This window comes from Coregonus clupeaformis, chromosome 25 (genome assembly GCF_020615455.1).
Source record: "Coregonus clupeaformis isolate EN_2021a chromosome 25, ASM2061545v1, whole genome shotgun sequence".
NCBI lineage: Eukaryota > Metazoa > Chordata > Actinopteri > Salmoniformes > Salmonidae > Coregonus > Coregonus clupeaformis.
In genome coordinates, this window is record NC_059216.1 from 26,952,387 (window position 1) to 27,070,131 (window position 117,745).

Genomic DNA, 117,745 nt, shown 5'->3' on the forward strand with positions numbered 1-117,745 from the left:
GCAGAACACAAGCAAATGGCTCAGCTTCAAAATGTTACAGTACGGATCCACTATAACGTGATAATTTGGATAGCCACGCTAGCTTCGCCCTCGTGTGGGTTCTAGCAAGCATGCTAGGTAGTGCTAGGTATCAACAGCCAATCAAATGTGAGCTTCGATTGGTCAATCACAAGTATTTGCATAAAGATCAGCTTTCCACAACTTAAATCCCACCCTGTTCACGCTCCCTCGCCATGCTCGAATCGCCCAACGGTCCACTGGCCCACTTCGCTTCCCTCCATTGAAAATGAATGGGGCTCTGTTGTTTCATTGTCCCCAACGTGCTTTATGGATCTCAGCTGTTAGTGATGTATTTAGTGATACCCGAGCCCTGCCCGTACCCTAGTTATTGATGAAAAACCAGATGTATAGTGTCGGGGCTCGGATCGGGTAGCTGAGCTCTAACGCATAGGCTTTCTGTCCCTAACACTAAAACTAAAACTAAAACTGAAACTGAATAATCTAAAAACGAAATAGAAATGTTTTTATAAAACTACAACTAAATAAAAACAATTAAATCAGGTCTGAAAACTAACTGAAACTAAACTGAATTTCTAATAAAAATCGAAAAAACTAATAGAAGAAGAAAAACGAATAGAAAAACACAAAACTTCAAAACATTGGTGAATCTGAATAAACAATAATAGACATTGACAGCTTTCTTTCTAAAAGTAATTGTCCGGTGTTTCCAGATTTCTATTAAATATGACCTATAATGAATTACAATATGAGTGAAATACTTTTCCTTCCAAAAAATGGTAATGAAGTATATAAAAAATAAAACGCTTTTCTGTGTTGGAAAGGTGTGGGCGTATCACAACAACAGAATGGTCTGGGTGTATACCGGTCATAAAAAATATTCATGCCAGCTCAATGAGGCAGGATGACATTCTCTATGAGGAAATAGCAAGCATTTTTGAAACAGTCTGCTTGATGTTAAGGTTTGAGGTGGGTTTTTTGAAGTGTTTTTTCTCCAATTTATGCTTTGGACACAAATACAAGTATAAGTTGAGTCAACAACATTATTTGGGTATGAGTTAACAGAATTATTAACTTTTAATAATGAGATTTTCAAAGGACAGTTACTTTAACACTGAAAGGGAGGAGGAGTCAGGTCAGAAACTGAGTACAAGGAGAGAGAAAAACATAAATGAGAGCGAGAGAAAGAGTGAGAGACAGAGTATGAAACACTGAATAAACAGGCTTCAGGGAAGACCACTTGTCTCCTATGACAATCGCTAGCCAGCGGCTCTAGTGGAGTGGAAGGGCATGTCAGGTCGATCAACCTCTCAGGCTGTCTGTCTGTCTATCCAGCAAGACAAGCTGTGCGACGTGTGAAAGCAGATCAGAAGGGTCATAATGGTTGTTAGCCATTAGTGCAGCCTCAGCCTCTCCTCCAGTCTGGGTCTGGGAGGGGGTCTAGGAGACAGAGACGGACCGATGGTGTCTGTCCGATGTGACAGGGAGAGGGGAGTGTGTTGTCGCTTGTGAAATCATCCGGACAGATGCTGAGGCGCATTGGTGGACCTTGGAAGTGTAGCCCTTCTCCTCTCAGAGTGGAGTCAGACGCATGGTCAAGAGAAGGTTGAGTTTTCTATTTCTTAATAGATCATGTAGTGTCCAGTGAATTTCTTTGCTTTTCTGTAGGTATATGCAGTAAATTCGGGTTGGAGGGAGGTTTAGAGTGAAAGCTCTCCTATCCAATACACTTATCTACTCCCAGCTTGTTACTTGCACCTATCTGGAGTTGCTAAGAGGAATCAACACACTGACTCTCCTCCCTGAGGACTGTGTGTGTGTGTGTGTGTGTCTCCTCCTCACTTTATCTCGACAGACACATTAACCTGGTATTGAGAGAAGACAAAGTCACCCCCTGGCCGGTTGTGTGTGCGTGCGTGCATCCGCCACGCGCCCAGTGGAGCAGAGAGGCAAAAAACACCCTGTTTGTTGGTGGGGGGGGGACAGGCTCTGATGAATCTATTCATTATCTCACTTATCTGAAGGTGCTCTTGTGTTAATTGACCACAGTAAATCTCCATGCAGCCGACAAGCAAACCGGGTCAATTTATTTATATGGCGAGACGGGCTGGCTGGCTGTCTGGTGGTGAAAGAAAAGGAAAATGGCAGATGTTTTGTTCTGGCTGTTTACATGGTTATTGAGCATAAAGCGGAGGCTCTCCCCTTGACTGACCAAGTTACTATTCTCCCTTCAAACAAATTGATAAGCATAAAACAACAGAAAACAGCTAAATCAGGAATAATAGATTCTCTCCTGCTGTGTATTCACTTGTGTGTTCTTCTCTTCACGTCACTTTTCCGACCGCTTTCCGACATGACTTCGGTCAAATTTGGATAAAATATTTATCCCAAAATATAAATGTAAAGTGCTAAATCAGGAATAATAGATTACGAACCTACAGAAGCAGATTGCTTGGGAAGATCTTGACAGTTTTCCGCTCCTGAGCAGTGAGTGCATACCTATGGTTGGTTTGATAAATGAGTCCCTCTGAGAGTTGGCGAAAGAAGACGCTGAACAGGAAAGAGCTCATTAAATCCATACATTCTGAACAAAAACATTGTTGTCATGGTTGGTAGGCCTGTGGAGAGGGTGTGGCCTGCGACATTGTAGGTTAGATTCAATTGATAAACTGCCATACAGTTAAAGCAGACAAATTCAAATCTGGACCTTGAAGCCAGTTCCACTGCTGATTTCCGTTCTGAAAGGAAAGGTTACACAATATATATTCCACAAATCTAACCACGTAGATTGGTTATATTCCATCTGAACGGTCTTTATGCAAAAGTTTATGAAAGTAAAATAAATTACACACTTCTATTGTTGCAATTTTCACATTTACCAAAAACCCATATACCAACAATACATTGCGGCATTGACGTCAAGAAAGGAACAGCCTGCTGGTGGCTTCGGTGATGGAGGTGAATCGGGTAGTAGGTACTAAAGTGCCCAAAGAGTTTTGTCATGTTATGTTGCTAGTAGGTGATAAAAAACGAAGGTAGCCAGCTATGGCCCTCCTGTAGCTCAGTTGGTAGAGCATGGCGCTTGCAACGCCAGGGTTGTGGGTTTGATTCCCACGGGGGGTCAGTATGAAAAATGTATGCACTCACTAACTGTAAGTCGCTCTGGATAAGAGCGTCTGCTAAATGACTAAAATGTACAGTAAGTGCACTGGGCCATAAAAAATGAACTGGCTAACTTGGATCTTGCATGGTGTTTGGGAATGGAATAAGATAGCAATCTAGCAAGCAAGCGACAACAACTCCATCAACACTGCACGTTTTGCAGAAATGAATGGTCAAATACCATCAGATTAATTTCATTGTTTATTTCAAGGTATGTCTTCAGTTTTGCTGAACTGCCGGATCTTTATTGACCAATATAACTTGCAGAATATCATGGTAGCCTATGTTTGTGTTAGCCATTAAACCTGGATTTACTATTACTGCTGTTAGTAACGTTAGCACTCAGGTTATCATGTGGCTGGCTTTAGCTACCATCAGCCAACAACAGAGTTTTAGCCAGTTTGGTTATAGGCGTTCAATGTCTACTATGATGGTAGAGGTTTATCTTGATTTTGTGTCTCAGTACGAGAAATGCTGATTTGCTGAACTGCTATTAGTGATGTGTTTCAAGGCTGCTAGTGGTAAGCTAGTAGGGGTAAGCCAACAGAGGTGTAAACGGGGCATTGCTAAAAGCCTGGTGCTGAATAAGTGATAAAACATTTTTAGCTGATACAGAATGAAGACATCACAGGATATGGTCAGATTATAAATTGGCTTTATTCAGAGTGCCAAAATAAAAACAAATTAAACAAAGAGGACTCATTGATATGATGAGGGTCTTCACCGTCTTATGTGGACAGTTGATTCTCTCCTGCTGTGAATTCACTTGTGTGTTCTTCTCTTCACGTCACTTTTCCGAACGCTTTCCGACATGACTTCGGTCAAATTCGGATAAAATATTTATCCCAAAATATACATGTAAAGTGATATGTCGTATTGGGACTTTTAGCTGGAAGGATGAAACCAATCAGAATGTTTAACAACAACCTAATTCTGCAATCTTCCCTTTAAGGACTGAAAAGAAAACCAGCAGTACTCCAGACCCTCCAGGCTTAAGAGTATGTTAAGAGTATCAGAACGATATCAACATAAGGTATGTCAGATTCTGCTCCTCCATCTACAAAACATTTCAACTCATTTCACCAGTGCTCCTGTATCTGCCAAACTGCAAGTCTGTAAATTCAAACTGTGACATTTTGACTGAAGTGCCACATTGAGGATGTGTTTGGTAGGAAAACATCTTAAATAGCTACTAAACAAAGAACACTCAAAATAAATTTTCTTTCTTCAACCGAGCACAGAAAGCAAATCACTCTGTAACCAAATTAATCATACAATATGTCGTTCCACAAAATGAGTGCCCTTTGGTATTTTAAGTAGTAATTGTGCACCAATACTGAATTTTAAAAGCCTGTTGTATTAAATGAAGTGCCCTTTAATATATACCACATGGAAAATTCAATAAATCACATTTTGTATATGAATAAAGACTTGCTAAAGTAACTAAATTCAGCATTTTGACATTTCTAAATCTGTGCACCGTCTGTTACATCTAAGAATATTTTAACCCACTCAACTCCCAAAGTTCTCCAAGGTTTTACCATCATTGTAAAGCCCTAGTTATGTTGTTGCTATGACAAAGTCATTTCTGAAGATTATTATTTATTTAATGTGATTAGTGATTCATTTACGTCTGTCCCTCATTTTAAGATCAACCCTGTTACGTGAACTGAACTCTTGTTTTAATATGGTGAAACTGTTCCTTTTGAGAAAAAAAAATCAAAAGAAACATTGTACATCTAATAGCCAAATCATAGTGTAAAAGTAGATGAGCTGGTTCTACTCTTTTTGGCCACAACAAGCATCCATTCCCCCTGTCACAAGGAATGTTAAGGTCAACCCTGTTACTATATTTGGCACTTACTATAGCGATTTTTTTATGTAATATTCTGAGATGGAAAAACATGTTTTTTATGAAGTTGAACATGTGCTCTTTGTGACAGAATGTGTTGTTACACAACCCAAAAGGTACTCAATTGGCGGAACGACCCAAAAAACAAGCAAAATACCTAAACACGCACGCATATGAATGTGTGTGTTTCTGTGTGTGGAGAGTAATTTGGATTTAACATGGGCCCGGTGAAGCCTGTGCATTCTAATGATGGCAGCCTTATTTGGTTTGTGTGCAGCTACTGTATGTGCTCTAAGACCCAGAATCCTTCGCAGGCTGGGTGTGTGTTAGCCTCTTTTAGAATCCAAGATACTTACACACTCGTCTCTAATATGTAGGCTCAGCGTTCCCGAACAGTCCCATTTTCAAGTCAGAATGTTGAACAAACTTAATTTCAACTTTCTTTACCTGTTGTCTGCCAACTTTGTCCCTCTGTCGGAGATGATCTGAAACAAAATATCCACAGGGAAGTATTATCAACCCGACCTTCAGTACGCTGGTCTGTATATCGGTTTGTATTTCAGTTTTTTATTTTCAATACTGATGCAATTCGCTTGTGACAAACACTTGCACAATATGAACGACCCTAACCAAACCACAGACCAAACGGCAAACACTTCCAGCTGATTGCGAGGAAACGTGCTTCGGTCGACTACGTTCGGTTACAATCGGCTATTGATTACATATTGTGCATCAACTGCAATGTGTCAAGAGATTGAAAATACAAGCGACAGAACCTAACGGCGCTGCAAAAAGTAGGGTAAACAACACTTTCCTGTTGATACCATATCTCAACCTCCTACCGCCAAAAGGACCAACAGCATTTACAACCATTAAAGTAAGCATAAATACAATTGTATTCAACATTCTGGCTTGTAGAGACTATTGCATATTTTTTAGGGTGACTTCGGTCAGACTGAAAATACATGGCGTAATCATAGTAACAGTATGCTGTTTAGGCAATGTGTGTGTGTCTGATCAATACCATTGACTCCCTCCCTCCCTCTATCTAAATGTGTGTGTATTGGCGATTTAAATGCCAGGTGAGACAGATCAATGGAGGTTTCTGATCAATACCATTGACTCCCTCCCTCTATCCCACAGTATAATTGCACACTGTATAGAGTTGAGCTGAAGCATGACGCTTACTGACAGAAACTTGTGTTGTTGTGGGCCACACGCACGCACACACACACACACAAAGCAAACAACAGTAAATGTATGAGCTTTAATACGGCATTAGCATCAAAAGCAACAGACACTAGTGTTAATCAGAGGTAATACAAGTCAGAAATTATCATGTTCTCTTAAGTAATTTGTTCCACTCAGTGTGCATTGAGGGCTGTTTTTAGAGCCATGGTGTGCTTGAATGAGAATTGTATGAGTTTATTAATTAGCTTTCCATCATACCAATACAAATCCTTTAGTGAGATGACTGACAGTTATTTGGATGCCTCAAATGATCTGAATTGAATGGATGATGTCTCCCAAAGTGGAGCTGAGTAGTGAATAGAGAGCAGCCTAATACTCTGCTCACAGCTGAAATGCTGGGCAGGCCAACACTCAGAAGGCTCAAGTTTAAAGGCCCAGTGCAGTCAAAAATGTGGTTTTATATACACTGAGTGTACATAACATTAGGAACACCGTCCTAATATTGAGTTGCACCCCTTTTGCCCTCAGAACAGCCTCAATTCGTGGGGGCATGGACTCTACAAGGTGTCGAAAGCGTTCCACAGGGATGCTGGCCTGTGTTGACTCCAATGCTTCCCACATTTGTGTCAAGTTAGCTGGATGTCCTTTGGGTGGTGGACCATTCTTGATACACACAGTAAATTGTTGTGTGAAAAACCCAGCAGCGTTGCAGTTCTTGACACACTCAAACCGGTGTGCCTGGCACCTACTACCATACCCCGTTCAAAGGCACTTAAATATTTTGTCTTGCCCATTCACCCTCTGAATGGCACACATACGCAATCCATGTCTCAATTGTCTCAAGGCTTAAAAATCCTTCTTTAACCTGTCTCCGACCCTGACATCAATGAGGGATCATAGCTTTCACCTGGATTCACCTGGTCAGTCTATTTCATGTTCCTAATGTTTTGTGCTCTCAATGTATATTTCCACATTATGAGGTTGGAATAATAGAGGAGACCGGGTATGGTTGTAACACGGGATATGACCTCAAATACTAATCTGCACTATACTGCATTTGCACTATGTACACGTCCGCACAACACTGTATATCCACTGGATATATTTGCCATGGCAGCATCCCTCCCTCTGCTTATATAGATACATCCCCTCTGTAAATAGTATATTCCCACTGCAATCAGCCTATACTCCAGAGTTTTATGTTGTATGTTTACTGTACCTATATTGTATATTCTGTATGATGTCTATGTGGACTTGTGTCTGTATTCTGTTTGTATATTGTCTATTGCTGGCAGCACCTACACACTAAAGCAAATTCTGGGTATTTGTAAATGTGATCGACCACCTCTATTCGGTCGTATGTTGCAAAATTTGAAATGCTGTTTTTTACATCGGAAAAAAGTAGTCCCTCAGAACTACAAAATGGGATGTCATACACTGCAGTTGAGGAACAATGGGAAAGTAATTCTTCTTTGAAAGTTGATAAACTTGTAACCCCACTTTTGAGAAAATGGCCCTTGAATGTTTTGGTATACCGACTGGAGAGCTCTTCTTTGTCTACACCTATTCAGCATCGTTCACACCCTCTTAAGCCGTAGCCCCACCCATCTCTTTAAGGATTCACATTTGAGGCCATATGCTAAACAGAGTGAGTAAGGTAGAGTAGTAAACAACCAAAGATTTCAAGACTAAAACTGGTGAAAGTAGCAGCCTACAATAAGGAAAAAATCCAGGTAAAAATCCACTTTATCTAGTCCTTGGCCTATATATCCTAATCTGACTTTGGTGCAGGTCATGTTCTTCACATTATCATCTATGGTAAACACACTCTATATCAAATCAAATCTAACTTTATTTGTCACATGCACAGGATACAGAAGGTGTAAAAGGTACAGTGAAATGGTTACTTGCATATTTGCATAGTAGCAATATCAAAAATAGAAAGTGTCCAGTTAAAAATATTTTATTTACATTTTAGTCATTTAGCAGACGCTCTTATCCAGAGCGACTTACAGGAGCAATTAGGGTTAAGTGCCTTGCTTAAGGGCACATCGACAGATTTTTCACCTAGTCGGCTCGGGGATTAGAACCAGCGACCTTTCGGTTACTGGCACAACGCTCTTACCCACTAAGCTACCTGGGTAAGCATCACTAAGATGATGCTTACCCAGACACACTTGTCTAAATTCATGTGAAATAAATGCTATAACCACCCCCCAGCCACATCTAGCTAAGTGTATGGTTCACTATTGTCTAGACATGTACACATGTTTCGTGAAATACAATAGATGGCTGTAATCACCCCCTGACACATCTGGCTAACTTGATGGGTCATGTAATCATCTGGAAAAGTGGAGTCTTTTGTTTAGACATATAGCTAGTTAGCTAGCTAAACAATTAACCGTAATCCTAACCCATACAGTACTAGCTAGCAATACAAACGGATTGTCATAGCTAGCCACCATGCATGAAATTCTGTAGTATGAATCTGCAGGTAGCTAAAGCTAACCAACTAGGTTTAATGTTAGCTAGCTAGCTAACATTAAGCTATAACTAGCAATGCAAATCGCTTTCTGTTATACAAATAATATTACTACACAGATCATACACTTAACGTTAGCTAGCGAGCCAGCTTTAACTTGCAATGAAAACGACTTTCTGACAAAATTAGAAACGTATAATATCTGAAAATGTAGCTAGACTCTTACCTGTATACATGGATGAACGCTTCACGGCAGACTGGAACCCATTTAACTAAGTAAGACGTCCTGTGTCGTTTCCGTTTTGTTTGTAGCTACAGCTTGTTTGGCCTGTTGTGTCAACTCACTCCGGTTCACACTGACCGTGTGCAGAAAGTAGTCCATCACAACTTTTTCCCACTGATCTTTGTCGATAGCGCCTGATAAATTCAGGCCAGCAATGTTGTTTAGAGCAGTAGCAACACTTTTGCAGTTCTCCATGGCTAACGTTATCTTTAAAAAAAGCAGCGGTAGCAAGGATTATCTACACATACTGAGCAGTTATTGTTATAGACAGAAGCATGCTACATGGCAGACCAATGCAAACTCATCTCTCGGAATGTCCAGCCCACCCATTATCTCAGGCAATCATGGCTAGCTGGAAGGTTCCTGTCTTTTTCCATGGCTAAACTAGGCTCGTAATTTAACAATTGTATTCGTATTTACAGATGGCATTCAATTGTATTATTACGGCATGTGAAGTTCACATGTTCCAGAAGGCATTTCTGCCAAAAAACGCATTTTGATAAATAAATAAATACAAATTACATTCAAATACCTCTCCTGTGAAGTAGTGACGTGCGACATACGCCTAGCTTCCTGAAACGGATCACAAATGTACTTGCTGAATAAAAGTAATTCTGATTCTGATAGTTGTAACACTCTCAATATCTCCAATCAGGAACAAGCTAGAATCATGTGACTCACGGTGCACATGCTCAGTTTAGTCCACTACCCTCATGTGAAGAAGCAAGACCCTGTGATAGACACTGCAGATGTTTTAGAAAAAACATCTGATTTTGAGGTAAGAAAGTAATTTTTTTGAACACATTTGTTTTTGTGATGGCATCACCTGCATTCACCAAACATATATCAGGTTAATAACCAGTGTGTGTAGATATATTTGATGTAAGTTAGCAATGCTAAAGTTTTAACATGTAGCTAACACTGAAGCTAGCTCATGGCTGCAAGGGTCATGGTTAGTTAGTTGTAACAAGCCTAATGAGGTCTGGGTGCAATGCTGGGAATGCAAATTATGGGTCCACCAAGTCTGTACCCCAGGACTATCATACCACTGTCACAACTGTGACTCTGATTGAGTGAACATGTCCAACTCATACACACACAGCACTCACACACACACACCGCTCTTAAACTCTGTCAAATACACACACACCACAAACATTCAGTTGTTTAGTTCAGATGTTGTTGCTTAGTTGAGAAAGGCCAGTTAATGGAGTGTAAAAAATAATAATTTTATGATTTGTATTAATATTTTATTATTTCTGCCACACAAAACATTAAACATGGCAATATTGTTCTCATGTTCTCAATAAAGGCTTTCAATATTTTGTTGCATGTCATGATTTCTGCATTTTTTCAAACTGTTACATTTCACCCCAAGCCGTGTTACAACTGACCAGGGAGGTGGGGTAAATTGTAACATTTCACTCCTTGTATTTGAGACAAAGTCACACCTTTTCTAATTTAGAGATAATACCTATACCAATTTGTAGCAGACAGATGGAAGTTGTTCCTATCACATTTTGAATGTAGTAGCTCAAACAATCTCTGAGAAATTGACAAAAAAGTGTTAAATTGTGAAAATGATGATAATGCCATTTTAGTGTAAGAGCTGTTTTAATAGACTGCCTGCAATTTAGCCTGTTTTGGTTGTGTGGAGTTTTGTCCTGCCTAAGTTAATAGACCAATAAGAAAGAGAGTTCCAAACCTCTCTGCCAATAACCATTAGTTTTCTGTTTTTCCCTCCACATTCAGGTCACTCCCAGACAGTCCTAGCAAAATGCTTGCTTGAGAATAGCTTTTTGCTAAGAAGCTATTTTTGTTTCTTTTTGATAATTTTATTGAAAACAATCACAGTAAGGTACTGAATTGTTAACCAGAACACTTTATTTGGATAGTCTGGATAGTCCAGATAGTATGACCATCTGTAAAGCATATATCAACAAACTATCTGTTGATAAGCAACTGTTTGCTAAGGTTACGGTTAGGTTTAGAATATAGGTTTGGGTAAGGGTTAAGGTTAGGGCTAGGGTACAGGTTAAGTTTAGGGTTAGGATAAGGGTTAAGGTCAAGGTTAGGGTTAGGGTTAGTAGATAGTTAGTTGAAATCTAACTGATATTCTGCAATAAAGCTACATAACCAACAACAATGGGGTGCATATTCACAGAGAAATGAACCTCCATTTATATCTACCTCGCCCAGATAAACAAAGCAGTAGCAATAGAAGCAGTAGATTGGGCATAAAGTGTGTTTGTTTGGCAGAGGGACTGTAATTAAGGGTTGATAAAAGGCTTCAAATGAAGGGTGTAATTACTAACAATTTTTTTGAAGTGTGAAGCTTTCGTTGGGTGGTTTTATGCAGTGAAATTAAGCGTGGGAAAGATGAATGGCAGTTTCCTGCGGTCAAACTGCATTAAGTTTGTTGAGGAAGTGTGTGTGTGTGTGTGTGTGTGTGTGTGTGTGTGTTAGGGAGCAGGGGACAGCGGAGGGGAGGGGGGTTGGGGGGAGTGTCCCGCTGTCTCTCACTGGGGCTTCAGTGTTTTACTACAAATGGGCATTACTCCCCCCCCCTCTCTCTCTCACCATGTAGTTTGGAAACTCCTTCAAGCAAACAGAGAGAAAGAAAGAACCTCCACCCTCTCAACTGTGTTCTCAACTGTGGCCAGACATCCAATAGAGGGCATCCTCTGGAGAGGAGAGAGGGAGAATACAGGGAGGAGAGAGGAGAGAATACAAGGAGGAGAGAGGAGAGAATACAAGGAGGAGAGAGGAGAGAATACGAGGAGAGTGGAGAGAATACAAGGAGGAGAGAGGAGAGAATACAGGGAGGAGAGGGAGAATACAGGGAGGAGAGGGGAGAGAATACAAGGAGGAGAGGGGAGAGAATACAAGGAGCAGAGGGGAGAGAATACAGGGAGGAGATGGGAGAGAATACAGGGAGGAGAGGGGAGAGAATACAGGGAGGAGAGGGAGAATACAGGGAGGAGAGGGGAAAGAATACAGGGAGGAGAGGGGAGAGAATACAGGGAGGAGAGAGGGAGAATACAGGGAGGAGAGCGGAGAGAATACATAGAGGAGAGGGGAGAGAATACAGGGAGGAGAGAGGGAGAATACAGGGAGGAGAGGGGAGAGAATACAGGGAGCTGTGAAGCGAGGCAGCACAGTCCCAGCCAGAGAGACAGCAGATGAGTTGATCCTTCATGCTTGGTTGACCCTTTACAATACAATACAATACAATACAAACCTGACACCCAGCCCTGCACCTCTTCACCATCACCTGCTGTTCTACCTAGTGCTGTTCTACCCCCCCCCCCAACCCAACACGACCACCACCTCTATAGTGGGGCCTTGCCCCCCATTTGCTGTTCCATCTAGTGGGGTCTTGCCCCCCGTTTGCTGTTCCACCTAGTAGGGATTCGCCTTCCGTCTGCCTCCCATCACTCTCCCTGCACCCACAGTACCTCACAAAGCGCAATGCAACCAGCCATCTCTCGCCAGGGGTCAATACACTACACTGACTCTCACACACCTACACACACATTTATGTACACACACGCTTATGTACAGACACACACTCAAACATACACCTACTCTCCCACACGCCTACTCACACCCCCATGTATTATCTCCCCTCCCCCGCTCCATACGGTGATGGAGGAGTAGAGGGCTGGCTCACTCCTGACCTTCCACAGCAGAAGAAGGAGAAAAAAAAGGAGGAGGAGGAGAACAGGGTGCATGTAAACCCATGGTGTCACTCAGAGAACACACACTCTCTCTCTCTCTCTCTCTCTCTCTCTCTCTCTCTCTCTCTCTCTCTCTCTCTCCACACACACACACACACAAACACACACACCACACATGCCCTCTCCCTCACTCTCTCCCTCTTTTTCTCTCTCTCCTTCCCTCTTTCTCTCCCTCTCAACCCTCTTTCTCGCTCTCCATTCTTTCTCTGCCCACCTCTTTCTCTCCCTTTCTCTCTTTCATTCACAGGTGCCTGCTGCACTGAGTTGGCACTCTCAAACGGTGGCTGTCTGACTTGTCATGTCGATGCTGTATCTCCAAGCCTAGAAAGTCCTGACTTGAAAGAGAGCATATAAGATCAAGCATTCTGTAGTGTCTCGTTTTGCTCTTGGGGGTAGCTCTAACTCAGTCTGGAGAGAGACAGAGAGAGAGAGAGAGAGACACACAGAGAGACAGAGAGAGAGAGAGAGAGAGAGAGACAGAGAGACAGAGAGAGAGAGTGACATAGAGAGAGAGAGAGAGAGACAGAGAGACACACACAGAGAGAGAGAGAGAGCGAGAGAGAGAGACAGAGAGAGAGAGAGAGACACACACACACAGAGTGACAGAGAGAGACACAGCGAGAGATACAGAGAGAGACCTAACCAAAAAAAGATAATTACTTGACACATTGGAAAGAATGAACAAAACAACTGAGCAAACTAGAACGCTATTTGGCCCTAAACAGAGTACACAGTGGCAGAATACCTGACCACTGTGACTGACCCAAAATTAAGGAAAGCTTTGACTATGTACAGACTCAGTGAGCATAGCCTTGCTATTGAGAGAGGCCGCCGTAGGCAGACCTGGCTCTCAAGAGAAGACAGGCTATGTGCACACTGCCCACAAAATGAGGTGGAAACTGAGCTGCACTTCCTAACCTCCTGCCAAATGTATGACCATATTGGAAACACATACTTCCCTCAGATTACACAGACCCACAAAGAATTAGAAAACAAATCCAATTTTGATAAACTCCCATATCTATTGGGTGAAATACCAGTGTGCCATCACAGCAGCAAGATTTGAGACCTGTTGCCACAAGAAAAGGACAACCAGTGAAGAACAAACACCATTGTAAATAAAACCCATATTTATGTTTATTTATTTTCTCTTTTGTACTTTAACTATTTTGCACATAATTATAACGCTGCATATAGCCATAATATGACATTTGAAATGTCTCTATTCCTTTGGAACTTTTGTGAGTGTAATGTTTGCTGTTTATGTTTAATCTCCCGTTCATCTACATAATAGCCCTACAGATTTACAGTGCCATCTACACACAATAGCCCTTAATGGCAAAGTGAAAACATGTTTTTAGAAATTTTGGCAGTTGATATCATACTGATGCTGAACTGCTGGTTCTCTTTTCTCCCTGGTAGTTAATTGATAAATATAATCTATTGGCCAGAAAGTCCACTCACCTGGTTTCGCAGTTCTGAGGCAGCTTCTGATTAGAGAAGGAAGATGAAAACCAACAGTGATGTGGACTGAGATGGCTCAGGCAGTCATCTAACAAAGTGGCGTCTCACAGTTTTGTCTGTATTTAACATCTCGACAGGATACAAACCCCATCCAAGTTGGAGTTGGAAATCAAAGCAAACCATGTCTATATGCAGTAAGATTTAAATAGATTTAAACGTCCACAAATGACAACACTGCAAATCGGCACACACTGGGGTGACAATGAAATACTTAGATGAATCAGCCATTAAGAAGATTAAGGAGACTCTGACAATTGCATGGAGCTCTATGGTGGCACACAGTTTCTTCATGACCTTTAACTGCAATGTGTGAATATAGAGAGGTGAATCACGATGCTCAGAGAAGTTATGAGAAAATAAATAGAGAGGCAGAGAGCAGTGGAGAGAGAAAGACAGGTGGGGAGAGAGAGGTGGAGAGCGCAGAGAAAGTGAAGGAGAGAGAGATAAAGAGAGAGAGAGTGGAGTGTGTGTGTTGTGGGTGGGTGGGTGGGTGGGTGGGTGTGTGATTGAGTGCATACTGGTGCAGCTAACTCCCCAAGGTACCATGGGCTGGATCCATTCCTAATAGGATGATGTCACAGTGGGCTCTCACAAAGCAGCTCTCAAAAACCAAGTCCCTGGACAGCTCCTTTAATCATCTCCAGCATGGCCACCAAATAGACTACCAGCTCCCACAGTCTCACATCAGAATTAGAAGTTCATCCATGTTTCTCAAACGTCACATTTCGAAGTGTTTAAGGTTAGGTTTAGGTTTTAACTCCGAATAATTTATAAGGTTAGGGTTAAGTTCAGGCATTAACTCCAAATGTTAAGGTAAGGGTTAAGGTTTGGGATAGGCTTAAAACAAAAATATGAAAAACAACTTTATATCACTGGAAACCTTTGGAATCAGAGGCAGATGCTTATACCCATCCGCCATCCCAGTCATTAACACCCTAGCAAAACCAAAACCTACTTGAACATAACAACACTCACTGTTGCCCCTAGTGGCCAGTTTCCACATCATCTCCTGACGTCCTCGGACATGGATGGACGTCAAATACTGACTTGTATCATGGGTGACCTCACTGGAATAGACTGCAGAATCCATTTACTGACTCTGTATAAATAGAAGACTCTATACACATTCTGGTATACACACACACAAATACATACACACACATGCACGCAATAACACATACACATTCACTTTCAGTTATTCTGTACATACATGCATGAACATTCACTTGCTATTCATTAAACAGGTATATCACCATAATGACCTGTGAAATATAAATGTATTCTGTTTCCTATACTTATTCACGCTCACATTACGTAGCACCAGAACTACTAGAATACATTCTGTATTGTCTATCCATAATCCAGTGCGGTATTATCTCCAGTCAGAAGTCTCGTCGTCATGGCTCTGTAATTGATTAAGATGTATTCATATCTTTATCGGGAGCAAAAGGTTGCACTTAAACCCATTACATGTGATTAAAGCAGCCGCTCAATCAAATGGGAGTCAAAAATCCCCCTTGATGAAAATCGTATTTAGGGAAACAATGGACTGAATTTAGCACTTCTTTCTTCTTTTTCTGGCATGATGAAGGGATGAAGAAAATAAGCACTAGTCTCCCCCAAAAGGCAATCAGTCTGTCTGTCTACCACCACAGCTGGGTGAATCAGACCCTGAGGACACACTCTGGAGAAGAAAGACAGCTTCTCCTCCTCTAAATAGGCAGCATGAACACAAGATATTAAAATGAAAGGCAAGAAGAAGGAAGTTTAAAGCATTACTCCAGAAGAAAAACAATTTTTAAACATTTTAAAATCAATTATCAGAGCTTGTTTGCTTCCCAGGTAGCTAAACTAAACTTGTGGTGGTGCAATGCATGCTGGGATTGGGTGGGGAAACCTGTGGGTCAGAAATGGATTGAGGCTTTTTGAAGGTTGGAAGGAAGAATGACAGGAAATATTCAAAGCTGCCGTGTTGAGAGGTGGATGGAGGGGTTCTCTCTGCATGACGAAGGTAATCTCTCTCCTCCACATTTAAATAAAGCAGCAGTAAATGACTGCCAGGCTTGTCAGTTATTAAATCTCTCCTTCACGCTCTCTCAGTGTGCACCATAGGCTTATATTTGTTTGAAGGATTGGTCAGACTTAAGGCAGTGGCACCACTAGACGCTAACTAATTTCCTTCCTTGCCTCTAACTCTCTGCCCTGCCAGCCAGTCAACACAGTGTGAGGTGCTGTTCCCTGCTAAACCATTCGTTGTCAAGATCAACGTAAGTTGGTAATGATAAAATAACCTCTGTAACTGCCAGATCTTCTGTGTATTGTAGCCAGCAGCATCAAAGACACAACAACACTTGAGGCTGTGCTTCCCCTCCCCATCCACTTCCTATCCCCTCCATCCTCAACTTATTTTCCTGCTATAGATGGAGGCTTTAGATAGTCTCTTATTCCCAGCCAGTTTGTTATTAGGAATCCCAATATTCCTGCAGGCATGCAGCCAGAGAGATTCCCCACTGTGGAGTAGTTGCTTGATATCCTTGGCATGTACATGGGCTCTCTGAAACATCCAGAAAGAATGTCCTGTCGCTCAAGGAAAAACAGATTGTTAGTGAGCACCCATGGTCTGTTATGGTCTGTATGTTTAGTTTGATTGACAAATGTAAAGCTGGCATTTCTCTCCAGTGGGATTGAGGTGTTCCCTGTGGATTTATGGGAGACAGGTACAGTATGTGTGTATATGAGGGAGGGGTGCGGTTTGATAAGTGCAATGTTTATTATTATTCGGCTATGAAAATATATCTGGCTGCATTTCAGCCAACAGCACTGTGAGAGTTCCTTGAAGTGTGTGAGTCTAATGTGGCTATCTCTCTATCATTTGTATTGTCAATAACAAAGGTACAACAGTAAGACACACTGGAGAAGGATGGAATCAGTCATTCAGTCAGAATAGCTTGTAGTTTGCCAGTCTTGCCAAGCTGTAAAAACTTAAAGGACACTTTGCCTCTCTCTCTCTCACACTCTTCCTCTCGCTCTTCCTCTCTGTCTTTCCCTCATCCTTTTTCATCTGCCATTTTCATCTTGTAAAATAGATTAATACATGCAGAAGAAATCACCTTGGCTATTGTAATGTGTGGCTCTCGGGCTCATCTCACACAGAAGGACTGGATTGTCAGCTGTCTATTATGATAATTGCATTCTGGCCTCGACACACTACCTTGTAACTCCCCATTCCCTCCACATGAAAACGATAAATCATGATTGCGTATTCAACAGTCTAAGAACACAGGCATTAAATAGTCATTGATTTTAAGGGAAGAACAGGCCTAACACACTAATCAATGCCACAGTACTGTAAATGATATAGATGGAGATGAGATGGAGGAAAGAGAGGACAAAGAGGAAAATGAACACCATAAAAACTGATTTAGAATCTCCTCTTGAAATCACCTGTGGACAGTTTATACAGCAATGTACATGTCTAACACAGTGTTGGCGTTACCGTTGGAAGTCTTAATACTAAGATGTTCTTGCTCTATGGTATTATATCAATAAACAATAATACTGGATAACGGTTGAACGCCAGGGATCCACTCAATATTGACCTTTACCATGAAATGCTGACTGTAAATCACTCTGGATAAGAGTGTCTGCTAAAACACTAAAATGTAAATATACAATGCAAGTAAGTACCAGAATTCTCCTTTCAACAACCACCTTCTCATTTCACCAATTCTCATTCCAACGACCACCTTTCCAAACTATCCAAACTAATAAATCCCCATGTATTTGTTCAGTATCATCCACCCGCGGACTTACAACCAATCATTTTTTCCCCTTTCATATTTGGATATGAATGGATTCAGCAGGTTGTCTTCTGACTGAGCCCCCTGTTCCCAATGTACAGCTGGAATTAGACTATTATAGCCCCCTGCTTTCCACAAGGTAACGCTTCAACTGTAATAAATCCAGTAATAATGGCAGCACTGCAGCCCCAATCCCCTGAACACGATGCTGCTACGTACAAGACAGGGAAACAGTGCTACTAGTCACAAGGATGATTAATGTAACCTGACAGTGTGGCTCAGAAAGGAAGAGTAGCACTGGCAGAGCCAAGATCATGGGTTCAATTCCCGCAGGGACCACATACACATATTAAATATGCACGCACTCACTGTTCTGTAAGGATACAAGTGGCATATATCATTATATTAGATATAGTAGCAGTAGTTGTGGGGGTGGTAAAAGTAGTAAGTGGGTAGTAGTAGAAGACATACAAATTCCTATTGATTGACTGAGAAGATAATGTGGTTTGCTGTTGCACACAGGTGTTCATGCCAAAGCTGTGGCCATTTCCAAAGTTCACTGTTCTCTCCCTTGTGTCAGATTGCCCTCTGCTCTCTTGTCATCCTTCCTGGCTGGGTGATCCACTTCCCCCTCATCACAACCCTTCCACAGTAAAGGGATCTACTGATGCGTGGGACGAGGAGAAAAAAACACCTGGGTACAGTGCAGACAGGTGGCACAGTAAGCTCCTTGGCACTGACCTGATACAGCTAACTTTACTGATCTGATCCCAGAGGAAAAAGAGAGCTCTGGTTGTCTTCTCCCCTCTCCTCTGTAAAGGCTAATGCCTTGAATGACTGTCAGACATACCATACAGGTAGCACTTTATTTTACTGTACCGAAACGACCAGGTATTTACGAAGAAATTATACTGTAAAATACTCATTATTTAGTAATAACTTGAAAGAATATATGCCTATTAAGTTATCAAAATATGTAGGTTTATATTTACATAACTCTATACCAAATCTTAGATTGACAATTTAAAAATGATCCGGGCTTACATTTTTATAATCTTAAGGAAGCTGTAGCCTCTGTCCTTATGCCCTTTTAGTTTTCCTTTAATGAAGATAAAGTAGATCAAGCGAAATAAGATGCAATAAATTAGGCTGGCGATGTCGTTGATGAATATGAGGCAATGGAGTAACTATTATCTACCATGAGCAATGACTTCGTACCGCACATAGAATTAGCAGAGAAAATGTATGTGTCAACCCATCAGCTGGTTAATGGGGAGGAAGGCAGGCAGCTCAACACATAGCAGTTTAGAGATACTGTTCTGATTTACTATGAATTATGTATAAAATCTTTTGTCTCTAAATCTGCATGTGCTGTATTGTACAACCTGTAAATTAACAAAGTATTTTCAGTGTGGAAAAAATGTGTTGATTATAGTGACAAACTGTAACTGAATTTCACAATATTTTTTTTATATAGTATATTTAATTCCGCCTCTGTGGATTTTCATTTAGGAAAAATGTGCTGAAATGTTGAAAAACATCCCAATATAACCTCAAGGTTATGTTTTTAGTTTCCATGGTTTTATAGTGCCATTTCTAGCAGAAAACTATTGTATGTTTTTGTGTGTGAAAGTGAATGATAAATACTGTGCATCCATGACCCACTATTTAATCCGTCTCTGAGAATGTAAATATGAAAAACTACATTTCCAGTATACAATTCAAACAATGTTCTACAAATAGACAATCTACCTATATTATCTTACAGCATATAAGGACTTGATCAAGGAGTGTGGAGAAGGAGAGTGGCTCCATTTCCCCTGACCCCAGGGCAGTCATATTACCCATAACCCATCTCTTTTGATGACTCTAATAAACTGCCAGAGCCCAGCTTTCTCCCATCAAAGATAGATCTCAGCTCATCCAGCTGTCATTGGTAAAGGCAGTTCAAATTCATGAAACTCTCCAGCTCCTGACTGTACATGGTGAACATCCAAGGACAGACACAGAGCGAGACATCCCACATAAAAAATACTATAGTATTTACAGTTAACTATTGTATAAATACTATAGTATTCACTGTAGTGTTTTTGCTGACTTTACTGTAGCATTTACTGTAGTATTTACGGTATTATACTGTAGTATACTTAAGCAATAAGGCCCGAGGGGGTGTGGTAATGGTCAATATACCTAGGCTAAGGGCTGTTCTTAAGTGCCTGGATACAGCCCTTAGACATGGTATATTGGCCATTTACCACAAACCCCAGAGGTGCCTTGTTGCTATTATAAACTGGTTACCAATGTAATTAGAGCAGTAAAAATACATATTTTTTTGCCATACCCGTGTAATACGGTCTGATATACCACGGCTGTCATCCAATCAGCATTCATTTACATTACATTTTAGTCATTTAGCAGACGTTCTTATCCAGAGCGACTTACAGGAGCAATTAGGGTTAAGTGCCTTGCTCAAGGGCACATCAACAGATTTTTTCACCTAGTCGGCTCGGGGATTAGAACCAGCGACCTTTCGGTTACTGGCACAACGCTCTTAACCACTAAGCTACCTGCCGCCCCGAACCAACTACATTTTATAATGTAGTATTTATGTTAAGTATTGTATAAATACTGTAGTAAAAGAACACTATAGTATATACTATAGTAATGAATGTAGTGTTTTTGCGGACTGTAGTATACTGTAGTATTTACTGTAGTGTTTTTGCAGACATTACTGTAGTGTTTTTATTTTATTATCTTTGACATAGAAGTAGAGGCTTTCTCCTGGAGGAGACCTACTGGAGAAATACTAAAAGAGCCAATTTTCCATACCCTGTAGGTAGATAGTACTGGGATCTGAACGGATAGTTCAGAGCTTCTGCTCTTTTCTATAACCTGTAGGGCACACAATATATGGTCTATACTTGGCGTGTAGGTTTCTCACTTATTGGTGGCACAAATTGTGATATGGGGGAAGGGAATGGGCAGTGGATAATACTGTAGTATTTACTATAGTATTCTACAGTATACTACAACATTCTATAGAAACTACACATGATCGAGGGATACTACAGTGTGTAGTATAGTATTCTACAGTATACTACAGTTTGCTATATAATTACATTTTACTATATAATTATTTAGTAAACTGTAGTATTTTTTTATGTGGGATAGTGATGGTAAGAGGACAATGGTGTTGCCCATGCTAAAACAGGCTTTGTGGCCATACATCTATACGGAGTAAGAGTAACTAGATTCGTGTAAATAATTGAGCTGTTGGGAATTTCCAAACGGTTATTAACCCGTCTCAGGTGCAGTGGTTTTAATAGGATAAGTCAGGCCCTCTCTGCCCTTCTATTTGATGGGTTTAGGTATGGGATCTTCAGTAATTGCAGAGTAGGGGGACAGAGGTGAAGAGTTAATGCCAGTGACAAGCACAGTGTCAGTACCGAGGATTCAAGCCTCATACATCTTACATGATCTCTCCAGGTTTATCCACCAAAGTCTGTGGTTTAGAATATAAGTACTGTAGTCTGGAATACTAGGTTGCTGATTCGCTGCATTAATAGAATCGTAGGAGTAAGACACATAATGGCGCACTGGGGACCAACTGTGAAAGGTTGGGAAAGCTGCTAGATAACTGCTACAGTACGTGTCTACTGTCTAGCTACTTCATTGGTGATGCATGTATTAAAGTTACCCATGCGAATGCATAACTACCACAATCCAAAGAAGAGTATATATATGCATGTAAAACGAAAGCGCTTTTCCAGTGACCGCCAACTACGCTCATTCTCATTCTTGGCACGCTTAGTAAATAGGTGAAACCTTGAGAGAGAGAAAAAACGTTTCAATGCAAAGAAAGACTCTATTCTGAAGGGAACAGCACCGTCCAAGTAGTGTACGTTTCTAGAGGCTGACGGTCACGAAAAAGTTATTTTCTTTAAACGATATTAAGGTACCGATCAAATTAATTTCATTTTACTAGGAGATTCTGTAATACTGTGTTACTATGTTGGACACTAAACTGTGGAACTACCGGTACAATTAAAGAATAGGCATCATCACAATGTGATCGGGAATGGAGTGACAATGAAAGGTATAGGACATCCTTTTCCAATTGTAATTTTTATGCCTACAACGTCTATGCTAACCTTACCACAGAGGTTATTGTGATTTCACAGGTGTTGCTATGGCTTGCTAAATTCCCCAAGTCAGAGGAGGATATTAGGCATATGGGAGCTGTTAGGTATTTCCAGGTAGCTGTGTTGTCTTCTAATAAAATTTTATTCATCACATACACAGTTTACAGCAGGTGTAAAAGTTGCAGCGAAATGGTTGTGCACCAACTCTCACAACATTGCAATACAATAATCAATATCAATAATAAGAAGTCAAATAAAAAAGAACAAGTAATAGAAAAAGTACTATGCATAGTAATAGGCTGATATGTACACAATAGGATACACAGTATAGGTAATGAATGTGCTAAGTCAAGTATGACTGTATTAACAAATATAAAATGGGTAGTGTCTTGATCGCACGAGTAGTAGATGTGCCATTATGAGGTGAGTGTTCAGGGGAACTGACTGACCTTCAGAATGTTGTCTGGCCTTGGAATGCCACTGCAGGCTACTTTAAATAGCTGTGTTCTAGAATGGAAAAATACCAACCAGTGAGTCATTGCTATCTGGGATCCTTGGGACATCCCTACCCTAAACCCTAACCTTAACCCCTGCCCTTACCCTAACCTTAACCATTTAAAATGTCCCTTACCTAACCCTAACCTTAACCCTTACCTTAACCATTTAAAATGTCAACTTCAATGGGGTAGGGACGTCCCAATGATCCCAGATAGCACGTACCGTGTATAGATGGGCTATTTGTCCACAGTAACACATCCCCATCTACTGGAGAAACGATTGAGCACAATGTGTTAGTTCCTCATGTCTAATCTGTGTATGACAATGGAGAAGAATATATAAACCAAACCATGCCGTTTATAGATTTCTGTCCCCTGTTGCTGACTTGACCTCAATTCTCAGATGATTACATGTTGACAAGAAGCTCTCTGCCCTACATACAGTATTTTCTCATTCCGTACTTTGCTCCAAGCTGCAGGACAAGACAGCAGAAGGACAGGTGTGCAAATGTCTTCCAGTGAATTAGTTACTCCCTGATGAGAATATGACAAAGTGCATCTGTCCAGACCAATTCTCCCCCTAGCAGGAGATGGATGACAAAACAATTATGGTGCTAAGATTGATATACACTGATCTCATTCATTACAACTGTCAATTACAGATCTGACTTTTAATCATGGAACGACTTGTACTCTATAATGTGCCCCTAAAGAGAGCCTGCTATGGCAGTAAAGTCTTTGTAAACAACACTTGACTTTTTCCACATTTTGTTACGTTACAGCCTTATTCTAACATGGATTAAATCGTTTTATTTCATCATCAATCTACACACAATACCCCATACTGACGAAGCAAAAACAGGTTTAATTACATTTTTGCAAATACATACATAAGTATTCAGACCCTTTACTCAGTACTTTGTTGAAGCACCTTTGGCAGCGATTACAGCCTTGAATCTTCTTGGGTATGACGCTACAAGCTTGACACACCTGTATTTGGGGAGTTTCTCCCATTCTTCTCTGCAGATCCTCTCAAGCTCTGTCAGGTTGGATGGGGAGCGTCGCTGTACAGCTATTTTCAGGTCTCTCCAGAGATGTTCGATCAGGTTCAAGTCCGGGCTCTGGCTGGGCCACTCAAGGACATTCAGGGACTTGTCCCGAAGCCACTTCTGTGTTGTCTTGGTTGTGTGCTTAGGGTCGTTGTCCTGTTGGAAGGTGAACCTCTGCCCCACTCTGAGGTCCTGAGCGCTCTGGAGCAGGTTTTCATCAAGGATCTCTCTATACTTTGCTCCGTTCATCTTTCCCTCGATCCTGACTAGTCTCCCAGTCACTGCAGCTGAAAAACATCCCCACAGCATGATGCTGCCATCCCCATTCTTCACCGTAGGGATGGTGCCAAGTTTCTTCCAGACGTGACACTTAGCATTCAGGCCAAAAAGTTCAAACTTGGTTTCATCAGATCAGAGAATCGTGTTCCTCATGGTCTGAAAGTCTTTTGGTGCCTTTTGGCAAACTCCAAGCAGACTGTCATGTGCCTTTTACTGAGGAGTGGCTTCCGTCTGGCCACTCTACCATAAAAGCCTGATTGGTGGAGTGCTGCAGAGATGGTTGTCCTTCTGGAAGGTTCTCCCATCTCCACAGAGGAACTCTGGAGCTCTGTCAGAGTGACCATCGGGTTCTTGGTCACCTCCCTGACCAAGGCCTTTCTCCCCCAATTGCTCAGTTTGGCCGGGCGGCCAGCTCTAGGAAGAGTCTTGGTGGTTCCAAACTTCTTCCATTTAAGAATGATGGAGTCCACTGTGTTCTTGGGGACCTTCAATGTAGCATTCTTTTTTTGGTACCCTTCCCCAGACCTGTACCTCAACACAATCCTGTCTCTGAGCTCTACGGACAATTACTTTGACCTCATGGCTTGGTTTTTGCTCTGACATGCACTGTCAACTGTGGGACCTTATATAGACAGGTGTGTGCCTTTCCAAATCATGTCCAATGAATTGCATTTACCACAGGTGGACTCCAATGAAGTTGTAGAATCATCTCAAGGATGATCAATGGAAACAGGATGCACCTGAGCTCAATTTCGAGTCTCATAGCAAAGGGTCTGAATACTTATGTAAATAAGGTATTTCTGTTTTCACATGTGCAAAAATGTCTAAAAACCTGTTTTGGCTTTGTCATTATGGGGTATTGTGTGTAGATTGGTGAGGATTTTTATTTATTTAATCCATTTTTGAATAAGGCTGTAACGTAACAAAATGTGGAAAAAGTCAAGGGGTCTGAATACTTTCCGAATGCACTGTAGAGATCAGCATCCGTATGTCCTCATTTAAGCATAAGAGTGGGTTGCATAAAAGTTATGACTCCCAAGAAGCTTATTTCTGTTCCACAGTAGTTTTCATTTGAAATGTCCCTCAGATTAATAGGCTTACAGTGGCTTTATGTTGGAAAATGTCAGCAGCAAATGCAGACCTCACTGAACAAACAAGAGGCATTTCCATGTTTCATCAGTCTGGAGGTGTACTTACTTACCGTATCGTAGAGCATTATTAGGTTTTATGTCTCTCTGGCTTTTGAAAAGATAAATGTGATGCTGTCGCGTCTCACTGCCAGACTCTCATTATGAACAAATGCTAATGTTTCAACTAATATCCCAGGTCTCACAAGGTGGAGAGGCACTTGAATTAAGAGATTTAAAAAAGAAGTGCATGTACCATGGTATAAAGATACATAGCCGCGGGAGTAGGGCTGCTGAGGGTGTGTCAGGGGTGCTGAAGGTGGGTGTGGTGCAGGAATCAAGCGCAGGACGCAGAAGCTAAGTCCAAAAGACTTTAGTGAATTATTCACATAGTACACGAGAACAATAAGCCCGGAGGCGAAATAAAGGCGCACACAGGCTGTTATATCTAGCCTAGTTGTAAAAGAACGGACATCTGCACAGTTTCACATTGAACATCACTCTGTCGTTTAATGACATGTGCCACGCATTCTGACAACCCATTCATCCGTAACGCAGCACACTGTCGTAAACCATAACAACGTACAGTACGACGTACAGCACGTCGTACCATACATAACATTTCCCCCCCCTTTCCAAAACCAGGGACTGGTACCATATATAAAATGTCCATAGGGCAAAAACCTAGAGTGATACCTGTAAGAAATAAACATTAACCCTTAAACGGATGGACTCTCCAAACTAGCCAGTTCAGTCCATTAACCTGGAGGTTGACTAAGACACCTAACGGAGCCTAAGAATGAAAAGAGGTTAAGTAGTCCCCCCAGATAAGCAGGGCGAGTTCGTGCCCGCATAGGCCTTTCTTCCACCGTCACCGCTTGTGGCTCTGGCCCTTGGGGAACCCACAGAGGCTGGGGCTCAGGTGGTAGTGGTGGAGGAGGTCCATCCGGTGGCGTCTCTGGCCTGCATGTCTGTTTTGTGTGCCTTCGTGTTCCTTGAGGGGCAGGGACTTTTCTGAGGCGGCTGGCGTGCCAGCGTGATCCATTGCTCATCATGAATGTGGCGGGCCCCAGTTGTCGACTGACCTGCAAGGGGTCCGACCAGAATGAGGCCATTTTGTTGCACCGCTGAGGCCGTCGGGCTCGGACCCAGTCTGACACTTGAATGATCGACTTCTTCACCCTGTGTGCCTTGTCAAAACGCTGTTTCATTGCTCTTTGGTGCCCGGTCACTGCCTGCTGTTCTTGGGTGCGCCTAGTCGCCGGTTCTGCTACTCTCTGTGTTCTGAGTCTGTCCAGTGGCAGTTCCATCTCACGACCTAGCATGAGGGATGCCGGGAGACCTGTGTTGTTGTGTGTTTGCTTGCTCTGTAGTGCATTAGCGTTTGATTCAAAGCAGTTTGGAACGTGCACCCCTGGACCAGGTGCGCTCTGATGCCGTTCTTCAGCGTTTGGTTGAAGCGTTCCACCCCTCCGTTAGCTTGTGGGTTGTAGTAGGCCGTGCGGATGTGTTTGATTCCCTTGTTGCTGAGATATGAGGAGAACTCGGCAGAGGTTAGCTGGGGCCCATTGTCCGTGGTAAGGGTGAGGGGTAGGCCCCACCTTGTGAACAGGCTGTCTAGGATGTCCACGATGGCCTGTGCTGTGACAGTTCCGACAGGAACCACTTCTGGCCACTTAGAGTGGAGGTCATACACCACCACCAGGAAGCGCTGATGGTGAGGGACTGCGTGTCCATGGATCTCGCCACAGATGTCCAGTTGGATGTGCTCCCAGGGGTGGGACGGCCATGCGAGAGGCTGCAGGGGGGTGGGGCGGACTGTCCTGTTTTCCCACTGAGGAGGCATGCAGCACAATCCCTGACCAGGGCTTCAATGTCGTGGTCGATGCCTGGCCACCACACAAGGTCTCGACATCGCTGTTTGACCTTGACTATGCCCAAGTGACCCTCGTGCGCCATGGATAGAACACGCGCACGCAGGCCACTCGGGACCACAGTGCAAAACCCTCGAGAGACACAGACTTCTTCCCAGCAAGAAAGTTCGGTGCTTCACTCTGGCGAAAGTCGCCAGCTCTTCCGGCACATGTGCTGGCCATCCAGTGCGTATGTAGGTGCGCAGGGTAGACAGTGTGGGATCCTGTTCCGATGCTTGCTTCAGCTCCTCCAGTGAGACGACTGACTGAAGAGGAGCGTAGAGCATTTGTACAAGCTCTGTTTCGTTGTCGTCTGGCAAGACGGTTGGAGTAGGAGCGTCAAAGGAGCGTGAGAGGAGGTCTGCCACCACGTTATCCCTCCCCGGAGTGAACTTCAGCTGATAGTCATACTGTCTGAGGCGGTCGGCCCATCTGTGCAGCCGAAGTGGCTTGTGGCCAGTTCCTGATGCTGACAGTAGCGTTGTGAGGGACTGGTGGTCGGTTCGGAGTGTGAACAGACGGCCATATAGGTAGAGGTGCCACCTTTCGCACGCCCAGACACAGGCCAGTGCTTCTCGTTCGCCCACAGAGTACCGTTGTTCTGTGGGGCTCAGGGCCCTTGAGGCGAAGGCGACGGGCCTCTCAATGCCATTCTGCAGCTGTGAGAGGACAGCTCCTAGTGCTCCAGCTGAGGCGTCACATGTGACAATGGTGTGGCAGACGGGGTCAAAGTGAGCCAAGACTGGGGCTGTGGTGAGCTGGCTCTTCAGTGAGCGGACCGCGTCTGAGCAGGCTGCCGTCCAGGCCCATGGCTCATCCTTCTTGAGGAGCTGGCGAAGGGGCGCTGTGGTCTGAGAGTAGTGGGGCAGAAACCGGAGGTAGTGAGCTGTCATGCCCAAGAATGAGGCCACCTGAGAGGCTGAGGTCGGTTCCGGGATCCGGTGGACGGCTTCAATGTTCGACATGAGTGGGGCAATGCCTTTGGCCGACAGGCGGAAGCCCACAAACTCGACGGCTGGAGCTGCAAAGGTGCACTTTCCACCGTTCAGGGTCAGGTTGTTCCGCAGTAGAGCACTGAATACTCTGTGGAGTCGATAATCATGGATGTGGAGGTCAGGGCCGTGGACCACGATGTCATCCAGATAGACCGCCACCCCAGGTATTCCAGCGAGGATGGTGCTCATCACCTTCTGGAAGCAGCTGGGGGGCGGAGCTAAGTCCAAAAGGCATGCGTGTATATCTGAACACGCCAGCGTGTGTGACAAAGGCCGTGAGGTCTCTGCTAGCTGCATGGAGGGGTACCTGAAGATAACCCTGACGAAGGTCAAGCTTCGTGAAGATCGTGGAGCCATGGAATTGTGCGGTCAGCTCCTCAGCTGTAGGCAAGGGGTACTTATCCGGGACAACGGCCTTGTTCACAGCACGGAGATCCACACAGGTCTGGATTCCACCGGACTTTTGGTTGCAATGACCAAGTTTGAAATCCAGGGGGCAGCGTTGACTGGCTCAATGATGCCTGCATCCAACTGTGACTGGAGATCTTTTGTGACATCATCACGCAGTGCAAAGGGAATGCGCCGCAGGGGCTGCATGACTGGGGTCACTTCCGGATTCACTAGGGGCCTGTGAGTAAAGGCTGTGAGGCAGCCCAGTCCATCAAACAGAGTCGGCCAGTTCTGTTGCCATGTGCAGGTAACCTGGTAGATAGCTGACCCACTGTCATCTCTCAGTGTGAATCCCAAGCCTGTGAAGAGGTCGAGGCCCAGGAGGTTGGCACCCCGCTTTGCAACATGAAATGTGAATGATGGCAGATGTTTGGTGCCGTAGTGTACTGGGACCTGGAGGGTGCCTACAATGTCTATCTTAGATCTACCGTACCCACACAGGGCAGTGGAGGGCTGTTGGAGTGGTAGGTGACTGAAAAACTTGTAGTAAGTGGCAAGGTTGAGCAACGACACCGCAGCGCCAGTATCCAGCAGCAAAGGCAAACCCACCTCACCCAGCTGCACAGTGCATGTCCTGAATGACACATGGTTGGTGGAGACGGTTCGGATTTCCGTGTGTTCATGTTGAGAGTGAGATGAAACGAAGGGCCTGTTCTGGGTGGAGCTAGTAGCAGGGGCAGAACGACACACTTTCGCAAAGTGATTGTATTTTGAACAGTTCTTGCATATTTTCCCACGGGCTGGGCAGTTTGAAGCCCTTGAATTGTGAGAGCTAGCCCCACAGTTGCCACAGCTAGTTCTGTTTGTTTGTCTGTGTGCCTGCTGCACGGGCATGTCGGTGTCTGTGTCCATGCAGCTATCGACGCGGGAGGGCGTGCGCAGCGCGTGATCGTTGTAGTGCGCCTGCTCGGGCTGAAGCTGCTGTGTGAGAATGGCTGGGGGCCGAGTGTATGCTGCAGAGCTGTCTGTTAGCATAGAAGAGCATTCCAACGCCGCTTCAACCTGGAGTGCTATTTTAATAGCTCCATCTAGTTGTAAATTATCCGATTCCAAAAGCAGTTTCTCCCTTGTCTTTTCACATAACGTCCCCTCTATCAACTGATCCCTGATGATCTCGTCCTGAAGTGTCCCGTAGTTACAAGAGCTAGCCAAATCCCTCAGATTAGCCACGTAGCTTTGAATGGACTCACCCGGCCGTTGGTGTCTCTTCCGTAGCCGGTAGCGTCGGAGGAGCACTCGCTCTTTCCCGGCGAAGTGGTTCCGTAAGAGGCTGACTGCAGCAGTGAATGTAGGAGCCGATCCAAGCGCTCTGAAAATCCTCTGTCCCTCTGTACCAAGGCAGTGACGGAGCAGTGCTGTCCTCCGCTTGTCGGAGATTGTAGAAAAGTCCATAGCTTCTAAATAAGTGTTAAAACTATCAAGCCAGTTATTCCACGGGACTGGAGGTTCGCCAGGCACGGCGAGGAATGGTGCTGGCGGTGGTAAACTGAATTCAGCCATCTTCGTCGCCAATGTTATATCTAGCCTAGTTGTAAAAGAACGGACATCTGCACAGTTTCACATTGAACATCACTCTGTCGTTTAATGACATGTGCCACGCATTCTGACAACCCATTCATCCGTAACGCAGCACACTGTCGTAAACCATAACAACGTACAGTACGACGTACAGCACGTCGTACCATACATAACACAGGCGTCAAACAAAAGGCGCACTAACATGTGCGAAAACCTCTCCAAACAACGGAGGGAAGATACGTAGCTCAGAACACCAAACAGTAGAGCAATCACATACAACACCATACACACACAACGAGAACTAAATAGGACACTAATGAGGACTAACTAGACACAGGTGTACAACATCAAGACAAAACCAAACGAACATGAAACATAGATCGGTGGCAGCTAGTACTCCGGGGACGACGACCGCCGAAACTTGCCCGAACAAGGAGGAGGAGCAGCCTCGGCCGAAACCGTGACAGGGTGCTGCAGCACCCCCTGATAATTCGAACATTTACTAAATAACAAAAAATTAAAAATTAAAATGTTTCACCAAATTAGTGAACTAGGCCTTTATTACTCCTTTAGGAACGGGAAAAATACTTATTGGCTGCGTTTACACAGGAAGCCCAATTCTGATCTTTTGTCCAGTTATCGGCAAAATATCTGATCTGGTTGGTCAAAAGACCAATAATTGGGCAATAGATCAGAATTGGGCTGTGGATACTTTGTCTCAAATTTCTACCCACAAAAGGACGAAATCTGCGGACAACAGGTAGAGTAAGTTCAAATGAAATGTTATTCATCATTCGCAATAGACAGGGGACGTACAGTATGCATACAGTATCAGTCAAAGGTTTGGACACACCTACTCATTCAAGGGTTTTTCTTTATTTTTACTATATTCTACATTGTAGAATAATAGTGAAGACATCAAAACTATTAAATAACACACATGGAATCATGTAGTAACCAAACAAGTGTTAAACAAATCAAAATATATTTTATATTTGAGATTCTTCAAAATAGCCACCCTTTGCCTTGATGACAGCTTTGCACACTCTTGGCATTCTCTCAACCAGCTTCACCTGGAATACTTTTCCAGCAGTCTTGAAAGAGTTCACACATATGCTGAGTACTTGTTGGTTGCTTTTCCTTCACTCTGCAGTCCAACTCATCCCAAACCATCTCAATTGGGTTGAGGTCGGGTGATTGTGGAGGCCAGGTCATCTGATGCAGCACTCCATCACTCTCCTTCTTGGGCAAATAGCCCTTACACAGCCTGGAGGTGTGTTGGGTCATTGTCCTGTTGAAAAACAAATGATAGTCCCACTAAGCCCAAACTACATGGGATGGCGTATCGCTGCAGAATCCTGTGATAGCCATGCTGGTTAAGTGTGCCTTGAATTCTAAATAAATCCCCTACAGTGTCACCAGCAAAGCACCCCCACACCATCACATATATATATACATTCAGTGCATTCTGAAAGTATTTAGACCCCTTCCCTTTTTCCACATTTTGTTACGTTACAGCCTTATTCTAAAATAGATTTTTTTTAAATAATGATTTCATCAATCACACACAATACCCCATAATGACAAAGTGAAACAGGTTTACATTTTTTTGTTGCAAATGTATAAAAAAAATAAATAAATATGGAAATACCTTATTTACATAAGTATTCCGAACCTTTGCTATGAGACTAAAAATTTAGCTCAGGTGCATCCTGTTTCCATTGATCATCCTTGAGATGTTTCTACAACTTCATTGGAGTCCACCTGTGGTAAATGCAATTGATTGGACATGATTTGGAAAGGCACACATCTGTCTATATAAGGTCCCACAGTTGACAGTGCATGTCAGAGCAAAAACCAAGCCATGAGATCGAAGGAATTGTCTGTAAAGCTCCGAGACAGGATTGTGTCGAGGCACAAATCTGGGGAAGTTTACCAAAAAATGTCTGCAGCATTGAAGGTCCCCAAGAAAACAGTGGCCTCCATCATTCTTAAATGGAAGAGGTTTGGAACCACCAAGACTCTTCCTAGAGCTGGCCGCCCAGCCAAACAGAGCAATCGGGGAGAAGGGCCTTGGTCAGGGAGGTGACCAAGAACCCGATGGTCACTCTGACAGAGCTCCAGAGTTCCTATGTGGAGATGGGAGAACTTTCCAGAAGGACAACCATCTCTGCAGCACTCCACCAATCAGGCCTTTGTGGTAGAGTGGCCAGACGGAAGCCACACCTCAGCAAAAGGCACATGACAGCCCACTTGGAGTTTGCCAAAAGGCACCTAAAGGACTCTCAGACCATGAGAAACAAGATTCTCTAGTCTGATGAAACCAAGATTGAACTCTTTGGCCTGAATTCCAAGCGTCACGTCTGGAGGAAACTTGGCACCATCCCTACGGTGAAGAATGGGGATGGCAGCATCATGCTGTGGAGATGTTTTTCAGCAGCAGGGACTGGGAGACTAGTCAGGATCGAGGGAAAGATGAATGGAGCAAAGTACAGAGAGATCCTTAATGAAAACCTGCTCCAGAGTGCTCAGGACCTCAGACTGGGGTGAAGGTTCACCTTCCAACAGGACAACGACCCTAAGCACACAGCCAAGACAACGCAGGATTGACTTCGGGACAAGTCCCTGAATGTCCTTGAGTGGCCCAGCCAGAACCTGGACTTGATCCTGATCGAACATCTCTGGAGAGACCTAAAAATAGCTGTGCAGCGACGCTCCCCATCCAACCTGACAGAGCTTGAGAGGATCTGCAGAGAAGAATGGGAGAATCTCCCCAAATACAGGTGTGCCAAGCTTGTAGCATCATACCCAAGAAGACTTGAGGCTGTAATCGCTGCCAAAGGTGCTTCAACAAAGTACTGAGTAAAGGGTCTGAATTATGTAAATGTGATTTCTGTATTTGTTTTAAATATAGATTTTTGAAAATGTTTAAACTGTTTTTTTCTTTGTCATTATTGGGTTTTGTGTGTAGATTGATGAGGGGAAAAAACTATTATATCAATTTTAGAATAAAGTTGTAATGTAACAAAATATATATATATAATTTGTAAACAGTAGACTTCAAGGAATACTTACAAAAAGGTAACTTTTTATTTAATACACCACTTTGAAAGTGAGAATATAAAATTTTTACTGCGATTTCTGATGACTTTTCATCATTGTTGTGATCATCAAGATAAAAGCAAAGACCATATGGTTTAAATGTGTTCCCCAAGCCAATACAAACATGTAACGCTATTTTGGGGCCATGTCGACCCAACACAAGGGAAGCCATGACCCAAAACGTAAAAAGCAGGCAAATGCATTTTCACAATTGAACTATAGGGGGCGCTACAGGCCGACCCGAGGCTTTGCTGAAATAGCACTATATCAGGTTCTGTTGAGAGTGTGCCAATTTTCACGCTTCTATACCAAATCGAACAATATGGTCGTTTTTGGGATCTCTACTCACTATATTGGCAACCAGATTCCATTCTGCAATCTTCAGTTTGCTCAATTTTTCTATTTTCATTGGAAAAAAAATGGAATGTGATATAATGCTTTCTTCATTGACATGTATACAGTTGAAATTTGGCCTTAGAAACAATGACCAAAAAAATACGTATTTTCAACGTCTGTAAAATACCTCTTCTGTAGAAGATGTCTTCTCAATGTCCGGAAAATACGTTTTTCTATGTCCAGAAAAAAACTAATTTTCAACGTCCGGAAAATATGTATTTTCAACTTAAATTCAGAACCGAAAATGTACCTATTTTCAACATCTGGAAGAGTTGTCTAAAAAACATATTTTCTCCTTAATTTTGCTCACTGGGAGGTCTCCACCATTTGCAGGACTTTGACTAGATGGGATACAGATTTAGTCAGATTTGACTTTTCGTAGCAGGTTAGGAGAACTTACCCAGCAGGTTAGGAGAGTTAACGTAACAGGTTAAGATAATTAGGTTAAGGTTAGGAAAAGGGTTGGGTTAGCTAAAATGCTAAACAAATCTACCTTTGACCTCAATTTGACAAAGGCTGTATCCCTTCTAGCCAAGACCCATTTGTAGCGGATGATAGGCTTCATGAGCCGATTGAATGTACTTACAATGTTTAAAGGCCTGGTTGGATGTGTTGGAATTGGTTTGAAATGCAAATGAATCTCCATGAAGATTAACTTATTGATAGCTTTGTATGTCCTGGCCACAGTGTCTTCACCATTGATTTGGTTGTCACAAAAAACTGCCACGACAGGGTTTCCCTCAGTTTTCATATGGTCGGTTTTTCTTCATTTTGATGCGCTTCGCTTGCCATACTATGACGTATTACGTGAGCGACGCTGACAGACCGGATAGCAAGCTATGGTGAGCCAGCAGTTTCTCCAATTCATTATTTCTAGAATTTTAAAGGATTTAATCACTTTTTTACTTAATTTATGATCACATTCTAAACTGTCATATTTAGTTGAACGTGTTTGCTGTATTTTAACTCCAATCTGCCATTTGCAGCCAGTGGAAACATGTTAGCTACCTAGGTAGATTGTGGCTAGCAATTTGTTATAGTTTTGAAATCCAGCTACTGTTACTAGCTAAGTGCATCTTCACTGTGTGTCCGATATGTGATTTATTTGACAGGGTCAAAGTCAGAGTGGAGGACATGGACCCGGGGGAGGAAAAAAAGACGACAAGGTAAATAATCCATACTAGTAGCTAGCTAGCTTGCTACTCTGTTTCAATCTAGTACCTATCTAATGTTGATAATAACACTAAGGCCAACCTTGTGAAAACGTGAATATTAATCTAACCAGTTTGATACACACCGACTCTTTTTGTTTGATAAGCAGTCACACTGTTCTGTAACTTTTGCTGGACTGTTCAGGATAAGAAAAAGAAATATGAACCACCAATCCCCACCAGGGTTGGGAAGAGGAAGAAGAAGAGCAAGGGACCTGATGCTGCCAGCAAGCTACCTCTTGGTAAGTTAGTTGGGCTACATTTAACTTTATACTTTTCACTGTCATGGCAGAGATCCTTTCTACCTACTGATGTTGAATTGTAAACTGCAACAGACTGCTGTTTACAATTTTACAACTGCTGTTTTCCCAGACAATTTACCCGTTACATACAACTGACTGATTTCGCTCTCTCTCTCTATCTCTCTCCTCTGTCCTCTCTCTCCTCTGTCCTCTCTCTCCTCTGTCCTCTCTCTCCTCTGTCCTCTCTCCCCTCTGTCCTCTCTCTCAGTAACTCCCCACACACACTGCAGGCTGAAGCTGCTGAAGCAGGAGAGGATCAAAGACTACCTGCTGATGGAGGAGGAGTTTATCAGGAACCAGGAACAGATGAAGCCCCTTGAGGAGAAACAGGAGGTAGTGTACTAGAAAATCAATTAAAAAGCCTTGATCTTTATTGTTCCCCAAAGGCACTTAATGTGCAGGCAGCATAAAAAAAGGACCATATGAACAGTATGTAGTCTATCAGTAAAAATGTTTATCAGTCGATCTCTATGCATCCCTATAAAGCCTATAACACTATAAACTAAAATAAATAAACTATAACACTATAAAGCCTTCACACTGTACCTTTTTTATCTAAATATTAATTAATTAATCCATCCTCTGTTGTCCTGCAGGAGGAGAGGTCAAAGGTAGATGATCTGAGAGGAACCCCCATGTCAGTGGGGAACCTGGAGGAGATCATCGATGACAACCACGCCATCGTTTCTACGTCTGTGGGCTCTGAGCACTATGTCAGCATCCTCTCCTTTGTAGACAAGGACCTGCTGGAGCCAGGCTGCTCCGTCCTTCTCAACCACAAGGTACTGACTGAGTCTGCCATTACTGACGGAGTCTGCCATTAAGCTGTGTTTGGCTGTTGCCCTGACTCTGGCAAAGCATTCATTGAAAAGCTGATATTTACTGTACACTGCCATTGAGTGACGTGTGTGTTCACAGGTCCATGCCGTCATTGGGGTCCTAATGGATGACACTGATCCTCTGGTGACGGTGATGAAGGTGGAGAAGGCCCCACAGGAGACATACGCTGACATTGGTGGACTGGATAACCAGATCCAGGAAATTAAGGTAGAGAAGTAGAGTACACTGCAAAAGTTCATGTTAATACAGCTGGATATGTGGAGGCCAGTGTCACTTTAAATTGGAGGACAGAGTCATTGTAATGGCTTATATGGAACGATATCAAACACATGGTAACCATTTTTCCTAATTGACAACTGTACTTGTGGTTCGCTGTGTTCCTCTCAGGAGTCTGTGGAGCTCCCTCTGACCCATCCAGAGTACTATGAAGAGATGGGCATCAAACCTCCTAAAGGAGTCATTCTGTATGGCGCACCAGGGACAGGTAAAACAACTAAAACAATTGTGGGAAAAAATTAAGACCGAACAGCATTTGGATATGTATTTTCTCTGGTAATACTCAAAGGGGTGTTTTCCTGTGTACAGATTAAAGGGTCAATCTGCAGTTGCTACATTCATTTTCGGAGTTATAAAGTAATGATATTTTCCCATTGATTCTTGAAGAATATAACTTACAAACGCCACATGGACTTAGTTCAACTGTAGTACCCCATCAGAACCCAAAATATTAGCTTTTTTTTACTCCAATGTTTGTAAACAAGGTAAACGTAAACAAACACTGTATAGCCTCAACATGGTTAAAACTATAATTTTGATATCATGGATGGTCAGTCCATAGCTCTGTCTATGAATTTAAGGGTGGTTGCATTTCTTCAGCCCCATCCTTCAGCTTTATACCGAAACACTTTGTTATAGTTTCAACTGCTGATTGCCCCTTTAAGCCTAATCCTGGACTAAAAAGCCTTTAAGGGAGATTCTCTGTTGAACTTGCTTTGTAGTCCAAAACTACTTCTGCAAACCGCCTCTAAAAGTGCCATAGTTTGACACTGTTCTTATGGTGTGTTAGGGAAGACCCTACTGGCCAAGGCAGTGGCTAACCAGACGTCAGCAACTTTCCTGCGTGTGGTGGGCTCTGAGCTAATCCAGAAGTACCTGGGGGATGGGCCCAAGCTGGTCCGAGAGCTGTTCAGGGTGGCTGAGGAACACGCGCCCTCCATCGTCTTCATCGATGAGATCGACGCCATCGGGACTAAAAGGCAAGGCTAGCGTGGTTTTCAGACCATGGTCATTGAGGTTGTGTGCAGAGTATGTGTCTTATGTTGATGAGGAGTTCATCATAATTTATAATGAAAAAATACAGTATGCTCATTTCATGTTCACAAATCTATAGACTACTTTATTGTTACATTATTGCACAGTGGGGAAAAAATTGCAAACAAGCAAACAAGCACACACAAACCCACTTTCCAACTGCCATCCTCCTAAATACAACAGTTGTCATTAAGGGTTTTACATTATCCTGGGCTGGCCTAGAGCAAGTAGAAAGTTGATGCTAATCATAATTTTGGCATCAAGATGGCATCACAATATCAGCAACTTAATGATTATATAAGGCACACATCTTCACATGTGATGGTACTGAATAGTTATTGTTTTATAGCAGGGGTCTTCAACAGGTCGATCACGAGCTACCAGTAGCTCGCAGCCCACTTATGAGTAGCTCGCCAAACAATTCTGAAAGTACATGTAATTTTCACATGTTCCACCGCAAACTGTCATAAACAAATCTCACAAGTATCAGACACCGCAAGCTCCCAGTTGCTATCTACTCAACGCAACATTGACAGTATCCCACCCCTGGTTATCGATTATTGTATTAAAAAGAAAAACCTAACACTATCTGCCAATTAATTTCCAGCAATATTTCCTCTATCTGTCTGTGTGTGTGGTGTGCGCGTTTGTCTATCACTCCGTGTGTAGTCAGTTGATGTGATAACCATCTTGTGGGTTGACAGAAATACTTTCTCCATAACCTTCTCAATTATATGCTAACTGCAAAGTAGGCTTACCTGGCAGAAAGTATATCATGAGTAAGTATATAATTTGTATCTATTAATTGTTATTTGCAAACTTTGCCATGAAATGAGCAGCAGCAATACAGAACCATTGCTAAACTGGCACATTAGACAGGGCATTCCTCACTCGCTAGATGCGCAGTTAAAGGGGAATTGCACTCAAATCTAAATATGATTTAAGCATTAACGTGGATTCAGAACATCCAATTTTGTTGTTTCTCTATGAATTTTTTTATTTTTTTCTAAAACCAGGAAATTAAACTGAACATAATTTGGTAAAATATAAAACATAATTTGGGGATAAAATCAGATTTTTGTGACAAGTAAAATAAAAATATAAAGTAGCTCTCATGCTTGGAAAGGTTGGAGACCCCTGTTTTTATAGTATTGCTTTAGTTTACAGTAATATAATTGACAAAATTACTGTAGAAAGTAAATGGGCCTGGCCATCAGCGGTAGAAGAGTAACACAGCTGCCTCAAGCATGTCTTTTGATGCACTCCAGCCTATATGGGTCCCATAGCCATTCCAGGCAAAGGAGGTGAAGTCCCCACACTGTTTTGGGGCCGCCTCAGGGAAATGCCCACCACCACCAATACAGTACGCATCAACCTGACTGCCTTTGGGTTTGGTCCCAGAACAAATGGCCATGGCTGCCCGTTCCCTATTAATTGCTCTGAAACTGATGAAGCCTGGTTCAAACTCCCTTTGAGGGAGAGGGCCGTAAAACGCTTTGGTGGTCTCTTTGTTCCCATGGTCATAAACTATGGGAATCGAGGGTCCATTGTTAATCAGAGGTGCCCCAATGTTGTACTTCACTGGGTACATGTGGTAGAGTTGATACAGGTTTCCCCCATATTGGCTCAGGAAGCGTGTCTCGGTGTGGTAGCGCAGGATGGCGGTGGGGTTCCAGTCTTTCATCGGTTTATTGTTGGGAATGTGCCACACCGACATGTCTTGTGCCTTGATGTCATAGTAGCCAGGATTCTTATAATCATCAGCAGTGGCGCCTTCAGCTGTTCCGAAAGTGTTCATGTTGACCCAGTTGCCATCCCCGTCTGGCCGAAGGGGGTTGCTGCCCTGCTGGCTTGTCCAACGGTCACCCAGCGTGCACTTCCCATAGATGTTGTTCTCGTGTACGCTCGCCACCAGTGTCCAGCCGCCGCCGTCTGTGGTCATGTCGCAGAAGGTCTGGTACACCACCCCGTTCTCTGTGGTCAGGTAGTACAGCCCGTCTTCAAATTCAAAATAGTGCTCCCTTATTTCCTGGCAGCTTCTGCCGATGTAAAGGGACCTATCTCTTAGTAACTTCTCTCTCTTGGAAACTTCTGGAGCCTTACCCAGAAGTGAAGGGTTTGTACAGGACATGTGTTGCGCCATCAGGAGAGGGATCATCAGCAGAAGAGAACAGTACATCATTTCTGCTGAAGGCTGGACCGGACTCAGAGATGACACTAGGCAGGGCTTCAAGTTTGTCAATACTTCGTCAGCTTGTTTGTCAGCTTCTGGAGACACTCGAGAGGCACACTCATCTTATTTATACTCTGGGTTCAGGGATGAGTTGTACTTGTTGCACGCTAATAGGTCTGTTTCGTTAACCACAAACTCATTTACATAAACCGGGTGCAAACCATCTGCATCATTAACATAGTGTATTCAGACCACTTCCCTTTTTCCAAATGTTGTTACTTTACAGCCTTATTCTAAAATTGATTAAATAAAACATTTTTCTCATCAATCTACACACAATACCCCATAATGACGAAGCGAAAACAGGTTTTTAGACATTTTTGTAATTGTTGTACTGTATGTGTGGCTATAGATTTGTTCAATGTTGTGTTAGTGTATGTAAGTTGTTTTGTCTGATACTTTGTTCCCCCTGCTGCTGTTAGACCAGGTCTCTCTTGAAAAATAGATTTTATCTCAATGAGAAAAACCTGTATAAATAAAGGTAAAAAATAAAATTTAAAAAAGTATTCAGACCCTTTGCTATGAGACTCGAAATTGAGCTCAGGTGCATCCTGTTTCCATTAATCATCCTTGAGAATTTTCTACAACTTGATTGGAGTCCACCTGTGATAATTTAAATTGATAGGACATGATTTGGAAAGGCACACACCTGTCTAGGTAAGGTCCCACAGTTGACAGTGCATGTCAGAGCAAAAACCAAGCCATGAGGTCGAAGGAATTGTCCGTAGAGCTCCGAGACAAGATTGTGTTGAGGCACAGATCTGGGGAAGGGTACCAAAAACATTTGGCAGCATTGAAGGTCCTCAAGAAGACCGTGGCCTCCATAATTCTTAAATGGAAGAAGTTTGGAACCACCTAGATTCTTACTAGAACTGGCCACCCGGCCAAACTGAGCAATCGAGAGAGAAGGCCTTGGTCAGGGAGGTGACCAAGAACCCGATGGTCACTCTGACAGAGTTCCTGTGTGGAGATGGGAAAACCTTTCAGAAGGACAACCATCTCTGCAGCACTCAACCAATCAGGCCAAACGGAAGCCACTCCTCAGTAAAAGGCACATGACAGCCCGCTTGGAGTTTGCCAAAAGGCACCTAAAGGACTCTCAGACCATGAGAAACAAAATTCTCTGGTCTGATGAAACTAAAATTGAACTCTTTGGCCTGAATGCCAAGAGTTACGTCTGGAGGAAACCTGGCACCATCCATACGGTGAAGCATGGTGGTGGCAGCATCATGCTGTGGCCATGTTTTTCAGCGGTAGGGACTGGGAGACTAGTTAAGATTGAGGGAAAGATGAACAGAGCAAAGTACAGAGAGATTCTTGACGAAAACCTGCTCCAGAGCTTTCAGGACCTCCGACTGGGGCGAGGGTTCACCTTCCAACAGGACAACGACCCTAAGCACACAGCCAAGACAACGCAGGGAGTGGCTTCGGGACAAGTCTCAATGTCCTTGAGTGGCCCAGCCAGAGCCCGGACATGAACCCGATCGAACATCTCTAGGGAGACCTGAAAATAGCTGTGCAGCGACGCTCCCCATCCAACCTGACAGAGCTTGAAAGGATCTGCAGAGAAGAATGGGAGAAACTCCCCAAATACAGGTGTGCCAAGCTTGTAGCGTCATACCCAAGAAGACTTGAGGCTGTAATCGCTGCCAAAGGTGCTTCAACAAAGTACTGAGTAAAGGGTCTGAATACTTATGTAAATGTAATATTTCTGTTTTTTTATTTTTAATTCATTTACATCATTTAGCAGACACACTTATCCAGAGCGACTTACAAATTGGTGCATTCAACTTATGATAGCCAGTGGGACAACCACTTTATTTATTTTTTATTTTTTTATGGGGGGTGGGGAGGAAGGATTACTTTATACTATTCCAGGAATTCTTTAGAGGTAGGGTTTCAAGTGTCTCCGGAAGGTGGTCAGTGACTCTGCTGTCCTGGCGTCGTGGGACATTTGCAATATTTTCTAAAAACCTGTTTTTCCATTGTCATTATGTGGTATTGTGTGTAGATTGATTAATAAGGCTGTAACGTAACAAAATGTGGAAAAAGTCAAGGGGTCTGAATACTTTCCGAATGTACTGTAGGTGACAGTTGTAGAGTGAAAAGGCAAAATTGTAGCTTGCAAAACAGAAACCATAAAACAGGAACCATGCCTTCCCCACCCTCGTCTGTTGACCCATGTCCTTGTTTTCACCCCGTTATTTAGCAATTACAACGCCAAGTTATTCTTGAGTAAGACCTTGTTGTTGAGCACCCCTCCTATTTTCCTGGTTGCTGAGTCATGGAGTCCTATCAACACACACATTTCCATAGATATTAGTTTAGTTTATCAACTAACTTAAAATTGATTAAGCAATAAGGCTCGCGGGGGTGTCGTATATGGCCAATATATCACGGCTAAATTCTTAGGTACAACGCTGTTGTTTATTTTTGATTGAAATCTAGGATGAAAGCTACTACTTAAGTACTATGTTGGCATATGCCAAATGACCAGAAAACAATGCTTACTCAACCAATATTTGCCTATTGGCAAATATGTTCTTGTGCTATTGCACAAACTCAGTGGCCTTATTAGAGTGTCCGCCTTGAGATTGGAAGGTTGGGGGTTCAATCCCCGGTGCAGTCATACCAAAGAAGCATCCCCACAGCATGATGCTGCCACCAATGCTTCACCGTAGGGATGGTGCCAGGTTTCCTCCAGACGTGATGCTTGGCATTCAGGCCAAAGAGTTCAATCTTGGTTTCATCAGACCAGAGAATCTTGTTTCTCATGGTTGGAGAGTCCTTTAGGTGCCTTTTGGCAAACTCCAAGCTGGCTTTCATGTGCCTTTTTACTGAGGAGTGGCTTCCGTCTGGCCACTCTACCTTAAAGGCCTGATTGGTGGAGTGCTGCAGAGATGGTTGTCCTTCTGGAAGGTTCTCCCATCTCTACAGAGGAAATCTAGAGCTCGGTCAGAGTGACCATCGGGTTCTTGGTCACCTCCCTGACCAAGGCCTTTCTCCCCGATTGCTCAGTTTGGCCGGGCGGCCAGCTCTAGGAAGGGTCTTGGTGGTTCCAAACTTCTTCCATTTAAGAATGATGGAAGCAACTGTGTTCTTGGGGACCTTCAATGCTGCAGAAATGTTTTGGTACCCTTCCCCAGATATGTGCCTCGACACAATCCTATCTTGGAGCTCTATGGACAATTCCTTCGACCTCATGGCTTGGTTTTTGCTCTGAAATGCACTGTCAAATGTGGGACCTTTTATATAGACAGGTGTGTGCCTTTCCAAATCATGTCCAATCAATCAATTTACAACAAGTGCTCCAATCAAGTTGTAGAATTCTTATGTAAATAAAGTATTCGTTTTTTTTTTTTAGCGTCTGCTAAATGACTAAAAATGTAAATGTAAATTTCAACCAAAAAAAGAAAATTACAGTTTTTGCTTTGTCATTATGTGGTATTGTGTGTCGATTGATGAGATTTTAGTGTTATTTAATCAATTTTAGAATAATGCTGTAACGAAGTGGAAAAAGTGAAGGGGTCTGAATACTTTCTGAAATGCACTGTAGCTTGCAAAACAGGAACCGTGCCCTCCCCACCCTCGTCTTTTGACCGTTGTCCTTGTGTTTACCTTCGTTACTTAGCAATAACAAGAACATACAGTACCAGCAATTTCTGAGGCTGGTAACTCTCTAATGAACTTATCCTCTGCAGCAGAGGTAACTCTGGGTCTTCCATTCCTGTGGCGGTCCTCATGAGAGCCAGTTTCATCATAGCGCTTGATGGTTTTTGCGACTGCACTTGAAGAAACTTTCAAAGTTCTTGAAATGTTCCGTATTGACTGACCTTCATGTCTTAAAGAAATGGTGGACTGTCGTTTCTCTTTGCTTATTTGAGCTGTTCTTGCCATAATATGGACTTGGTCTTTTACCAAATAGGGCTATCGTCTGTGTACCTTGTCACAACACAACTGATTGGCTCAAACGCATTAAGAAGGAAAGAAGGAAATTCCACAAAGTATTTTTTAAGAAGGCACACCTGTTACCAGGTGACTACCTCATGAAGCTGGTTGAGAGAATGCCAAGAGTGTGCAAAGCTGTCATCAAGGCAAAGGGTGGCTATTTGAAGAATCTCAAATATAACATATTTTGATTTGTTTAACACTTTTATTGGTTACTACATGATTCCATATGTGTTATTTCATAGTTTTGATGTCTTCACTATTATTCTACAATGTAAAAAATAAAGAAAAACCCTTGCATGAGTAGGTGTCCAAACATTTGACTGGTAGTGTGTGTTCTGCTAATAGGGGCCACACTCGGCCTAGGCGCAGTCCTCTCCCTGTTCCCTTCACTGCTGTACCAAGGTTTCAATAAGTATCTGTTGAACAATTGCTCAGATAAATAATTATGTTTAACAATTTTTAAAAAATCTAAAAAAGGTTAAAATTATTGCCACCCCTGTTTTCAATACTCTAGCACCTTCCCCTTGCGAGGATAATGACACTGAGCCTTTTTCTAAAATGTTTTATGAGATTGGAGAACACATTGGGAAGGGTCTTAGACCATTCCTCCATACAGAATCTTTCTAGATCCTTGATATCCTTTGTCTGCGCTTAAGGACTTCCCTCTTCAATTCAAACCACAGGTTTTCATTGGGGTTCAAGTCCGGAGACTGAGATGTTCATTGCAAAATGTTGATTTTGTGGTCAATTAACTATTTCTTTGGATTTTGATGTCTGCTTGGGGTTGTCTTGCTGGAAAATCCACTTGCAGCCAAGTGTCAGCCTCCTGGCAGAGGCAACCAGGTTTTTGGCTAAAATGTCCCAGTACTTAGTAAAGTTAATGATGCCGTTGACCTTTTAAAAGGGCAACAGGACCAGTGGAAGCTTTGAGATTTGTTTTATTACTTGTTAAACAAACCTTCTCTGTGCAATTGTATTAGTATAAAATAATATTATTTCCCAATTTTAGGGGAGCATACAATATAGGTTAGTATTTGTATTATTTATTTTATACAGTATTTTCTGCTCATCTTTATCAAGGGTGCCAATCATTATAGACCTGACTGTATATCTATCTACCTGTGGTGTTTTGAGTGCTCCGATGCTGAGTTTTTCTTAAATACCTTTTTTAAATGTTTTTTATATTGTTGAGCACTCCTTATTTTCCTGGTTGCTGAATCACAGAGACCTACAGTGCCTTCAGAAAGTATTTACATCCCTTGACTTTTTCCACATGTTGTTGTGTTACAACCTAAATTTAAAATGGATTACATTTAGATGTTGTGTCCCTGATCTAAACACAATACCCCATAATGTCAAAGTGAAGTTATGTTTTTAGAAATGTTTACAAATTAATTAAAAATGAAAAGCTGAAATGTCTTGAGTCAATAAGTATTCATCCCTTTTGTTAACGCAAGCCTATATAAGTTCAGGAGTAAAAATGTGCTTAACAAGTCACATAATGAGTTGCATGGACTCACTCTGTGCAATAATAGTGTTTAACATGATTTTTGAATGACTACCCCATCTCTGTACCCCACATTATACAATTATATGTAAGGTCCCTCATTCGAGCAGTGAATTTCAAGCACAGATTCAACCACAAAGACCAGCGAGGTTTTCCAATGGTTTGCAAAGAATTCCACCTATTGGTAGATGGCAATGTGGCAACTTTTTATCCTGAATACAAAGTGTTGTTTGGGGCAAATCCAAAACAAGACATCACGGAGTACCACTCTTCATATTTTCAAGCATGGTGGTGGCTGCATCATGTTATGGGTATGCATGTCATTTTAGGATAAAAATAAATGGAATAGAGTTAAGCACAGGCAAAATCCTAGAGGAAAACTTGGTTCCGTCTGCTTTCCAACAGACACTGGGAGACAAATTCTCCTTTCAGCAGGACAATTACCTAAAACACAAGGCCAAATATACACTGGATTTGCTTACCAAGACGACATTGAATGTTCCCGAGTGGAGTAGTTCGTTTTGCCTTAAATTGGCTTGAAGATCTATGGCAAGACTTGAAACTGGCTGTCTAGCAATGATCAACAACCAACTTGACAGAGTTTGAAGAATTTTTGAAAGAATAATGGGTAAATGTTGTACAATCCAGGTGTGCAAAGCTCTTAGAGACTTACCCAGAAATACTCTGTAATCAGTGCAGAGAGATGTAATCACTGCCAAAGGTGATTCTAGCATGTATTGACTCAGGGGTTGGAATACTTATCTAATCAAGATGTATTGGTGTTTTTTATTTTATATATATTTTTTTTAATTACATCAATTTTAATCCCACTTTGTAACACAATGTGGAAAAGGTCAAGGGGTGGGAATACTTTCTGAAGGCACTCTATGTGAACTCTGATCAATTGTGACATGCCATCACCCAAATTTCCGTTGGTCGCCCAATATATGCCCATAGTGTCTGCCTTGAGATTGGAAGGTTGGGGGTTCAATCCCTGATCAAGTCATACCAAAACCTTGATGCATCTCTGTATGTCCAGGGAGTGTACTGGTAGGCCGACATTAAGTTGGCTCTCGCTACAGAAACAGGAGATAAGCTCCTGCCCTAAGGGCCGTTCTCGGACAAGGCTTACTTGCTTGCTTTACTTTTGCTTAATGATTGAATTAGCAGTACAGTGGACACAATGTGATTACAGTAGTGGAGGCTCCTAAGAGGAGTAAGGGGAGGACCATCCTCAGTGAATTTCATTGTTTTTTAAATGGTGTAACATGAAAAATGTTATCCTTTTTATATAAAACTATACTAAATGTATTCACATGTCAACAAATAATTGATTAAAACACTGTTTTCCACTCTGTAGGGTAGCACCATAGTGTAGCCGTAGGACAGCGAGTTTCAGGCCTCCTCCGGGTACATTGACTTCAATGCAAAACCTAGGAGGCTCGTGGTTCTCAACCCGTTCCATATACTTACACAGTAATTATGACAACTTCTAGAGGACGTCCTCCAACCTATCAGAGCTCTTGCAGCATGAACTGACATGTTGTCCAGCCAATCAAAGGATCAGAGAATGAATCTAGTACTGAAAGCATAAGCTACAGCTAGCTAGCACTGCATAAAATGTGGTGAGTAGTTGACTCAAAGAGAGAGAAAGACAATAGTTGGAAAATTATTGAACAAATTAATTTCTTCAAAAATGAAGGAGAAGCGAGAGAGAGAGCGCTAGCTATATTTTGTTGTATATATATTTTTTTACTTTCACTTACTTAGCTAGCAAATGCAGCTAGCTAGTTTAGCCTACTCAAACACCTGGCTCAAACCGAGAGGTATGCTATGTTAGCAAGCTGGCTATGGCTAGCCAACACTGGAACTCTTCCAAGTCAAGGTAAACTTTTGGTTTTATTAATTTATTGCCCCCGGGGCCCGCCTGTACTGCATGATTGTAGCAGGTTTACTAACGCGTTAATTCTAGTAGCGATGACGTTAATATGGTGACAACGATGTAGGCTGTGTGTGGCGGTTAGCAGTTATGATATGAAGGTTTGGCTTAAAATATTTTTTTTGCCTGGTCATAGACAGCTGATGTGTTATGCACTGAAGTCCACAAGCGAAGGGAAAAGGTGAGAGGAGGAGGGCGTGTAGATGCGAGAAGGAATTGTACAAAAATCAAAGGGATCATGCCTTGTGGCTCAGTTGGTAGAGCATGGCACTTGTAATACCAGGGTTGAGGGTTTGAAAAATGTATTCACTCACTACTGTAAGTCTCTCTGGATAAGAGCATCTGCTAAATGACTAAAATGTAAATGCTGTTTGTATGTGCCTGCTATGAAAGTGAACTGTGTTTGCGTGTGATCAGGGGTGTATTCATTCCGCCGATTCAGTTGAAAAAATGTTTCTTAAACCGAAGATATAGCGCGTGTTCCAAATGGCACCCTATTCCCTATATAGTGCACTACTTTTGACCAGCGTCCTATGGGCCCTGGTCAAAGGTGGTGCACTGTGTAGGGAATAGGGTGCCATTTGGGATACGGACATGGGTTAGGAACATGGTTATCCAGGGTCAACTCCCGAGTGGCGCAGTGGTCTAAGGCACTGCATCGCAGTGCTAGCTGGTTCGAATCCAGGCTCTCAATTGGCACAGCGTCGTCCAGGGTAGGGGAGGGAATGGCCGGCAGGGATGTAGCTCAGTTGGTAGAGCATGGCATTTGCAACGCCAGAGTTGTGGGTTCGATTCCCACGGGGGGGTCAGTATGAAAAATAACGTATGCACTCACTAACTGTAAGTCGCTCTGGATAAGACCGTCTGCTAAATGACTTAAATGTAAATTATTACACCCTAGATCAGCTAGAGGCAGGCAAGAGTTTCTTGCTCAATTGGTAGAGCATTGCGCTTGTAACGCCAGGGTAGTGGGTTCGATCCCCGGGATCACCCATACGTTTAAAAAAAAAAATATGCACACATGACAGTAAGTCGCTTTGGATAAAAGCGTCTGCTAAATGGCATTATTATTATTATTATTATTATTACGGGGGGCCATAATTTATTATTATTATTATTATTATTACTACAAGTGTGCAAGGCGGTATTGAACGTGTCACTTTGATTACTAAAATTTCTCTCGACCTGTGCACCTACGTTGTAAACTTTCATTCATAGGCTAGGTTCTAGCAACCTCATGATGGGTATAGGGAAAATTTGAGTATCATGTAGTAGCCGTTACATTGAGCTGGGTGAATGGAATATGAATGACAGTCATCCAATATGCTGTAATAGAAATAAAAATAAAATTACGTCCTGCCTCATCTTAAACGGCACCGGATTACAGTACTAAGTTTTGTATACCTCAATGAACCTCCATGTATAGGAGGTAATCTCTACAATAGTATTGCGTGTCTCAGTGGTTGAGGGTGTGTGCTGAGTAATGTGTCCTCTGCAGGTATGACTCTAACTCGGGAGGGGAGCGGGAGATCCAGAGGACTTTGCTGGAGCTGCTTAACCAGCTGGATGGTTTTGACTCCAGAGGCGATGTCAAGGTCATTATGGCCACCAACAGGATAGAGACCCTGGACCCCGCACTCATCAGACCAGGTACACAATAACATTATTATACGACTTCAAATCTTCAATGGAAATTACAATGCAGGCTATGCCCACCTAAATTAATCCTGACTTTGAGCAAGTAATGATTGGAGATACAGTATCTTATGTGATTACCCCAAGGAGCATGTCCTCTGATTTGGTATATATTTTTGTGTCCCCCACCCCCACTCCTCAGGCCGTATTGACCGTAAAATAGAGTTCCCCCTGCCGGATGAGAAGACCAAGCGAAGGATATTCCAGATCCACACAAGCAGGATGACCGTGGCAGACGATGTGACCCTGGATGAACTGATCCTGGCCAAGGATGACCTCTCCGGAGCTGACATCAAGGTGCAGTATTGACATTACAGCAACCAGCTGGGACATAGTAATTAGACTAACTGTGAAAATGCAGCATACTCAAAAGAAAGACTGTATGCCCCTCTTTATATTTGAATGTTCTGGTTTTGCTGCAGTCCTGTGGCATCTCAAAGAATTTTCACTGAAGTGTTTAACTTATTTCTCTCATCTCAGGCCATTTGTACAGAGGCAGGGCTGATGGCTCTGAGAGAGCGCAGGATGAAGGTGACGAACGAGGACTTTAAGAAGTCGAAGGAGAACGTGTTGTACAAGAAACAGGAAGGGACACCAGAGGGACTATACCTCTAACCACAGGGGTGAAACGCACCTCAGCAACGTCCTATTCTTTCACTTACTGCTTAGAAACTTATCACGTAGTAAATCTTTTCATACATGTTCATTGTACAGTTGGGACTAGATGTAGCCAGCTGTTTGGTATTCAATTCTGCAGCTGTTCAATAAAATTTGGCTTTCTGAACAAATGAACAATCTTGTGCTATGGTCTGTTATCATAACCTTGTAAGTATCACCTCGAAGTACAATAATAGCAAATAAACAATTTTGGAAACTGTTCAGATTTTTATTTCAAATAAAGTACATTCTTGTTTTAATATTTGATTAAAGCTACAAGATAGAATCCATGTTAAGAAATCAACCAATTACAATATTTCCAAATGTACAGCTGACTATTGTTTCAATCAGGGAAGGAGATAATTTGGCAACTTTGCATATAAATGAAATGCGTGACAACTAAAAAAACAAACATGAAGAGAAAACAAATCTACTACAATCAACAAAGATATTAAAGTACGATGTCACATAACAAAGTAGGTCATGGTAGCTTCTTGTTGTTCCATGTGGTTGTCCTGCCCTTGAACCTGCATTTAAAAAGAGCGAGTAAAACACAGGACAATACATAAGGGTTTACTGTATCGGTCTTTGTTTCTTCCCAGTGACTATACCTCAATGACTTCAAACTGGAATCTCCTTCTCTCCAGCAGAGCTTTCCTTCGTACCACCGCCTGACAATAGTGATGGACAAAGAGAGAGCAAGAAGTTGTGACGTGAGGGTAGCAGTGGTATCGTACTGAATCTAGTGTACAAGTGATTTTGCTCTTAGACTCACAGATACAGAAACACCAATGATAATGGCCAGAGCAATGATGAGGGCAGCAACGCCTGGATTGATGGTCATCATGTCCATGTGTGGGTGGTCATAGTGAAAGAATAGGACCTTGACGGAGTCCCTCACCACCTCTAGTCTCCAACCGTCCACCTCAAACCCAAAAGTGTTGCTTTTCAACTAGACGGGATGGCAAAACAGTTAAATTTCACTGCATAGTTAAAGCAAAATATTAGCACCAGGCATGCCAGATTGAACAGACTTTTATACAAAAAATATTTCCTTTGAATTATTTCTTAAAATATGGAGCCCTTGAATCGAATGTTACAAAGAGATATTCAATGACTTTACAATCAAACAAAGCCTTTTTGAAGGGTCTGAAAGCAGATACAGCTCTTACAATAAAATGTCTCACATCTCTCTCAATGTAGTAGGCCACAGTTGCTATGTCCACTGGCTCTTTGTCTGTCCTGTTGTCAGTCAGGCGGATGGACACTACCTGGTACAGCTCCCGCACCTGAGGAGTGGGCCGACCGGCACAGATGGCACATTCATAAAGACAGATCTCTCTCACACTCAATCTCAAACGATAATCTGAGGAAACATGCCTGCTTACTCACAGTTATGTCTAAGATCTGTGTTTTATCCAGTGTATATTCCCTGTCCAGCTTTAATACCAACTGCCTGAAACAACAATGGTGCCGTGACAACATCACTTTTCAATAAATTTGTTATTTAATAAGAAATGCATATCAATGGCTTACTACAGAGGAAGGACGCATACCTTCGTATCTCATCCATGGTTTTTGCAACAGGTGTGAACGCCACTTTAAATGCGAATTGAATATCAATGACACTACAAATGAAAGAGAGAACATATCATTATTGATCACTTAGCATATATTTTAGAAACATTATATAATAATAATACAATAATAAAATATAGTTTTCATGATTTTACTCACTGGACTGTGACCAGCCATTCACATTTGAGGGGGTCATGCGTCTTGTCAGAGACTGGGACTCCAGCCTTGTTAACACACCAGCATAGGTTGGCGTCCTCCTCTCTGCACTGTTTAGGTCTGAACATACCAGCTCCATCACAGTCTGGGTGGTACTTTGTCTCTGAACTCCCCCCAGGTAACATGGTCCCCATTCTGTGCTTGCTCAACATCTCCAGGTGTATTAGACGACACTTGGGAGTCACTAATTAAGAGTAAAATAATGAAATATTTCCAATTTCATGTACAGTACCAGTCAAAAGTTTGGACACACCTACTCATTCAAGGGTTTTTTCTTAATTTGTACTATTTTTTACATTGTAGAATAATAGTGACATCAAAACTATTAAATAACATGTGGTAACCAAAAAAGTGTTTAAAAAATCAAAATATATTTTATATTTGAGATTCTTCAAATAGCCACCCTTTGCCTTGATGACAGCTTTGCACACTCTTTGCATTCTCTCAACCAGCTTCACCTGGAATGCTTTTCCAACAGTGTTGAAGGAGTTCCCACATATGCTGAGCACTTGTTGGCTGCTTTTCCTTCACTCTGCCGTCCGACTCATCTCAAACCATCTCAATTGGGTTGAGGTCGGGGGATTGTGGAGGTCAGGTCATCTGATGCAGCACTCCATCACTCTCCTTTTTTGTAAAATAGCCCTTACACAGCCTGGAGGTGTGTTGGGTCATTGTCATGTTGAAAAACAAATGATAGTCCCACTAAGCCCAAACCCGATGGGATGGCGTATCGCTGCAGAATGCTGTGGTTGCCATGCTGGTTAAGTGTGTCTTGAATTCTAAATAAATCACAGACGGTGTCACCAGCAAAGCACCCCCACACCATAACACCTCCTCCTCCATGCTTTACAGATGGAACAGCATATGCGGAGACCATCCGTTCACCCACACCGTGTCTCACAAAGACACAGCGGTTCAAACTCAAAATCTCCAATTTGGACAATTAGGACACATTTCCCCGGTCTAATGTCCATTGCTCGTGTTTCTTTGTAGCAATTCGACCATGAAGGCCTGATTCACACGGTCCCCCTCTGAACAGTTGATGTTGAGATGTGTCTGTGACATGAACTCCGTGAAGCATTTATTTGGAGTGCAATTCCTGAGGCTGATAACTAATGAACTTATCCTCTGCAGCAGAGGTAACTCTGGGTCTTCCATTCCTGTGGTGGTCCTCATGAGAGCCAGTTTCATCATAGCACTTGATGGTTTTTACGACTGCACTTGAAGAAACTTTAAAAGTTCTTGAAATGTTCCGTATTGACTGACCTTCATGTCTTAAAATAATGATGGACTGTCGTTTCTCTTTGCTTATTTGAGCTGTTCTTGCCATAATATGGACTTGGTATTTTACCAAATAGGGCCATCTTCTGTATACCCCCTGCACACCTGTTAATTGAAATGCATTCCAGGTGACTACCTCATGAAGGTGGTTGAGAGAATGCCAAGAGTGTGCAAAGCTGTCATCAAGGCAAATGGTGGCTATTTGAAGAATCACAAATATAAAATATATTTGGATTTGTTTAACACTTTTTTGGTTACTACATGATTCCATGTGTTATTTCATAGTTTTGATGTCTTCACTATTATTCTACAATGTAAAACAATTTAAAAATAAAGAAAAACCCTTGAATGACTAGGTGTGTCCACATATTTGACTGGTAGTGTATCATTCAAAACTTACTCTCTCAGGTCACCCAGAGGAGATATCAGATAGACATAGCCTACAGAGTAATGTGTGTGGATTTATACAAAGGAAACCATTGACCACTTAATTTATGTCCAAGCCTACATGTCTAAAATCATACTGATATACAAGGCAAATCCCACTGTAGATAAGAGATATGTGCCAATACTATAGAAGATGGTCTCTCACTTACATTGGGTGCAGTTGACAGTGATGTTGTCATAGCCTCGGAACACAGGTTCACAGGTGCCACAGCGATTGACATGGCAGGTGACATACTGGTTGTGATGACATACAGCTTCTCCACACACTGTGTCAACCTCGCAGTCTTCCCGGAAAGGAAACGCATCATCATTACATTCTTTATCTGTGATCAGAATAAAGAACATCATGAATGGAAGTTATTTTCAAATATAAGAGAAAAGTTCTGTTGATCTGCTTTCAGGAAAAAATGCTATCAGCTATGAGAAATAACTACATAGGATCAGCAAGACTACATAATATCCATGTTACCATTTATTTCACTAATGAAATTCTACATCACCATAGCATAGCCGGAGTAGTATGTATCAAGTAGAAATTTAGAATATAGTTAGTAGCATGTAGAGAGGTCAATCCAGTTAACTCACAGAGGCACATTATAATGGGTTAAAGGTCATCAGAAGTGTCAGACTCACCTGGGACAGCCAGAGTGGATGCTCTACTACTCTGAAGGATAAGCAGTAATGAGACTATATAAAGCTTCTCTACCCTCATGTCTGTGTTTCCTCACTCCTTCCCTCCTGACTCTAAAGTGTACACTCAGGTGTGCTTCGTTCCACACCATTAAGCTGTGATGTCGTTATCCCGCAGGAAATGCACACAAGCATCCCTCAGGATTCACAATGCGTGAAAGGCTTAGAGCTTATTTTTAAATAAAGGTTGACAGACCAGTGTTAGGAAACAAAATATTCATTTTAAATGAACACAGTAATCTATTTTTTAAATCAGTTTAAACTCAAGTCCTTGACATAAAAGTAGATATTTAATTCAATCAAAATATGGACATTTTTGAATTAACACATAATACAGTGTATGTGTAACACATAATTGATTCACACATCTGTTTGAAAAGTAAAATGCTATTTTTCCAGAGGACACTTGGTTGTTCTATTGGTCAGTGCACGACTTATGGGTGTCCACAGTAGTGTGTGAGGAAGCCAGGACCCTGTTGCACTGTGGGAAGAGTTTTAGAGCAGTATGTCTACCTCCTCCATGGGAACTCTGTCTGAGCTCCTTCTCTGTCATCAGGTCCAGGAACTCCTGCACGTGCTCAGGAAAGAGCTGCACCGCGTACATGTATAAACCCTGTGGATGGACTCACACACACACGTCAGAAACAATGTCATATATTCTGACCAAAACACACCAAAGAGCTACTAATTATCACTGTTTCATCATTTCATCTGTCACTGTGCTCACCTTGGCCCATGGGACGTCCTGGAGAGCCTTGTAGAAGATCCCTCTTCGCTTCTCCACTTTCCCTTCTGTCACCTATAGTACACAACAAAACACCAGACGTCAGCTTCAGCCATACTTCCAATGCGCCTTCATCATTCGGCTATATAGGTTCTGATAACTAGATAATGATTTAGGCGTATGTTTTAAAGAGGTGTCTTACCAGGAAGTTCATGTACATCCTCCACAGCAACGGACAGTGGACCCCGTGCTCTGTTGCTATGGCGTTCTCAAATAGCGAGCGGATACGGTTGCTTAGGCCGTTTTCTGGAAGGGTGGAGAAGGTGTCGCAATAGCAACCAGACCTGCCTAGAAGAAAGCAATAACTCATGAAAAAACATCCAGTTAGTTAACCAAATTAACTTCAATCTAAATGTGAGCTACTACAGACTAGTACTATCTCTTTGTGTGTGTGTGTGTTCTGTTATTGACATTATTAGATTAACTGATACTGATTAAAGTCTTCCATCCTCAGTGTTCTCACGTCTGTACAGAGTCCACCAGCTGCTTCCTCTGCACTGATGGCAAACAGGCGTGGCACGACACTGGCACTAGCCTTGGTCACGCTGTGGAAGAAGCGGCGAGCCCTGCCGGCGCTGTGGTAGCGGTTCTCCACCTGCACATAGAGCTGCCACAGGGGGGCGCTAGAGGCAAAGCAGACTAGCACCGCAGTCAGCGCCAGTCTGAGATGGCTGAGTGGGTACACACTGGTGCTGGTGTGGTAGCGCAGCAGTGCCGCCTGCTGGACAGCCAGGGCCTCACACTCTGAGGCAGCAGAGCTCTGTGTCTGTGTGTCACTATTAGCCTCGCTGCTAGCTGACCCCTGGGCTGACATACTGGGGTGTTGCTCCAGCCTCTCCCTGGCCAGGCTGTAGACTGCATTTGCAGCATCAACCCCCACAGTCAGGTACTGGAACAGGGCATAACACTCCACTAGCCCTTTGACCTGCCTGGGCTTCTTGGAGTGTCCCTGCCCTGAGGCCCCCTTTTCCAGTCCAGGCAGGGAGCTCACCACAGCCTGCTCATATGCCTTCCTGGCCTTCAGAACAGCCACTGGAGCCAACTGTCCAGTGAAGGGGGCATACGAACTACCTCTGCTAGCTTGGTGAGGATATAGACCGCTGGTGAAGAAATAGCGGTCGTGACAGTATTCCCTGCCACTGCTCCGTCCGTACCCCATCGCCAGGCCTCCTCCACCTCCAGCTGGGCGTAGAGAAGGCAGAGGTCACACAGGGCAGGGTCTGCCAGCCCCCCTGCCACACCCAGACCCAGAGCCGTGTCGAATACCTTGTGAGCCTCGTCCAGATTCCCCCACAGGCTTCAGCCGGCGCTTGGCCAAGCACTTGCTCCTCTTCCCCTGGGCTTTCACACGCTTCTTGTTTCTGCCACGTACGTACCTCAGCACCTTCATGTTACATACAGAGCGAAGGAGAAGGGACACAGAGAGACATGAGCATTAGTGGGAGAATCTCAGTGGACACATAGTTCGGCATTAAAAAGGACTGAAGATAAGTACATTTACAATTGGTGCGGAGGTGTATTTAGAGGGTAAATTAGTCAGGATGATATCTATGAGGGTGCCCATGTTTACAGATTTAGGGTTGTACCTGGTAGGTTCCTTGATAATTTGTGTGAGATTGAGGGCATCTAGTTTAGATTGTAGGTCGGCCGGGGTGTTAAGCATATCCCAGTTTAGGTCACCAAGCAGTACGAACTCTGAGGATAGATGGGGGGGCAAGCAATTCACATATGGTGTCCAGGGCACAACTGGGGGCTGAGAGAGGTCTGTAGCAAGCGGCAACAGTGAGAGACTTATTTCTGGAAAGGTGGATTTTTTGAAGTAGAAGCTCAAACTGTTTGGGCACAGACCTGGATAGTATGATAGCCTGCAAAGCTCTATCTCTACAGTAGATTGTAACTCCGCCCCCTTTGGCAGTTCTAGCTAGACGGAAAATGTTGTAGTTCGGGATGGACATTTCTGAATTTTTGGTGGCCTTCCTAAGCCTGGATTCAGACACTGCTAGGACATCAGGGTTGGCAGAGTGTGCTAACGCAGTGAATAACTCAAACTTGGGGAGGAGGCTTCTGATGTTAATGTGCAAGAAACAAGGCTTTTACGGTTACAGAAATCAACAAATGATAGCGCCTGGGGAGTAGGAGTGATACTGGGGGTTACAGGGCCTGGGTTAACCTCTACATCACCAGAGGAACAGAGGAGGAATATAATAAGTATACGGCTAAAGGCTTTAAGAACTGGTCTTCTAGTGCGTTGGGCACAGAGAATAAACGGGGCAGATTTCCGGGCGTTGTAGAATAGATTCAGGGCATTATGTACAGACAAGGATATGGAAGGATATGAGTACAGTGGAGGTACACCTAAGCATTGGGTAACGATGAAAGAGATAGCATCACTGGAGGTACCGATTGAGCCGGTCTCCGCGTGTATGGGGGGTGGGACAAAGAAGCTATCTGAGGCAGGTTGAGCGGGACTGGGGGCTTTACAGTGAAATAGTACAATAACAACTAACCCAAACAGCAATAGGCTAGGCATATTGATATGGGAGAGAGGCATAACGCAATCACAGGTGTTATTCGAGAGGGCTAAGACAACAACTGGTAATGGCGACGAAAGTTTGGGCTGAGGCTAAACAGGATGGGGTACCGTGTAAAGGAACTGTCCAGCGGGCATCAGATGTGTAGCTGAGTGATCATAAGGTCCAGTGAAAGTCCGGGAGCAGTTCATAGGCTGCTACAGCACAGGCGAGCAGGAGGCACGGCTATTGATTGCGCGTGCTAGCGGGCCGGTGCTAGCAGATGGATCTTCGTGGTCGTCGCAACGGGAAGCCTGTTGAAACCACATCAGACAACTACGTCGGCAGACCAGTCGTGATGGATCGGCGGGGCTCCGTGTCGACACTAGGAGGTCCCGTCCGGTTGACAGAGAGGTGGATAGCCTGGAGATGGGCCTGGCTCGAGGCTAGCTCAAGGCTAACTGGTGCTAGCTTTGGGACAAGTGGTGATTAGCCAACAACAACATCCATTCGGTTGCAGCTAGCTAGTTGTGATGATCCGGTGTTAAGGTCCAGTGATTCAGTGATTCCGGCAGAAAATCCGAAATGCTCTGGGTCGATAGCACGCTGTGCAGACTGGCCGATAATTGTCCAGGCTAGAGCTGGCTGGTAGGTAGTGCAGGCCACGGACAGTGGTGAAGACCGCTAACGGTAGCTAATAGCAAATAGCTAGTTAGCTGGCTAGTTTCAGCCGTGGATTCTTGATAACAGGTATGAAGAAATAATAATAATAATAATAATAATAATAATAATAGAATTCGTTCCACACACAATACCCCCTAATGACGAAGCAAAAACAGGTTTTTAGATTTTTTTGAAAAAAATAAAAAAAATACAAATAATAATAATACCCTATTTACATAAGTATTCAGACCCTTTGCTATGAGACTCAAAATTGAGCTCAGGTACATCCTGTTTCCATTGATCATCCTTGAGATGTTTCTACAACTTGATTGGAGTCCACCTGTGGTCAATTCAATTGATTGGACATGATTTGGAAAGGCACACACCTGTCTATATAAGGTCCCACAGTTGACAGTGCATGTCAGAGCAAAAACCAAGCTATGAGGTCGAAGGAATTGTCCGTAGAGCTCCGAGACAGGATTGTGTCGAGGCACAGATCTGGGGAAGTGTCCCAAAACATTTTGCAGCATTGAAGGTCCCCAAGAACACAGTGACCTCCATCATTCTTAAATGAAAGAAGTTTGAAACCACCAAGACTCTTCCTAGAGCTGGCCGCCCGGCCAAACTGAGCAATCGGATGAGAAGGGTCTTGGTCAGGGAGGTAACCAAGAACCTGATAGTCACTCTGATAGATCTCCAGAGTTCCTCTGTGGAGATGGGAGAACCTTCCAGAAGGACAACCATCTCTGCAGCACTCCACCAATCAGGCCTTTATGGTAGAGTGGCCAGACGGAAGCCACTCCTCAGTAAAAGGCACATGACAGCCCGCTTGGAGTTTGCCAAAAGGCACCTAAAGGACTCTGACCATGACAAACAAGATTCTCTGGTCAAATGAAACCAAGATTGAACTCTTTGGCCTGAATGCCAAGTTTCACGTCTGGAGGAAACCTGGCACCATCCCTACGGTGAAGCATGGTGGTGGCAGAATCATGCTGTGGGGATGTTTTTCAGCAGCAGGGACTGGGAGACTAGTCAGGATCGAGGGAAAGATAAACGGAGCAAAGTACAGAAAGATCCTTGATGAAAACCTGCTCCAGAGCGCTCAGGACCTCAGACTGGGGCAAAGGTTCACCTTCCAACAGGACAATGACCCTAAGCACACAGCCAAGACAACGCAGGAGTGGCTTCGGGCCAAGCCTCAATGTCCTTGAGTGGCCCAGCCAGAGCCCGGACTTGAACCCGATCGAACATCTCTGGAGAGACCTGAAAAAAGCTGTGCAGCGACGCTCCCCATCCAACCTGACAGAGCTTGAGTGGATCTGCACAGAAGAATAGGAGAAACTACCCAAATACAGGTGTGCCAAGCTTATAGCGTCACACCCAAGAAGACTCGAGGCTGTAATCACTGCCAAAGGTGCTTCAACAAAGTACTGAGTAAATGGTCTTAATACTTACGTAAATGTTATATTTCTGTTTTTGTGTTTAATACATTTGCAAAATTTCTACATGTTTTTGCTTTGTCATTATGGGGTATTGTGTGTAGATTGATGAGGGGGGGGAAACGATTTCATCCATTTCAGAATAAGGCTGTAACGTAACAAAATGTGGAAAAAGTCAAGGGGTCTGAATACTTTCCGAATGCACTGTAAACAGCAACGCTAGGACCCATTTTTAATGGTAGATATATCCCAGTTTCGGCACCACTATCACCAGTGATTACAGCCAATACCTGTTGGTCTGGGTCCTCACAGTCCTCCACTGATTGGCCTTTGGTTTTGTCTGGCCTCCACGGCAGCCAATGGATGATCTCACGTGACGTCTCCACGTCCAACCAGATCCTCCACTTGGGCCAGGTCTTATTCTTCACCTCTGATTCCTCCTGATCTTCACCATCTTCATCAGCTGTCACAAAGAGGTTCCAAAGGTTAAAGGGACACTTGTGGATACCATTTGTATGTCTCTGTGTCCAGTATGAAGGAAGTTTGAAGTCGTTTCGTGAGCCAATGCTAACTAGCGTTAGGAGATACCCATAGACTTCCAGGCATTGCGCTAGCGCTAGTTAGCGATTGCACTAGCGCTAGTTAGCAACTTCCTTCAAACCCCATGCAGACATAAAAATGGTATCCATGAGTTCATCTGACTCTGGGGAAGTAGATAAAGGGCCTCATTGCCGAAATCCCGTAGTATGCCTTTAACATTACAACAGTATGACTTACATTGCCAAAAAGTCCTTATACTATGATGGTACTAGTGTAATTAGTGTTACAACACGGGAATAAGAGCAACTTCATGTAATGTGTTACCACAGATTTTAGAATAGGCCAGCTATAATGTGATTGACCTTGTTCACTGGGTTGGAGCCAGGCTCTCCACCCCCTGGCCCCCCTCTCCCCGACACGGGGCTCCCCACCGTACCAGAAGGGCTCAAAGAACTCCACCTGGGGGACCGTAAAGGTCAATGGTATGGTTTAATACAATACAAAACAGATATTTATATAAATCAATTCCTCAATAACACAGTAATTAACACTAAGCACAATCACAGAGTGGGTGGAGGAGTGGGAATGTCAGTTATTTCAACAATGTAATCATTTCATGGGTTGATGGGCAGTTGTCTTTGTCTGCGCTGAGGACAGCAGTTCTCCTGACAGGAAGAACAACATTAGGCTGCACTGCAGGACAGGACAGTAACAGGACCATGGCAGAGACAGGACAGCATGTCTCTGGCTGCCATCAACAGAGTGCTGCAGTGATTAGCAAACCAGACCTCCATGGAGAACAGCAGAAACTCATTAGTGTGGAATTAAAGGTGGTACTGTTTAATACTGCACACATTTCTGGAGAAATTGCTCAGATCATTTTCTAATAATCAGATGATTACAGAGTAAAGCCACAGGGAGTCTCTCTCTTCCTCATTAAAGGGGAACTGCATCCGCTGATTTGGCCTAGTTTTTTCGCTCGCTCCTCAAGAAATGCTGGCAGCAATGACAGAAGCCAAACGTGAGTTGGTTTGGGGGGGGTGGTTTGATGTGGGTGTTTCTTGGGTGTGTCCTTGCCACCACCAACAGAACCCAGAACCTTGTCAAAACCTTGCCCGCAGCTGTTTCCCCCCACTCAATCACAACAAACAAACCTCCTGCAGGCTGAGTTCAATAACTACATGCAGGTGTATGGTGAGATGCCAGAGAAAGCTTTGAATAAGTCAGTAGCCTACAGAGTAATATGAGAAGAATGCAATTGCTGAATTTATGTAGATATTCTAAACAAAGTGTTTTGATAACTTTCAAATGTAGTAACAGATCCATTTAGAATAAACAACCCTTTACATAATACCATAGAAGCAGTGTTCTGCTTATATAACAATGTGCATCTTTAATAATATAAATAAATAATACGCCATTTAGCAGACGCTTTTATCCAAAGCGACTTACAGTCATGCGTGCATACATTTTTGTGTATGGGTGGTCCCGGGGATCGAACCCACTACCTTGGCGTTACAAGCGCCGTGCTCTACCAGCTGAGCTACAGAGGACCACAGCCAGGACCATCTTTCACTGTCGTTCCCAGCCGATACAGATACTGTGCCTATCTGCATTTTGTCTGGTGGTAATGGGGGTACCTTGGCAAATGTCAGAGTGGTCATACCTTCCTGTGTGGTGTCCTGTATACAACAGGAGTTCCCTGATCCTGGTGCAGAATACACAGGGTTTCCCCTCCCCATATTGACTAATACCATTAAATTCAATAATAAAAAATAAATACAAGTAAAAGTTGTCTAGTAAAATGTTTATGCAAAGTGCCAGGTCTCTCTCCATTCAGAGAAATCAGTATTAAGCCTGTCTGTCAGTCTGGACATCATCTTGCAAGAGAGCACTGACTACATTATCAATGGTGGTTATGATTAGCCTGGTGGAACCAACCTGATCTCTGTGTTCACCTTAGATATCATAAAATGTGAAGTGAAATAGAATGGTGAACACAGCGATCAGGCTGGTTCTACCAGGCTAGGTTATGCCCTGGACATTATATGCGTCTAAGAAGTAGAAAATAAGCAACAAATAATGTCAGTTTACATAAATTATGTTTCACAATTGGGTTATCAAATGTATCAAAGTAATGAAGTGGGTTACCTTCTGTATTTGTACAAATGATGAGCCTGTGAAAGCTTTTGCTGCTGACAGGTGAAGGTTGCTGGCCCGGATACTTGCCAACATGTGGCTGATGAAGGCCCCCTTTCTGGACTTCTCTATGCTGCATGTTCAGCTGCAAACTGGACATCTCTCGAACAACTGCAACAGGCAATCGTATGAGGTGGTGTTGACTGGGAGGGCCTGTGACAGGGTAATATAAATCGACAGCCAAGTGGTAAATTCACAAACAAAATGACTACTAATTGTATCTGCATGGTTGGGGAATTAGTCTACTAGTTTATCAAGCCTGGTATTTTTTTATACAACTCTTCACATAACACACATTACCTGCCGTTGTTGATGAAGCCGTCTGTGTCATCAGGGCAGTAAAGGCGTCCGCATGCTTCCCAGCCGAAACAGTTTGGAAGAGTTTGTGCATATTTTATAACGACATTTTGTGACGTTTTTGTTAGTTTTGGACTTCAGTAAGGGTTTTTTTGGATGTTCGGGCAAACACATTTTTTTCTCCAGGCCAGCCGAAGTCTACGCCCCTTCGTCAGTGATTGGTCAACTGTAGGGATTCTTTGTTGTCATTCAACGAGAGATTACTCGTTTTCATGCACATTCTTTCATTGAGAAATACTGCATCAAACATCTTAGTTAGATATAAAATTGCGCGACTAAGATCTCCTTGGCAAAAACATCAAAATTAATGACACATTTCTTGAGTTATCTTAGATTAATTCTGACTGTTTTGAGGAAGTGTATACTGGCTACGGCGTCTCAAAATGGACAAACAGTACTATTGTCGCTTTTCTCTCATTTTTCAAGCGAAGGTCTTTACTGCCCTGATGACACAGACGGCTTCATCAACAACGGCAGGTAATGTGTGTTATGTGAAAAGTTGTATAAAAAAATACCAGGCTTGATAAACTAGTAGACTAATTCCCCAGCCATGCAGATACAATTCGAGCACATTCGTTCGTTCGGGTCAACCTAGATGACTTTGGCTAACCACTGGCCGAACTGAAGCATGCTGATGCCAATCTACAACACAATACCCCATATTGACGAAGCAAAAACAGGTTTTTAGAAATATTTGCAAATGTATCAAATAAAAAAATAATAATATCACATTTACATAACTATTCAGACCCTTTACTGAGTACTTTGTTGAAGCACCTTTGGCAGCAATTAGCCCCGAGTCTTCTTGAGTATGACGCTACAAGCTTGGCAGACCTGTATTTGGGGAGTTTCTCCCATTCTTCTCAGTAGATCAAGCTCTGTCAGGTTGGATGGGGAGCTTCGCTGCACAGCTATTTTCAGGTCTCTCCAAAGATGTTTGATCGGGTTCAAGTCCGGTCTCTGGCTGTGCCCCTCAAGGACATTCAGAGACCCGAAGCCATTCTTGCATTGTCTTGGCTGTGTGCTTAGGGTCGTTGTCCTGTTGGAAGGTGAACCTTCGCCCCAGTCTGAGATCCTGAGCACTCTGGAGCAGGTTTTCATCAAGGATCTCTCTGTACTTTGCTCCGTTCATCTTTCCCTCGATCCTGACTAGTCTCCCAGTCTCTGCCACTGAAAAACATCCCCACAGCATGATGCTGCCACCACCACCACGTTTCACCGTAGGGATTGTGCCAGGTTTCCTCCAGACGTGACGCTTGGCATTCAGGCCAAAGTGTTCAATATTGGTTTCATCAGACCAGAGAATCTTGTTTCTCATGGTCTGAGAGTCCTTTAGGTGCCTTTTGGCAAACTCCAAGCGGGCTGGCATGTGCCTTTTACTGTGGAGTGTCTCCGTCAGGGCACCATAAAGGCCTGATTGGTGGAGTGCTGCAGAGATGGCTGTCCTTCTGGAAGGTTCTGCCATCTCCACTCTGGAGCTATGTCAGAGTGACCATCAGGTTCTTGGTCACCTCCCTGACCAAGGCCCTTCTCCCCTGATTGCTCAGTTTGGCCGGGCGGCCAGCTCTAGGAAGAGTCTTGGTGGTTCCAAACTTCTTCCATTTAAGAATGATGGAGGCCACTGTGTTCTTGGGGACCATCAATGCTTCAGAAATGTTTTGGTACCCTTCCCCAGATCTGTGCCTCGACACAATCCTGTCTCGGAGCTCTACAAACAATTTTGTCGACCTCATGGCTTGGTTTTTGCTCTGACCTGCACTGTCAACTGTGGGACCTTGTATAGACAGGTATGTGCCTTTCCAAATCATGTCCAATCAATTGAATTGACCACAGGTGGACTCCAATCAAGTTGTAGAAACATCTCAAGGATGATCAATGGAAACAGGATGCACCTGAGCTCAATTTCGATTCTCATAGCAAAGGGTCTGAATACTTACGTAAATAAGGTATTTTTTAAAATATTTTCTTTAACATTTGCAACAATTTCTAAAAACCTTTTTTCGATTTGTCATTCTAGTGTATTGTGTATAGATTGATGAGGGAAAAAATTATTTAATCAATTTTAGAATAAGCTGTAACCTAACAAAATGTTGAAAAAGTCAAGGGGTCTGAATACTTTCTGAATGCACTGTAGCCATCTTACGTTTGGTGGCAGCGTTGGGATCGAACCCATTAATATTCTTATTAAATCTCACTGTCTCTGAGACAAAAAAGACAGGCTCTGAACATGGGGCTTTGGGTATCAGTAATTCCAAATCTGGTAGAGAAATATCACTAGATCCTATATGGTGTTACATTTTAACAATACAAAGCTCAATTGACCTAGACTATGTTCCAATATCCACACTAGCATACCACTTTCAATGCATGCCTAATAGGCTACATGTTGCTTCATTCTAATTGGTAGTATGGACCTTGGAACAGAGACGTAGTGTTAAAGGATCTCTGATCAATTAAAACAGTTAATGCTGTGTTTACCATACAGACACACACAGCAACATGTCCTGGGGGGAGAGTGAGCTGTGAGCCACTGCAAACAGGCCATTATTCATTCTCTCGCTCTCCCCCACACACACACACACACAGAGCGAGACAGAAGCCACAGTGAGCAGAAGCTCAGTGCCCAGACACATCCTTCTGAGGATCGCAAGGGTGATACAAGCAACATGGTTCATAATTCTGCATTTATACTAGCTAAGTTATTAAACACTCATTCGTATTCCATGCTTCAATATTCCATGAATATGAAACCTCTCAAAATGATTTCTATTGTACATCTCTATTTGGCCAGCTAGTTGTCAGTATAAACACACAGAGGAAAGGGAGACCTCTCTCTCCCTGTACTTAAAAAGGGTAATATTCCTTCTTCTACCTTTCACTCAGCAGAAATGGATTTGGCTGAGAAAGCCAGGGCTCAGTTAGATAGGAATTAGAATGCACCACTGCTGGAAAAAAGCCTCTATTAAAAGCTGGCCATGCATTTTAAATGCCCCCTTAGCAAAGTTTCCATGTAGAGCATAAAGTAAAGTGACAAGGCCCAGACCATAGGCTGAAGGGCACTCTCTGGATGGGTCCCCAGCACTGCTTTAATGCCCGTGACGGAAAACACACAGCCCTAGTCTAAGGTAAACACATCCCACTGGTGCACTGGCTCTGGATAAACAGCCAATACAGTAACACAGACCCCCAATTCATCATCAATCTATTCTGGAGAGCAACCAGCTGTATGTGTGCATGTGTTTGAACATGTGTGTTATTTTCAGAGGTACATGGGGGAATGACTGTGTGTGTGTGTGTGTGTGTGTGTGTGTGTGTGTGTGTGTGTCTCTACCTGTTGTCTGGTGGGTAGGTCCTTGACAGTGTCTGGCTTGAAGAAGGTGAAGTCCAGCAGGCCCTGGAACAGGCACACAGCCTTTTCTGAGTGGCCTGCCTGCCTGAGGAAATGACACTTCTGGAGGAAGATGGCTGCAGAGATAAAGAAATAGATAGAGAGAGAGCGAGAGAGAGAGAGAGAGAGGACATACAATACCACATCATTAAATCAGGCCATCTAATCTAGGCTTGGTTTTCTGTATTGTAATCGCTCCTCCTTCGCCCATCTGCCAAACTAACCCTGATTCAGATGACCACCCTACCCATGTTAGATAATGGAGACGTTATTTTCAGATCGGCGGGTAAGAGTGCACTTGAGCGGCTAGATGTTCTGAACCATTCTGCCATTGCAAATCGGATGGCAGAATGGTACAGAACATCTAGCCGCTCAAGTGCACCCTTACCTGCCGATCTGAAAATAACGTCCTTATAGGACACATCACTGCACTCCTCTGTAAACTGGCCATCTCTTTATACTAGACACAAAATCCACTGGTTGATACTCATTTACAAAACCCTCTTAGGCCTCACTCCCCCCTACCTGAGATACCTATTGCAACCATCATCCTCTACATACAGTACCCGATCTGCCACATTCTGTTAAAAGTCCCCAAAGCAAACACATCCCTGGGTCGTTCCTCTTTTCAGTTCGCTGCAGTTAGCGACTGGAATTATCTGCAAAAAATGCTAAAGCTGGAAAGTTTTGTCCCGTCTCAGCTTTCAAGGACTCAATCATGGACATTCTCACGGACACATGTAGCTGTTATGCGAGCCAATAACCTACGCTGTTGATTGTGGTGTCTGTTTTCTGTCTGTCCGCTTGCGCTGCCATTATTTGTTGGTGCTGTCTGTCTATTTGTCTGTTCAGTAGGGCTATGTAGCTTGTATTGTGGTGTGACAGTCTTTTTCCATCGTGCTGTTGTCTGCCCTTAACGTTGTTTGTGCCATGTAGCTTTTTGTTGTCATAGGTCTCCCTGGTGATGTCTCTCTTGTCGTGAAGTGCTTTGTTTCCACTGTCTGTCTGCTGATGCATCTGTGCTGTTGCCAAGTGTCTTCCCTCTGTGTTGTCCATCTTGTCTTACTTTTTAAAAAATCCCTGCCCCACAGGAGGCCTTTTGACTCTTGCCAGGCCGTCACACAAAGCACCCACTTCAATTCCACCTATTAGAACCAGCACAGGTGCATTAGTTTAGTATGAGCTTTTAAGGATTAATATATCCTCAGACTATGAGTGAAGAAAAAACTAAGTAGGATGAGGAAAAGAAAGTGAGAGTGAGGGATGGCGGAAAGAAAGTTTGAAAAGTAATAACAGATAGCTAATCTTCCCTGAATGAAAAATTCAGCAGGCGAATTAAAGGTACACATCCCTGAGGTCACATGAAATGGCAGCTTCTCAAAATCTTTTTATTGTTCCTCACAGGCATCTTCATTATTCATTAAATCATTATCAAGTTATAATTAATGCTGCCGTCTCCTGCAGATGTTCCCTACAAGTTGGGGTTTTCATTACTCTGCCTTGTAGCCTGGTCCCAAATCTGTTTGTACTGTCTTGCCCAACTTCTATGATCATTGGCATGACAATGCACAAACAGATCTGGTACCAGGCTACCTGCCTTGTACTGCCAGTACAGAAACCATCAGCATATTCTAAAAGGAAACAAACAGTCAAAGAGACTGACAGTCTCCCTCAGAGGAATGCAAGGAGCCTGGTGTAGATATATGCCCAGCATTCGTATGTAAGCAGAGGCTATCGTCCAGTTTTAGCACATGCTGCTTATTCCATGCTTAGATCTCCCACACTGTTTGATCTGTCCACAGTGCAGCTGCAGAAACGCTAGAATATGTACTATCCAACCACAAGAGGGAGTCTGTGACCATCATATTATAACAAGAGAATCACTCAAATAAAATAGCTTTCTGTACCTATGAAGTCGAGTTGAGAATACCAAAGATTCCACAAGTGATTACATCCATTTGTTGAACCTGAAACAGCTAGCCTACTTTCTATGAGTTGCAGCAGGTGATCTATGAACCCAAATAGTCCCAGTATGTTAAACAAAATTCCAGGTGATTTGAATAAGCGAGGCATCACTGGATAACATCAAATCCAAATAATGTTATTCCACCCTTACATACCCAGTCATTGTTGTAATAACAGTTAGCTGTGGTAGACAGACAAACGGTTTCAGTAGGCTAAAGAATATCGAGCACTGGCTTCTGTTTCTGTTGCACTGGCTTCTGTTTCTGTTAGTTTAAATCTTATCATTTTTCATAAAGAAAATAAAAATGTTTACTTGAATTGTTCCTGGAGTGCATCCCATCCTTATCATTGTTCAGCAGGCTAAAGCCCTGACAGGATAGTTCCTGGTTTAGCCCAGTAGCAGCCCTACCCAGACTGCCCACTGGCCAGCCAAACTAGATAATAGTTTCATTAGACAAATTGAGGGGCAGCTGCCAGAGGGCCAGGAGGCTAGGCCATCGCTGCAGTACTCATATCATGGCTCAGCAGCATGGACACTGGATATCCATTATCCTCCCTCTTTCTGCCTCTCCTTCTCCCACTCCCTATCTCATCTCTCCTTCTCCCTCCCTTTCCTCTGGTCCTTATCTCCTGTCCTGTCAATGGTCAGAAACATGACACAGCACAAACCTGTTTAGGGGTCTTTTCAGGAGGGGGAAACATGTTACAGGATGTTGCAGATAGAAATGTCCTGTGTAAAACAGATATATTTGTCAGTCATGTAGAAGGAATCATGTCAGTTCTATTTATGACATATCCATCTGCACCATTCCACAATGTTTGCCTACTGAACGATCTGCCACACCCATGGACATCTGGTGATGACATCATGATACACATATAACCACAATAATGGAGCTAGCTAGCCAGCTAACTCAATTTAGTCTATCACGAGAGATTACAAGCTCATCAAATCCATACCAAAGGCTTCTGAAAGGAGTTGAAAGATACATAAACACAAACACACACTATTAATCTATTAGCTGCCCACAGTAGAATAATGAAATAGCTCTCAATCCCTCCCTCCATGTCTAGACCATCTAAATCATCCCTATAACATGATATTAGAGACAATGGCACCTTTCTCTTCCCACAGAATGACAACTCATCAACTCTTCTCTTCCACTCTCACGGTGACAGTCACAGTCCAAACCACAAACAGTTCAATACAGCAGCACATAACATACTGACAAGGAGAAACCTGAACCATAATGCTCGCTCTCTGCTCGCCTCTACGAATATTTACATCTAAAGTGTCAGCCCCTCTACAGTACAGCCCTGTGCGAATGAAGGATTTTAAAAAAGAAGAAAAAATACTTGACCAAATAGAACAGGCTTGAATGTACAGTATCATGACGACAGAGCAGGCAGTGAGTGAAAAATTACGTTGCCACGAGCAGCACCGCAGATATTGAGATGAGCAAGATGCAAGACTTCGCTCTCACACAGTCACACACAGTATCTGCGTATGTGCACGGGTTCGCTTCACGCTGTTCACAGTGTTGTAGCCAGAGCACCAAAACAGCAAAGTTGAGCGTTGCCCTCCAACTCCAACCCATTATGCCATTTACTTTCTGCATCGACGTCATATCGCTGAGTCTACCTTTAATATGTTATAAGTTATTCATGCAAAATTGAATTGAAAACATAATAATATGTAGCGTATATTGTATGTGGCTTGGACCATTACCCAGCATGTGTTCATCAGTGCTCGGCAGCGCCCGGTGAGACAACATGCTCCCATCCTGCACTGCCGCCAGCGTGCTCAGACACTTCCCGTACACCGCATTGACCTTTGACACAGAGAAGGTGCTGAAGTGGCTCTGCACAAACAGCAGGTACTTCCTCCACAGAGGGGCGCTGTTGGGGTGCAGGAACACCAGTTTCTTCCACTCCTTCAACAGGGCTGCCGGCTCCCACAGCTCCCTGCACAGACGCAGTCGCTCCAGCTTCAGCTCCACAGACCTGGGGATACTGTCGACCGCTCGATCCAAAATGGCTACCTTCTTCTCCAGCGTGGCCCTCACTGACCTCTTCCGGCGCTCTGTCTCGTTCTCAGAGATGTCACCAAACACCCCGGTGGTACTCGCCACCTCGTCCTGTAATACAGATCGGGAAGTTATTATAATTTAACAGTAATGATAGTAGCTAGTACATAATTAATCATGTGATGTTTTCTGTATCAAGATACAGGCCAAGGACTGGAGTTTTTCCTGACCTGGTGAAATGGCCAGCAAACTCTTGTGAAATCCTAGTGAAATCTCATGTGATGTGATGACACTGATTGGTGTGGTGTATAATTGTGGGGTTTTAACATTGAATACCGTACCTGGAAGTGGACAAACTGCAGCCAGGTCTGTGTGTCTGTGGGGGTTTCCCTCAGCCTCCTGTTGAAGTCCTCCAACCGTTCAGCCAGCAGGGCGGCAGCATTGACTCTGGGAGTAGAGGGTTGTTCCACTGCCTTGCCCTGCTCCGCCTTCCCCTTCCCCTGAAGCCACAGGGAGGTGGAGGAGTCATCCACCCCCAGGTGGTTGACCCAGGAGGCCTGGTCCAGGCAGCGTGGGTTTTCCCACAGACCACAGCAGCTGGTGGACGGTGAGGGAGAAGTAGCGGTAGGGTCACTGTCTCCTGTCTCCTCTACTCTCTTCTTCTATGGGACGGACTCAGACCAGCTCACAGCCTGAGATCGCGGGTCCAAACCCAGAGACGAACAGCCTTTCCTCTTGTACCTTGAAAGACATTACAATAATTAGTCACATGTAAAATCCCTGTAAAGAAAAACAGTAATGGAATGTCTTGAGAAATGGTTGTGTTGAGAGAGTTGTGAAAGGGGTGCAGCTCAGTAAGGGAGGACAAATAGGGAGAAATAAAGTGTCTGCATCACCTGACCTTGTCCAAAAGGGAATACCTAAGTCCCCCTGTAGCAATACACCAAACACCCCTCCAATCATTGGCTATATTGATCACATTTCTCTTAGCTTGCTGTGAGTGAGTGAGTGAGTGAGTGTATTAGCAGGTATTGATTGCAGGTCTCTTAAGTTACAGATGCCACTTCGACAACACATTAAAAACGACATCAACTGGACTTGTGACAGGAGCTCCATTTGTTGCCCTTGAGCAGTTTATAAAAAAGTTCAGTGTGTTCTGGCTGGGCCACTCTAGGACATTCAGACACTTGTCCGAAGCCACTCCTGCGTTGTCTTGGCTGTGTGCTTAGGGTCGTTGTCCTGTTGGAAGATTAACCTTCGCCACAGTCGGAGGTCCTGAGCGCTCTGGAGAATGCTCTGACTAGTGTCCCAGTCCCTGCAGCTGAAAAACATCCCCACAGCATGATGCTGCCACCACCATGCTTCACCGTAGGGATGGTAACAGGTTTCCTCCAGACGTGACGCTTGGCATTCAGGCCAAAGAGTTCAATCTTGGTTTCATTAACCCAGAGAATCTTGTTTCTCACGGTCTGAGAGTCCTTTAGGTGCCTTTTGGCAAACTCCAAGTGGGCTGTCATGTGCCTTTTACTGAGGAGTGGCTTCCGTCTGGCCACTCTACCATAAAGGCCTGATTGGTGGAGTGCTGCAGAGATGGTTGTCCTTCTGGAAGGTTCTGTCATCTCCACAGAGGAACTCTGGAGCTCTGTCAGAGTGACCATCGGGTTCTTGGTCACCTCCCTGACCAAGGCCTTTCTCCCCCAATTGCTCAGTTTGGCCGGGCGGCCAGCTCTAGGAAGAGTCTTGGTGGTTCCAAACTTCTTCCATTTAAGAATGATGGAGTCCACTGTGTTCTTGGGGACCTTCAATGCAGCATACTTTTTTTGGTACCCTTCCCCAGACCTGTACCTCGACACAATCCTGTCTCTGAGCTCTACGGACAATTACTTTGACCTCATGGCTTGGTTTTTCCTCTGACATGCACTGTCAACTGTGGGACCTTATATAGACAGGTGTGTGACTTTTCAAATCAATTGAATTGACCACATGTGGACTCCAATCAAGTTGTAGAAACATCTCAAGGCTGATCAATGGAAACAGGATGCACCTGCGCTCAATTTCGAGTCTCATAGCAAAGGGTCTGAATATTTATGTAAATATGGTATTTCAGTTCTTTTTAAATGTGCAAAAACTTAAAAACCTCTTTTCGCTTTGTCAATATGGGGTATTGTGTGTAGATTGATGAGGAAATGTTTTTCTTTCATCCATTTTAGAATAAGGCTGTAATGTGGAAAAAGTAAAGGGGTGTGGCAATAATACAGTGCCTATAGAAAATCTACACCCCCTTGGATTACTTCACATTTTATTGTGTTACAAAGTGGGATTAAAATGGATTTAATTGTAATTTGTCAACGACCTACACGAAATACTCTAAATGTCAAAGTGGATTAAAGATGAATGAAAAATAAAACCCTGATATACTGTACCTTGATTAGATAAGTATTTAACCACCTGAGTCGATACATGTTAGAAACACCTTTGGCAGCGATTACAGCTGTGAGTCTTCTTGGGTTAATCTTATAAGAGCTTTGCACACCTGTATTGTACAATATTTGCCCATTATGCTTTTCAAAATTCTTCAAGCTCTGTCAAGGTGTTGGGGTTCATGGCTAGACAGCAATTTTCAAGTCTTGCCATAGATTTTCAAGCAGATTTAAGTCAAAACTGTAACTTGGCCACTCAGGAACATTCACTGTTTCCTTGGTAAGCAACTCCAGTGTAGATTTGGCTTTGTGTTGTAGGTTATTGTCCTGCTGAAAGGTGAATTCCTCTACCAGTGTCTGGTGTAAAGCAGACTGAAGCAGGTTTTCCTCTAGGATTTTGCCTGTGCTTAGCTCCATCCATTTTCATCCTGAAAAACTCCCTAGTCTTTGCCGATGTCAAGCATTTCCATACCATGGAGGGTATTAGGGTTGCAAAATTCCTGGAACTTTTCTGGAAAATCAGGGAATTTATTGAAAGTTCCTGGAATTTTGCAACCCTAACCATGATGCAGCCACCACCAAGCTTGAAAATAAGCACGCAGTTACTCAGTGATGTGTTGTGTTGGATTTGCCCCAAACATAAGGCTTTGCATTTAGGCCAAAAAGTGTATTCCTTTGCCGTGTTTTTTTGAAGCATTACTTTAGTGCCTTGTTGCATACATATGCATGTTTTAGAATATGTTTTATTATGTACAGTGCCTTCAGAAAGTATCCAAACCCCTTGACTTTTTCCAAATTTTATTGTGTTACAGCCTGAACTTACAATGGATTCAAAAAACATAATTGTCACTGGCCTCCACACAATACCCACCCCATACTGTCAAAGTGGAATTATGTTTTTTGACATTTTTACAAATTTATCAAAAATGTAAAGCTGAAATGTCTTGAGTGAATAAGTATTCAACCACTTTGTTATGGCAAGCTTAAATAAGTTCAGGAGTAAACATTTGCTTAACAAGTCACAAAATAAGTTGCATGGAATCACTCTGTGTGCAATAATAGTGTTAAGCATGATTTTTGAATGACAACCTAATCTCTGTACCCCACACATACAGTGAGGGAAAAAAGTATTTGATCCCCTGCTGATTTTGTTCGTTTGCCCACTGACAAAGACATGATCAGATACTTTTAATGGTAGGTTTATTTGAACAGTGAGAGACAGAATAACAACAACAAAATCCAGAAAAACGCATGTCAAAAATGTTATAAATTGATTTGCATTTTAATGAGGGAAATAAGTATTTGACCCCTCTGCAAAACATGACTTAGTACTTGCTGGCAAAACCCTTGTTGGCAATCACAGAGGTCAGACGTTTCTTGTAGTTGGCCACCAGGTTTGCACACATCTCAGGAGGGATTTTGTCCCACTCCTCTTTGCAGATCTTCTCCAAGTCATTAAGGTTTCGAGGCTGACATTTGGCAACTCGAACCTCAGCTCCCTCCACATATTTTCTATGGGATTAAGGTCTGGAGACTGGCTAAGCCACTCCAGGACCTTAATGTGCTTCTTCTTGAGCCACTCCTTTGTTGCCTTGGCCGTGTGTTTTGGGTCATTGTCATGCTGGAATACCCATCCACGACCCATTTTCAATGCCCTGGCTGAGGGAAGGAGGTTCTCACCCAAGATTTGATGGTACATGGCCCGTCTATCGTCCCTTTGATGCAGTGAAGTTGTCCTGTCCCCTTAGCAGAAAAACACCCCCAAAGCATAATGTTTCCACCTCCATGTTTGACGGTGGGGATGGTGTTCTTGGGGTCATAGGCAGCATTCCTCCTCCTCCAAACACGGCGAGTTGAGTTGATGCCAAAGAGCTCCATTTTGGTCTCATCTGACCACAACACTTTCACCCAGTTCTCCTCTGAATCATTTAGATGTTCATTGGCAAACTTCAGACGGGCCTGTATATGTGCTTTCTTGAGCAGGGGGACCTTGCGGGCGCTGCAGGATTTCAGTCCTTCACGGCATAGTGTATTACCAATTGTTTTCTTGGTGACTATGGTCCCAGCTGCCTTGAGATCATTGACAAGATCCTCCCGTGTAGTTCTGGGCTGATTCCTCACCGTTCTCATGATCATTGCAACTCCACGAGGTGAGATCTTGCTTGGAGCCCCAGGCCGAGGGAAATTGACAGTTATTTTGTGTTACTTCCATTTGCGAATAATCGCACCAACTGTTGTCACCTTCTCACCAAACTGCTTGACGATGGTCTTGTAGCCCATTCCAGCCTTGTGTAGATCTACAATACTGTCCCTGACATCCTTGGAGAGCTCTTTGGTCTTGGCCATGGTGGAGAGTTTGGAATCTGATTGATTGATTGCTTCTGTGGACAGGTGTCTTTTATACAGGTAACACGCTGAGATTAGGAGCACTCCCTTTAAGAGTGTGCTCCTAATCTCAGCTCGTTACCTGTATAAAAGACACCTGGGAGCCAGAAATCTTTCTGATTGAGAGGGGGTCAAATACTTATTTCCCTCATAAAAATGCATATCAATTTATAACATTGTTGACATGTGTTTTTCTGGATTTTTTTGTTGTTATTCTGTCTCTCACTGTTCAAATAAACCTACCATTAAAAATTTTAGACTGTTCATTTCTTTGTCAGTGGGCAAACGTACAAAATCAGCAGGGGATCAAATACTTTTTTCCCTCACTGTACAGGCATCCTCCTAACGCAGTTGCCAGAGAGGAAGGAAACCGCTCAGGGATTTCACCATGATACCAATGGTGACTTTAAAACAATTACAGAGTTTAATGGCTGTGATAGGAGAAAACTGAGGATGTGAAATGAAGGAAACATGCATCCTGTTTGCAACAAGGCACTAAAGTAATACTGCAAACAATGTGGTAAAGCAATTAACTTTTTGTCCTGAATACAAAGCGTTATGTTTGGGGCAAATCCAATACAACACATTACTTATTGCTGCATCATGTTATGGGTATGCTTGTATTCGTTAAGGACTGGGGAGTTTTTCAGGATAAAAAAGAAACAGAATGGAGCTAAGCACAGGCAAAATCCTAGAGTAAAATCTGGTTGTCTGCTTTCCACCAGACACTGGGAGAAGAGTTCACCTCACTTCACAATAAACTAAAATACAAGGCCAATTCTACACTGGAGTTGCTTAACAAGAAGACAGTGAATGTGCCTGAGTGGCCGAGTTACAGTTCTGACTTAAATCTACTTGAAAATCTATGGCAAGACCTGAAAATGGTTGTCTAGCAATGATCAACAACCAATTTTGCAGAGCTTGAAGAATTTTGAAAAGAATAATGCGCAAATGTTGCACAATCCAGGTGTGGAAAGCTCTTAGAAACGTACCCATAAGGACTCACAGCTGCAATCACTGCCAAAGGTGCTTCTACAAAGTATTGACTAAGGTGTGTGACTACTTATGTAAATTAGATATTTATGTATTTCATTTTCAATACATTTGCAAAAATGTCTCAAAAACATGTTTTCACTTTGTCATTATGGGGTAATGTGTGAAGTGTAGATGGTTGAGAAACAAATCTATTGAATCTATTTTGAATTTAGGGTGTAACACAACAAAATGTGGAATAAGTCAAGGGGTATGAATACTTTCTGAAGGCATTGTATATTTATATTCTTCTTTTCACTTTTCAGTCATTTAGGTCATTATTGTGGAGTCACTACAATGTTGTTGATGCATCCTCAGTTTTCTCCTATCAAAGCCAATGAACTCTGTAGCTATTAAAATCACCAATGGCCCCATGCTTAAAGATATATTCAATGTCTGATTTGTTATTGTTACCCATCTACCAATCATTGCCCTTCTTTATGAGGCTCTCGAAAAGCTCTCTGGTCTGTTTGAATCTGTGCTTGAAATTCAATATTTGACTGAGGTACCTACAGATGTTGTATGTATGGGGGACAGAAGAATGGGTAGTCATTCAAAAATCATGTCAACCCCTATTATTTCACACAGAGTCCATAAGATGTATTATGTGATTTGTTAAGCCAAATTTTACTTCTGAAATAATTTAGGCTTGCCTAAACAAAGGGGGTGAATACTTACAGTATGCAACAACTGTATTTTAGTTAATACATTTGTATTAATTTGTAAAGATTTGTAGAATTTTCTTTTCACTTTGACATTATGGTGTAGATCAATGACAAGAAATTACAATTACATCTATTATTTCAATCCCACTTTGTAACGCAACAAAATGTGAAAAAAGTTAAGGGGGGTGTAGACTTTTATAGGCCCTTTCTATATACCCCTCCACAAGCATACATCCTATTATTAAACTCACTAGGGCATAGAGAGTTTATATCTAAGAAGTGCTCTGACAGGAAGGAAGGAATTTACAGCAGGTGAACGCTTTGATTTCCGCACCCTGACTGTGGGCTGCAGGCAGGCAGAGGGCTGAAGTAGTAAAACCGCCTGTGAGATATGGATTACTGCAGGACCGCAGACCCAAAACTCTCAGTGCAGCTTTTATTATCACCCCCTGGTACTGTAATGGAGGCTCTGGCACCTGCAGCTGGAGCTGACTGACTCCCTCTCTGAATGACCTTGAGTTGGGAGCAGAACCAGGCTGGGGAGGGGGGTTAACTAAACACTGCTGGCCAGCAGATACCCTTTTCACACTATTGTGCCAACCTGAACCAGACTGTGCTGGCTCAGATATTTTCTATGCCAGGCCAGTGCAGTATAGTTTAGCTTGGCTCAGCTCTGTTCAGCTCAGTAGCATGGACAGGGTAAGAGTGGGCGGATGACGGCTGATGGGCGGCTACACCAGAGCTGAGATGGCAGTAGTGGTGCAGAGATAAGGGGTGCTGGAGGGGGGAGTGAAGGGGGAGGCGGAGGGTGGAAGGTGGTGCAGTGGTGGGGGAAGGGAGGTTACCTACCTAGCGATGTCTCCTCTGTAGAGCGATCTGTACTCCCAGTTGGCGCAGTCTGCTCTCCTGTCCACGCAGAAGGGCCAATCCGTGAGGGTCTGGAGGTCGTCCAGCCACACAAAATACCCTTCCACCTGACACTGCGCCTCCTCACTACAGACAGAAAGAACAACACCGTCAGGATCAATGCAGAGTATAGACCTCTAAAGAAGGGTTGAGTGACATGTAGCAAGTTAGCATTTTCATGATTTGATAAAAATACAATATTAGGGCTAGTGGTGCTAACTCAAACAACCATAACAGAAGTTTTCATTAAAGAGACATAATCGTTAAACATTGATAGAGCAGAGTACAGACCTAAAATATAATGGTCTACTGTAAATCAGAAAACATTGATAGTACAGTACAGATGAGTTGTAAAACATTAGTAGTACAGTACAGATCCAAAACATAATCCTAACATTAGGCTAATTTAACTGTGGCTTCAAAGATTAGTTATACAAGTCTCGTGTTTAGGAGACAGTCCTTGAGAGAGAGGCATAGAGACAGGTGTATGTATGTGTGTGTGTGTCGTAGTTGAGTTCAAAGTCTGTCAAGAAGAGCTCCTTCAACTGGCAGTCAGCCTAGACACCCAGAGTAGACCTCCCATAACGCACTGAGCCACAGACACTAAATCTTACTCCTACCCAGCAGCAACTAGTACAGTATTACCAGACATGGGCAAGTATTAAAAAAGCATCCTAGGGTAGGAGTGCTGGTCTAGGAACAGTTCACCCCCTGTCCAACTGATCCTATATCAGTACTCCTACTCTGAGATACTTCAACATTTGAGCCCAGTCCTGAAATCCCTACCAGAGCATGTACACCTGAGTGACTGGGTCTCACTGGGAACAAAGGGAGTGAGGTCATACCTGGGAGGAGTGCTCTCAAAATTTTTCAGGAGATCACTGGGGTAGATAGTATCTGAATCTGAGCCACTGCTTGCTGTGGAGGGTTATCCACTCTTCTTCTTGTGCTTCTTCTTTTTATTCTCCTTCTTTTTCTTCTTCTTGGATGGGACGTAATTCTTATCCTCTCTATCTGTTGTAAAAAGTATGTTCAGAAATGTTAGAAGTAAACATTTAAGTACAAATACCACAAGCCGTTGACTTTTGGGTGAAACTACCAACAACGGTGTCAATGCTCAGATCATATCATCCCACAAAAGTACGAGATATATCATTGTGTAATAACAACAAGACTGTGCAATAACATTCAAAGCCACTCAATAAAACCAGTGCTTCTCAAAAGGGGCGGAATGCCTTATCCTGTCTGCTGTACAATGGAGCATGAAATACTATTCTGTCACAGTGAAAGGGAAATAATTGAATAATTATTAAAGACTTTTATGATAATAACACAACACCTCGTTTCTGCTAGTTGTGTCTCGTTGGCTTACTCAGTGGCTAGCTGGAGGACAGAAAGAGCGTTGTCGGTGCAAAAACGTTGATTGCTCAGCCATTCTAGTTCTGAGAGAGATAAGAGGCATGTCTAATCAATCGCAATTAGTTCTCGCACTGTGTCCATGGGTTTAGGGTTTAATTTTGTGAAGACATGATATAGCTAACACACCTTTTTGGTTATAATTAGTTTATGGTGAGGGCCCGAGCGGCCAATGCACTGCTGACTTACAGTGAGTGCGTGTAGGCAAATTGTTTATCATAATAATTTACCTGGCTACATCATTTGAGTAATTAAATTATAGCTATGAATGCATTTTTGGGGGATGTTAGTTAGCTATGTTACGAGCAGACTGTGTTTTACCGATGGCAAAGACACTTAGCTAGCTGTAGTAAAATATTTAGCTAACAAGCTAGAGAAACTAGCAAACTGACTACCACTAGCTGACAGACAGCTCTTTTAATGTGTTCTGTCGAAGACAGAAACGTTGCACTTGAGTTTACTTTCACAAGATCTCTCTTTCGAAGTCCCAGACCGTCACAGAAAGAGGGCTAGCTGGTTCACACATCCACTAAACATAAATAAACATTTGTGGTATTACCTTTAGGTGCATTCTCAGGTTTTGTATTTGATAATCCTGCAAAAACTGGAAATAGAGCCATGTTGTTCTCTTCTGCGTGTAAACAGACGCCTAAATATGACGTCACCTCGGAAGCGATTGTGGTTTGTTGGAGGTAGTAGCTGTAATTTTAGGCTACATCATGTTATCTTGAATGCACATTTTATGATTTAGTTTAGCCTATTCATCTTTGAGCATGAATCAATCAGTCACTTCCATAGACTGATTAAAGCGTGAATATGGTTGGGACTCATCGTTAATGGTTTGTCAGTCCATTGATTGTTGCAGGCTGCGAGATTGTCTAAAATCAATCATAATTACTATTAAACAGTTTGTTTAGCCACAATAAATCTTGTTTTTGTATCCATTACTGGTCTAATTTACAAAATAGACTTGAAATCAGTACAGGCTTTCTAATATTGTAATTCTCTATTCCTTCATCGATACCCCTGTCATTTTAAATTCCGCGACTACATGTTCCGTGTATGTTTGCGGTGACCAATCGCCTATCACAACCACTCCTCCCGAAAAACTCAAATCGAGCCCTTGCCAGGTGAGGAAACATTTTTAGAAACTAGAAAGACTGAAAGAAACGTCTTGTCGTAAGCAATTATTACAGTATTGCAAAAATACTCTGTGTTACAATGTAGACTGTCCGGCCACATCGTTTTCCAAAATTACTCAGGTAACATTAGGCGCCATTGCTTGACGCATTGCAGATCCAACGTAGCCAATCTTAGGCGTTCGTACAGTGAACAGAATATTGCAGGTCCACTGTAGCCAATGAGGAGCGCCGTCTCAAAAATAACCGCAATTTCTCCAGCGTCAACAAAGAGACAGGCCCGTGTGTTTTAAAGTATTCTTCCGCAGAGATAAAACAGTGCGTTGCAAAAAGTAGAGCGCCCGTGTTCCACCTCGAGCGCATCAGAAACCTGTCAGTTCATAGGCACGGGGTGCAGGGAGGAGTTTACAGTGCACAGACAGACATTTTGTCGAAGTAAACTACAATCTGTACTGTTTGCCAGATGACCAAAGCCACTGTCACAACCTATTCTCTGCCTATGTCAACAATTTACAGTTTTTTTGCAACGGTTTCTTTTGTAAATATTAAACCTTATTAGGTGTTAGGTTTTTTTATTATCACAAACAGCATGCAGAATTGAGTTAAACAACCTAGTAATTATTTGCATAACCTGATCAAAATACAAATGCATGAACTGAATATATGCTTTTCACTTTATTTGAGAATAACAAAGAATAGGCTATAGATATTGAATACGGATCCCCTAAGCCATGCTCCCTATAATTTCATTATAAGAAGAAATTACAGATTTAGGATATCATGAAAAATACTGGAAACAAGTTGGTTCAGAGTTAGCAAAACATTGGCAATAAAAATATTTTTTTCACCCGTTTTATTACCAAGCAGTCCAACAATAAAACTGCATTATTGTTACGTTTGTCAATGACTGATATTGGGGAATGAATATGAATTCAATATTCATAGCTAGCCTACTTCTGTTTGCAGAGGTTTAAATTGTTAATTTGTCATGACAACTTTATGAATCACTATGTGTTTTTCCTTTCCCAGCTCTATCATCTGTTGAAATACATCTCTATTATTCTCAGACTATCACTATTGCCTTATGAACCAATAAAATAATGTAATGCAGCACATTTATTGCCTTATCATGAAGTGATGATTGAATACCAGCTTTTCTACCAACAACATCTTATGTGTGCCTTTTCTTTTGAAATATGAATTTCTATCTGGTGCTGCTCATCTACAATGCAACAATAAAGGAATGGCTGGTCAAATGTAGATATAGCCTACTTTGACCATGTAAGTGTCACTGGTGGTGTGTGTTGTTCTGTGTGTGGCCAATAGCTTTTTTTAGTGCCAATTAATCTCTGCTTGGCAAATTGAGTGAGTGATCCAGGCTGCCTGTCCTGCAGTGGGAAAATGCGGAAGTGAGTGAGGAGGGTTTTCAGCGGCGGAGGAATACACCAAGCTATATAGACACAGATCGCGAGAGATACACAACTTCAGCCCATCATTAGAGGTCCACGGGAGCTGGTCAGTCTCGTAGTCTAGTTTTAGAAAACCAAACCATCCAGCGCCGTCAGACATGGTGAGTATTATATTATGTGATGCATTCGAAATGTTATCATTTTAAAGTAAAATATAGTGTAAGGCAGGAATGCTAAGGTTTTCTGCAGAGGAGGATTCGCGTGTACCGTTGAAGTACGGTTCGAGTGATCATGCGTCGATGCTGGCTTGTCAGATTGTTGGGTGTCACATCTTTTGAGTATTGGAGGCTACAATTGATATTGGTCGGATATAAGACGCATGATAACTCTTAAAAAGTTGATTTTAGGCTGATAATCGAGGCAATGGCTTAATCATATCAGCGAGACAGACCTAACTCCATGCGTCCGTGAATCAGGCGCAGTTTACGATTTAATGTTGAAAAAAATCGGTGTTATGAGCCGGTAATGGAACGTGTTAAGATCATGTAACATAAAATATGTGGCTATCCAATTTTGATCAAACGGAAGCTGCGAAACCATTGAGATTTCTGTAACTTCCACATGTACAGGCAGACGAACGAATGTAGCTATCTGTTGATGCTGTTCGAGGGACCAGTGCATGCTGCTGTGCCTACTGCACACCAACCCCCCCACCCAGAAAATCACTATCATTCAGAATTATATAAATGATTCAATGAATTTGACACGATGTTGCATTTTTTTATTAGGCGACTTTGATCTGATCCAGCAAGGCACTTGATCGTATCATTTGATATATTATCAATCTTTTTCAGGTTCTGTTACTGGTCAGAACGATGTAAAATTTATTGTTTCATGTATCTTTTTGCCTCAGGAGACAGCAGGGGAACCCCATCTATGGAATTTAAGGCTACTTGGTGCAATATTAATGGCGTTTGATTCAGGCTGCTTGTCTCATTTTTTTCAATGTTCATCTATGCTTAAAAATCATTTATGGACTTGTTATTTTTATCACTGTTTCTGGTCAGTTATGGACTCTATTTAATCGAAATGTTATCTGCGCCATTATGTTATGTGTCAGATCGAAAGTGATGATATAGCCTACATGGTACTTTTGGAATAGTTGCCCTATTTCTGACAGGACATGCAGATGCTTGACTTATGCCTTGGTCTTATCACATTTTATACACCGAGGAGAACAATGTATTGCATATCACGTGGTTTTCAGTTAGTAATTCACTTTACCATTGTCACAGGAGGTTCAACGTCCAAGATACTTTTCTCTGGCCTGCCTAAGTGGGAGTGCTTAATTGTGTTGTGTAAGCAGCGGGAGGACAGCGTGACAACATTATTCTCTAAGGAAATGATGTTCTTGTGCTCAATGCACACATTGTTTCTCCGAAAGCATGGAAGGAATGTCTCCACCAAAGTGGTGATAACAAAGCTACTGATTGTAGACTCTGAATCAAGCCTTTCATATGGACACACACATCAGTGTGCCTACTGGCCTGGGTACATTGGGTCCACTGTTTCGGCCCTTGCTCGGATGTTTGATTGGGTGTGGTGGGCAATCACAAGAATAAATATTTTTAGGTGTGCGTTTGTTTGTTTGTGTGTTGCTGTGCTGTGAAGGCGTGTACTGAAAGATTGTTTGAACTCTGCTCTCGTCTGTATTAATGCCTAAGAAGCTGGATGGGTCCTCTGTGCTATCTCGGCTGTAGTTGTGGAGTCATTGACCCTTCCACGGGATCCTGTTGTGTGCCCTGACCAGGAAATGAATGTGTGTTTCCATGCAGAAATGGCTAAAAGACAGACTCAGTGGACTGCAATGATCTACTCTATTAGTTAGTATTTTGACTCAATGTAGGAAAAAACGCCATTGCACTGTGTCTTGACTGTTTTATTCTCGCTTTACTGCCACGGAATGGCCACAGGCTTTGTAAGTATAAATGCAGGGTGACTGACTGACTGCCTTAGCAGTGCCTCCCAACTCCGAGTGCGGACAACCAGGCCCACAGCTCAAATTATATTATTTATCCAAAGTAGGGTGATTCTAATGCAAACAAGCAGGGGGAAAAAACCATGGCTATATTCCATTCTGTGACGACAAGTTGCACATTTACCATGTTCATGCTATTCAACAATAAGCAGCAATAACAATTTTGTTTTGTTTTTTTAACCTTTTATTTAACTAGGCAAGTCAGTTAAGAACAAATTCTTATTTACAATGACGGGCTACCCCGGCCAAACCTGGACGACGCTGGGCCAATTGTGCGCCGCCCTATGGGCCTCCCAATCACGGACGGATTGTGATACAGCCTGAAATCGAACCAGGGTCTGTAGTGACGCCTCTAGCACTGAGATGCAGTGCCTTAGACCGCTGCGCCACTCGGGAGCCCGAGTGTTGATGTCAATGTGCTGAATATTGCTGCAAGAGATTGATGAGCAAGTGTGGGTTTGGTGTATATGATCATATAGCCTAGAGGATTACTATGCCCATGATATCACTGCACATTATATCACATGCTCATATGACGTGGTAGTGTCTGATAACCCCATCCCTCTGCTGCAGGCCTATGTAATGTGTTCAGGAGGAAAGTGGAGCTCCAGTCATGTGGGCAGACAGACCAGACACACAAACGGGACATAGCAGTGACAGGAAGCCCTCACTCACAAACTTCTCTCTGTGGCAACACACTACCACCACGTGGCACTACACTATCACCACATGGCCCTCGGGGACCACTTGTCAATGTGGTGTGAAAGTGGCAATACCACGCTGATCAGCAGCTATGCTGTTTTTAGTTCTCATATCGAGGCCAGATTCCTGGCGAGGTTGTGTGGCGCTTGTGAATTCAGGTCAGATTTCTGACAGCCGGGTGTGTGGCTGTGTGTATAGCGGTGTGAGTGTGTGTGTGTGTTAGGGGTCCTGTTCCCTGCCTGGGGGGCTGGAGGGAAGAAGGGTGTTCCTGGCTGGAGTCCAGCAGTCCTGCAGGCTGTAGGCTGGGGCTGTACTGGGCTAGCCCTGAGGAGCCAGCAGGGGTAAGGAGCAGGAGGAGGACCTCCCCTCTGGGGACACTGCCAAAGAATACTGCTGATGGTTCAGAGAAACAAAGCCAAGGTATAGCTTAGATGAAAGCCAATGTATCAGAGAGGGGTTGGTTGACAGAGACCGTACAATAGACCTGACACCTTGATGTGACATGCAGCCACTGCCAGGCTCTGGGTGTTCTGTGTGTGTCTGTGGGGCTGCCAGGCAGGGAGCCGTCAGCATCTAGCCTCTGGCCCTGGATGCTCTGGCTCTGTCTGTCCAACCAGCCTGGTGGGGGGCCCTAAACACCATGTGACCAGGCTTTAATCATGGAAACGATCCTTCAGGGCCCCTTGTTGGTTTCTGTAACCATACCACCACGCTGACAGCCCGGATTGCGGCCGGCGGGGTGGTGAAAAGCACAACACGATACATCAACCCCAGAGCTTCTGTTGAAACGACCCATGTGGAAGTTAGGATTCCCAAAGATATCCAATACAGACAGCAGCCCCAATGTTAGGCTGCCACTACAGTATAGTGGGAGGTAGCCAGTCAGTCACATCACTGCCACAGTAGCATACTTCTGGCTTCAGGTCAGGTAAACCCTGCTTCACTATCGGTCAGTCTAGTCCTCCTCTCTGTCTGGTGCTAAGTTCAGCCAGCTGAGCCCCATTCCCAGAGACTTGACACAGCTTGACACCGCTCCTCACATCTAGGAGCCAGAGACGTGACAAACATAGCTCCAGTTATCCAGACAGGCAGGCAGAGGAGACATAGGAGAACCATGTTGCCAAAGAAGGCACCCTGCTACCAGGATGACGACTTGGTTTCTCTGTCCATGGTGTATGAGCTTTTGGACCAGCAGCAGTTCTTCTACAAGGAGCTGATCGAGCAGCAGGAGAGGAACTTCAAGTCTTTCTTACAGATGCTGGTGGACTCCATCAACAGCCGCATCGACAACGTGGTCAAAGAGGTCCAGGACATGAAGAACGGCCTGCATATTACCAAGACTGAACTGGTGGAAGTCAGGTGCCAAGGCAACGTAAACGCCAAGCGGGCGGAGTGCCTGGCCGAGGGGCTGGTGATTGTGCGGGAGGCCATGGATGCCCTCTCCTCCAAGGCTGGGATGTTCGATGGAAAGCCGAAGAAGGGTAATCTACGTCTGGATGGCAAGCCAGAGGCGAGGAAGGCGGACACCTGGCAGGACCAGCCTAAGGCAAAGAAGCTGGTGGCCGACCTGACCGACCTGCACTTTGATGAGTTTCAGGTCCCAACACTCTACTATGCCCTCTGTATGAATGATAGGGGAGCTGTAACTGGTTGATGACTGTATGAGCGATGGGGAGGGAAGCCGGTGCTGGTGTGTAACCAGAAAAACGGGCTCTAGTTTAGAATAACCAGTTAGCCTACCCTTCTGTTGCTTTCTTATTGTAGTTAATTTTGGACAGTACACCTGTGTAGCTGCATGAGTGATATCAGATTTTGTGGGAAACATGGCTGGCTTGGCTTGAAGTGTATATGATTCTGTGTAGGTGACTGCCAGTGTTTTTACTGTACTCATGCATTGTGTGTATGTAGGCCAGGACTATATTGAATTCAAGTGGGAAATGTCTGGTCTGGCCTCTCCTCCGTGGCATTAATGTGCAATGTAGCTCAGCAGCACAGAGTAGAGACAGGCAGCCTGACAGTGTGTTTTCTACTTCAGGTTACTGTATTCTCTGCTCTGCCTTAGATGGATCATGGCCAAGACTCATAGTACTGTATTGTATCTGTTGCTCAGACATCACTGATTACATACTGTTGCTCAGAGGTGGACTGGGATGGAAAAAGGAAGAAATTGTTCATTTTTCTGTAGTGCTGCTTGTGTTCAGTCTTCAGCCACAATACAAAGCCATTAATCTTTTTTATTCCTCTCTTCCTCCTCCCCCTCTTTTTGTCCCCCCTCAGGCCGACCAACTAACAGAGGAGCAGATTGCCGGTAAAGAGTTCAACGCACATGCACGCACACATTTCAGTTTTCAGCTGTGTATGAATATTTAATGTGAGTGAGGCATGTCAGCTAGCTAGCTCCTGCCTGCTGATAAACTCTGCTCTGGACGTAATGGCAGACCGAGACCTAGCAGACATACCTGTTGTTGGCGAGACGTTTTATCCACTCACCTTTACAATGAACAAATGTAATCCTTTCAAGCCGAGGCCATATCATAGCCCATGAGGTCAAACTGAGGTGTGATTATTACTGGTTGAAAATGTAACTCAATACAATGAACAAATGTAGCCTAGATGAGTTGGCCCATATGTAAAATGTATACATGCATGACTGAGTCGCTTTGGATAAAAGTGTCTGCTAAATGGCATACATTATGAGATAAAAGTCAATTTAAAAAGTCAGTGACTGTCTAATCAAGTTGTTAATGTAGCTCAGCTGTGATCTTTTTCCTTATATTTATTTTTGACACATAACTAACTGTTGCTGTCTTCTCCGCAGAGTTCAAGGAGGCGTTCTCCTTGTTCGATAAAGACGGCGATGGCACGATCACAACCAAAGAGCTGGGCACCGTGATGAGGTCGCTGGGACAGAACCCCACAGAGGCAGAGCTGCAGGACATGATCAACGAGGTTGACGCTGATGGTGAGTTCCGCCTGCTACGATGTAGGGTGAAGTTGCACCAGGATGCAGATTTTTGGGTCAGTTTAGCATTTTTCTCACTAATGGTTAAGGTTAGAATTGGGGAATGGTTAAGGTTAGGGAAGGGAAGGGGAAGCTGATCCTAGATATGTACCTATGGAAAACAGCACCCTGGAGCGGATCCAACTAGGGTTGTAAAGTTTCCAGGTTTTCCAGAAATCCCGGGTGGTGGATTCCTGGAAACGGGAGGGAATAAGCAAGGAGGGAAGGCTCCAACTGAGATTTCTGGAAATGCTGGGAATTTAAGCAAGACATAAGTACTACTCCATCTCCTTGGGCTATGCTCTAATGCAGCAGTTCTAATGCAGATGTGTGTGTGTGTTCAGTCACTTCCCTGCTCTCCCTTCTGGAAGTCAACCCAACAGTGATGAACATTGATTCTTATTAATCAAGTTATTGATGAGTTTATCCACGGCCTAACTTGTGTTAGTGCTGGGACTGGGAGTATTTGCATTGATTACAATGACTGACTGGCACTATTTAGGTCAGTCAGACCTAGCGACTGCCTACAACAAAGCCAGTTGAATAACGGCAGCAGGTAATAATGGCCTAGTGAAATCCATGACATAATCCACTCTGAGCTCTGCTCTGCTGGGCTGCACATTCTCTGAGGGCCCAGGGAAGGAGCTCAGAGCAGCCGTGGTAGACCCTGTTTACACACACACAGTAGTAGCCGTCCATTCATTCACAATGGGGAAGTTGAAACAGCCAGTCGGGGTGCTATACGGCCCTATACAGTGAGGGGAAAAAGTATTTGATCCACTGCTGATTTTATGTTTGCCCACTGACAAAGACATGATCAGTCTATAATTTGAATGGTAGGTTTATTTGAACAGTGAGAGACAGAATAACAACAACAAAATCCAGAAAATGTCAAAAATGTTATAAATTGATTTGCATTTTAATGAGGGAAATAAGTATTTGACCCCTCTGCAAAACATTACTTAGTACTTGGTGGCAAAACCCTTGTTGGCAATCACAGAGGTTAGACGTTTCTTGTAGTTGGCCACCAGGTTTGCACACATCTCAGGAGGGATTTTGTCCCACTCCTCTTTGCAGATCTTCTCCAAGTCATTAAGGTTTCGAGCCTGACATTTGACAACTCGAACCTTCAGCTCCCTCCACAGATTTTCTATGGGATTAAGGTCTGGAGACTGGCTAGGCCACTCCAGGACCTTAATGTGCTTCTTCTTGAGCCACTCCTTTGTTGCCTTGGCCGTGTGTTTTGGGTCATTGTCATGCTGGAATACCCATCCATGACCCATTTTCAATGCCCTGGCTGAGGGAAGGAGGTTCTCACCCAAGATTTGACGGTACATGGCCCTGTCCATCGTCCCTTTGATGCAGTGAAGTTGTCCTGTCCCCTTAGCAGAAAAACGCCCCCAAAGCTTAATGTTTCCACCTCCATGTTTGACAGCGACGAGTTGAGTTGATGCCAAAGAGCTCCATTTTGGTCTCATCTGACCATAACACTTTCACCCAGTTCTCCTCTGAATCATTCAATGTTCATTGGCAAACTTCAGACGGGCCTGTATATGTGCTTTCTTGAGCAGGGGAACCTTGCGGGCGCTGCAGGATTTCAGTCCTTCACTGCGTAGTGTGTTACCAATTGTTTTCTTGGTGACTATGGTCCCAGCTGCCTTGAGATCATTGACAAGATCCTCCTGTGTAGTTCTGGGCTGATTCCTCACCTTTCTCATGATCATTGCAACTCCACGAGGTGAGATCTTGCATGGAGCCGACAGACATGTATTGATTCACTGGGGAACTGTATGTCCGGAGAGGGAACAGCTGTGCGCTCAGAGGAATTGTCTTAACCAGGAATCACACACATGATCACCCCCCGCCACACACACACACACACACACACCCTTGACGAGCCAAGACTAATCCAGGTTAAATGTGATCAGTGTTTGGTGTGAGTCTGCTCCAAAGAGTTTAGCCAGGCCCCCTGAAGTTCTGATCCAGTGGCCTCCACCTCTCTCTGTGATCCTGTCATGGCTCCCTCTGCTTTGCATTAGAGACAGCTCAACCCCTACCAGAGCCTGTTGTAGTGGTCTACAGTACATAGCCCACTCTGGACCACGCATGGCCCATTTGCGACGGGGGTTTGAATCCCTGATAAGCAACTTTCAATAATTTATTTCTCCCCCTATTTCAAGTTTTAAAAAAATAAAGCTTCTTTCTTCGCCCCCCCCCCCCCCCCCAGGCAACGGAACCATTGACTTCCCAGAGTTCCTCACTATGATGGCCAGGAAAATGAAGGACACAGACAGCGAGGAGGAGATTCGTGAGGCGTTCCGGGTATTCGACAAGGTAAGGATGGTGCCAGTCAGGTGTGTGTGTGTACACACTACGTGTCTTTACTGTATGTGTGTGAGGGATTACATACCTGTTTACACAGCTCACCTCATACAATATCAACTATGTACAGTGCATTCGGAAAGTATTCAGACCCCTTGACTTTTTCCACATTTTGTTAACATTACAGCCTTATTCTAAAATTGATTTAAATAAAAAAAATCCTCATGTTTTTAGAAATTGACTCGAAATTGAGCTCCGGTGCATCCTGTTTCCATTGAGCATCGTTTAGATGTTTCTACAACTTAATTGAAGTGCACCTGTGGTAAATTCAATTGATTGGACATGATTTGGAAAGGCACACACCTGTCTATATAAGGTCCCACAGTTGGCAGTGCATGTCAGAGCAAAAACCAAGCGAAGGAAGGTCGAAGGAATTGTCCATAGAGCTCAGAGACAGGATTGTGTCGAGGCACAGATCTAGGGAAGGGGGTACCACGTTCTTTTTTGACAGTATTGAAGGTCCCCAAGAACACAGTGGCCTCCATCATTCTTTAAATGGAAGAAGTTTGGAACCACCAAGACTCTTCCAAACTGAGCAATCGGGGGAGAAGGTCCTTGGTCAGGGAGGTGACCAAGAACTCAATGGTCACTCTGACAGAGCTCCAGAGTTCCTCTGTGGAGATGGGAGAACCTTCCAAAAGGACAACCATCTCTGCAGCACTCCACCAATCAGGCTTTTATGGTAGAGTGGCCAGACGGAAGCCACTCCTCAGTAAAAGGCACATGACAGCCCGCTTGGAGTTTGCCAAAAGGCACCTAAAGGACTCTCAGATCATGAGAAACAAGATTCTCTGGTCTGATGAAAGCAAGATTGAACTCTTTGGCCTGAATGCCAAGTGTCACGTCTGGAGGAAACCTGGTACCATCCCTACGGTGAAGCATGGTGGTGGCAGCATCATGCTGTTGGCATGTTTTTCAGTGGCAGGGACTGGGAGACTGGTCAAGATCGAGGGAAAGATGAACGGAGCAAAGTACAGAGAGATCGTTGATGAAAACATGCTCCAGAGCGCTCAGGACCTCAGACTGGGGCGAAGGTTCACCTTCCAACAGGACAACAACCTTAAGCACACAGCCAAGACAATGCAGGAGTGGCTTCGGGACAAGTCTCTGAATGTCCTTGAGTGGCCCAGCCAGAGCCCAGACTTAAACCCGATCTAACATCTCTGGAGAGACCTAAAATAGCTGTGCAGCGACACTCCCCATCCAACCTGACTGAGCTTGATCTGCAGAGAATAATGGGAGAAATTCCCCAAATACAGGAGTGCCAAGCTTGTAGCGTCATACCCAAGAAGACTTGAGGCTGTAATCGCTGCCAAAGGTGCTTCAACAAAGTACTGAGTAAAGGGTCTGAATGTAAATTCTACAAGCCTGTTTTTGCTTTGTCATTATGGGGTATTGTGTGCAGATTGATGGGGGGGGGGGGACAATTTAATCAATTTTAGAATAAGGCTGTAACGTAACAAAAAGTGGAAAAAGTCAAGGGGTCTGAATACTTTCCGAATGCGCTGTATATATAATTTGCCACTGTTTGTCAAGCAGTATATGATCGGTAGGGCTGTCCCCGACTAAAGAGTTGCCTGTTCTTTCGATCAACCGATCGGTCAAAATTTTCAAATGTGTATTTTTCCATATATTGACACATCCTGTGTTTTTTTAAAATCAAATCAACTATATGCACTGAGCTTGTCTGATGCTTTAAGCGAACTGTTTGATGAAATAATTAAGACACACAAATGACTAGAGGGAGTCCGTCCAGCAATTGATTTGATTGTGCCGGGCTCGAAAAGAAAATACCCAGCGACTTACTATGTGACCAGCACCCGTTGTCTCTCTCTCCTTCCTGCTGCAGCGACCACCACAGAACATCAAAGTGTTTATCGCACTGTCCGTGTTGCTGAAGCTACAACCTAATCACAGCCATTTCTGACTGAAAAGTTATAGTTACCAAAATCCCTCATTTGTTTAGGGAAAACAATCTATTCCCTCAACCCTTGCTCTCTTCACCTTATACATGTATGTGTCTCATGCATGTGACCAATAGGGCCTGACCTATAGTGTATCATAATTACATCAATAAATTGGTTATAACAAACTCTGAACCGTAACACGAGACAGCAAAATGGAGGCAGAGGATGTGACAAATACATTTGTAACGGGGGAATGTTTACTGGTTGCTCAGGAGGTAAAGGGGAAGTCAGATGTGTGGAATAAATTTGACTAGTTGTGGAAAATACTGGAGGTCAAGAAAACGGTAAGGAGCAAGCGCTGCGTGCATATTATGTGTGCCAAACAGGTACTGTATAGGTGACAATATAATTTTTCGGACTGTTTTGGAACAATATAAACAACACTAAATAAATTATAAGCGTACCAGAGAGTCTGTAATGTTTTTTGTTTGTTAAGCCTTTTATTAGAGCAAAGACTAAAAACAGTCTCATTCATTTGTGAATGCAATTTCTGAAATTTTCAGAAATGTTATTATACAATTGTATTTATTTAAGCTAATTATTAAAGTCTCACTTTATTTTTAAACAAAAATGCTTCATTTCAAATCATGAATGACTCGTATGCAGTGTGATGACATGAACGAATGAATGATTGATACAGTAGCCTATATAAGTAATGCAATATAGACCTAAGTAAGTTACGGTATTAAGACTAAACAGGATGCACTCTTAGGCCTACAGCTCAATGGTGGTTATACAAGTCTGCCCTTCTAAGCCTAAAGCCAGGCACATTTAACAGTTAGGCTATTGATTTCTAGACCTAATACATTTTCTTTGACAATTAAGGCAAGGGCTGTTTTCTTGTCTCCTAACTCTGCTGCCTCCTCCGCCGCATTGTTCTCAACACCAATATGCTGGTTAACTTTGCTATTATGCACATAGCAACATGGTTTAGGAAAAGGGCTAATTCAACAGCGCACTTATGTTTCAGAACCGTGGACAGTGACCACTATCCAAAGCAGGAGAAAGCGCATTTGTTATAAAATAATACTTATTTTATTTGTTGCACCATTGTTCTTACATAATATAACCATATACAATGTCTTAGACTGATGGACTGTGCCATCCCAACGGCATCCACAATGGATCAGTCCACTCAGACAGGCTTGAATCAGACACGTGTCTTGTACACCATTATTTGATTATTTTCTTTGTGCAACTGCTCGACTAAAGAAATCTCGGTCGATCGACCAGACGACTAAATGGGGTCAGCCCTAATGATCAGTGATATCCTGTATGGTTGCTCTTCCTGCATACAGTTACAAAGTATAGTCCCTTTGTAAAAAGACAATCATGGCTTTGTTCCAATGTTCACACTAGTGTACCGTGACACGTAGAATGCATGTCAGTCCTAGAGTAAGCTTACTGCAAACATACATTACATAAGTATGGTAAAGTCCCTTTGGGAAAGGCAGGTTTGTTTGTTGTGATGTCTCGCACAGCTCACCTCCTCTCCCTTGCAGGATGGGAACGGCTACATCAGTGCAGCAGAGCTCCGTCACGTCATGACAAACCTGGGAGAGAAGTTAACAGACGAGGAGGTCGATGAGATGATCAGAGAAGCCGACATTGACGGAGATGGACAGGTCAACTATGAAGGTAAGAAGAGGACAGTGGAACTGTCTAACTCTTTCTCTTTCGTTCTGCTTTGTAGGAGTGTACAGTAGATCTCAGCAGTGTCCCTATAGGGGCCTGTAGTCAGTAGAGCTGTCACCAACTCGCTCATACTCACCATGCTACAGTACAGCCAGTCTTGGGTTTCTGCCGCTCCCCTCATCCCTTTCTACAGCTCCAATTCCGCTCTTCTCTCATCCCTTTCTACTACCCGATGCCCCTCTTCTCTCCACTCTCTACCTCTCTCATCCCCCTCTTCTCTCATCCTTTTTACCATCCTGATCCCCTCTTCACTACCTCTCATCCTTTTCCTGCCCGATCCACCTGTTCTCTCATCCCTTTCTCTCATCCTGATCCCTTTATGTAATTGGTCCGTCTCTCTGTAATAGGATATTGAGCTTACATAAACAGTTTTCATGAGAATGAGTTTAATTTAATTGTATTATTTTCTGTCATGTCTGGATTTGTCTTTGACGGACATGTTTTTTATTTGATTGTCTGGATCTGACAAATGAAATTGCTGCCTTGATCAGTGGTTGGTTGTTTTCTCTTCATTCTCCTAATGTCTGTTTTTTTTTTTTGTTCTTTTGTCCACAGAATTTGTACAAATGATGACAGCAAAATGAAGCTCCCCTACCCTTCTCCTGACCTTAGAAGACAAAAAAAATCAGTCAAATGTTTTACTTACCTCTTGCAAAAATATACATTTATTCATACTGTTTCTGTATAGAAAACATAACTGAATGTTGAAAAATGAAAAAATCTGTCCACATAAAAGTAAAAAAATAAATAAAATAAAAAAACATTATCTGCATGTACTGGTTAGTGGTCCTGTCCCCAAAGATGAGTTAGACATCAGTAATAACAGAAATAATACCTGTAAACAAAACCGTCAACAACTAAAGAAAGCACTTGGCGAACTGCTTATTGGTTCCAGTTGCTAGTGGTAATGTTTGGGCTGGCCAATCGTCTTTTCTTTTCCTGTTTCTGTTCTTCATGCATGCAGCTTGAGACTGGCGCCGCAGTCTAGCCAGCCAATGGGCTCACTCTGATTCCACAGCGGTGTCGAGGGTACCGCCGTAGGGTTTTGGTACAGTCTATATTGAGAGAAAAGAGCTCAGAAGAGATGGGTGGGTGGGGGGGGTGGTCATACTAAACTCGCATAGAGATCAAATGAATGGGACCTTTGCAGTTTGCGTAATTAATTACAAAAATAGATATTTTTAAGAAAATTATCATTTAAAAAAATTAATCATTTTAGAACTATGTTTGGCATGTTGGGAATATTTGGATTTCTGTTTCCTTGTTGTGCGTTGAACTTTGGGTATGATTCGAGGGGGTGGGAGGCGAGCTGGAGAGTCGGGTTGTTCTGGACTCTTTTTACCTGCTTGGAGAAGTATTTTTGGCAAGGGAACACGGTTGTACCGTCAATGTTTTTATCTTCTGTTTCTCGACTCTGACCATGGTTGCGTGTGGGTTTTGATCGATCTACAGCGCATCCTAGGGTCTTCAACACCAGAGTCTTCTCTAGACTGTAAATCTTGAGTTCAGTTTAGTTCATTCCAAGTTGTACATGCTAGTCTTTTAATTATTTTTTTTTCCAATAAAAGACCATGAACTTAACCTTTTTTAACTCCCTCCCTTTCCTTTATGTGTGCGTGCATGGTGAGTGCGTGCGGATCTGTCTTGTGATCTGTCTGTTGTGAGGGAATTGTATTACATTAGAATAGGACCGGTTTGATAACCCAAATATCTCTTTCTTGAAGATTCTGTCCTTCAACATATTAATGCACACCCTCACCCGGCCTCTTCACTGACATTAATTACCCATTCTGATAATTGCCTGACCTATGATTTGATGACTGCCATCTAATTTTAGATCAAAAGATACAGCCCATGTTTCATTTTATGCTATCAGAAACCTGAAGGAGGTCACTATCCAGGAAGTTAAGTGGCTGAGTAGATTGGTGCGAACCCCCCACTGTTCATTTGACAGTACCCCCCCTCCTCCATCCTATACTAGATGTCGACACGTTAGCTTGAAAAGAATGGCTGTCCTAAAAGTCTTGCAACGATCCTGAGCTGAGCCTGCTTCCCTTCCCAGCCAACCCGATCTACCGCTCACTGCTGCCTACACTCTAGTAACCACTTACAGCAGAGAAAGAGCTAGACTGGGATCACCATAGCAACACGTATCTTTTTTGGGAGCTGTGTTACTCAATATGATTACGTGTTGTGTTTCATGAGGACTTCTCTTCCAAGCCGAGCGGTCGGATGTCGAGAGCGTCTGCCTTCGCAGAAAGGGAGCGAGACCGTGGGTTGCCAAGCAACAGCAGCAGGCGGGCGCATGCTGGGGCTGGGATGACAGGGATTTGAAAAGGCACGTGGGAGTTTGTAGAGGGAGGGAGAGAGAGAGAAATGGAGAAGAACATTTATCTGCTGTTTTATAGGGTCCTCGGCACGCGAAGCCACAGAATCTATTGATTTCCCACCCTGCCCCTCCCAGTGATGTAGGGAAGCGTATGTGTGTCGCCCAGCTTCCAGTGATGTAGAATCAGACCGGTTTATTAACTTCCTCCTTTTCAGAAGTGCTGCTGGTTATCTCAGCTATGTACTGCTCAACCCCAGTCATCGTTCCTCAACATGTAGCTGAGATCGGCAAAGGCTTCAAGATGGCTACACACAGTTGGCCAATTAGGGAAGATTTAGACAACCATGGATGGGCATTTCTCTGCCTTGTGTTCACTTGAGCTGTACTGTAGCGTGTGTAGTGGCCTGGCTGCTGCTGTGCTGTTCAGTGGTGGGGAACGGAGCGCAGTGACAGGCGCGTGGGAGGAGGAGAGAGATGCTCAGCGTGGCGTGCCAGCGGCCCACACCTCCTGGCCCCTCTGACAGACAAGCTGCACGTGGCCTGCCATGTGCGTGTCTGTGTGTCAACTGATCATTTCAGCTTCCATGTTCGAGGCAGGTTAGCAAACTCAGGGAGATAATTCAGAGCTGTAAAGCAGATATGATGAGAGGCTATGATGGCACTAACAATGGCTTCCTCTGAACACACTTTACAGCCTTGCTGTGGGCCCTAATGAGCTCTACCATGGCTGTTTGACAGACTGGAAACACATCATTTTCTAAAAGGAGTGTGCTAGCCATTATTTTCCCAGAAAAGCAAAAAAACAGGTCCATTAATCTGTTTGGCTCAAGCTGGATCAGATCCTCCTATGAATGATGACGTGAAGGCAACACTCACTCTCACTAGGTTTGGTCCTAACACAAATATAGTGAACGCACATCCAATAACTTGCAGGAGCTGGGTACAAAAAAATAAATGAAATTAAGATGGAGAACCGTACACTGATGAATGCTCCTGTAGTTTATTGTAAAATGTTTAGACCGAAGCTAACCCTAACATGCTGAAAAGACCGGCTCTGCACGTGCGCATGTTGATTTAGTCTATCCCCACCAGACGTGTTCATGACACGCAGCTTCAAATACCAAAACCAACTGTGAAACAACTACAGTGGGGAAAAAAAGTATTTAGTCAGCCACCAATTGTGCAAGTTCTCCCACTTAAAAAGATGAGAGAGGCCTGTAATTTTCATCATAGGTACATGTCAACTATGACAGACAAAATGAGAAAAAAAATCCAGAAAATCACATTGTAGGATTTTTTATGAATTTATTTGCAAATTATGGTGGAAAATAAGTATTTGGTCAATAACAAAAGTTTCTCAATACTTTTATATATCCTTTGTTGGCAATGACACAGGTCAAACGTTTTCTGTAAATCTTCACAAGGTTTTCACACACTGTTGCTGGTATTTTGGCCCATTCCTCCATGCAGATCTCCTCTAGAGCAGTGATGTTTTGGGGCTGTCGCTGGGCAACACGGACTTTCAACTCCCTCCAAAGATTTTCTATGGGGTTGAGATCTGGAGACTGGCTAGGCCACTCCAGGACCTTGAAATGCTTCTTACGAAGCCACTCCTTCGTTGCCCAGGCGGTGTGTTTGGGATCATTGTCATGCTGAAAGACCCAGCCACGTTTCATCTTCAATGCCCTTGCTGATGGAAGGAGGTTTTCACTTAAAATCTCACGATACATGGCCCCATTCAGTCTTTCCTTTACACGGATCAGTCGTCCTGGTCCCTTTGCAGAAAAACAGCCCCAAAGCATGATGTTTCCACCCCCATGCTTCACAGTAGGTATGGTGTTCTTTGGATGCAACTCAGCATTCTTTGTCCTCCAAACACGACGAGTTGAGTTTTTACCAAAAAGTTCTATTTTGGTTTCATCTGACATTCTCCCAATCCTCTTCTGGATCATCCAAATGCACTCTAGCAAACTTCAGACGGGCCTGGACATGTACTGGCTTAAGCAAGGGACACGTCTTGCACTGCAGGATTTGAGTCCCTGGCGGCGTAGTGTGTTACTGATGGTAGGCTTTGTTACTTTGGTCCCAGCTCTCTGCAGGTCATTCACTAGGTCCCCCCGTGTGGTTCTGGGATTTTTGCTCACCGTTCTTGTGATCATTTTGACCCCACGGGGTGAGACCTTGCGTGGAGCCCCAGATCGAGGGAGATTATCAGTGGTCTTGTATGTCTTCCATTTCCTAATAATTGCTCCCACAGTTGATTTCTTCAAACCAAGCTGCTTACCTATTGCAGATTCAGTCTTCCCAGCCTGGTGCAGGTCTACAATTTTGTTTCTGGTGTCCTTTGACAGCTCTTTGGTCTTGGCCATAGTGGAGTTTGGAGTGTGACTGTTTGAGGTTGTGGACAGGTGTCTTTTATACTGATAACAAGTTCAAACAGGTGCCATTAATACAGGTAACGAGTGGAGGACAGAGGAGCCTCTTAAAGAAGAAGCTACAGGTCTGTGAGAGCCAGAAATCTTGCTTGTTTGTAGGTGACCGAATACTTATTTTCCACCATAATTTGCAAATAAATTCATAAAAAATCCTACAATGTGATTTTCTGGAAAAAAAATCTCAATTTGTCTGTCATAGTTGACGTGTACCTATGATGAAAATTACAGGCCTCTCATCTTTTTAAGTGGGAGAACTTGCACAATTGGTGGCTGACTAAATACTTGTTTCCCCCACTGTATATTAATTTGGGGACAGGTTGAATCACATTTAAACATTCATGGACATTTAGCTAGCTTGCTGTTGCTAGCTAATTTGTCCTTGAAAATAAACTGTCTTATTTTTGTGGGGGGTGGGGGGTAGATCAGCTTTAATATTGCAGATAGATTGTAGTTTCCATCAATGTAATTGTTTGCATTTCCAAACCCCCATATATTTTGTGTGTGTGTGTGTATATATATACACAGTACCAGTCAAAGGTTTGGACACACCTACTCATTCAAGGGTTTTTCTTTATTTTTACTATTTTCTACATTGTAATAATAGTGAAGACATCAACACTATGAAATAACACATGGAATCATGTAGTAACCAAAAAAGTGTTAAACAAATCAAAATATATTTTATATTTGAGATTGTTCAAATAGCCACACTTTGCCTTTATGACAGCTTTGCACACTATTGGCATTCTCTCAACCAGCTTCACCTGGAATGCTTTTCCAACAGTCTTGAAGGAGTTCCCACATATGCTGAGCACTTGTTGGCTGCTTCTCCTTCACGCTGCCGTCTGACTCATCCCAAACCATCTCAATTGGGTTGAGGTTGTGAGATTGTGGAGGCCAGGTCATCTGATGCAGCACTCCATCACTCTCCTTCTTGGTAAAATAGCCCTTACACCGCCTGGAGGTGTGTTGGGTCATTGTCCTGTTGAAAAACAAATTGTAGTCCCACTAAGCTGAAACCAGATGGGATGGCGGTTGGAACCAAAAATCTCAAATTTGGACTCCAGACCAAAGGACACATTTCCACCGGTCTAATGTCCATTGCTCGTGTTTCTTGGACCAAGCAGGTTTCTTCTTATTATTGGTGTCCTTTAGTAGTGGTTTCTTTGCAGCAATTCGACCATGAAGGCCTGATTCACACAGTCCCCTCTGAACAGTTGATGTTGAGATGTGTCTGTGACTTGAACTCTGTGAAGCATTTATTTGGGCTGCAATTTCTGACGCTGGTAACTCTAATGAACTTATCCTCTGCAGCAGAGGTAACTCTGGGTCTTCCATTCCTGTGGCGGTCCTCATGAGAGCCAGTTTCATCATAGCGCTTGATGGTTTTTGCGACAGCACTTGAAAAAACTTTCAAAGTTCTTGAAATGTTCCGTATTGACTGACCTTCATGTCTTAAAGTAATGATGGACTGTCGTTTCTCTTTGCTTATTTGAGCTGTTCTTGCCATAATATGGACTTGGTCTTTTACCAAATAGGGCTATCTTCTGTATACCCCCCCTACCTTGTAGCAACACAACGGATTGGCTCAAACGCATTAAGAAGGAAAGAAATTCCACAAATTAACTTTTAAGAAGGCACACCTGTTAATTGAAATGCATTCCAGGTGACTACCTCATGAAGCTGGTTGAGAGAATGCCAAGAGTGTGCAAAAATGTCGTCAAGGCAAAGGGTGGCTATTTGAGGAATCTCAAATATAAAATATATTTTGATTTGTTTAACACTTTTGTGGTTACTACATGATTCCAAATGTGTTATTTCATAGTTTTGATGTCTTCACTATTATTCTACAATGTAAAAATAAAGAAAAACCCTTGAATGAGTAGGTGTGTCCAAACTTTTGACTGGTAGTGTGTATATAGATATTTTCCTTTATTATTTTCACCTAACCCTACCACCCCTCCCCTAATTGGAGTAAACTAATAGACAACTACACTTAGGCTTCTATTTCCAGCTTATACCTACTATATACATTTTACGGACAGTGTATTTTATAATTGGGTTGTTATTTTACCTGAAATGCATATGGTCCTTTTGACCCATGTTGAGTCATAAAAAATGGTGTGTTCTCTACTCCAACAATTAATACACAGATTAAAAAGGGAAACCTGGTTTGTTTTTAGTTCGTTTTCTTTCATAAATCTCTCCTCGTTCATCTACATCTTCTGTGGATTTTATGGCGTTTGGCAACCAACTTTATGGTGCATTACCGTCACCAACTGGGCAGGAGTGTGGACCTCGTTCCTCTTTCAATCAACCAGTGGTGTGTATTGATGGATGCCAAGGGAAGCCAGGCTTCCCCAAAACATTTACAAAGAAAAAATGAAACTAAATAATGTATCTTTCGTCTCTCTGTGTTTCATACATTTCCTTCAATTCACATTTACATTTACGTCATTTAGCAGACGCTCTTATCCAGAGCGACTTACAGTTAGTGAGTGCATACATTTTTTCATTCACAAGAGGCTGAATGTATCTCACCGGAGAAAGCGTCCGAGCGAACAAAACAGCGACCCTCTATCTCAGTATGTGTAGCATATCTATCTGACGCTGTCTGGTCAAAAGGAGAATTACATTGTTGCCGCCCGTTGCTTTGAATGCAAGGGAAGCCAGTGAGCATTTGGCCTCCCTTGATTAAAAAAATGTAATAATAGCCAATCAGCGTTGCGCTAAACTGAGTGAGCTCAGCTGTGAATGGTCCTGGCACCCCAAAAAAAAGTGTTTGGATTTGGCTTCAGACCAATCACATCACCTCAGACGCCAAACATCATTGACAGAAAAAAACTTGAATTGTGGCATCTCATTGTGTTGTTGACCTCCAGTGGCTAGCTAGCTAGCTAGCTAAAATTGTCCCTTTCCTAAATTATCCATGGATGGAGATAGGGATCTGGCCAATGATTATAACAGCGATTCTGATCCAACCATAAATTCAGACATTGTGCCCCTGGCCTGACAGGATGGAAGTTCAATATGTAGCTAGATGTAGTATGCTAATGTTAACTAGCTGGCCTGGTGCATCGTTGCCCATGAAAGGAAGTTAGGCTAGCGAGCAAGCATTTTAGCCAGGTAGCCTAGGATAACAAAAACTAAAAGCGTGTACTGTATGATGTTTAGGCAACATGAAAGAGGAGGACGGCATTGGCGTTTCTCTACAAGTAGGGTGAGTCAACATGTTTTCTACTTACACACACACACACACACAGAAATCAGTACCATGGACAGACACATATTTAGCTTACGTTGATTGGACTAAATTGTTTTTGGTATCTTTTAGTTGTCACTGTATTAGACTAAGCAGAGGTGATTAGATGATGTTGAAGTTGAAATGGTGCTGGAATAGTGGAGGCAGCTCCTGTTTTCTTTGCGACTTGCGGTAACTCTCTGCGGCCCATGCATAGGTTCTAAATCAATAGTTGTTTAGTAGTCTGAAAATGTCTGAAACATTACCTTGCTTGACCATGCTTTAGGTCATGTAACTGTTTGTTATATGCAGTATGTTTTGTGGACTTCACCAGACAGATGTTGCTCTCTGGTTTTGCAAGGAAACAAATGTGTAATTGAATTTATTATGCAACTGTCTTCTTATTGTCTCGGCCTTAGTCCTATATATCATGGTGTTAAGGCATATAAACTAACAGGTTATAGAGAAAACAACGCAATTATCACAACACATAGGTTGTAATATGTATTTTTTGGGGGTGCTTGGCTTCCCCAGTGATTTTGACCCACGCACCGCTACTGTGACCACGTGGGCACGTTCTCGTAAAAACCAATGAGTAGATGGGAGAGGCAGGACTTGCAGTGAGTCAAGCGTCTAAAATACAACCAAGTTCTATTTTAGCGCCTGGCTACGCAGATGCCCGTTGACGAGTGAAATTATTGAATAACATGTATGTGTACATTTATTTTGTGACGCTCGCACACGCATCACAGGCGGTCTGGTCACCATGTAAAAGTACCATTCCACAGAGGGGACCTGTCCCATGACCTTTACTGGGCTAAAATGGGACTCCCACTAAATCCCACATCCTCTCATCCCCCATCCCCAGACAGTTTATGATGCTTGGCTAACAGCATGCTCAGAAGACAGCTGAGCCCTGTGCTGAGACTGACTGTGATTGCACCAATCAGATGCACCCGAGTTGGCATTCAGAGCTGGAGGAGTCTTCATGGCCTACTGTCTCCTCCCTCTGCCTTCCTCCCTCTGCCTCCCCCTCTTTCCTTGTGCATCCATCGCTCCCTCCCTCCCTCATATGCCCAGTGCTAACCCAGCCAAGGAGATGAAACAGTAATCCCCAATGACAGAGGCGCTTTGTGAACAAAACAACATAACAAGTAGGCACCAAAAACACAGTGAAAGATGCAGTCAGGGAAATTAAAGGGTTGAGAGGGTTTAGTTCTTGTTCTGGCCTGGGAGAGGTAGAGATAGTGTATAGCATACTGTTGACCGGACCTTCTTAGGACCTGGGTAGTGTCTTAAATGGCAACCTAATCCCTATATAGTGCACTACATTTGACCAGAGCCCTGAAAGGTTGTGCACTATATAGGGAATAGGGTTCCATTTGGTATGCAGCTCTGGTCACCCTGGTATGTCACCTCTCTGTGGTTGTGGGTGAATAACTCTGTCACTCAACGTCTCCCTCCCTTTCTAACACCACAGTGCTGAAATATAGCACCTGATACTGTTGGCTCCTGAATGAACTCTGCGCTGTGTGTGTGTCTGTGTGTGCACAGTGTGCTTCCAGGGCATATTTAATTCATAAATTATTGAAGGTTGCGAACCCTTAACTCCCCTCTCGTATTCGAGCCGCTGGAGCGCACTGGACAATTAAAGCACTCTCTCCTGGATGCGAGGCGCAGGCAGCGGCCCATGCAAAATCATTATGTAAAGATCTCTGTGTGTTGGTGTCCAGTAGAGCAGAAGAGCATGGTGGGGGGAGAATATGGAATAACCATCTTTCTGCTGCTTGAAACTCTGCCAATTTCTGTTGAAGATACATATACACTGAGTGTACAAAACATTAAGAACACCTTCCTAATATTGCGTTGCACACCGTTTTGTATACTCAGTGTACACTAAGCCTATACTATATATAGTGTGTATACAGTGTGTGTGTGTGTGTGTGTGTGCTTATGGTAGGAGCGTTTATTTCGTCGAAATGGGACACTGAGATTCTCAAGCTCATTACGAAACACACACCATATATTCTTATAGGAGTTTAGATTTTGTAATGGAATTAAAAATACTTCCAATGAAAGGAAGAGAAAGAGACCACTTACTACCCTAAGGATCAGAGTTCACCAATAAAAACTTGAGTGCCATTCATGTCCATTCATGATAAGTAAGATGGCGCTGCAGTGGATAACTTCTGGAGATCAGAACAGCGATCACTAACCTCGATTTGGATGACAATTTCTACTTCAATTAGTCGGCAGCTCTGGATGTTCTGCTTACTCCGGACCAGGCCCTTATCCCCGGGACTTGAAAGAGGAAGCGAAGGCGCAAAAGAGGCAGATGAGCCGGCATCCTGATCAAACTACGTTGGCGGGCAAATAAACCACCTCAACCCTCCGTTCTGTTGGCGAACGTACAGTCACTAGAGAACAACTCAGTTCGAGACTATCCTACCAACGGGACCTGAAGAACTGTAATATTCTATGTTTCATGGCTGAACAAGGACATGGATAATACACATCTCGCTGGCTTTTCCATGCATCGTCTAGACCGGTCGGCAGCCTCAGTGAGGAAGGGAGGGGTGTGTCTCTTTGTTAACAACAGCTGGTGCGTGATCTTTAATGATAAGGAAGTTAGAATACCTAATGATAAGCTGCAGACCATACTATTTACCAAAATAGTTTTCATCTATATTTTTTGTAGCTGTCTATTTCCCACCACAAACTGATGGTGGCACTAAGACCGCACTCGGCGAGCTGTATAGGGCCATAAGCAAACAAGAAAATGCACACCCAGAGGCGGCGCTTCTCGTGGCCGGTGATTTTAATGCAGGGAAACTGAAATTTGCTTTACCTCATTTTTACCAGCATAGAGGCAACAAAATTCTAGATCACCTTTACTCCACACACTGAAACGCATACAAGGCTCTCCCTCGCCCTCGCCCTCGTCCTCCCCTTGGCAAATCTGACCATAACTCTATCCTCCTGATTCCTGCATACAAACAAAAACTCAAACAGGAAGTACCAGTGACGAGCTCAATATGGAAGTGGTCCGATGAAGTGGATGCTAAGCTACAGGACTGTTTTGCTAGCACAGACTGGAATATGTTCCGGGATTCATCATCAGTTTATCACATCAGTCACCGGCATCATTAATAAGTGCATCGAAAACGTCGTCCCCACAGTGGGGGAAAAAAGTATTTAGTCAGCCACCAATTGTGCAAGTTCTCCCACTTAAAAAGATGAGAGGCCTGTAATTTTCATCATAGGTACACGTCAACTATGACAGACAAATTGAGATTTTTTTTCCAGAAAATCACATTGTAGGATTTTTAATGAATTTATTTGCAAATTATGGTGGAAAATAAGTATTTGGTCACCTACAAACAAGCAAGATTTCTGGCTCTCACAGACCTGTAACTTCTTCTTTAAGAGGCTCCTCTGTCCTCCACTCGTTACCTGTATTAATGGCACCTGTTTGAACTTGTTATCAGTATAAAAGACACCTGTCCACAACCTCAAACAGTCACACTCCAAACTCCACTATGGCCAAGACCAAAGAGCTGTCAAAGGACACCAGAAACAAAATTGTAGACCTGCACCAGGCTGGGAAGACTGAATCTGCAATAGGTAAGCAGCTTGGTTTGAAGAAATCAACTGTGGGAGCAATTATTAGGAAATGGAAGACATACAAGACCACTGATAATCTCCCTCGATCTGGGGCTCCACACAAGATCTCACCCCGTGGGGTCAAAATGATCACAAGAACGGTGAGCAAAAATCCCAGAACCACACGGGGGACCTAGTGAATGACCTGCAGAGAGCTGGGACCAAAGTAACAACGCCTACCATCAGTAACACACTACGCCGCCAGGGACTCAAATCCTGCAGTGCCAGACGTGTCCCCCTGCTTAAGCCAGTACATGTCCAGGCCCATCTGAAGTTTGCTAGAGTGCATTTGGATGATCCAGAAGAGGATTGGGAGAATGTCATATGGTCAGATGAAACCAAAATAGAACTTTTTTGTAAAAACTCAACTCGTCGTGTTTGGAGGACAAAGAATGCTGAGTTGCATCCAAAGAACACCATACCTACTGTGAAGCATGGGGGTGGAAACATCATGCTTTGGGGCTGTTTTTCTGCAAAGGGACCAGGACGACTGATCCGTGTAAAGGAAAGAATGAATGGGGCCATGTATCGTGAGATTTTGAGTGAAAACCTCCTTCCATCAGCAAGGGCATTGAAGATGAAACGTGGCTGGGTCTTTCAGCATGACAATGATCCCAAACACACCGCCCGGGCAACGAAGGAGTGGCTTCGTAAGAAGCATTTCAAGGTCCTGGAGTGGCCTAGCCAGTCTCCAGATCTCAACCCCATAGAAAATCTTTGGAGGGAGTTGAAAGTCCGTGTTACCTAGCGACAGCCCCAAAACATCACTGCTCTAGAGGAGATCTGCATGGAGGAATGGGCCAAAATACCAGCAACAGTGTGTGAAAACCTTGTGAAGACTTACAGAAAACGTTTGACCTGTGTCATTGCCAACAAAGGGTATATAACAAAGTATTGAGAAACTTTTGTTATTGACCAAATTCTTATTTTCCACCATAATTTGCAAATAAATTCATTAAAAATCCTACAATGTGATTTTCTGGCTTTTGTTTTCTCATTTTGTCTGTTTTCTCATAGTTGACGTGTACCTATGATGAAAATTACAGGCCTCTTTCATATTTTTAAGTGGGAGAACTTGCACAATTGGTGGCTGACTAAATACTTTTTTCCCCCACTGTATTAGGGCTGGTAATTGCACGGTCCTCATGATACAATATTATCACGATATTGAAGTGCCGATACGATATGTATTGCGATTCTCACGATTCTACATGTATTGTGATTCAATACTGTGATGTTATTGTGATTCCATGGTCCTAACATATTGCTCACCATATGTCTGCTGCAGAGAGACAAGAGGGAGCATGAGAAAATGAGTTTTGATCAGTCATGGAAATAAAAGTGCTGAAAACAACTTGTCTCCCTATTTAAAAAGAAGATGGAGAACAAACTATTAAGGAAAAATACTGGAGTTTTGGTCCAGTTACAGCCAACTAGCGCAAAAAGAATATTGCGATATTGGCAAAAGATACAATATATATCATCAAAAAGAATATCCCGATATGTAACTATTGTTTTTTTTCCGCCATCACTAATGCATATCCCAACCAGAAGCCATGGATTACAGGCAACAGCCGCACTGAACTAAAGGCTAGAGCTGCCGCTTTCATAGAGCAGGACACTAATCCGGACGCTTATAAAAAATCCTACTATGACCTCCGACAATGCCATCAAACAGGCAAAGCGTCAATATAAGACTAAGATCAAATCCTACTATGACGGCTCTGACGCTCATCGGATGAGGAAGGGCTTGTAAAAAATCACGGATTACAAAGGGAAACCCAGCCGCGAACTGCCCCGTGACGTGAGCCTACCAGACGAGCTAAATTGCTTCTATGCTAGCTTCGTGGCAAGCAGCACTGAACCATGCATGAGAGCACCAGCTGTTCCGGATTACTGTGTGATCTCGTTCCCCTTAGCCAATGTGGGTAAGACCTTCAAACAGGTTAACATTCACAAGGCCACGGGGCCATATGAATTACCAGGAAGCGTACTCAGAGCAGTCGTGACCAGCGTCCAAGTGCCATCACTGACATTTTCAACCTCTCCCTGACCCGTTCTGTAATACCTACATGTTTCAAGCAGACCACCATAGTCCCTGTGCCCAAGAATGCCAAGGTAACCTGTCTAAATGACTGTCGGCCCGTAGCACTCACATCTGTAGCCTGAAATGCTTTGAAAGGCTGGTCATGGCTCACATCAACACCATCATCCCAGACACCCTGAACCCACTCCAATTCGCACACCACCCCAACAGATCCACAGATGACACAATCTCTATTTCACTCCACACTGCCCTCTACCACTTGGACAAGAGGAACACCTATGTGAGAATGCTGTTCATTGACTACAGCTCAGTGTTCAACACCATAGTGCCCTCATCACTACGCTCAGGACCCTGGGACTGACCACCAGATGGTGAGGGTAGGCAAAAACATATCTGTCACGCTGACCCTCAACACGGGGGCCCTTCAGGGGTGCATGCTTAGTTCACTACTGTACTCCCATTTCACCCATGACTGAGTGGCCGCGCACGACTCCAACACCATTATTAAGTTTGCTGATGACACGACGGTGGTAGGCCTCATCACCAATAACGATGAGACAGCCTATAGGGAGGAGTTCAGTGACCTGGCAGTGTGGTGCCAGGACAACAACCTCTCCCTCAACGTCAGCAAGACAAAGGAGCTGATCGTGGACTACAGGAAACGGAGGGCCGAGCACGCTCCCATCCACATCGATGGGGCTGTAGTGGAGTTGGTCGACAGCTTCAAGTTCCTCTGTGTCCACATCACTAAAAAATTAACATGGTCCACACACATCAACACGGTCGTGAAGAAGGCACGACAACGCCTCTTCACCCTCAAGAGGCTGAAAAGATTTAAAATCGGCCCTCAGATCCTCAAAATGTATAAAGCTGCACCACTGAGAGCCTCTTGACTGGCTGCATCACCGCTTGGTATGGAATCCAACCGCAAGGCGCTAAAGAGGGTAGTGCGGACGGGCCAGTACATCACTGGGGCCGAGCTCCCTGCCATCCAGGACCTCTATACCAGGCGGTGTCAGAGGAAGGCCCTAAAAATTGTCAAAGACTCCAGCCACCAAAGTCATAGACTGTTTTCTCTGATACTGCACGGCAAGTGGTACCAATGCACCAAGTCTGGAACCAACAGGACCCTGAACAGCTTCTACCCCAAGCCATAAGACTGCTAAATGATTAACCAAATAGCTGCCCGGACTATCTGCATTGACCCCTTTTGACTCATCACATACGCTGTTGCTACTGTTTATTATCTATCCTGTTACCTAGTCACTTTACCCCTACCTATGTGTACATAACTACCTCAATTACTTTGTACCCCTGCACATCGACTCGGTGCTGTTACCCCGTGTATATAGCCAAGTTATTGTTAGTCATTATGTATTTATTCCTCGTTTTAATTTGTTCTATTATTTTTCTCTCTGCATTGTTGGGAAGGGCCCTAAAGTAAGTATTTCACTGTTATTCTACACCTGTTGTTTACAAAGCATGTAACAAATACATTTTTATTTGATGTCCAGTGACCACTCTTGTGACAATTAGACATTTCCAGCATTTATGAAGAAATGTACATAACTGCACTAACATCCACAGTGACATTGTTTCCATTGACACACCTATAGGGGACAGCAGTACCACTAGGCTTAATGTTAGTGAATTGGAAAACACTCAATCGAATCATCCAGATGGTCATACATTCAAAACACAAATGCATGTTCTTCATTATTCATCACCTTTAATGGATAAATTATTTATGAGCAGTTTACTGTATAGCGGGAAACTACATTCTCTCACAAACCACCTTGATCAATCAGTATTGCCCATACCGAGCAAGACCTCAGAAACACACACACACACACACACACACACACTCACACGAACTCTCCTCAGTTCCACTATAACCTACAGTATAGGAGTCAGGATGAGTTCAGATTACTTAAGGAACATCCTCACCTTCTCCGTGGTGGGAGAAACCATCCCTACTGGATTATTCATAGAAACAGGGATAGATATTGTAGAGAGCCAGCCACTTAGTTCCCACTAAATGGCCAAACTGGAAACCCCAGACCACACACACACACTAACACCCAATGTGGGAAGTGGAAAACAATGGTTGTTGTGTACAGCAATGGCCAAGTAATTATAACCAACAGAGACAGAGGCAGAGTGTTTAGAGATACTTTAAAAGTGCTTTCCTCTACATCTTAAATAAGCATGCCCCATTCAACTAAGAACAGATATAGCCCCTGGTTCACCCCAGACTTGACTGCCCTTGACCAGCACAAAAACATCCTGTGGCGTACTGCATTAGCATCGAACAGCCCCCCCCCCGCTTCTCCTTCACCCAAATTCAGACAGCTGATGTTCTGAAAGAGCTGCAAAATCTGGACCTCTACAAGTCAGCTGGGCTAGACAATCTGGACCCTTTCTTTCTAAAATTAGCCGCCAAAATTGTCGCAACCCCTATTACTAGCCTGTTCAACCTCTCTTTCGTATCGTCTGAGATCCCCAGAGATTGGAAAGCTGCCGCGGTCATCCCCCTCTTCAATTCCTGACATTTAATCCTAGTACAAATTCCCTGTCTTAGATCAGTTAGGATCACCACTTTATTTTAAGAATGTGAAATGTCAGAATAATAGTAGAGAGAATGATTTATTTCAGATTTTATTTATTTCTTCACATTCCCAGTGGGTCAGAAGTTTACATACACTCAATTAGTATTTGGTAGCATTGCCTTTAAATTGTTTAACCTGGGTCAAAGTTTCGGGTAGCCTTCCACAAGCTTCCCACAATAAGTTGAGTGAATTTTGGCCCATTCCTCCTGACAGAGCTGGTGTAACTGAGTCAGGTTTGTAGGCCTCCTTGCTCGCACACGCTTTTTCAGTTCTGCCCACACATTTTCTATAGGATTGAGGTCAGGGCTTTGTGATGGCCACTCCAAAACCTTGACTTTGTTGTCCTTAAGCCATTTTGCCACAACTTTGGATGTATGCTTGGGGTCATTGTCCATTTGGAAGACCCATTTGCGACCAAGCTTTAACTTCCTGACTGATGTCTTGAGATGTTGCTTCAATATATCCACATAATTTTCCTTCCTCATGATGCCATTTATTTTGTGAAGTGAACCAGTCCCTCCTGCAGCAAAGCACCCCCACAGCATGATGCTGCCACCCCCGTGCTTCACGGTTGGGATGGTGTTCTTCGGCTTGCAAGCAACCCCCTTTTTCCTCCAAACAAAACAATGGTCATTATGGGCAAACAGTTCTATTTTTGTTTCATCAGACCAGAGGACATTTCTCCAAAAAGTATGATCTTTGTCCTTATGTGCAGTTGCAAACCGTAGTCTGGCTTTTTTATGGCGGTTTTGGAGCAGTGGCTTCTTCCTTGCTGAGCAGCCTTTCAAGTTAAGTCGAAATAGGACTCGTTTTACTGTGGATATAGATACATTTGTATCTGTTTCCTCCAGCATCTTCACAAGGTCCTTTGCTGTTGTTCTGGGATTGATTTGCACTTTTTGCACCAAAGTACATTCATCTCTAGGAGACAGAATGCGTATCCTTCCTGAGCAGTATGACGGCTGCGTGGTCCCATGGTGTTTATATTAGTGTACTATTGTTTGTACAGGTGAACGTGGTACCTTCAGGTGTTTGGAAATTGCTCCCAAGGATGAACCAGACTTGTGGAGGTCTACAATTTTTTTTCTGAGGTTTTGGCTGATTTCTTTTGATTTTCCCATGATGTCAAGCAAAGAGGCACTGAGTTTGAAGGTAGGCCTTGAAATACATCCACAGGTACACCTCCAATTGACTCAAATGATGTCAATTAGCCTATCAGAAGCTTCTAAAGCCATGACATAATTTTCTGGAATTTTCCAAGCTGTTTAAAGGCTCCGTCAACTTAGTGTATGTAAACTTCTGACCCACTGGAATTGTGATACAGTGAATTATAAATGAAATAATCTGTCTGTAAACAATTGTTGGAAAAATTACTTGTGTCATGCACAAAGTAGATGTCCTAACCGACTTGCCAAAACGATAGTTTGTTAACAAGAAATGTGTGGAGTGGTTAAAAAACGAGTTTTAATGACTCCAACCTAAGTGTATGTAAACTTCCTACTTCAACTGTATATCTCATTGGTCATCCCCAAATCCAACACCTCCTTTGGCCGCCATTCCTTCCAGTTCTCTGCTGCCAATGACTGGAACGAACTGCAAAAATCTCTGAAGCTGGAGACTCTTATCTCCCTCACTAACTTTAAGCATCAGTTGTCAGAGCAGCTTACCGATCACTGCACCTGTACACAGCCCATCTGTAATTAGCCCACCCAACTACCTCATCCCCATATTGTTATTTATTTTGCTCATTTGCACCCCAGTATCTCTATTTGCACATCATCTTCTGCACATCTATCACTTCAGTGTTAATACTAAATTGTAATTATTTTGCACTATGGCCTATTTATTGCCTTACCTCCATAACTTACTACATTTGCACACACTGTATATATATTTTCTATTGTGTTATTGACTGTACGTTTTGTTTATTCCATATGTAACTCTGTGTTGTTGTTGTTTTTATCGCACTGCTTTGCTTTATCTTGGCCAGGTCGCAGTTGTAAATGAGAACTTGTTCTCAACTGGCTTACCTGGTTAAATAAAGGTGAAATAAAATAAAATAAAAATACTCTAATCCAGCTGGCCAGTAACCTGTCCATTTCTTGGTGTTATGTCTAGAGAGAGTCAGTCCAGGAAAGGCTGCTGCTCCGATTCCAGGAGAGGGGAGGTGGGTGGGGTCTGCTAGAAGAGTGACAACCCATCTCCATCCCAGGGTTAAATTAAGCCTGGTGGAGAGACATCAATATTTTACATGTAGGGCAGCGGTGCGCAGCGTAGTGTGGGCAGTAAGGGGAGATGAGTGTGTGTGTCCGTGTGTGTGTGCATGTAGCGGTGCACAGCAGGGGCAGTATGGGGAGAGGGATTACTCTCATATCACAGCTGCAGGAGATGTTGTAGGAGCTGCAACACACTGAGCAAGTCCCCGCTTTGTTGCTATAACAGCCTCCACTCTTCTGGGAAGGCTTTCCACTACAGTGGGGGGAAAAGTATTTAGTCAGCCACCAATTGTGCAAGTTCTCCCACTTAAAAAGATGAGAGAGGCCTGTAATTTTCATCATAGGTACACGTCAACTATGACAGACAAATTGAGCATTTTTTTCTCCAGAAAATCACATTTTAGGATTTTTAATGAATTTATTTGCAAATTATGGTGGAAAATAAGTATTTGGTCACCTACAAACAAGCAAGATTTCTGGCTCTCACAGACCTGTAACTTCTTCTTTAAGAGGCTCCTCTGTCCTCCACTCGTTACCTGTATTAATGGCACCTGTTTGAACTTGTTATCAGTATAAAAGACACCTGTCCACAACCTCAAACAGTCACACTCCAAACTCCACTATGGCCAAGACCAAAGAGCTGTCAAAGGACACCAGAAACAAAATTGTAGACCTGCACCAGGCTGGGAAGACTGAATCTGCAATAGGTAAGCAGCTTGGTTTGAAGAAATCAACTGTGGGAGCAATTATTAGGAAATGGAAGACATACAAGACCACTGATAATCTCCCTCGATCTGGGGCTCCACGCAAGATCTCACCCCATGGGGGTCAAAATGATCACAAGAACGGTGAGCAAAAATCCCAGAACCACACGGGGGGACCTAGTGAATGACCTGCAGAGAGCTGGGACCAAAGTAACAACGCCTACCATCAGTAACACACTACGCCGCCAGGGACTCAAATCCTGCAGTGCCAGATGTGTCCCCCTGCTTAAGCCAGTACATGTCCAGGCCCATCTGAAGTTTGCTAGAGTGCATTTGGATGATCCAGAAGAGGATTGGGAGAATGTCATATGGTCAGATGAAACCAAAATAGAACTTTTTGGTAAAAACTCAACTCGTCGTGTTTGGAGGACAAAGAATGCTGAGTTGCATCCAAAGAACACCATACCTACTGTGAAGCATCGGGGTGGAAACATCATGCTTTGGGGGCTGTTTTTCTGCAAAGGGACCAGGACGACTGATCCGTGTAAAGGAAAGAATGAATGGGGCCATGTATCGTGAGATTTTGAGTGAAAACCTCCTTCCATCAGCAAGGGCATTGAAGATGAAACATGGCTGGGTCTTTCAGCATGACAATGATCCCAAACACACCACCCGGGCAACGAAGGAGTGGCTTCGTAAGAAGCATTTCAAGGTCCTGGAGTGGCCTAGCCAGTCTCCAAATCTCAACCCCATAGAAAATCTTTGGAGGGAGTTGAAAGTCCGTGTTGCCCTCTCTAGAGGAGATCTGCATGGAGGAATGGGCCAAAATACCAGCAACAGTGTGTGAAAACCTTGTGAAGACTTACAGAAAACGTTTGACCTGTGTCATTGCCAACAAAGGGTATATAACAAAGTATTGAGAAACTTTTGTTATTGACCAAATACTTATTTTCCACCATAATTTGCAAATAAATTCATAAAAAATCCTACAATGTGATTTTCTGGATTTTTTTCTCATTTTGTCTGTCATAGTTGACGTGTACCTATGATGAAAATTACAGGCCTCTCATCTTTTTAAGTGGGAGAACTTGCACAATTGGTGGCTGACTAAATACTTTTTTTTCCCCACTGTAGATGTTGGAACATTGCTGCAGGGACTTGCATCCATTCAGCCACAAGCGTATTAGTGAGGTCGGGTACTGATGTTGGGCGATTAGGCCTGGCTCGCAGTCTGCGTTCCAATTCATCCCAAAGGTGTTCGATGGGGTTGAGGTCAGGGCTCTGTGCAGGCCAGTCAAGTTCTTCCACACCGATCTCATCAGACCATTTCTGCATGGACCTCGCTTTGTGCACGGGGTCATTGTCATGCTGAAATAGGAAAGGGCCTTCCCCAAACTGTTGCCACAAAGTTGGAAGCACAGAATCGTCTAGAATGTCATTGTATGCTGTAGCGTTAAGATTTCCCTTCACTGGAACTAAGGGGCCTAGCCCGAGCCATGAAAACAGCCCCAGACCATTATTCCTCCTCCACCAAACTTTACAGTTGGCACTGTGCATTCGAGCAGGTAGCGTTCTCCTGGCATCCGCCAAACCCAGATTCGTCCGTCGGACTGCCAGATAGTGAAGCATGATTCATCACTCCAGAGAACGCGTTTCTACTGTTCCGGAATCCAATGGCGGCAAGCTTTACACCACTCAAGCCAACGCTTGGCATTGCGCATGGTCATCTTAGGCTTGTGTGCGGCTGCTCAGCCATGGAAACCCATTTCATGAAGCTCCCGACTAACAGTTCTGACGTTACTTCAAGATTTTTACATGCTACGCACTTCAGCACTCGGCGGTCCCGTTCTGTGAGCTTGTGTGGCCTACCACTTTGCGGATGAGCCGTTGTTGCTCCTAGACCTTTCCACTTCACAATAACAGCACTTACAGTTGACCGGGGCAGCTCTAGCAGGGCAGAAATTTGACGAACTGACTTGTTGGATAGGTGGCATCCTAGGACGGTGCCACGAGAAAGTCACTTAGCTCTTAAGTATGGGCCATTTTAGTGCCAATGTTTGTCTATGGAGATTTCATGGCTATGTGTTCGATTTTATACACCTATCAGCAACGCGTGTGGCTGAAATAGCCAAATCCACAAATCTGAAGGTGTGTCCTTATACTTTTGGCCATGTAGGGTACATGAAGTGGCTAAAACAAGACACAGCACATTGACTAAGCAACTTCAGTTCATACATTGGCCACGACAAAATAACTGCACACTATCATCAAATGTGGTAGATCAAAACCCCTTAGCCTTACTGTAAATGCAGAAAAACATCCCTTAAGGCCATACACCAGGCCTAACTGTACAGTCGTGGTCAAAAGTTTTGAGAATGACACAAATACTAATTTTCACAAAGTCTGCTGCCTCAGTTTTGATGATGGCAATTTGCATATACTCCAGAATGTCATGAAGAGTGATCAGATGAATTGCAATGAATTGCAAAGTCCCTCTGCCATGAAAATGAACTTAATCCCCAAAAAACATTTCCACTGCATTTCAGCCCTGCCACAAAAGGACCAGCTGCCATCATGTCAGTGATTCTCTCATTAACACAGGTGAGAGTGTTGCGGACAAGGGTGGAGATCACTCTGTCATGCTGATTGAGTTAGAATAACAGACTGGAAACTTTAAAATAAGGGTGGTGCTTGAAATTATTGTTCTTCCTCTGTTAACCATGGTTACCTGTAAGGAAACACGTGCCGTCATCATTGCTTTGTATAAAAAGGGCTTCACAGGCAAGGATATTGCTGATAGTAAGATTGCACCTAAATCAACCATTTATCGGATCATCAAGAACTTCAAGGAGAGAGGTTCAATTGTTGTGAAGAAGGCGTCAGGGCGCCCAAGAAAGTCCAGCAAGCGCCAGGACCGTCTCCTAAAGTTGATTCAGCTGCGGGATCGGGGCACCACCAGTGCAGAGCTTGCTCAGGAATGGCAACAGGCAGGTGTGAGTGCATCTACATGCACAGTGAGGCGAAGACTTTTGGAGGATGGCCTGGTGTCAAGAAGGGTAGCAAAGAAGCCACTTCTCTCCAGGAAAAACATCAGGGACATACTGATATTCTGCAAAAGGTACAGGGATTGGACTGCTGAGGACTGGGGTAAAGTCATTTTCTCTGATGAATCCCCTTTCCGATTGTTTGGGGCATCCGGAAAACACCTTGTCCGGAGAAGACAAGGTGAGCGCTACAATCAGTCCTGTGTCATGCCAACAGTAAAGCATCCTGAGACCATTCATGTGTGGGGTTGCTTCTCAGCCAAGGGAGTGGGCTCACTCACAATTTTGCCTAAGAACACAGCCATGAATAAAGAATGGTACCAACACATCCTCCGAGAGCAATTTCTCCCAACCATCCAAAAACAGTTTGGTGACGACCAATGCCTTTTCCAGCATGATGGTGCACCTTGCCATAAGGCAAAAGTGATAACTAAGTGGCTCGGGAAACAAAACATCAACATTTTGGGTCCATGGCCAGGAAACTCCCCAGACCTTAATCCCATTGAGAACTTGTGGTCGATCCTCAAGAGGCGGGTGGACAAACAAAAACCCACAAATTCTGACAAACTCCAAGCATTGATTTTGCAAGAATGGGCTGCCATTAGTCAGGATGTGGCCCAGAAGTTAATTGACAGCATACCAGGGCGGATTGCAGAGGTCTTGAAAAAGAAGGGTCAACACTGCAAATATTGACTCTTTGCATAAACTTAATGTAATTGTCAATAAAAGCCTTTGACACTTATGGAATGCTTGTAATTATACTTCAGTATACCATAGTAACATCTGACAAAAATATCTCATAACACTGAAGCAGTGAACTTTGTGAAGACCAATAATTGTGTCATTCTCAAAACTTTTGACCACGACTGTATGTATCATACCTTATTTACACCATGTAAACTAGGACAAAGTATAAACTCAGTCTTCCTTTTCTAGTTCATCAACTCACTCATACTGTATATCTGATAAACAAATTGCATGTAGCTACCCTGAGCTGAACTCCTAGGGCAAAATGGGTAAATCTCCTTTTCCAGTTCATAAACTCCCTAGTTGAAAGTCTTACTCATACTGTATATCTGATAAACAAGTGAGCTACCCTGAGCCGACCTGAGAGGGGGCATGACTTTGCTTGGGTTGCAGAGGACGTTACGTTAGTGATCAGTGGAGAATAGCATATTAATTATTTCCTTTATCTCTCCTCACAATAAGAAGGATTGAAGAGGCTCAAGGGAAATTAAAGGGATCCTGCTCCAGAGACAGAGAAGACAGAGGTTACAGGGTCATCCTATTTCCCTGTTCTCATAGCTGTCCCCTAGCTCTGCAGTCTGTCTGTCGGTCTGTTTCTGACACCGCCCAACTCTTTAACCTCTGACCCCTCAACACGGGTTCTCTATCTTGTCAGCCAACAGACACAAACACACGCGCCACCACCGCACCGCATGACTTCATGTCCTGAAATGAGGATGTTGGGTGGGTGGGAGGGAGGGAGCACACCCATGTAGACTAACTGATCATAGATCAGGAAGAGGGGAGAGAGAGAGAGAGAGAGAGAAAGAGGGTGGATTTCAGGAATGCCAGCTGACAGCTTTATTTAACTCCAGCTGTTCCGCCTGCCACGCCTCTCCCCCTGCACTTAGCCCTGCCCCTCCTTAAAACACCCCTGCACCCTGCTGCCCCCAACCCCTTACTACCACACCAAAATGGGTCAACCCGATGAGGGAAACTAAGGCTGCTAGCTAGGGGTTAGGGTTGAGCCAGGGTGTGGACATGAAGCTAGGGTTAGGATTAGGTTTAAGAGGGTTTCTGTTTGTGCTGGTATCAAACCTTGGGTTGCACGGGCCTATTGCAACTTTCTGCTCTGTCTGCGTGCAAGTCAGTCTGGTCTGGAGAGGGTGGGGGAACATGGGGTGATTATTTGCCTGAGGGATCAATGGAGACTGAGAGCTCAGTGGGTCACCTGTGACGGTTCAATGAGAGGAAGACAACAATAAGAGGAAGACAAGGGTTGATTATGTGCTGAGGGTAAACAAGTAGAAAAAATTCATAAATAATAAAGCATGCAAGCTGAATCAATAAATTAATAGATAAATTATTGAATAAGTAAATAATATAGTAAATAATGAAAAATCATATCAAGGGATAAAGGGTATAAGTGCTGCAAAAATAAGTGCTATGTTAAAGTGCTTAATATAAGAAAATGAAATCAGGGAGTGAACTTGATTTATAATAAGGGTTACATGGAGAAAAACTGACTTCTCTGAAATTAAAATGGATGGCCCTCCATTCAACAAAATATATTTTACCTAAACCCTCTCTGAATGCTTAAAAAAATGACCCTTCCCTATACCCAAAATAATAATTAAAACAAAGTGGATAGCAGAAAACATTCTTAGACAGACCAGAGCCTTAGATATGCAGTTTTAGAAACTGTACTTCGTCCTGTAAGCATTGTATGGCAACGCAGGAATTTTGATAGAGCACAGGGCTGGGGTGCCAGAAGGTTGTGGGTTCACAGACCACCGTGGACAGGAGTAGGGGTGGAAAGATGTCCTTTATAGTAAAAGTGTTGCATGAATCTATCATCGTATTTGCAGGTCAGAGAAAAAATGGCCTTTTAACAAAACATTTCATGCAATTCTACATATCATTAATAGCACACAAATTACAGGCTAAGAATGGACAGAGTGTTAGGCCTATGTTTTCATTTTAGTCATTTAGCAGATGCTCTTATCCAGAGCAACTTACAGTTAGTGAGTGCATACATTTTTCATACTGGCCCCCCGTGGGAATCGAACCCACAACCCTGGCGTTGCAAGCGCCATGCTCTACCAACTGAGCTACAGGAGGCCTCATCTACTCATATTTCTCTGATGCCAAATCAGTGTGTCTTGTTTGCAACGAAACTGTCCCTGTTTGCAAATAATTAAATCTGAGATGTCATTAAGAATCTGAGCATGGTACTTTCATTAATTACCTTTCCACCCCAGACAGAGTAGGCCTACTAACACAGTAAAATGTAAGCTTTAACTGCTGGCTACTCTTCTTCCGTG

General features: G+C 43.4%; 4 protein-coding genes, 1 non-coding gene and 1 pseudogene across 6 annotated transcripts; 2 read left to right on the top strand and 4 right to left on the bottom strand.

The window, feature by feature from the left end:
* Positions 1-20,821: 20,821 nt before the first annotated feature.
* On the bottom strand, positions 20,822-20,876 carry LOC121539787. The gene has a single exon (XR_005995414.1). It is a non-coding gene; the product is annotated as a U7 small nuclear RNA (small nuclear RNA).
* Positions 20,877-34,308: 13,432 nt separating this feature from the next.
* LOC121539474 (26S proteasome regulatory subunit 4) lies at positions 34,309-49,386 on the top strand. Its single transcript, XM_041847996.2, has 11 exons — positions 34,309-34,362; positions 34,633-34,686; positions 34,877-34,973; positions 35,242-35,366; positions 35,630-35,815; positions 35,952-36,080; positions 36,261-36,357; positions 36,940-37,129; positions 48,313-48,464; positions 48,652-48,806; positions 48,990-49,386. Exons 1-11 carry the CDS (start codon positions 34,360-34,362, stop codon positions 49,122-49,124), a joined length of 1,323 nt encoding a protein of 440 aa, XP_041703930.2. The 5' UTR covers positions 34,309-34,359; the 3' UTR covers positions 49,125-49,386.
* LOC121539476 (intelectin) lies at positions 37,242-39,468 on the bottom strand. The gene has a single exon (XM_041847998.2). The coding sequence runs from the start codon at positions 39,364-39,366 to the stop codon at positions 38,398-38,400; it is 969 nt and encodes a 322-aa protein (XP_041703932.1). The 5' UTR covers positions 39,367-39,468; the 3' UTR covers positions 37,242-38,397.
* LOC121539475 lies at positions 49,382-61,641 on the bottom strand. 2 transcript variants are annotated; one of them, XM_045207541.1, is made up of 15 exons: positions 61,466-61,641; positions 59,677-59,773; positions 59,065-59,237; positions 55,429-55,546; positions 54,305-54,450; positions 54,106-54,177; positions 53,892-53,991; positions 52,838-53,011; positions 50,904-51,144; positions 50,723-50,794; positions 50,559-50,622; positions 50,354-50,455; positions 49,942-50,118; positions 49,778-49,837; positions 49,382-49,693 (listed from the first exon to the last, which is right to left on the bottom strand). In XM_045207541.1, the coding sequence occupies exons 1-15, from the start codon at positions 61,547-61,549 to the stop codon at positions 49,631-49,633; spliced, it is 1,743 nt and encodes a 580-aa protein (XP_045063476.1). In that variant the 5' UTR covers positions 61,550-61,641; the 3' UTR covers positions 49,382-49,630. The 2 variants fall into 2 exon arrangements, with proteins under 2 accessions (XP_045063476.1, XP_041703931.2); XM_041847997.2 differs by having other exon boundaries at positions 50,339-50,455.
* Positions 61,642-64,486: 2,845 nt separating this feature from the next.
* On the bottom strand, positions 64,487-77,586 carry LOC123481867 (annotated as a pseudogene).
* Positions 77,587-80,652: 3,066 nt separating this feature from the next.
* On the top strand, positions 80,653-93,988 carry LOC121539477 (calmodulin-1). Its single transcript, XM_041847999.1, has 6 exons — positions 80,653-80,783; positions 85,640-85,670; positions 86,181-86,324; positions 88,591-88,697; positions 92,215-92,350; positions 92,963-93,988. Exons 1-6 carry the CDS (start codon positions 80,781-80,783, stop codon positions 92,989-92,991), a joined length of 450 nt encoding a protein of 149 aa, XP_041703933.1. The 5' UTR covers positions 80,653-80,780; the 3' UTR covers positions 92,992-93,988.
* Positions 93,989-117,745: the final 23,757 nt, after the last annotated feature.

What these genes read in the sequence shown, in the direction of transcription:
- LOC121539474 (XM_041847996.2), top strand. An exon ending in CCCTTGAGGAGAAACAGGAG is followed by an intron (nt 35,367 to 35,629) that starts GTAGTGTACTAG and finishes GTTGTCCTGCAG; the next exon opens with GAGGAGAGGTCAAAGGTAGA. An exon ending in ACCAGATCCAGGAAATTAAG is followed by an intron (nt 36,081 to 36,260) that starts GTAGAGAAGTAG and finishes TGTTCCTCTCAG; the next exon opens with GAGTCTGTGGAGCTCCCTCT.
- LOC121539476 (XM_041847998.2), bottom strand. Translation starts at nt 39,366, where the DNA reads ATGATGTACTGTTCTCTTCTGCTGATGATCCCTCTCCTGATGGCGCAA.
- LOC121539475 (XM_041847997.2), bottom strand. Translation starts at nt 61,549, where the DNA reads ATGTTGGCAAGTATCCGGGCCAGCAACCTTCACCTGTCAGCAGCAAAA. An exon ending in ACCATGGATGAGATACGAAG is followed by an intron (nt 50,623 to 50,722) that starts GTATGCGTCCTT and finishes TTGTTGTTTCAG; the next exon opens with GCAGTTGGTATTAAAGCTGG. An exon ending in GAGATGTGAGACATTTTATT is followed by an intron (nt 50,119 to 50,338) that starts GTAAGAGCTGTA and finishes CATCCCGTCTAG; the next exon opens with TTGAAAAGCAACACTTTTGG.
- LOC121539477 (XM_041847999.1), top strand. An exon ending in CGTTCCGGGTATTCGACAAG is followed by an intron (nt 88,698 to 92,214) that starts GTAAGGATGGTG and finishes TCTCCCTTGCAG; the next exon opens with GATGGGAACGGCTACATCAG. An exon ending in TGGACAGGTCAACTATGAAG is followed by an intron (nt 92,351 to 92,962) that starts GTAAGAAGAGGA and finishes TTTTGTCCACAG; the next exon opens with AATTTGTACAAATGATGACA.